This window comes from Muscardinus avellanarius, assembly GCF_963383645.1.
Source record: "Muscardinus avellanarius genome assembly, chromosome: 14".
Lineage (NCBI taxonomy): Eukaryota > Metazoa > Chordata > Mammalia > Rodentia > Gliridae > Muscardinus > Muscardinus avellanarius.
Window position 1 is genome coordinate 6,881,492 of NC_137800.1, and position 142,454 is coordinate 7,023,945.

A 142,454-nucleotide genomic window follows, 5' to 3' on the forward strand; every position below is an offset into this window, starting at 1 on the left:
TCCCAAGTGCGGGGATTACAAGCGTGCGCCATCACACCCGGCCCATGGTGTCCAGTTTTTAAAAACAAAACTGTATGTTTTTTTTTTAAAAAATAGACAAATCATACTGGGCCAGGTGGTACACGCCTTTGATCCCAGTTCTTGGGAGGCTGAGACAGGAGGATTGGAGATTCAAAGCCAGCCTCAGCAACTTAGCAAGGCTCTCAGCAACTTAGCGAGACCCTGTTTTCAAATAAAATATAAAATAAGTCTGGGAGTATAGCCCGAAGGCAGAAAAGCCCCTGGGATCCATCCCCAGTACCACCAAAATAAATAAATTAATTTATTAAAAAATAAAATAAGAAGGGCTAGGATGTAGCTCAGAGGTAAAATGCCCCTGGGTTCAATTCCCAGTACCAAATAAAAAACCAGACAGACCTGTTACTGAGTTCCTTCTCTATGACATATGTTGAACTTTCTGTACTTTCTGTACCACGTTGTTGAACCAGCAGTGTATACCTATTGTCTTCGTCAGTGTGGGTTGCTGTAACAAAACACCTTAGACTGGGTATTCTTATAAACGTCACACATTTATTGCTCACCGTTCTGGAGGCTGCGAGGTCTAGATGAGGCGCTGGCTGATTCAGTGCCCATTGAGGAGGACCCACTTCCTAGTTCATAGCCCGTGGCAGAAGTGGGAGGGGGAGCACTCTGGGGCCTATTTTATAAGACCCCTGACCCCATTTATAAAGGCTTCACCCCCATGACCCAGTCACCTGGGATTGGGTTTTACCTGATGAACTCTGGGAAGGTCGCAAACATTCCATCTACAGTACATATGGTACAAGGAGGCAGGCACCACTGACGGTGTAGACAAGGAAAGTGAGACCTAGGACGCTTGGTAACCCTTCTGGGGTCAGGAGCTGGTCAGAGGCAGGGGCAGGTGGAACAGGTCAGCCCCAAGCAGTGGCCACATGCAGGACTAGAGTGCTGTGGCTCTGGGGCAGCATCCAGCGCTGTCCCAGCCCGTCCTCACAGAATCGCCGAGGAGGACACAGAAGAGACACAGCTGCAGGTGTTGAGGTGAACCCTTAACTGGAAGCTCACGGTAATTGCCACACAAAGGAGATCCGCTGTGGGGAGAACCAACAGCAGGGCTTGGGAAGCCTTCTCCGCCGATTCCAGGGTGTCCACTTATCAACGACGGCCACAGTGGAGCCGTGGCCGACTGGAGGCCACTCTTCTAGGTCAGGGATTCTCCGGCTTTGCAGGTCTGGAAGCTGCACATGGTTAACAGTCCACCACCCCATTTCTATGCTGCTTTCTCTTACAAGTGTTTCCCTACCCCCTCCCCAAAGCCCTCCCCTCCCCCACCAGCTACCTCAGAAAACATCCCAGGATATAAGCAACTAAAGGTCACGTTCTCACTCAAAGGTCAGGGGAGACTCATTTGAGCAATACAAGCGTTAAGGTAATGAAGATGTCGGTTTTTCCTTTGACATCATAATGTTCATTTTTATCTTTGGGCATAATTACTTTTTGGGGGGAATATCAGGGATGGAACCCGGGGGTTTTCTACCTCCAAGCTACACCCCCGCCCTTTTTGATGTTTTATTTTAAAACAGCATCTTACTAAGTTACTGAAGGTCTTTCTAAGTTGCTGAGACTGGCTTTGTGATCATCCTGTCTCAGCCTCCCAAATACTGGGATTACGGCCGCGTGCCATCAGGCCCAGCACGCTTCAATCTTCCTGACCAGCCTCGACCCAAAATTATCTTCCTGAAGTCACAGACCAGCACATGCAAGGCTGGAAAAACACTAATCACCGATGAACTCATTCTGCTCTGCAGGACGACCTCCCATCTTCTCTCCTACAAGGAAACGGAACTCGAATTACCCTGACTTTCCTAACCCCCCCCCCGCCCCCCGCCCAGGGGCGCAGGTAGGGGAGGCGGGGCCTGACGGCGCAGCGCCGCTCCGCCAGGAGGCCACGCCCTCGCGCCGTGACCACGCCCCCTCGCGCGGGGTCGGAGCGAGTCGCGCGCAGTGACGCCATCAGCGCGCGCGCGGCCGCGGCGACTCTTCCCCCGTGAGCGCCCCGGCTTCCAGCGCGTCCCACGCCGGCGTCCTGAGCTCGGGCGCCGCAGGCTCCGCGACATGTCGATGCTGGCCGAGCGTGAGTGCCGGGCGCGGGGCAGGGCGGAGCGGCCGCGGTCAGCGGCAGGCCGGCCGGGGGCCCCGGGGGCGCCGCGGGCCGCGCTCGTCCACTCGGGCTGGTGCCTCGCTTCCCCGGGGTTGGCTTCACCAGGTCAAAGAGAGGCGTTGAGTCAGTGAAGTGCAACTGTCGAAGTGTGTTGGGCCCAGAAAAGAGGGCGGGAGGCACCACACGTGGGACGTCAGGCCGGGAGGGTGCCGGCTAGTGAGGACGAGTCGGACCGGGTTAGCTGGAGGTCTCCCGATTCGCTGGAGTGCTGGCCTCAGCGCCCATCCTGCCTCAGTCTGCCTTTGGCCCTCCGTAATGAAGTCCTTTAATCCCCCCTCCCTGGAGGCGCCGACTTCTGGGTGGGACCTGTAGCTAAGGTCTCTTGCCGCCAGATGGCAGGCGTGCCGTGGTCTTGAAGAGCCAGCTCTTAACTTTTTAGGAGTTGTGTAGTAAGCAATGTTCAGAAACATTTTATTTAATGGGCCATCAGCTTATTTAATGGGCCAGTGCTGCTCAGGAATTTTGTGCAACAGATGATGTCAGCGTCCTATTATCCGAGGGACTATCAAAGGGAGTGGGAGCATGAAGCGAAAGGCCCCAGGCACCGTCCCTGTTTTACACGGACAGAAATTGAGACACAGAGGAAAATAATGCCTTCCAGTTCATTGAAGCTACAAAGTGGCAGCATTGATGTGGTTTTCTCTTACTTTACATTTTTGCCACCAAGAGCAGCAGTCTGTTATTTTTAAAAGTTTGTAGAAAGGAACATGTTTTGGATGGTGAGCCTTGGGCTCGCTCTTCATCTGTAAAAATGACCAGTAGATTAGAACATACATTGCTAAAATCTCTTCTAGTTTTCATAAGGCTTAATTAAGTCAGCATGCCCCTGGGAACACTGGCTATTAGGATATGCCTGTTTCCTTGATTACTTTCTGAGAATCTTTTAAAAAAAATTGCTCTTACTGTCTTCACTACGCTAACTTAAAAATCCATGAGATGGTTATATGAAAAGACCTTAAAGTGTCTAAAGTAGTATAAAGTGCTGTTTGTAGGTATTTGGTAATCCAAATTACATGATTTCAAGAGAGTATTTTCAGTACGCAAATCTTCACATATTTGCCATGGGTAACATTTGGTATTGTCTTTTCTTAGTAACTTTTCTGAATAATGTTTCCAGCATCCCCAGTGGTAAGATAACTTAAGATCAGTGTTCTCATTTTAGAGATGAGACAGTAGAAGCATAGGAAAGACCCAGTCCATAATTTCACTACCTAGCAATTGCTTATAAAACTAGGATTATTCTGTAGTTTCAGATTTGTGTCCTCCTTTTTTTCCCTACATAGCATTATGTGGTGAGTGTTTTCACTTCACTAAAATGCTGTTTCCTTTGCTGTGTGGACTGTATTTTATTCTTTTATCTTCAACATTTGCATTTATTCTATTTTAAAATCTACAAGTAATTTTCTTTTTATTTCTCAAAAAAGTTATGCACTCTGTATTTCTCTAATTATCAAATGCTATTCTATTAGTCTTTCCTATGTAAGACAAGATCATTATTTGTTCTTCTTACTTTCCAGTTTTTAATTTGCAGTTTTAGACCTAGTTTATTTGTCAGGATACTGCTTTTTTCATAGGCACTTTCCTTTCAACCCGATTTTTTACTCCCAGTACTTGGGAGTCTGAGACGGTAGGATTGCAGGTTTGAGACTAGCCTCAGCAGCTTAGTGAGACCCTGTTTCAAATTAAATAAAATAGGGCTGGGAGCGTAGGTCAGAGGTAGAACCCAGAGGTACGTGCGTGTGTGCGAGCGTGCGCGCGCACATACACACATACACACAGTCCCTTACAGCTGTTTTATGGAGAGTTGTATGCCAGGCCTGTCCTATTATAGCGTTTTGTAGTTAGGTCTCCAAGTAAGACAAGCTGCTGCTAGAGGATGCTTGAGCACAGTCTTACATAGTGATTCGGCAGGTTCAGGCCACTCCACCTGAGGCTTAGCACTGTCCTTTACAGTTTTCCCCATTGCTCAGGGGTCAAGACTCCCCCCAGCATATAATCATATGGCTCAGATCTGTAATAGCTAAAGTATACCAAGCAGAGTTGGAAAAGGAGAAGGCAGGTGGGACCCAGCCTGGAGGAAACCAGATACAAGCTTGCGGAGTCCTCTGGTGTCAACATAACGTGCGTCACTCCTTCAGCAAGGAAAAACAAGTTCCAAGACTCATGAGAACTGTTAAAATCCTTTCCAGCCAAAGGCCAGCAGTCAGCAAGCCTTTCAGAGGGTGGCAGTTGGGCCTGTTGCTAGCTCTTTGCACAGACTTAGCGAGGCCGACATCTGAGCCCTGAACAGACTGGGGCAGAAGAATAACAAGGACAGGTGACCGGGCCAGAGACCCCTGTTCTTACGTGGTGCTGAAGATTGAAGGAAGGGCCTTGGGCTGCATGCTGGGCACAGGCAGTGGCTGGTCAGGCTTTCCCAAAGCTGGACACAGCGTACAACACGGGAGTGAGGAGATGTTGCAGGGAAGTAGGTTTCTAACACCTCGTGTGTGCTCTGCCCTCCACAAGGATCTGCACATTTCTTATTAAAAATTCTGAGAAATTCTTTAATGTTCAGTTGTGTTCGACCCAGCTTTGTTCTTTTAATAAGGAGCGTCCCTCACTTTTAACATCCTCATTTGGGAAACACTCCTTTGGCTGCCTGGGTTGAGGACACATGTCGTTCCTTGGGGACGAGGGCAGTTTCTTGTGTAGTATTGCAGTCTGCTGTATATAAACGTGCGGCATGGACTGGGTGCCTCTGATAGAGGGCAGGATCAGTCGTTCTCAATACTGCCTCCTTCATCTAAGTGACAGAGAGGCGTGGCAAGCACCATATAGAGACATGAACTCCCACATACCAGCGGCCAGCTTACATACAGGATTGGGGAGCAGGACTTGTCTCTAGTGGCTGCTCCTTAGCAGGGACAATGTTAACTCTTTGTCAGTGCAGTACAGTGGTAACATGGCCAGGTGGAGCATTTTGGGGGTTTCCTTTCTCTTGTAGAACACTATAAATTTGAATCCAACTTATTTTGCTTTGTAAGTGGCCTTTTTCTGCTTATGCTTAAAATGGGTTTCTTATTTTTGCCAGGGTGTGTGTAGTTAGGGCCTCTATTGATTTTACGTGCAGCACAATGAGCTCTTCTTACTGGAGGCTGTTTGTCTGTTAATGCTGAGACTCCGAGGTGGGAGGCTGCTGTTGCTGGTGAGCTCACGTGATCTAGGAGGTGGATGATAGCGATGCTCACCCTCGTTTGGCCCAGTCGGTTTTTAGGTCTCACAGTTTTTCTCTGCCAGAATTTTTTTTTTTTTTGAGTTCCTGTTTTTTTTCCCCTTTTCTTTTCCTTCTTTCTTTCTCATTCCATTTATTCATATATTATTTAGTGCCTGCTAAGGGCAAAGTGTTTTTTTTTTCTTCTCCTTGCAATGAAGCATAAGAAAGAATAAGAAATGAATATGACACTTAGGGGAGATTATGATCTATAATCAGAAACATAAAAGATAGATAAAAGTAGCCACAATGCAGTAGAAAGTTAACTAAGTGCCAAAAGATAAACAGATAATTTATTCTGGAGGCCTAGTGAATAAATTGTGCCATTTAGGGCATTTCAGTAAGAAGGGAAGTTACTGTTATCTGTAGAACTTGTGTCTGCAGGTATAGTTGGTTCTCCCTAGGATCATAATGGTTGTCATATATTATGAACTTAAAAGATAAGCTTTGAAGTGAGTAGGGTCTTGGGTTGTAAAAGGGGTTGTTTTGCTTGAGGACCATAAGCACTTTTCCTTCTCTGTGCCTCAGAAAGAGGCACTTTCTCATCTGAAAGGTGCAGGTAAGAACGTCTCCCTTTATTGACTGACTATGAGAGATTGAATCTGACATCCGTACAGCATCTGGCACAAAACATGTGGCCACGAGAGCTGGAGCGGCGGCTCTGCTGCCACTGCTGAAGGTGATGCTTCAGGCCCTCCGGGTGCTGAATGTAGAAGACCCAACTGATGGTGTCTCAAGTAATTGTTTTGCTTTGTCATATTTAGAGGGGTCAGTTTTATCTTAGAAGGTCAATTTGTATATTAAGAATGTGTTGTTACTGGGGAAACCAGGAGAGATGATCCAGTCTTAACATTTCACTGGATGTTGGATTTGATATGTAACAGCATAACCAGGTTTGACAGGTAAATCGTTGATGAGATGTTTTTCACTTACAGGTCGGCGGAAGCAGAAGTGGGCTGTGGATCCAAGAAACACTGCATGGAGCAATGATGACTCCAAGTTTGGCCAGAGGATGCTAGAGAAGATGGGGTGGTCTAAAGGAAAGGTATTTGGAGACAAGCAAAGACCTTGAGCCAGGCCAAGAGATTATGAATCAGGAGATATACTTCTTAGGAGTCTGGGAGAAGTTTATGTTTTGAATCAATGAGTGATATGGGAGAAAGAAATTATAGTGACTAGATGATAAAATTAGAATTGAACATAAACATCAGCTGTCTATCATTGCCTTTCTTAGCACCTTTTAGTTAGTAACATGTAGAATCATGCTTAACCATGAGGGCTTTATATTGCCAGGAGTAATATGTATGTATGTATACATATATATACATGTATATACATGTATATACATGTATACATATATATATATGTATGTATATATATATATATTTTTTCCCCCCCCTGGTGTTACTGGGGTTCCTGAAAGCGCTTCTACCTCCAGGCTATACTCCCAGACTTATTTTATACTTATTTTTTTTAGAAACAGGGTCTCTTAAGCCAGCACAGCTGGCTTCGAACCTGCATGATCCTCCTGTCTCTGCCTCCCAAGCGCGGGGATTACAAGCGTACACCACCACACCTGGCTAGGAGTAATATATTTAATCCCCTCTGTAACTAGACTACAAGTGTTTTCTCCTGTGCCTCAAATTCCGTTCATCCCTGGCTCCCATAGGACTCCTCCTGAACTCTATCCTGCCTGGTTCTTTTCACCATCTGTCATACTCTTGCGTCTAATCCAGTGGACCCTGTTTTGTCCCAGTACGTGCTCCTCAACAGCACTGGGCAGGGTTGACTGCTCCCTCCTTGAAAGTCTGGGCTTAGCTTCACCTTGGATGCTACCTTTCTCCTGTTGCCTCCCCGGGGCACAGTGCCCGGCCTTTCTCCCTGCTGCGTGCAGGTGATCCCCGCATTCCAGGCCGTGCTCTGAATATGTCCAGTCTGAGGACCATCCCTTTTCTATTTCTACTTCACTTAGGTCCTCTGTGCTCCAGATTTGTGACTCCATCAGCCTGGTGAGCTTTTCTGCTTGAGTGAACACCTCAGGAGTATCATTTTTATTATAAAACTTTTGTCCCCCCAACACACACACCTCATTTCCTTCCCAAGTTGTCCTGAGTTTTGAAAATAGTTCCGTATACCCATGTACTCGAGCCAGAAACCTGGGAGTCTTGCTGGGTTCCTCTTCTCATCTCCCTCCCACATCCGCAGTGATTGTGCCTCTCTAGAACACTGCCTGCTTCAGCTGCCACCCCTGCCTTCCTGTCCCCTCAGCTCCCTGCCAGTGCTTTCCCTCCTCTGGTCTCTTTTACCACGTACCTGTCAGGATGATCTCTTAAGATCTGCAAATCAGGTCGTGTTGTTTTTGTGCTTAAGATTCCAGCAGTTGCCAAGGGCTTAAAAACATGAAATCTAGATTTTTACTGCAGCTCTCAAGATCCTGCTAGGCCTAGCTCCTTATTGTCTTAGGTTCTCTTCATTTACTCACTAAAGCAGCCCTGGGTGTCGTCCCAGCCCTCCAGTACACCAGGCTCCCACTTCAGTCCTTGCATTTGCTGCTCTTACCTGGAACCTAGTACGTGTTCACTGATGGAGAAGACTTAGAGTTCTCCTCTGGTTCCCTTCTTAGCATCATTTATAGCATTAGTAATAGAGCCATAGACACAGGCCACCTTCCATAGACTTCTGTTTTGTAGCAGCCCTCTGCTGAGCATCAGCAAGGCGTGTTCCACCTGGGTCTTCTATTTGGTCTCAGGGTGAAGACTTGGCATTCATTATTATAAGTGAGACCTTGGTGTTACAGACATTGTCTTCTAAGAATAAACGGGATTGAGGCTTTGAGGGCAAGGATAGTGCATGCCCTAGAGGTCTAGTGCTTAATTGAATAGTTGCCGAAGGAGGAAAGAGGTAATCTCTCTTCCTAGTAAAAATGCTAACTCTCTGGTTTTACTCTCCACAGGGCTTGGGGGCTCAGGAGCAAGGCGCCACGGATCATATTAAAGTTCAAGTTAAAAATAACCACCTGGGGCTTGGAGCCACCATCAATAATGAAGTGAGCAAGGGTCTGCTGTCTGGTGTTTTTCGCACAGCTGACTTCAGTTTTATAAATATGAAGCTCCTAATCCAGTCAAGTTGGTTGAGAAGTCCTTAGCTGTTCAAATGTGCAGTGTCTGCGTTAGACAGAGCCCCTGTCTGAGTGGCTGGCCTGTGGGGTGTGCACAGCGCTCTGCGCCCCTGTCCTCGCGGGATCCCTACTTATGCTGAGAGAGCACACTGGTTTTATTGCTAAACCTTTTATACAAGTGTTCATTTTAGGACAGAAGGCTTTTTTTTTTTTTTTTTTTTTGTGTGTGTGGTACTGGGGTTTGAACCCAGGGGTATTCTGCTTCTGAGCTACACTTCTGATTTTTTTATTCTTTATTTTGAAGTAGAGTCTCACTAAGTTGCAGAGGGCCTCACTAAGTAGCTGAGGCTGGCCAAGAATCCGGATCCTTCTGTCTCAGCCTCCCAAGAATTTTTTCTTATGTTTATCTGCATTCTACTATTAGTTTATATTCCTAAAAGTCTGTGGCATTTAGCTTAAGAAATACTAAAGGGAAGTTGTTTTCCTTTCTTAAGTGTTTCTGAGTATGGCTGTACAGCTGTTGAATCCATTAACATTTTTTCTTGAACATTGACACTGTAACTAAAAATCAGTGCTTACCCTGCTCTTCATGTTCAGGGTCATTTTCTTTAGAAAGCACCTAGGTAGAAAGCTTCATAAATTCTTACAGACAATAGACTGGCAGAATATTGGGAGAATTGCTTTACATAAACTGAATTATTTTTATTCAGTAGCTGTGGGTAGTAGATTAGAACGGCCCAAATTTTCTGTACTAACAGCTGAAATTTTCAGCCACTGAAGAAAGCACTTAGGTAAGATTGATTTCAAATATAGATTATGTATATGTGTGTTTCTTTCTAAGGACTGAACCAAGGACTTTCTATCTCTGAGCTAAACCCCTTGCCTTATTTTATTTGTACTTTGAAATAAGGTCTCGCTCAGTTTTGGAGACCCTAGCCAAGTGGCTGAGGCTGGCTACAAACCTGTGATCCTCCTATCTCAGCCTCCCAAGCACTGGGCTTACAGGGTGTACATCCCAATGCCCGGCTTCAAATGTAGTTTTGAGAGATAGATAACAAAGTCTACTTCCTTTTCTTAGGAGAAATGTTGCCCATGATACCTATTTAATATGCGTTAGTTTTTCATGTTCTTAAAAAGGGATGCTTAGGATAGATGAGGCAGATTCCTACAGTTGGACTCCTGCTTCCCACTAGCTTTTATTATTTGGGGGGTCTTCGCTCTCTTACCAGCTAACTGCTTTCTCAGTAGGTTCGTATTGATTCAGGAGACTGAAATCCTTCCTTTTCTCCCCCCACCCTTTAGAATTTTGTAAAATTGAGGTCAATACAAGTAATCAGAATCAGGCAAAATAATTGGGGCTCTACTGAGCAAGAGGAGAACTGTGTCCCTCGCTGCTCTTGACCTTTGAACTATGTAATTTCCCCTAGCGAGAAAAAGTAGTCATTTCATGCACACACATTGCCTGTTGACTATTTGACTGTAACTTGATATTTGAAGTCAGAGCTTGAGTTTCTTGAAGCCCCTTTTTAATATTGATTTGGATAAATAACATTTTAAATTTGTATTATTGTTTAATCCATTTGAATTTATCAAATATTTTGATAAAACTTAAACTTTCATAGTAGCCACCAGATTCCCTCTATTCTAGCATGCATCTTAACTCAGGGTAGATAAACTACAGGCTTGCTTCTCTTTCACTTTTTGGCTTTCTCAGGACAATTGGATTGCTCATCAAGATGATTTTAACCAGCTTCTGGCTGCACTGAACACTTGCCACGGGCCGGAGACAGCAGGTAGGAAACAGCGGGTAGAGGGACATTAGCATTTGTTGTCCACCATGTTCACTGGAAACTTGATCTCTCAGGGTAGATATTTTTCAACTCTTTACACTAAGCATCATGTACCTGACAGTTGATTGTAGCTGTTCTAGATACTCAGTTCTTTTTACATTTTAATGCTTCTTTCATTGAATGAACCTTTAGCCGTCAGCAAACACTTTTTTTCCCCATTCAGAGTTTGAGAATAGCAAGATAAATCCATTTGGTTTGCATGTCAAAATAGTAAAGTCATCTTTAAGGATTGCTTAGATATGACTGAAAGGATATTTTTTAAAATACAAGCAAGAAACCTTGGTCCAAATGGAAGCATAAATAGCAGCTGGTAGAGGCTCAGTACGTAGCCTTCTCTTTTTTTTTTTTTTTTTTCTCATTGGTGCACTGTATTCATACATCATAATGGGATTAAAAAAAAAAAACTTTTGTAGACATACATGCACACATCGCCCAGTTAGCCCTTACCCGATCCCCACCCCATTCTCTCCCCATCCCTCCTTCCCATGCTTGGCTTAGTGGTTGACATCTAGTATTATAGCAATTTATCCAAAATTAACAGTGATAATTTCACATAACAGTTTCATTTGTCTGATACCAAGCTTTTGATGACTTAATGATAACATTTCAATATTTCTTTTTGCTTTCTTTCTTACCAGACAATATTTTTTTCTATTTTTTTAGGTGAAACTATCATATATTTATATATTTATTTTTCAGAAAAAAATCTATCCTAATACGGAATATGGACTCTAGATACCCAAAACGATCTTGAAAAAGAACAAAGCTAGAAGATATATATTTTCTGATTTCAAACCATATAAAGCTACAATAATTGAAACAGTGTAGTACTGTTCTAAAGGCAGATATATAAACCATTGGAGTTAAATAAAAGCCTAGAGCTAAATTCTTCCCTATATTGTCAAGTTATTTTTGACAAGGTTTCCACGAACATTTGGTGGTGGAAAAAATAATGTTTTAACTAAATATTGTTGAAAAATAATACTTACATGGAAAAGAATAAAATTGGACCCTTACCTAATCCCATATACAAATATTAACTCAGATAAAAGACCTAAATATAAATCTTAATACTATAAACTTTTAGAAGAAAATCTGGGTCATAAAACCTCACAACATTGAAATTGGCAGTGATTTCTTGGATATGATTTCAATGGCACAGGCAACAGAAGCGTATACAAACTCCCTAAAAAATAAAAAAAATTGTATATCCAAAGACAATGTAAACAGAGTTAAAAGTTACTAATAGAATGGGATAAAATATTTCCAAATGCTATATCTGAAGGTATATTAATATTCCAACTAGACATCCTAAAAATTAACAACAATAAAGGCAAACAATACAATTTAGAGATAAGTAAGAGACTAACATAAATAATGAATCTCCACAGATAACCAATCTTAGTTGTCTGTTGGATGGAAAATCTTGTTTCTCTGGTTCTGGTGTGTGTTACCTATTTCTTCTTTGTAGTTAATCTCTTTGAGTATTTTCTCTAGTGCTGGTTTTGAAGACATAAATTCCTTCAGTTTCTGTTTGTCATGGAAGCTTCTTATTTCCCCATCTAATTTGATAGAAAGTTTTGCTGGGTAGGAAATTTTTGGCTGGAAGTTGTTTTCTTTCAGAGTTTGGAATATGTTACTCCAAGCCCTTCTGGCCCTCATGACTTGGTTTGGGAAGTCTGGAGTGATTCTAATTGGTTTGCCTCTGAATGTCACTTGGCCCTTTGTTTTTGTTGCCTTTAAGATTCTCTGCTTGGCTTCCACATTGGTCATTTTGACAATTATGTGGCGTGGGGATCCTCTTCTCCGATCCTGTCTAAAGGGAGTTCTATAAGTTTCCTGGACCTGTGTGTCAACCTCTTGCTCTATGTTTGGAAAATTTTCTGCTATTACTTCCTTGAAGAGATTGTCGATCCCTTTGGTTTCACTTTCTTTTCCCTCCTCTATTCCAATTATTCTTAGGTTAGCTCTCTTAAAATGGGCCCATATTTCTTCAATGTCAGATTCCTGCTGTTGGATATTTTTTTCTAGATTAGAAACTATGCGTTCATTTTTGGAATGATCATCTTCTAAGAGCAAGATTCTGTTCTCCATGTGGTCTAATCGGTTGTTCATGCTTTGAATTGAGGCCTTTACTTCATTAATTGCATCCTTTATCTCTTTTTGGCTCTCTCTGAATTCTTTTCGAAGCACCTCTATTATTTCTACAGTTATTTTCCTGATTTGATCTTCTAGAAATCTCTGATTTTCTGTTTTATCGGGTTCTGATGTTGTGAGGTTGTGGGCATTCATTGCTCCAGTGTTATTCCTCTTACCCATGATTTCGGAAGTTTGTGCCTTCTCTGGGTTCTTCCCTTGGGTCACTATGACTTCGCTTAAGGTGCTCTGGATCTTGAGTCTGTAGTATCTCTGACCCCACTACTCCTTTACTGGGTTGTATCACAGAGTCTCTGACCCAGGGAGTCGATAGAGGCTGCTTTAGACTATGGGGGGTGCCAGGTTGCACGTTCTCCTATGGTGTGATATCTCTGCCACCGCCACTCCCCCACTGGGTCAAGTCCCAGGGAGTACAGTACTGGGATTTCTCCTCTGTGGCCCGCAATTTGACTCACTGTTCTTGAGTACGCAGATGTAGCTGTACTGGACTCGGTGAATTCACTGCTGCTGCCGCCGGTGGCAATATGGCGCCGCTGTCATGCCCTCGGCCATGAGGCTGGCGTATTTTTTCTTCTCTGGTTTTGAGTTCCACTCTAAGTCCCTGCAGCGTGTGCTGAGCTCAGCCACTGGGAGCTTTAGATGCTCCCTGCGCCAAAAGATCCCGCCTGGCTGTTCCGCAGCGGCTCACCTCGGCTTGCTGTAACCGTCCGGTGAATTCGCCGCTGCCGCCGGCAGTATGGCGCTGCTGCTGTGTCCTCGGGCATGAGGCCGGTGTATCTCCTCTGTGGCTCTGAGCTCTGTTCTCAGTCCGCTTTCTCTCTGGAGCCTGGTGATTTTTTGTTTCTCTGGTGATGGTGTTTTCTGGCTATGAAAGGCGCTGATTTTGTGGTAATGGAGATTGGTTGTTAGCAGTGCTCTTAAGCCCCGCTTTTCTCGGTCGCCATCTTCCCGGAAGTTGTATTTTTTTATATTTTTTATACTGGGGGTTGAACCAAGGGGTATTCTGTCTTAGAGCTACACCCCCAGCCCTATTTATTTTTTGTTTTGAGTCAGGGTCTTACTAGATTGCTGAGAGTCTTGCTATATTACTGAGGCTGTCCTTCAACCTGTGATCCTCCTGTCTCAGCCTCCTAACTAGATTTAAAGTGTGTACCACTATGCCTGCCTGAATATTAATATATTTTAATGCTTAAATTTTATTCAATCACCCTATCATACTTTTTTGCCACACACACACAAAATGTATGTAAATTTTGGGTTGATTTCTACTGACCCCAGCACTTGTAAAATAATTTTGTTTTGAATTACGTTGTCATAATTAGTAGGCTCCAGTTAGTGAAACCAGCAAATAAAAATTATTAGTTGAAACAGTAGTCTTGCCAGCAGTGCATCTCTGATGAGATAGGTCAGTGGTGATGGTTTGGGCGGTTGGCTCAGCTGCTTTGATCACAGACACCAGGCCTGGACACTGGTATTTTGGCTTGTGCCTCCTTGATGGCCCATGAGAGGAAAACTGCTTTCTCTATAAAGTGGGAGGAGGGCACCTGGGAAGCGACAGCCCGGTGGCTTGTCCTCTCACACTCGGGTGGTTGTGGACACACAGGGAGGGCATGGCTCCTGAGCCCCTTGCAGACTCAGCTCTGCTCCACAGGAGTCTGGACTCAGAAGGAGAGCAGCACCCAGTGACTCTCCCTTCTCGGGGAGAGCAGCTCTGTGGGGCATCGTGGAGGTTCAGGACATGCGCTCTGATGGCGTCTGCCTGCTGCCATCCCGCATAGCCCCCCCCCCCCCCGGACCACGCTCAGTGTCCTCTGGTCACGTCAGTAATCATGCAGCTGTGAGAGTCACGAATGCCTAGAAAGCTCTGAGTCCAGCCTTGAATCAGAAGCCTTCGGTTATCGTGGCTACTTTGGGCTGGCAGCTTCGAGATGATTTATATTCGGAACATTAGCTTTGAGGAGAAAGTTTCCAGTGGGACATCTGGGGACAGAACCCCAGTGTGCTGGGCTGTAGCTGCAGAGGACAGTGTTCGGCTTGTTGTCCTCACAGACCCATGCTGACATGGTCTGGAGACTTGGAGCAGCGTCTTCACACTGTCCAGCCTGTAGTCACACTCTGCCTGGGAGGAGTCCAGCACCACGTGCCGCTGCTCTGTGGTCAGTGACGGCTCCCGTCCTCGTTCTCTACCTCATATCTAAATGTCCTTAAAACTACAGGAAAATTCTGTCTCTTCTACCTTTGATGCTTGTCTCTGAGGCCCCCTTCTTTGGGAACGTGACGAGCAGATAGGTGGAGGCGGGGCGGGCAGGCGCTGGTCAGCCTCCAGCTGGCTGGCCCCAGACAGGCTCGGGCTCACCGCCACCCCCCCATCAGAGGGTGGCCACAGGAGCACGTCCTGAGACTAAGTCACCCGCGACCTTTTGCCTTTGTGGGTGGTCCTCGGGCAGACCAGGTGGGGGGAGCAGTGGGTTGCGCCCCCCTCCCCTGCTCCTTGTCTCTGACCTCCTTCTTGACCATTTAGCCTGTCTGGATTTTAATCACTTTTTAAGGTAACTTCTTGCTATGAAATAATTGTGGACTATTAATGACTAAGTAGAGAATAGCACAAGGAATCCTGAAAAACCTTCACCCAGCGTCTCCCAGGTTGGTGACTTATATTGCTGTGGCAGATCACAACCAGGAAACAGACACTTGGTGTTACTAGAACTAGACCACAGACTTACTCGCTTTTCTCAATTTTTTAGCCTTCATACATTTGAGCGTGCAATTTTATCACAAGTCTAGATTCTTGTACCCACTACCACAATCAAGAAAGAATTAATTGACCATCACATAAGAGCTGCCTCCTGGAGGTTCCTTGTATTCACCCTCCCTTCAACTCCTAACACTCACCTTCATCCCCTGGAAACCACCAATCTCTTCCCATCTCTGTACTTTTGCCGTTTTGAGAGAGTTATATAAATGGAATTATGTTGTGTGTATCCTTTCTAGAGTGTTCTTTTTCACTGTGCAGATGCCCGAGGTCCATTGGGCGGTTGCATGCATTGATAATTCAGTCTTCGCTTCGTGCTGTAGACTAGCAGTCCAGCGTGAGGATGTGCCAGCACCGCCTCAGCCTTCATTCACCCAGTGAGGGGCTTTTGAGTTATCGCCAGTACCTCACTATTATGAATGAGGTTAATATGAGTACTTATGTCTAGATCTTTGTGAGAAAACAAGTTTTCATTTCTCTTCCTAAGGATTTTGTAAATTTCTGGAAGGTATCCTTGCCTGGTCCATACCAGACAGCTAAAAAAATAATTCTGGTGGAGCTCCTAAAGATCTTATTTAAACCATTGGGAACAAAATAATAAGTGAAAATAAATTATATAGATTTTAATGTAATGTTTTTCTTTTTTTTTAAGACTCCTCAGACAACAAGGAAAAGAAATCATTTAGCCTTGAGGAAAAGTCCAAAATCTCTAAAAACCGAGTTCATTATAAGAAATTCACAAAAGGTAAGCCTGCGTATCTTGTTGTTGTTGAAGTTCTTATTTTCATGACTGAGTTTGGAAGTGTTTTCAGCTCTTGCCAACAGAGACTTTTCACTCTGTCTAAACGGGGACACCCGGACGGCCCCTGGCAGGACCCGCAGCAGTGCCGACTCGTGGATTGCTTGGAGTTGCTCGGGGATGTTGTTAAATGCAGACCTGGGTTCAGCAAGCCACGGGGGTCCACGTGGGATTTCAGCTGCGGACAGGTCCTGTGGCCAAGCTGAACATGGACGTCAGTGTGCTGTGTAGAAGAGAAGGATGTTAGGTGGCCAGGTCAAATTCAGGTTATTGCTCAGCGCTTTTTAGCTACTTTGTGTTCTTCAGAGCCGAGTGGTTGTTGACCAGCCCCTGATGTGCCCACGTAGACAGTGGTGCTCTGCATGAGGTCTCCACCGTGATCATCCTCACTCCCACATTGCCCTTGTAATTGTTCTCACAGTGTCTCCATCGCATGGAGTGTTGAGACACTTGTCAGCTGGGCAGTAAATCCTGTCTTGCTTGACCCCTGCCCCACCCCTCCCCCTCCTACTTTCTTAGGATGTAGGATTTGTGTCTGTTCTTTGTGATTGCAGTTGTCCTCTCTAACCACTAGGTGGTGGTCTTGTACTGGTGAGAAATCACTTAACTTCAACAACAACTCTTGAGATGTTTTCCCATAAGACAGCCCACAGCCTAGTTACTACATAATAAAGTAAACTGAGTATGGTGATTGTGCCATGATACGTAGGCACCGCTGGATTGCTCTTGGGAGAGTGGATGTGTTTCTATCTCGATGTCCAGGAGAAACATCTCTGCTTTGATCATTGTGCCACAAGTGGGGAGGCCTTCACTCCCAGAACCCACCTGACAGCAGCAGGAGGTGGAGTCCCGCCCCGCAAAACGGCTGATAGTGCTTCTCATTCGGAGCCAGGGCCTCAAAAGGTAGAAGTGGGTCTGGTTTAGGTGTGAGGCCACAGCAAGCAAAGCAGAAGGGATTCAAGTGCTGTGTACAGGGAGACTAGTGCTTCACCTCTGACAGGTACGTGGAGGGGCTCTTCCATGTCATCCCTGCTCCTTCCTCCCCGGCAAGAACTTTCTTTGTTGTTAGCCTTGTGTGGCTTCTAACCAGGCTTTCTCTGCACCCTCAACCTGCTGCAGAACAGAAAACAGACTTTGGCGGCCACTCAGTCCTTTCAAGGAGACGGTAATGGTCTTTTATTCCCAATACCTAATGGTAGCCTTACTTTTTCCATTAGGTTCTATAGAAAGAAATTAGAGATATAGTAGAAGAGTCTGTTCAGCACACACAAAGTTAAAAACAACCTGCAGCTGGGCGTGGTGGTGCCTGCTTGTAATCCCAACATTTGGGAGGAGGAGACCAGAGCATCGCAGTTCGTGGACAGCCTCAGCTACTTAGCGAGGCCCTTGGCAACTCAGACCCTGTTTAAAAAATAATAAAAAGGACTAAAAAATAGGGCTGGAGGTGTAGCTCGGCAGTATAGTGCCCCTGGGTTCCACCCCCAGTACCACAAAAAAAAAAAAAACCAACAAGCTGCAACTTCTGAATGGCATAGCCACCTTTTAAACTTTTACTCTGCAAGTAGAGTTTCTAATTGTCCTTCAGTGCCTGATGGCATGCCTGGTTCCCTCTGAAGCAGTTGCTAAGCTGGGATGGACTTCTAACCTTGACCTGCCGGGTGCTGGGAGGGTCACCTTCTGTCTAGTTGAGCCACTCCCTCACAGGTCAGTCAAACCACTTGATGTGTTTTGCCTTCTCTAAAGGAGGCTCGCATATTCATTAGCCTCACCTGGGGAAAAGGGCAGCGTTGATATGCAGAGAAGGGAGTTCGCGATAGTTGTCAGAAGAAGAAGAAAAGGAGATTGAGTTGAGAGATGGAGGAGATCACACTGGGAATAAGAACAGATGAGAGAAGGAATAAAAAATCCAGGCAGTCAAGAAAACAATTATTTTCCTTCCATCTTTTCCATCCACAGTGAAAGCTCACCTAGAAGTTGCTTTAATATCCTAGAAGGAGCATTTTCTTTAGCGCCAGTGTTGTCGCGGTGTGAAGGACACACTCTTGGCCTCCCTCAGGAAGCTGTCCTTACTCTCCAGACCTTCGCAGGACCCTTTTCCTTCTTCCTCACTCACTTTTCTCTTTTATAGTATGAGGAAACATTGCTGAGCCCGTGGAGCTTTACAGAGGGTTCTGTTTTCTGATTTCTGAGCAGTGGCCCCTTTTGTGGAACTTGTGCATCTTTAGCCTGGTGATTACTAGGGATTTTAGCCCTGGGTGTGCTCGTGAACATTATGAATTCACTTAGTTGATGAGGAGGATTCACATTGTGACTCCTTCAGTGTTCAGGAAAATAACACATAGGAATGGAGCGTTCCTTTTTTGTGTTTGTTTTTAATATGGAGTATCTCTGTTTTGTGCAAGCTGGCCTCTACCTTGCAATCCTCCCATTTCATTCTCCCAAGTACTGGGACTCTAGGTATTTAATAGAGCATGCTGAAGAGTGAAAGTAAAGATTTCACCATAGCGAGTGGTATCGTAAAGTGTGCTGCTGCCTAAACGCCAGCACATCATTTTAGTTTCGACACATTATTCTTTTTCTAGCTCCAAATTTGCAATTTCGACTTGATGTGTAGTATATAATTTTACATTACTTTCATTCATATTCATTTAAAACCTAACTCCAGTGTGGTTTCTTTAGAGAAAGGTTTGGTGAGGGCACACCTGCAGAGGGGAAAAGTATCAATTTATGCAAAACCATTTTGAAGGTTTTTAGTCTGTACAGTGAGGTGTTATTGGGAGAACATCGATTTCCCTCTCAGTGCAGTGTCATCACTGCAGTTCCTGGAGCCCCTACATTCCCGTGATGTTTTACACTTCTTACTGTATGGCACGTGTTCCAGGTGGCTGGCAGGTGCACAGCATAGCTAACTCCTCCCGTAGTCGGACCCACAGTGAGGGCTGGCTTTCTTCCAGCTCCTTAGGTATTTATATACTTGGCACCGTTTGGGCTTTTTAAAGATGCACATTCTCTTCTTTTGGCCATTCAAGTCTCAGTCATTCCACCCCACACTGATTCTTCCATGCTTCCTGGTTTTCCAACATTCTTCCCTTTTTGTGAAGTTGCCTTTATCTTCTGCCCTAGGCTTACTATCGGTCCCATGTGTTGCATTAGAAAGAAGTGCACACCTGTAACCCCAGTACTTAGGAGGCTGAGACAGGAGGGTCCTAAGTTTGAGAACAGCTTCAGCAAGTAATGAGAGTCTCAACCTAGCGAGGCCCTGTTTCAAAATAAAAATAAAATATAGGGCTAGGGGTGTAGCTCGGAGGTAGAATGACCCCACATTCAATCCCTAGTACCACACACACACGCAAACAGAAACAAACAAAAAACCCACAAGGTATAATATTAATCTGTTACTCTTTTTGATTAAAAATGCATGAGTTTTTAATCAATTAAAGCCACCTACACACATTTCAAGTGTTTTTTACTTAGCAAATATACTTCTAAAACCTACATTTTTTTGCCCTTTTCATTCTGAACAAACTACTTTTTGGACCTTTTTAAAGCCTCAGAATACAGTTCGTTAAATCTTACTGAGTTACTTCCTTTGCTCCTAAGTGGCCCAGGCCCTCGCACTCCTCGCTTGCTGTGGCCCATAGGTCTGACCGGAACATTGCTTCTTCGTTCCTTTTCTTCTCTGGCTGTTTGGAAAGCCTACTAGCCATGGTTATTAGAAACATAGCTGAGGCGATCCTAAATGCAGTACTCTGCTGTAATTGTCTCTGGATCTTGCATAGACTTTGTTATATTAGTCTGGCTCCTGGAACCCTTTCTTCTCTTAAAATGTGTGGCCAGAAGACTAACAGATAGATGAATCAAACCCAGGTAGATAATATTTCTTATTCTAGTCAGTGTTTTTAACTGCCATTTTCTCCGGTATCTAAGTTTATTTTATATCAACTGTATTTGCTGTGGTTTCACTGTGGTTCAGAACTGAGGCTGATAAACTTTCAATTTTATTTTTAACTTATATTTTATTCAAAAGTAGCCATAATGTGTTTACAAACTATCCAGGCAGGACCATTAACTAATAATGATCTCAAATCACTTCCATCTCCATCATTACTCACCTTTACACGACTTTCCAGTGGTCTCTGACACTCATTTCTTCTCTGTGTTCTTGTTTTCCAGATTAAATGCAGAGCAAGGCATGTTAACAGTCCTGGCTTCTGCATTTCTTTAAGTGAACTTTGCTAGAGAGTAGAATTTCTGATACAAGAAGCATCACCCAAACTTTAAGAACATCGCATCTTCATTGGTGTAGCAGACTCTCTCTACCCCGCGACAGTTTCCCTTGAGTTTTAGATGTCATTTCTATGTGTTTGTATTTTGACATCCTGCTTTAGAATTGTGACCTCCCCTGTACTTTTCCTTCCTTGATCCCTCCAGCTTTTTTTTTTTTAGTTGAATTACTTTGAAGGAGATCTAAATTTACATTTTTCTCTTAGGGGATCTCTTCCGTTGTGGGGAAAGGTTAGGGGTAGCTGACCAATGCACATTTTGAACTAAGTGCCGCTCCCTTTGCTGAGGTGGAAACTGCCACCCTGAATGTGCTTTGCAGCAGACAGGGGGACGCTGCTGTCTCGGCACTTACTGAAAGCTTGTCCATCTCGCAGCACCGTGGCGAGTTGTCGTCCCGGCTTTGTGGTTTAGTTCCTGAGCTGCTCTGTGATATGCTTCGTTCTGTTCTGAGGTGGGCTTTCTTTGGGGTCTTTTTGTAGAAGTTGTGCTTAATGGAACAAGTGCAGGAGGACTGGTTTCTAGCTCAGCTGGCGGGGGGGGGGGGTGGAGCAAAAGCAAGCCTTTTCTGTGACAGGAGAAGGTCGCACCGACTGCACCATTTAACCTGGTGCTGCTGCCGAAACTGGTTCTGGCACCAGGTTTCCCATTAGATCAAAGGCTGTCTTGTTTTTACTCATGTCATGGAGTCGCTGAGCAATATATTTGAATGCCCCAGCAATAGTCAGTGAACCAGAACTTCTGGGTCATGGTGTTGCTTTGCCAGGTCGGAAACCAGGAAGGCAAGTTAGTCCATGGCACTGGGACTTGGGCTTCCGACATAAAGAGATTCCTATGTGGCCGAGGCCTCCCTCCCCAGAGCTGTCAGACTGTACATGAGGATTTACAGCTTAAAATGCCTTATCTTACCGTGCAGTTGACAAATGGGAATGGATTTGGCCGACTGCTCACAAAGTACTGTTGGGTAGAAATGAAAATTCCAAAGAAGTGAATTTTGAGTTAGTGGGTTTGTGGGTTTAAAATTAAGTGTGAGTTAGGTGTGGTGGTGCATGCTTTTAATCCCCAGTATTGGGGAGAGGGCTAAGATAGGGCTAAGCCTTAGCAACTTAGTGAGATCCTGTTTCAAAATAAAAAAGTAACATAGGACTGGAGGTGTAGCGTGGAGATAGGATGCTCCTGGGTTCAATCCCCAGTACCAAAAAAAAAAAAAACAAGAATTATAAATTTTTTTGTACACTGTTTTTACTAGAACCATTTAATTTCCTGCTCTCATTATGTAGCCTTTATACTTAAAGATAATGTAACTCTACAGTTAAGAATATAAGTAAGTAGCTGTATCTCTTTGAAGTGACCCAGAAATAGCACCTTGAAAGCATACCTGCAGTGGGGCCAGCCTTAAGACTTAGTCCTCCTTGCAGTCTGATGCTCTGGATTGTTTCTGCTTGTTTCCTGAATTGATTCATCTTCCTAACTGAATGTTTGTAATCTGTGGGGGCTAGAACGTCAGTAGCCATACAATTGTGCACTTCTTTCTACTACCCACCTCCCTTTCAGGAGTTGCAGAAGGTACACTCGTGCTCCCTTTGGAGCGGATGGTCTTACTGAGAAGACTGTGTTATTTTCTAGGGAAGGACCTGTCGTCTCGGAGCGAAACAGACCTCGACTGCATTTTTGGGAAGAGGCAGAGTAAGAAGACTCCCGAGGTATGAAGCAGGCATCCAGACATCCACTTGAGATGTTGTTTTCAGATGTTTGTTTGTCAAGCGTGTATAGGATTATTTGTGTCTATTACTTAGAGTACTTTCCAGACAAAGTTATCCCCCCTACACACACAATAACAACAAAAACCACATTGAAGGGTTTCTTACAAAAGTTAAATGTGACCTTAATAATGGTAGTTGGTAGCTAAGTTTTACAATGAATCTTACAAAGGATTTTTTCTATATTTTGATTTTGATTTTTTTATTTTCTGGTGTGAGGACTAAACTCAGGGAAGAATATCTGTTACATATTCAGAGGAAAAGGGGTCCGTGGGCACCGTGGAGGGGAGTCATGTGCAGAGATGTTTGCTGTTTTGCCCAGACTGTGTTGCTGTATTGGAATGTGGCTTGAGGAGGAAGACTGTCGTTTGTGTCCTCTGGATCACGTTTGCTCCATCTTAAGAGCGTTTACACGGGGCTAGAGCAGCTGCATCTGGGAGGGATTTTCATGGGTATTCCCTCCTTTGTACATTACTATTTATTTTGAAACTGGAAGACGGTAAGAATGAGATGACTTAACCCCTTAAATGTGGTGGACCCATAATCCTAATACAGAGTAGGATACACAGGATTTTTGTACCATTTCGAAACAGGAGAGCCAGCCCTGTATGTGTTGTCAAAATATTGAAATTTTTGAAATATAAGTTTCTGAAGATAATGGATAAAATAATTTTGATTGGTATTATCTAAGAAGACATGGGCCATATGATCGTACAGCTGTGACTCGGCGAATTCCTGTGTTGGTTCCTCGCCAAGGCCCTCGATGACTATAGAACAAAAAAAGACTTGGTTTCATTGGTCTCTGGCATTTTTTTCTAGTTGGACGGAAATCTTCTTTCCAGGGTGGTAGATACTTGTTGCTGAGTGGTATCCTTAGAGACTCCGGACGTGCCGCTGATGAGGACTTTTGTTGGGTGACTTCCTTGTCCGGTGGGCAGTGGATTCCTGCCCCACACCTTGTAGAGAGTGAGGAGTGAGGAGGAGGAAGCAGGCCCCAGGAAGACCTGCCCTCTTCTCCCAGCCTGCCAAGGCTGGCAGGCTGTGCTGGGTCCTGTGGAAGGCAGTGGGCCCTCAGGGCAGAGATGTTCTGACACTGGGCCACACTGGATGTTCCTTCACAAGAGGCTGCTGGCAAGGGCCTGGCCAACTTACAGGCTGGCTCTGGCCCCACTCCGCCCAGTGGTTGTCACGTGGTGGGGTCAGGCACTCTCCTTCCTATCGGCCTTGTGTCAACCCTCTTTTTCGAGTGTCTCCTTTGACTGCTTAGCAATGTCCATGTCCCAAGAACCTGGCTTTGTCCCTTGGGCTCCCAGCGCCATCCCCTGCTGGCTCTTCCAGATCCTTGTTGCTGCCCCCAGGCAGGAGCCAGGCGCCTGGCCTCTCATCTTCTCCAGCACTCTGTGGAATCTTACTGCTCAACTGCCAGGGAAGGAAGGCCTGCTTGTGAGCCCCGTAGACTTTTTAAGGCATTCACATAGTGAGTGCACAAAGCTTTCCCTTGAAGAACAGTGGAGGTTTCCTGTCAGCCTTAGGCTCGAGTTTGAGGACTCACTGGTCAGGTGCCTTGACGTTTCCCCACTGTCTGGTGTCACTGGACTTTCTGCTGGTATCAAACAAGACACCTGTGTTTGACCTTTTCCTAGTACCAGCCCAGAGAAGAATCTCTTTGGGCCTACTTGGTGTAGCTAGGCCCCTCAGTCTCGTGCTGTATTGTGTAGGGTTTCGGTGCAGCTGCATCTTGGGCTGGGGGCTGGCGGCTCCTCCTGCGTGTGTTTCAGGTCATGCGCCGCTCATTCTCGTCCTGAGCTCTGAACCGTGCCAGTGCCAGACTTCCACTCCACACCACTTATGCTCAAGCCTCGGGTCCAGGCGTCTGTATTTTAAAACCGAGAAAGCCTCCTGGTTGATCCTGGCAGGAGCGAGGCTGCGAAGGCCAGGGAACCCTGACACACAGCTGTGCCATGGACAGTCTAGCTCCAGCGCTGCTGAGGCCGGGCTCCCAAACCCAGCACACCAAGTCGCCGTGGGAGCCGGCTGATGGGCGGCCTGGGCTGTGGTGGGGCCTGGGAGCCTGCGCCTTGAGATAGAAACCCGAATCTGGTTGAATTTTGTCACTTTAAGACAACTATTTAAAAGTCTCTAAAGCAGAGTCACTTCTAAATTCATTTTTGAATATATGTAGGTTTTTATATGTTAAGTTTCCTCTTATTGAGGTACCTTCCTTGAATAAAGCATTGCTGAGACACCCTACAGTATCAGTTACAACAGCCCTTATAGCCAAGGACGAGAGGCCTTTGATGGCATTCTCTTAAAGTTTATTTGAAAGTTCATTCCTGCTGTCAGTTGGAAGGAGTATTGCTCTGTCTTTCCTCCTAGAGTCACAGGACCATGGCAGGGAACACATTTGTGTGTGTGTGTGTGTGTGTGTGTGTGGTACTGGGTATTGAACCCAAGGGCATTCTACACCCCCAGCCCTAATTTTTATTCTTCATTTGGAAACAAGCCCTCACTAAGTACCCAAGGCTGGTTGTGAACCGGTGATACTTCTGTCTTAGCCTCCCAAGTACTGGGATTACAAGTATGCACCACCACACCAGGCTCAGGGACTACATCTCTAACTTGGGTAGCATTGTATCCCGTAGTAGGCCAGACCTATTGATTTTAATTTCTATAACCCCTGATAACCATCATAGGAATTACACCTTTATTCACCATCTCTGTGCCAAGCACGGTATTAGGCACTTAGGATATTGTCCTATTTAATCCTCATAACAATCTTCTAAAGTAGATATTAGTGCCCTCTTTTACCAGTGAGGAAACTGAGACGCAGAGACACGTGTTTCCAAGCTCCAAAGCAATACATACAGGTGAGATTTAATTGTGGTTCCTCCAGATTCTAAGTCAGAGCTCTTCCCCACTACACTACTGCCAGTGTTAATGAACATTCTTGCATTAAAAAAAAATAAAAATTTAGCCAGGCGTGGTGGTGCATGCTTTGTAATCCTGGCATTTGGGAAGCCAAGATAGGAGGATCATGGTTTGAGGGTACCCTCAGCTACTTAGTAGGCCCTTTACAGCTCAGTGAGACCCTGTTTCAAAATAAATAAATAATAGGGCTGGGGTTAGCTCAGAGGTAGAATGCCCCTGGGTTCATCCCTAGTACCACAAAAAAATTAAAATTAAAAAAGTCCACATTTAACTGACTTAAGTATGCATTTAGCAGTTTTCTTTGAAGTTTTTGCCAGAGACAGTAATTAGCACTCTATCTCAACCTTGTGGGGAAATGATTAGCTGTTCCCATTATGTGATTCCCACTGCTAGAGTGGGAATCTTACTGTAGAAAGAGCTAGCCTGAGTTTCTGGAGCACAGGGGCTGGGTTACCTCTGTCTTTGCGGGTCTCTCAAATGAGTTGATGAGGGTCTCTTAAATGAGTTGATGAATCTGAATATATCTATATCCCCAAAAATCTGCAACCCTTGATTAATGGTCATTAATGGGACTTCTTATTTTGGAATGGTTACAGAATCACAGAGAGTTACAAAGATAGGATCCTGTGCTCCCTTCCCTTCTTCCCCTAGTTGGTACATCTTACGTAATTATAGTAGGATGTGGAACCAGGAAGTTGGCACTGGTGCAGTCTACATGTATGGTGTGTGCCAGGTTTCACCTTTGTGAATTCTGCAGCCACTGTTTTCAGGTGGGATACTGCACTGTTCTTCCCCACAGGGACCTTCCTCGTGCTGTCCTTATCTTAGGTACTGCCTCCACCACCTTCCCAAATCCCAGGCACCACTGCTGCCAGCAGAATAGTCGACATCACAAACAGGTCAGTCATTTTCTCACAGTTTGGAGCTGAGTCCACTCAGGTTGGTTGTGGTCAGTGCCCAGGGGCTAAGGGTGATTGTGATGTCCACAGCCTACCCCTGCACCTGCCCATGCTGGGTCTGTCTTCTGGGTTTCTAGAGAACTCCTCGTAGAAATCGGGTCATTTGATGTCTTTAATGTCCAGGCCTAACAAGTTGTTTACTTCAGACATATACCAAACTGTAAAGAATTTCGTACATACAAAGTGACTGGCTTGTCATCTGGACTGTGTTGACCGTAGGAGGGCAGTATCTCAGGGTATACTCATTATGGTGAGGTTGAGACTGCCTTTAAATGGTGTGCAAGGATTGTGTGTGGGTGCTCATGCAAGTATATATGGCTGTGTACCGTCCAGAGCGCTCCTTGGCTTTTCAAAGGCATCCTTGGTCCAAAATGAAGCCGTAAGCCTAGGACTGTGTTTACCCATGCCCCTCCAAGTCACTTAAAACGTAAATGAGCTTTGTACTGTGTAGCGAAGCAAAGTGTGCCAAGGCAAGAATCTGATCTAATTATTTTGAATGTAGTATGTTGAAGTAAAAAAATTATGTCAGAACGACAATTCCAGCTAAACACAGAAAGTCTAGGATATGCTTGTGATGCATAAGTCACTTTCTGTCCTGTTTCTGACTTTATACATCATGAAGAAATTGGTCCCCTGTGTGTTTACGTGTGGACTCTGGACGGTGACCGCACAGAGTGATGACTGGCGTCCCGCTTCTGGGCCGCTGGCATTTCCTTCCTTCAGGTGAGGTATCTGGTAGGGATTCAGTGAATTAAAGGCTCATACTTCTCTTTTTGAAAAAATAGACTGAATTTGTTACATATCTTGAATATCATGGATTGTATAGCTTCAGGGTTGATATTTGAAATATCTTTTCCTTTTGAAATGTTTTGATCAATAAATATCTCTTCTCCAAGAGTGGGAAGTATTCATCAATCTACCTCCTGCAATAGATTCTTGAAAGAGAATTATTGAATAAATGTTTGCTTATACTATTTTGTTGTTGTTTAAATCCACTTTGCTAGAAATTGGCTTCCACACATTGTTTTTGAGACTAATAAGTTTGGCTCTTTCTTGCTGTAGGCATTAAGCACACGAGGAGCTCTGCTGTGCGTTGGTGCTTGGTGCTCCCCCAGCCACAGAAGCTGTCAGGAGGCCCTGCTTCCTACCTGTCTGGCTGTTCAAAACTTATTAGGGAAGGATCGTTGCAAACTGCCAGTTACCCAGTAAACTTGAAAAGCCAGCGGCTGGCTGTGCTTTTCCAGCTCTTCCCTTCCCCGCCATCTTTCTGTTAGAGTAATTGGAAGACAATGGAGTGACCCTAAATCAGAGCGGTCTGTACTTTCTACAGAGACCAAAGAATGATCCAGTACATTGAATTGAAAAGTTACTTGTGTCTCAAGATGGCAGCAGGTACCTATAGCCACGCCTGCCAGCAGTTCACATGTGTGTGTGTGGGTTCTCAGTTTGCAAGTTGGAGACACTGAGAAACACATTCCATTAGCTCCTATCTGGTTGAACTTCCTGATACTCCTATTTTTTCCCTCTCTCATTTTTCCCTCCCCCACCTTCCCAGTTTCCTTCCTCTATCCAGTTTGTTTCCTGGCCAGCCTTATCACTGGAGAAAATGCTCCTGACCAGAGTGAGGGTCAGGACTGTGTGACCAGCAATCTCACCTTGTTTCTCGAAGCAGCGGGCCTCTGGCATAGGCTCCTGGCAGAACAGCTGTCGACTTCCTCACCTCTGAGCTGGTTGAAGCGGAGCCCTTGTGGGCGTTTCCTGCACTCTGCCGGGCCCTCAGCTCCTGCTGACTTTTCTTGAATTCTTCTGGTGGCTGTTGCTTTTGAAAAGCACGGCTTCTCTTGCAGTCTGTGTTCCTTGCCTGTTATGGCGAATCTCCTTTTCCATTTATTGCTGATTAATCCCTCTGAAAAACTACTTCCAGGCAGACCTTTCTTTTCTGTTTAGTTGGACTCGTGGGGGTATTTTGAACCATTCTTTGTTCTGGTTGAAGTCAGTGCCAGCAGAACCTTGTGGGAAGAGTTCTTTGTTCATACTTTTAAATTAATTTTTACTAGAACTATCTTTGAATTGAAGGCTTTTTTTCCTTCAGTTTGAATGAACGTTTCCATTCAAATGTTCTGAATGATCATGCTAATGACCATCTTGGTGAGCAAGGTTGAGTTTTGTAAAAGGTTTACCAGGTGGCCCTCCCTTGTCTGCTGCCTCTGCCACTGCCCCACCCCACTGCAGACTGGGCCCCGGCTTCCCAGAGGTGGGCAGGCGGCCTAGCATAGCTGCTGCTCACATAATCTTCTATTGAAGAACCTTTGACATAGAAGTAAATTTAAACTAAGCCCATTAAATATGCCAAATGGTACACCTGAGTTTCAAATTTTATTTTTCCCAACAGTGATGACTTCAGTCATTCTTGTCCTTGTTTGACCATTAATAACAGAATAAGAATTTAAAATAATCTTCCTAAACTGGACATTTGGCCAAAGTTTTTTTACCTCTTTAAGGTGAAACTTTATGAAGTTATGTAAAGGCTTGTTTAATCCCAGAAAGGTTTAATTTGGTAGCAATTTATTGAAAATTGAGTTTGGGGGTAGGTCTTGAACCCTGACTACAAGGTTAATGGCAGTTCATGTGGAAGGCACTGGGTGACTGTCACCCTTTTTTTCTTGCACTGAAGTCCATCCGAGCAACACCACATCTTTTGAGGTATAGAAACTAAGACAGGTATAATTGTTTATGAAGGGTATTTAGTTTAAGCCTAGATGAATCTCTGCGTTGTGCACTGTTCGATGTGAAAGATCCTTACTGGTTGTGAGCATTTCTGTTTTCTTCCATACGCAGTATAATTTGGTTCTTAGACAATAATGGTAAAGAAGAGAAAGCCTCAAAAGTTATAAAAGTATAGCTGCCTACTAATTGTTTGAGTCCTAGTACGTGCCATTTATTGCTCTGATACAAAGGCAGCAGGACTAGGGTCCCTTCAGGGACCTCATGGTCCTCTGCTAGAGGAGGTAGATGCATAAATAGCTCGAATGTAATGGGATGAAGTCTCTGTTAGAGTGTGCTAGCATCTCTTCTGTGGTGTATTTTCCCCACAACCCTTTGAGTGATCTTTTGGAAATGTGATTGAGATTATATCACTACTTGGCCCGAATCACTCTCAAGTATTCCTGTCACACTCAGGGTAGAAGCCACTTCCTTACAGTGTCTGAGGTCTCGCTGGCCTGGCCTGACCCCACAGTTACTGCTCCTCTTGGTCTGCCCCTCGCTCTGTGCCTGGCCACACTGCCTTCCTGCTGCTGCTGCTCCTACCTCAAGTGCACTGGGAGGCTGTGCTCAGAACCAGCCTCCCTCGGTCACCTCCACACTTCTCCAGTGTCACCTCCATCAGCCTTCCTCCTCCATTACCCTATTTGTAATTGAAAGGCAAACAACAAAACCCTTGCCGTTCCGGTCCCCTCTCCCTTGCCTTATTTTTATTCACAGTGGTCATCACTGTCAGATGCACTCAGTGTTACTTGGGGACCCTGTGAGGCCAGGAGACAGTCACTTTCTAGCATCGAGAGCCATGCCTGCATGGAGTAGATTCTCAGTCGAGGTTTTGCCAAGTTGACTTGAGTTGCAATATGGTTTCATCAGTGCGGGAGCACAGCTGAGCGAGGCCTGGAGGATGGGGGCTGAAGAGACAAGACATTGAAATCAGAAGCCACATGAGCAACCACATCCTGGTCTCAAGTTCAGATCCATGGGACATTACATGTAACTCAGTGTGAAAGCGTCCGACTTGGAGACAGTAGGGAAGAAGGATGCAGTGATGTCTTATCTGAAGGTTCCCAAGATTACATCACCAATGAAGAAGGTGGTAAACATACTTATCTTCAGGACAGGTGAAACATGTTTGATCTCCTCTGACACTGAGAGTTTGTGATCTTTGGCTCATTTGGAGGGAAGAAAGCCAGGTGGGTTTACATGCTGAAGTGTAGAATTGCTTAGCAGCGTGCAGCTACTTAGTCCCCTCCTGTGCAAGTGCCAGGCAGTGTACAAAAAGTACTGTCTCCTGGGTATGTGGACATTCGCATCTGACCATGTGCGCTGTGCCTTGGTGTCTGTCAGAGGTGCTGGGACAGCTGAGAAGCTGTGGGGACCGGCAGCCCAGTGTGCCCAGAGGGATCTTAGTGTGTGAGCAGTGTGGACACCGGGACTGAGTTGAGATTCCAGGTGTGGCCATCCCAGCGAATCAGAAGCATTACAGAGCAGATTTCCTACTGAGCACAGCTTTTGATAAAAGGAAGAAGAGCGGGATATTGACTTCCCAGTGCCTATTCTATCAGTGGCCTGTTAATCAGCAGGATAAATTACTGCTCTTGAGAAGCAGGAAAGGTACCCCTTGGCTGGAAGGCATCTGTACCTCTCCCATATCTGCTTCTCCTTATCGGTAGAGGATCTTTGCTCTAGCCATTCGCTCCTTGGGGGTTTTGTTAAGGACTGAAGGGAAACTGAAGGGAGCTCTTTTGATTTATCTTCTTCCCCTTCCTTTTGGTCACTCCACAGGGCTAAAATAGCCGAGTTGGCTTTAATATGTCGCCATTAGAGACCAAACATTAGCTGAAATAAACCATCATGCCTCACAATGAAAAATGTCCCCTGATTGGCTAATTAATCAGTCAAGGGGAATGACATGGCCCTCGGCTTGAGGGACTCTGCTGCAGAGAAACAGGCTGTTGATAAATGGTTTCCCAACAAATTCATATATCAAGGAAACTTAGTCATTTTTTAACTACAGTTTGTGTGGCTGCAGTTTTTTTTCCAACTTTTTCTTTTCTGCTGGTCTTGCTGTTTAGGCTGTGTTTTTGTGTTGTTGATAGAAAAACATAAGATTTTAGATGTGAGAAAATGAATGCCTTCTACTTAGTCCTCTTGGTCTTATCTGTTAGACTGACTGTTTTGGACTGTCTGGGTGTGTCAAGAGGAGGAAATCAGATGATTCTTCCCCAAAATAATTGATGAAATCACCTTTACCTGGCTTCCTTAAGATTTAAAGATCTCCAGATTCTGGCTCACACTGCCAGCGTGTAAATCCTGGCTCCAGTACTTGCTCTCTGTGAGCTGCTGGGCAAGGTGCTTAGCCTCTGTGCTTTATTTCCTCATCTGTAACTGGGGGCCCAGGGCGGGGAGTGGAAAGGTGTTTAACGAGACTGTCACCTGCCAGGGTGTAGTGAGGATTAAGGAGGTCCTCACACAGGACCCAACATGAGAGGGCCCTTTAAATGTTGTGGTTGTGTTTTAATAACACAGTGTAGAAATGTTAAGTCTCAGCCAGCAGCTCCTACTGAGAAGCAGCACCTTCCATTCACACACACACTGCTTCACCTCCAAGCCTGCTCCCCGTGGACCTTCAGTTCACTTATTATGTGGTCTTTACCTTCCTGTTCTAATATGCTATTTTACACTGACATTTCTTGATGTCTTAATTGTTAACATCTGGACTTCTGTTTTGGTGGATTAGGATTCAGGCCATTTTACCACTCAAACTACTAAGGTATCAATTTGTTATTTGGCACTTATATTTTATGACTATGAAAATAGAGTTCTCTGCTAAACCAAATAGTGTCCTATAGTTGTATGTATGTATGTATGTATGTATGTATATAAAGTATCTTTAGTATCTTTAATATGTGTGTGTGTATAAGTTTTTCGGTTCTGCCGTGGGTGAGATATGTATGTATGTATGTATGTATGTATGTATGTATATAAAGTATCTTTAGTATCTTTAATATGTGTGTGTATAAGTTTTTCGGTTCTGCCGTGGGTGAGATTTGCTTGATTTTATTTTTAACGAGCACCTGTCTTGTTTCAAGGCCACAACGGCATATCTCCTTGTCTCTGGCTGCACTACGAAGTCGACGTTAAGTTGACGTTCACAGACTGTGCCTCTGTCTTTTCCCTCAGAGTGCTTCTGTTTTGTTGGTTTTGGGTGTTTTCTGTCATGTTGGGTGATTCCCTCTATATCATCTGGTTGTCCTTCCCTGATTTCTCTAGTTTAAAATTCATGTAACGGAAAAAGTTGCCTGGGAGCCCTGTTTGCAGAGGTGGCCCTTTCAGCTGGTGATTTGCTGTGCTGTGATCACCAGGGATCGGCTTTTCTTTAGGGAACTCCCATGTGTCTGAGTTTGCAGATCTTTATGTCACTGGGTGCGGGTCCTCTATAGTACTCTGGCTTGGGGACTTGGCCTCGCTTCTGGGGTCGGAAGTAGGGAGGACTTCCCTTATACCCTGTCTCCCTCCTGTCACTGGACCCTCCTCAGCCCTCTAGCCACAGCTCAGGTCCTGCCAGCAGAGCCTCCCAGGTTTTGTGTTTCCAAGTTTTATTTTAAGGGAAAAAAGTGGCTCTTGTTCCTTATTCTGTAAACAGATGGGGCCTAATGCCCAAGCAGATATAAAGGAAAAGAGGTCAAAAATGCTTTAAGAAAACCCTTTCAAATCAAAAGAAAAGGTTTTGTTTTGCAGTATTAGGAATTGAACTTAGGGGCATTCTACCTCTAAGCTACACCCAGCCCTATTTTATTTTTTTATTTTGAGACAGGATCTCACCAAGTTGTGGAGGGCCTCACTAAGTAGCTGAGGCTGGCTGTGAACCTGTGACCCTCCTCTCTCAGCCTGGGATTACAAGCATGAGCCACCATGCCTGTCTCAAAAGAAAATTTTAGTAAGACACTTAACAGCACTTTTTCTTACCCATTATTTCCAAAATGTAATAAGCAGTTTTATCTTAAAATACTTAGTAGGAGAAGGGTGGATGCCATTTTTAGTTTCTGGCTCTGGCTTTATTCCCATTTGCAAACAAAACCTTATTTTGTTCACTACTCAGATACCTTTCCTTATAAGGTGTATTTAAGCAGGATCGGTCTAAAAAATCTAAAATTTAGATTATCCGTAGTTGCCTGTAGATTTCTCCTCTATACACGTGTACCCCCAACCCTCTCTGGCCTTTTTAGTGCAAATCTAAGCAAGCCCTAGAAAGCCCCACTTTGCAGCCAAGGCTGGTCCTGCGCTGCTGGGGCCTTTCCTGGGAGTTAGCCCTGGTCAGCAGCTGAGCATCTTCTCTGCCTAGTGTATCGTGCAAATCCTCCATTCCTGACTCGTCTCACAGCAGTGTGGACAGGACCGCCACAAGTCTTCCGAGCCCCCAGAAACGCATTCCCATGTACGCGACCTGGGAGCCTTTGGGTGTGACTCCCGCCGCCAGCAGGCTGTCCTGGTGTGCTTCCTCCAAGCGCACGCTGTGGGAGGCCGTTGCAGGTCACATGCCGCCCTGTTCCTGGCTGCCGGTTTTCTCTCCCACAGGAAAAATGCAAGGTGTTCCGCCAGGAGAGGAGGCTCACCTACTGCAGGGAAAGATGAGTGGCGACCGCGGTTACAATGTCGCAGTGGAATGAGGAAGGAGCCCTGTGCCGGCAGCACCTCTGGTCTTGGGCCTCTTGCTTGCTGCAGTTGTGACCTCCTCACTTGCCTTCTCCAGTCTGAGTTCTAGATTAAAGCGTCAGGGTCGCTTCATCTGAGGACTCCGCGAGTGGACTAAACCCTCGCAGAGTCACAGGGAACAAAGCCAAAGCCCTCGGCACATTTTTCCGTCTTGGGCTATCATATTCAGTGGGGTTGATAAGCAGTGCACTTTAGTGTGCTCTTCAGCTTCTTTTCTACTGACTTGTATCTAGCTGGACTACCACTCTGACATTCCTCCTGCTTCTCTGTCCCTACGGATGAATTCTTCCCACTCCTCATTACCCGACATGATAATCCTAGTAGCCTCCAACCCCACTTTTTTTTTTTTTTTTTTTTTTTGGTGGTACTGGGGTTCCTGGAAGCCCTTCTACCTCCGGGCTACACTCCCAGACCTATTTTTTAATTTTTATTTGGAAACAGGGTCTCCTAAGCCAGCGCGCGCGGCTGACTTCGAACCTGCGCAATCCTCCTGTCTCTGCCTCCCAAGTGCGGGCATTACAAGCGTGCGCCACCACGCCCGGCTCCCACTTTTTTTTTTAAGGCTTTCTGCTATCATCCAAGTTCTCAAAATCTCTTCTCGTGTTTTTCTCCAGTGTCAGTAGTTCCCTACGTAGAACAAGCGTAGAGTTTCAGACCCTTGGTCAGCTCATACTCATGTAACTTCTGAATACCAGTGCCCGCTGACCTGTCGTACAGTCTCCCCGGGACCCTCGGCAGCCAGCTCTGTGCCTGCCACACACATCGCTGCCGCCACGCTGCAGAGAGGGTCCTCTGCAGCCCAAGCCCACTTCCCACATAGAGCCAGGAAGAGGAGGAAGGCAGCCGCCGAGCAGAACGCATCAGCCATGCTCTCCCAATTCACTCCTTTATGTGGCAGGTGTGTGTTGAGCACACTGCTGGGCTCTTCCTAGGCTCGGTGAAGTCTCAGTGAGCCCAAGGGCAAGAGCGTGTACGAGGGACAGTCTCCTCACCTCGCATTCCTCCTGCTGCCTCTCTGTTGAGCCAGTGTGCTGATCGCGCGTGCTGTCTCACTTTGGTACTTATTATCCTTTTATAGCAAGCATCGTGCTAGTCTCTGTGTTGCTAGTAGCTGTAAACTAGGTAACTAAGTTAGTTGGTCTAATTAAATAGATTGATCTTCTTTAATACTCATGGGAATAAGTATATTGATTCCCCTGCCCCTTACTTAAAAACCCTATAAAAATAAATTTCAATTTACTACTGAACACTATATACATCATCTCTGATATTGAGTTAGTAAAAATTCCATACTAAATTTATTTTCACCAAAACTATTTTTAATACTAATAAAATACCTGCTATCTAAAAGATCAGGAGCATGCCGGGCATGGTGGTGCACGCTTGTAATCCCCACGCTTGGGAGGCTGAGACAGGAGGATTGCACAGGTTCGGAGCCAGCCTCAGCTACTTAGTGAGGCTCTCAGCAACTTGGTGAGACCCTGTTTCCAAATAAAATATAAAACAGGTCTGGGATTATAGCCCGGAGGTAGAAAGCCTCTGGGTTCCACCCCCAGTACCACCAAAAAAAAAAAGATCAGGAGCACAACTGAACAGTTAGACTGGTGTACACTTGATGGGATGTGATATAAATCTATGAAGTGTTCTTTGCAGAAAGTGGACTCTAGAAGTAGTCTTCAGTCACAGAGATATGGGGTAGACCTACAAACACATTGACTTCATAAAGAAACAGACAAAAATCCAAAATGTGGGACATAGTTCAAGACATTGACTCAATTTCTATCATAAGTCAGTTTCATCATAAAAAAAAAAAAAGATAGTGGAACAGATGGGAGTGTTATAGATGGAAGGATCCTAAGAGTTAACTAGCCTGAGTTGGTGAGCCTCCATGGAGCGCCATCTCCCCTTTAGGAGGAGAGCAGGCGGCTCTGGGTTCGAGTTGGCGAGCCCTTGATGGACCCCATCTCATTACTTTGCCTAACCCCACCTTCCATCCCTGTGCAAGGGGAGGCATGGTTCACAGGTGTTACTAGGTGAAGTTACTGAAGTGCTTGTGTGCTCGGATCCCACTGTTGGCAGCAGTGTGCTCATGAACTGCCTTTCTCTTAGTCTTGCCAGGCTTGTGCCAGTCAAGTCCAGAGAGGAGCACAGCTGTGCCGAGGGCTCTGCCAGGGCAGCCATCTTACGCTGACCTAGAGCTGGGCGGAGTTGTTGGCCCTGGCCCTGAGAGCTGCGCCCCTGGCCCAGTGCTATCTGAGGCTGTGGGAAAGCAAGGAAGGAGAGGAGTACCTTTTTTTTCTTGAGGCTAGAGTAGCATCAAGAATTTGTACTCAGCTCTCAGTCAGATCATGTAGATTAACTCCATTCTATTGTTTTAGCTAACCATGACCAAGTGAAGCCCGAATTACTCACAACAGCACTTTCAGTAAAAGAACCACAAAACAATTATCACTAGCATTGTATAAACCCTGTGGTGACTTCTGATTGCATCAGTGCACTCAGGGAGCAGGTGGCTCTGAAGTTGGACAGGTTCATTTATACACTGTGGTGTTTGCGTTCACCAACACGTAGGTAATATTCCTACACCCAAGTTCTCCAGGTGACAGTGGAGGTAGAACAAAAAGTATAAATCAACACTGAGAAGGAGAAAGCCTTCCAGGCCACAGCAGCATGCAGAGGTGGTGCTGTGTACTGCAGGCGGCGCTGGGCAGCCAGGCCGGGCCGCAGTCTGCTCTGCCCTCTGGCCCTATGACTGTGTCACCCTTTCACAACTCAGCAGTCAGCCAGTGACAGGTAGCCCACAGTGGCTAATCCAGACCCTCGTGCAGAACAGCGCCCCATTGAGCTTTGTCAGACATCTCCCTAACGGGAAGAAGCCTCTTTTGCCTAGAAACATTCCTAAGATCCATGTCCCACCCACGGTCCTTAACACTGTCCTGCCTTACCACCTGCGAGCTGACTCTTGTCTCGTGGCTCCGGGCTACGTGCTTAGATGCCAGGCCCCTTCATGAAGTCACTGCAGAGGCACGGCTTCACCTGCAGCGGAGAGGGATGCTGGTGGGATTAGACAGTGGTGGGGCTGTCGTCTCTTGGACCAAATTTGAGTGTGTCTGCCCTTCCCTGGATGCCTCCTCCTGGTCAGGCCACTCACCTGGACACGTCAGACCCTTTCAAAGCCAAGCAAGTGGGTGGAAAACGAGCTGGGGTCTCCTGTGCTGGCAGACAGTGCGGAGTGAAGTGCACAGCAGAGCCAGGAGGAGAAAAGATGGAACAGGCAGATGTGTCCCCTCTCCCCAGAACCTGGCCGCCTCGGGGCTCCAGGAGCCTCTAGCATGAGCGCATGCCCCTGGAATGTCTGCCAGGTGTTCTTGCACTGACACCACACTCAGAGTGAGGAGCTAAAACTAAGGGTAGGTTTGTGAGAAAATAGTGGGCTCAGTCTTCCTGTTGTTGTTTTTTTTTTTTCTCTATTGTAGTTATTCTGTCCAAATACAGCAGAATAGATTCCAAATTGAAAGTTTATAAATAATGGCAAAAGTAGAAAACCTTGCTCATAACTGTTGTGTTTCATTGAAATAAGATTTTAATAGCATGCTAGAGCTTATGAGTTTTCTAAGAAAGCAGAAAAAGCGCCTTCATGTGTAGTTTCTGTAGAAGTGTGTGGGTACAAACATGTTTGCAGTTCATGTGAGAGAGGGCAGCTTTTCTTTCAGATGGAGAGCAGAGGTGGGTGTACAGGCCAGCTGCGTGACTGAGCACCCTGGTGGTCCAGAGGGCAGGTGGCGGCCTTATCTCTCACCACTGTCGCTGATGATTTGGGTGGCGAGTGTTGATCTAATGCCGGTCATTGTTTCTTGTGCATCATCTAGAGAAGCGGAGTGTCTTCTGAGAACCGGGCACCAGGAGGAGCTCTTGAGCGGTGACTCTGCCTCCAGTTCTTAGCTTCAGTTCTCAGAATCCCCAGGTGGACTTGCTAGACAGCATGCAGCTGTAGCTCTGGCTAGACTCGAGAAGTTGGCATTTTTAACAAGCTCCAAGCTAACTGCGATGTGCCCTTTCAGAAACATGGTCTAGGCCCTTAGACTCAAGAATTCACCCTTCCTGGATTTAGAAAAGCTGCCTTCCTCTTTTAGAAAGCTGCAAACAGGGAGCATGGAAGGACTTTAGGTTTCCTCTGAGGGAAAAGAGTCTGGCCAGGGGCTATTCCCAGGCGCCCACCAGTGCGGCATTTGAGTTGCCTTGTTGGCACTCAACTCAGGAGTCCTAGTTATAATTTTGACTGATTAAAAGAAATTATGTTTTCTCTCTTCTTTAATAATGCCCATTGCAATGGGACTTCCATGCGCTGTAGGTTTTAGTAGGCCCCCTCCATATCTGAGGGGGACATTTAAACCCTACACTCAGGCTGCATGTCTGAAACCATGGAAAGCACCAAGCCCTAGGTCATCGACACCAGTTTTTTCTATGCCTGAGTCTATCTTCCCGCCGTGTCTCATGCCCGGCTGCTGCCTTAGTGGCTCTACTCATGTGTTGGGGCTGTGGTTAAGTAAGCAGGGGCTCTGGCTCACAGCTCTCAGCACCCTACGGTCAGTCTGATAGCCACATGTGGCTAAATGTGGGTGCCGGAGGCAGTGTGGACACCTTAGCCACTGCAGTGATCCGTGCCCGGGCAGTATGACGTGGCATCTCAGCAGACTGTTCAGAGCTGTGCAGTTTAAAAGTCGAATTGTTTGGCTCTTGAAGTTTTCGTCTAATAAACTTGAACCATGATCAGCCTCAGGAACCATGGAAACTGGCACCACAGCAAAGGAGAGGAGTGTAGGTGCTTCAGGGAAGACATTGCTGGCATAGAAGTCGTCAGAGCAGCACCTGGAAGGCGTGCCCCGCCGGCTGGCAGGGCATCTGCAGAGTAGAGAACCAGCATCGCTCCTTTTCTCAGTCTGCTCGGAAAAGGATTAATGGCCACGGGACTACTATGATAAAGGCTGGAATAGAAGAAAGGACTCTGATCAGAACACTCTGGCCGAAATGAGCCAGATCAGCTCCTTCCTGCGGCCCGGCCTGCGGACCTGTGCCATGTGTGCCTGCGGCCTTAGGCTTGGATGAAGCTCCTCCCCCAGACCCGGCTCTGCCACGGTTCCATAGAAGCCTGTCTCCTGTGAGCAAGCCAGCCCCGCCGCACTCTGCAGTTGGGTGTGTGCGTCCTAACACCAGTGTGTGCTCCTTCAGAAATCGTCACGTCATCTCACTGAACCCACTGGTCCTCCGGGCCCGAGCTCTCCTGCCACTTGTATCGGTCATCGGCCACTTCTGTGAAACACCGCGACTGTCTCTAGGACTCAGTTTTCTTAAGCTCCTTTAGATAGCTAAGTCATGGGCTCCGTTTTGTTCATCCAAATTCCTTATTCAAGTAAATGGGACAGAAACGGCATCATGAAAAAGTTCAGGTGGTGTTTATAGATAGGGCTTTTTTGGTTTTGAGATTTTGTTTTGGTGACTGTGTTAATGTTTGACATCCTCTAATAGAATAGTTTTTCTTTTCTCTCTTTTTTTTCCCCCCAGTACTGGTGATTAAACCCAAGGACATTTACTTCTAAACTATACCCACAGTCCTTTTTATTTGTTTTTAAATTTTGAACAGAATCTCACTAAGTTGCTGAGGCTGGCCTCAAACCCTTGTGATCCTCCTGTCTCAGCCTCCCAAGTACTAGAATTACAGGTGTGTGCCACTTTACCCAGTTCCAGCTCAAAATAGATTTAAAATGTTTTTTTTTATGGTGGTACTGGGGTTCCTGGAAACCCTTCTACTTCCAGGCTACACTCCCAGACCTATTTTATACTTTTTTATTTGGAAACAGGGTCTCTTAAGCCAGCACAGCTGGCTTCGAACCTACGCGATCCTCCTGTCTCTTCCTCCCAAGTGCGGGGATTACAAGTGTGCTCTACCACACCTGTCTAGATTTTAATTTAAAAGTGAGATGATTTTATTTAACTTTACCTATTAGACAATACAGTATATTTTGAGGTTTTTTTGAGTGTGTGGTTCTGGGGATGGAACCCAGGGACGTTCTACCTCCGAGCCATACCCCAGCCCTATTTTTTATTTTGAAACAGGGTCTTACTAAGTTGCAGATGGCCTTACAAGTTGCTGAGGCTGACCACAAACCTGCAATCCTCCTGGCTCAGCCCCCCAAGTACTAAGATTACAGGCCTGCGCCATTACGCCCGGCTCATTTTTAGAATCTTGGTTGTTTCTTTTAAATAAAGCAGTGAGTATATAAAAAGTAAGTCATAAAGTACAAGTTCAAGACATAGTTTTTTCACAGAGTGATATTACAAAGTTTTTTGGTACCTTTAGAAAGAACCCTTTCTGCTTCGGTGATTATAGGAGCTAAGAAAGAGAGCTGGGGCTGAGTCAGGTTCTCCCGTAGGTAGACCAGAGACGTTTCTATGAACTTCTTGGCAGAGGTTAAGGTTTGACAACCTTTAGCCCTGTAGATTGTTAAGTTTTCTCATTTTTTATTTTAGCATTTTCAACTAGCTCAAGTGACTATTTTAGTGAGTTACCTTAGGATTTTGCATATATAAAGTCAACAAGTTTTTAATTTTAATTTCTGGCACTCACTTTATGGAATGGAATGGCATAATCTTCACCCTGTGCGTGATGGAGCCTGGCGGGCGTCCTTTGCCTCTTTGCTCCTGTATCATTGTCTCTCTTCTTCAGTAGTGCTAGGCCCCACGACAGGAAGCGTGCGTGAGCTGGATGCTCTCTGTTCCTGGGAGGACTCGGAGCACTTTATATTTGTGTCGCTAAAGATACAATACTATCTTAAAGACATTCTCATGTTGAAATGAGTCTAATCTAAAGCATCTTCCCACTCAGTTGAAACTAGTCAGGGGAAAGAAGGCTTGTTCCTTTTTATCTTGTAATAGATACTGTTTTAACCTTAAGTCAGAATATAATAAAGCTATGTTTTTGAGTAAAAATGATTTTTCTGTCAAGGTTAAGATATTTGTGTGAATATTTATAGGACCTTATAGATTCTAAAATACTTTTTTTTTAAAAAGAAGTTTATTAGAAAGATAGAAATAGAGAAAATAGAAATACAGCCCCATGCCAGAGTGGCACGGAGGGGTGACTTGAATGAATACACCCTTTAAAATACTTTTTAATTAAAATATGTAATTATGATAAATGACTGAGGATTGAACATCAATACTTTGGTTTTTAGGAGCTTATTTCTAAAATTATTCCTTTATTGCCACTACAGTATTCTCATTTTTTGAAGAAAAAAATCAGTAAGGGATATTATGCTAATGAGAAACAATTTAGCCTGTTTAAGTTTACCTTTGTTCAAATTGAAAACCATTCCTAAATCTTTGAATGTAGCTCTCTTACAGAAGAGCTGTGCTGGAGCAGCGTAGCTTTCATACACCTAGGTTGAATTAGTTTGCCTCTTTTATTTATTTATTTGTTTATTTTTTCAGTACTGGGGATGGAACCCAGGGACATTGTACCTCTGAGTGACACCCCAGCCCTGTTTTTTATTCTTTATTTTTGAAGCAGGGTCTCACTGCGTTGTGAGGGGCTTTGCTAAGTAGCTGAGGCTGGCTGCGAACCGCGATCCTCCTGTCTCCACCTCCCTGATGCTGGGATTACACGCGTGCACCACCATGCTTGGCTAGTTTGCCTCTTGTTTGAATCTGTTAATGGACATTCATTGCAATAATACTTGTTTTACTTTTTATCTTACATCTGAGTAGTAGTAAGGAATATACAAAGAGTTCTTACGTGACTGTGTCACCACATTTGTATTAACATTAACTATTCGTGTTGCTCTTCTGACAGATCCTGAGGCAGAATGATTTGTGAACTCACTAACAGTATTTTTAAAGTAGGGATCTTTTGTTTGGCTTTGGAATTGATGACCTTTAGTCATTAAAATTGAGACAGACATCTTTATTTTTCTGGACATGTGTCTTTTTTTTTTTTTTTCCTGTGATACTGGGGATTAAACCCAGAGACAGCCTACCTCTGAGTTATACCCCCAAGCCCTATTTTTCTTTTTAAACAGGGTCTTGCTAAGTTGCTGGGGCTGGCTTTAAACCTGCGGTCCTCCTGTCAGCCTCCCAAGTGCTAGGATTATAGCTGTATACCAGGGACTGCACAAGCTTGTGCTTCTCGAAGCTTCTCAAGGGCACAGAGCATGCTTCCATTGCCAGACTTATCTCACCTCTAACAAAGATCTGGCCAGTCAGCAGCAGGCGCTCAGCAGAGGCGGGCGAGGGTTGGAGCGGAGCACTGAGGAGCTCAGGGGAACGGCGCAGGTGGCCTGAGGCAGCCCACCGGAGGCTGAAAGATGCTGCGTGGGCAGAGGTGGAGCACTGAGCTAGAGCAGGCTGGGGTGGCTTCAGACAGAATGGTCGAGCATGTCTTTTGCATGCTCGCGTACTTTATAGATTGTGATTCTGTATAGTGCACATTGAGACGCAAGTAATTCACGCAGGTGAGGGCCACACTGTGAGTATTCGGCAAGCAACTGACGGGGAACGAGCGCTCCCCCCAGCGGCTCTGCTTCTCCAGCCCCACCTCCTCCATCCTGTGCTCTTCTCCCCCATCCTACTTCTCCCAGTCTCCCGGGTGCCCGGCTATTACATAATATTCCTGTTAGGATCAGTTCCTGTTTTGCCTGGGAGAGGAATTGTGACTCTTCAGGGAAAAACCCTGTTCTAACATTAGCAGTGGCTGCGGTGGCCAACCCATGATCTCATAAGGGAAGCGCACCGTCCTGTCGCTTCTCGGGCCTGGTGAGTCAGCCGCAGATGGGATCACCTTTCCGCAGGCTGGCTTTGCTGCCGCTGCTGCTACTGCTGCTACTGCTACGGGAGCCCACGGCGCGCTCTCTCCTGGTGACTGACGGAACCGCCAGCCTCCTTAGGCCCAAGAGTGACCACTTTCACTTGGGTTACTTACTGCACTCCAGGAAAAACTACTAGTGCTCTCCCAGCAGATGTGCACTCACTGTGTGCAGCGCCTTTATTATGGAGAACCCCAAGTGTATGTGCAAGTAGAAAGAATTAATGGGTCTCGAGGACCCCTTCCCCACCTTAACCTTCAGTTCCTAGCTGCTCCTCCCCAGCTGTACTGCTGTTCTTTCTCCCTCATTACTGAAACAGTTTATAGACATCGCATTGTTTCATCTGTATTTATTATATTATCTCCAAAAGGTAAGGGCTCATCAGCACACATACTGTCACAGTGCCAGAAAATGAATTCCTCCCTATCATTTTTATAGTCAGTGTTCAAATTTTCTCAATTGTCTCATAATAAGTTAGTGTATGTGGAAAACCAGAGTTCTAATGAGGTCTCTGTTGGCAGCTAACTGATAATGTCTTTCATAGCCCTTTGACCTGTGTGTTTGCATTCCTTCTCTCTTTTCCTTGGAATTTATTGTTGAAGGCTCCTTGGGTTCTTTGTCTTACGCAGTTTCCCATATTCTGAATTTTATAGATTTCCTCTTCTTGGTATCCTGTAATATACCTACTTTTTTTTAATGGGTCTAGGGATGGAACCTAGGGGCATTTGACCTCCAAGCTATACCCCCTGCCCTATTTTTTTATTCTTTATGTTTGAAACAGGTTCTCACTAAGTTGCGGGGGGCCTCACCAAGTAGCTGAGGCTTTCCACAAACCGCGATCCTCTGGTCTCAGCTTCCCGAATGCTGGGATTACAAGCATGCACCACCACACCTGGCTAATATACCTACTTTTTAATGAAACCTTACACTAATCCTCTTCTTTTTATTGGTTCTAGAGTTCAAACTCAGGGAATCATATTTGCTAGGCAAACATTCTACCTCTGAGCTATATAGCAGCCCTACATTGAATTTTTCTTTAATATAAATGACCGTCTCTGTTGAATTCACTTTTGTCATTGATTTCCCTCATGGTTCTTGACCAGGTAGTGGTTTTTGCTGTCATATGAATTTACAGTGTCATCTGAAAGATAATAGTATTGTAATCACTTCTCAAGTACTAACATTAAATAGAAAGTATAATAAGTCAGGTACAGATATCTTTGCTTTCACATTATATATCCATAACATATGTTATTGTTAACTTATCGGTAATGTTTTTACAGAGTTCTAGGTTGACAAGGGTTTTGGATCCGTGAAAAGGTGACCTGGGTGGTGAAGCACAGGCCCTGGTGGTCCCTCCCTCCTGCACCTGATCCTCTGTGACCAAGGGGACTGCCTCCTCTTGCTGATCACCTGTTCTGCTTCTGCCCTGGCACTGGGTAAAGCCCCTTAGGCCACTAGATGCACCAGCCAGAATCTTGAGGTGACCAGTCCTGAAATAACAAACCTAAACACTCATCTGCCTGAGGAGGAAGAGCCCGTCTCAGTGCTTCGCGTGTGCCCTTTGGAGGGGCATGCCTCCGTCCTTCCACAGGAAGGGTGCCGCACACACATGGAGATACACAGACAGAACACACGCGGGACCCACACCTGAGCTTCCAGCAGAGTTCACTGTTAGGAAAAGTATTTGCATTCAACGTTTTCATTCTTACTTGAGTTTAGGGTTTAAAAACCTTTGTTCTAGAGGAAATAACAGCTTGAACCCCAGCTTATTGTTTAAACTGTCCCAATGGGATTGCTATTATAAGAACTAATTGTAATTAGGGCAGCAAATGTCTGTACATAAGTGAGCATCGCTGAGTACTTGAAGCTACCTAAGAGTATTTCTTTTCAGTAATTTAAATAAACATTTCTCTCTGCCTTAGGATTTTTTGTAATTCGAACTGTAAGTCCTTTAGATAATTTATCATGAGAACACATTTGGATGGAATTTTGTCTTTTATAGACTTTGGTTCTAAAGTATTAAAATAGGGAGAGTTCAAACTTGTTAATGTTCTTCCATAGAATCGTGCAGGAGGCGGCATAAATTAGAACTAAATTCGTATGATCTCACTACTAGCTCTCAATGTAATTTAGTACATTTCTTTATTATCAATCTTTAAATTGTAACACTATGTAATTCTGTTGGAACTAATTTTTAACAACCCCAAATTTCTGTTTAAAACATAAATCTTTAGCCTAAACCTTTATGGGAGTTTTATAAATATTTTTTCTCTTCTGAAAGTTTCCAGTTTTGTCTTCTTTCTGTTGCCTAGGGCTCAGAGTTCTGTGCGTTCTATGCGTTCTCATGGGTATAAGAAGGTCCCCACGACTTTGTTTCTTGGAGCGTAGGGGGCTCTGGCAAGGGCGCAAGGCTGAGTGGTCTGCACGTCTTTGGTTTGTCCTCTGCTGTCCTTGGACATGTTTATCTTTTCTGCATCAAAAAGAGTTGTTCCAGGCAAAGTCGCTGCAGAGGTGGCCTCGCCTGCAGACATCTGCTCCTGAATTTGTCCAGGACTCCTTTTGCAGTTCTCACTCTTGACTCTCAACATCACATGGAGGCCTGGGTTTTACCTGACTAGCTTTGAAGCATTTTCAGAGCCTGAACTCCAAGCAGCTTTCTGACAAGTGCTTGAGCTTAGCCGACGTCTTAATCTCAGTGCACTAGGTGCCGAGGGGTTTCTGTTTCTACGGGTTCGCCTGGGGCAGCCACGCCAGCTGTGTGAAGAGAGGCCACCTTCTAGGAGCTGTCAGTGGCCTCGGGAAATCATTTAGCTTTCTTTTCTCCATATCACTGAAACTTGAAATAGTGCACGTTTTAAAATACCTATCCATTTTTTATGCCAAAGTTAAGTTTCACATTAGAAACTGTGTTTGCCTATTTTGTAATCCTTACTTTATGATCCTTAAAAACACACACACATGGTTTTATAAGTTAAACAGTGACATTATTCACCGATTTAAAGCAGTCATTTAAGTTTAGATCAGCCCTTGCTCTAACCACCCTGTCCCCTTGTTAGGAATCCACAGGTGCTCAGGGGCCTAAAGCATGGCTTTCCTTTCCTCTCGGTTTCTCAAGGGACCCCGGTTGCTTGGAACGGATTCACATTGATGCACGAGACATCTTCATCATTGCTCACCCTTTATTTAGACTTCCTTGTAGTGACCCTTAAAAGGGTCTGGAACGCTTAGGCTTATACCTTGGGTATAAATTAACAAAATCATCAGTCCCTGAGATGAAGTTACAAGTGGCTCAAAATGTTCTATTTTCTTTTCTTTGGTTTTTTTTTTTTTTTTTATGGTACTGGGGATGGAACCCAGGGGCATTCTACCTCTGAGCTACACTCCCAGCCCTATTTTCTAATCTTCATTTTGAAACAAGGTCTCACTGAGTTGCAAAGAGCATCACTAAGTAACTGAAGCAGTCTACCGGCGTGATCCTTCAGTCTCCGCCTCCCAAATGCTGGAATTATAAGCGTGTGCCACCATGCCCAGCTAAAATGTTCTACTTTCTAGTCATTTATATTTTAAAAGTATAGCATCAGGCTTCAGGCGATTCAGCACCTCTTTCCTGCCTGCTTGCTGCCTGCCTGGCCGTTTGCCTGCTTTCCTTCCTTCTTTCCTTCCTTTGCTGGGGATTCAACCCAGGGCTCTGTGCAGGGTAGGCAAGTGACCTCCCACTAAGATACACCCCAAGCCCTCAGTATCTTCACACAGAGCTATCATCTTAGTAAAATCTCTCTCATAGCGGGGTGTGGTGGCGCACGCTTGTAATCCCAGCATTCGGGAGGCTGAGACTGGGGGATTGCGGTTCGTGGACAGCCTCAGCTACTTAGTGAGACCCTCTGCAACTCAGTGAGACCCGGTTTCAAAATAAAGAATAAAAAAGAGGTCAGGAGCTGTAGCTCGGAGGTCAAATGCCCCTGGGTTCCATGCCCAGACCTACCAAAAAAAAAAATCTATTTCTTCACTCTTCTGAGTAAGAAAGTCGTAATTGTCCATCTCCTTTCCTCTTTCTAGTGTCTTTACTATTTAACTCAGATGTTTTTCCTTGTCATCTAATAATATTGTTTTGTGATAGATGACTACAGAAGTGAGACATAGTCCCTACTCACAGTCTGTCCAGGAAGCCCAAGGCGTGCACAGTCCACTGGGGCAAAGGTTGGAGTGAGCGCCAGAGCTTGGAGTATGTGTGATTCAGGGGTGGATTGTCTTCAGCAGCTGGCTGGGTTTTTCCAGGGAGAAAAGAAGACCAAATCTGCCAAGATGCCAGTCTGAGGAAGCAGGGCATTTGGGGGATAAGGAGCACACCTACTGATACGGCTGCTCAGTGTGGACAGAGGGGCAAGGACCCCAGGTGCTTCCCTCTGTAACTAAAATGACTCCATCCAGGAGTCAACTTTTCATCCGTAGTATTGCAGCACTACAGTATTTATCTCTTAAAGTTAAGAGACTCTTTTAAACATGTAATTCCATTACTATCATCATGCTCTATAAAAACTGATAATAATTACATACTGCCATCAGTAAGCATTCAGCATTCAATTTTCATAAATGTCATAAAGTTGGGTTCTCCTTATGATTTCTTTGTTTGAATCAAAGTTCAGATAAAGGTCATGTCTAATAGTGGTTGGTAAATCTTTTAATTTTCTTTCAGTCTTTGCATTTCCCTTCTATATCTCAGTTCTTTTACTTCTAGAATGAAAATTAGGATAAAAATTTCCCACATAGCTACTCTTAGATTACTCTGAGGTTTTGTTTATATAGGAAATACAAAGTAAATATTGTATTCATCCCTTTTACTTAGTTTTAAAGTGATGAGGAAGTTCTCTTTAGAATTCTTCAAAGGTGACCCCGGAGGTTTCCTCTTCTAGATCACTCATGATTTGAAATAGATTGATTCATTTCAGTGCATTGCAATTACTATCTTTATCAATGATCACCTTCCATATTAGGCCAGTTTGAGCCTCTGAAATCAGTTCCTAAGTACTTTCTTTTGTTTCAAACATTTTATTTCATTTTGAAAGGTGTACAGTGCAGTAAGATACAGATGTATAAGAGCAGTTGCTCTAGCAAACAGATTAGCTTATCTACCATCCATCTCCCCTGATGACACGTTTTCCTCATGGCAAGAGCAGCGGTAAGCTCATTTAGCAAAAATCCTGAATACCTATAGTCTTTATGGTGCACATTAGATCTATAGACATGCTCATCCCACTTGTCTGCTACTTTCTACCTTTTGACCCAAATCTCCCATATCCTTTCCCCATCTTGCCCTGAGTAACCAGTTTTTTTTTCTTTTCTGTGTCTTATTTATTCACTTAGTGTAATATCCTCCAGGTTTATCCATGTTGCTACCAAATGGTAGATTCTCCTCTGTTTTAAGGCTTAATAAAATAATACCTGTGTAGATCAGTTGCTTCCTTCATTTACCTGGCAACTGACACTTAAATTGTATCATGTTTTGGCTATTATGCGATTTCACTTCCTTTGGCTATATACCCAGAAAAGGTTTCTGGGTCACATGGTAATTATTTCTCAATTTTCTTGGGAACCTTCGTATTGGTTTCCATAGTGGCTGTACCAGTCTATATCCATGACTGGTAGTAGAGCTTTCTCCATGCCCTTGCTAATACCTTTTATGTTTTTTTTTTTTTTTTATAATAGCCATCCTAACAGGTTTTTTTATTTGTATTTCCTTGAGAATTGGTGATGTTCAACATCTTTTTGTACACTTGTTGCCAACAAATCTTCTTTTGAGAAATGTCTGTTCACATTCTGTCCATTTTTAATCAGGTTACATGTTTTCTTCCTATTAGAGTGTATGGATTTTCTATAAATTTTCAGTATTAACTTCCATAAGGTGCATGTTGGCAAGTGCTTTATAGTTTCAGGTCTTCTGCTTAAGCCGTACACTCATTGTGAATTGGTGACGGGTGGGGCATAAACTGGCGTGGAACCCAGTTTCCTAGCACCACTCTTTGAACATATGCAGATGAGCCAATGCAGTAATCACATTAGCATACCAGAGGGCAGGAAGTGCAGTCATGTCAATTGCTGCAAAAGGAGCAGTCAACTAAGTTCAGCATCTTTTCTTAATAACAGATCTCAACGATTTGGTTCCTTAGCATAAGAATGACCACTTATGAAAAATCCACAGCTGACAGTCAGCGGATGGTACTGGAAACCCTTCCGTTAGGATCTGGTACAAGGCGAGGATGCCCACTTCTGTTCCACATAGTAGTGAAGAAGTAAAATGACCACTTTTTGAAAATGACATAGCCCTATATGTAGAAAATCCCAAAGACTTCACCAAAGAACTGTTGGAGTTACTAACTGAATTCAGTCACATTACAGGGTACAAAATAAGCATATAAAACCCCACAGTATTTCTATATAAAAATAACGACCTGATTGCTTTTTTTTTTTTTTTTTTTTTTTTTGGTGCCAGGGATGGAACCCAGACCTTTGGGCTACACTCCCAGACCTATTTTGTATTTTATTTGGAAACAGAGTCTCACTTAGTAGCTGAGGCTGGCTTCGAACCTGTGCGATCCTCCTGTCTCAGCCTCCCAAGCTCCGGGATTATAAGCATGTGTCACCTGCCCAGCTAACCTGATTGCTTTTGACATGACTCTGATGGCATCTGAGAGCTTCCTTCCAACATGGTGTGAGTTTCCTAGGCCCGTCTCGTGCATTTGCTGCCCTAGACCTAGAGTCAGCCATTTCTACTCAATTCCTTTCTTGTGCAAATTATAGAGACTTCAACCCTAAGCAGTAAGATCATTCTTTTGTTCCTAGATCTTGTTATATAGATGGAATGATGGTATTTTTAACGATAATATCTATTACTAGCTCATACTTATATTGCTACTTAATATTCAGAACCATGATTTAACCTTATTCATCCTTTATTTATACCTACCCCATTATAATATTATATCACTCACTTGCTTATTTTCTATTATGCACACAGAAGTCACAGTAAAAAAAAAAAACAAAAAAACAATAACTTAGCAGGGACGGGATGTTCTTTTTGTCCGTAAGGTATATCTTATTGGGTACCTACAAATTACTGTGTTTTAAAATTGTTTAGAATTTCTTTCTGTCCAACTGTTTGTGGAATCAAGTTTGCTTTTTTTTTAGGAATTTTTTATTAGATTTTGTTGTATACCTGTTGACTCCTGATTATGTTCTCTCCATTTTATTCTTTTAATACATTAGACGTTTATTTACTGTTCTGATTTGAACTTGGTGCAGACGACGAGTGGAACCTGACTCCCAGAGCTTGCATCTTCCTTGTGGTCATCCCCTGTTCCGCTGAGTGGTCCCTACTGCCTGCACGTGTCCCTAAAGAAAAGGTTTTCCTGCCGGGCAAGGTGGCGCACGCTTGTAATCCCCGCGCTTGGGAGGCGGAGACAGGAGGATCGCGCAGGTTCGAAGCCAGCTGCCCTGGCTTAAGAGACACTGTTTCCAAATAAAAATATAAAATAGGTCTGGGAGTGTAGCCCATAGGTAGAAGGGCTTCCAGGAACCCCAATACCACAAATAAATAAATAGATAAAAAGGAAGGAAGGAAGGGAGAGAAGAAAGAAAGAAGGAAAGAAAGAAAGAAAGAAAGAAAGAAAGAAAGAAAGAAAGAGGTTTTCCTTAGTTGTAGGCAGCCTTAAAACTTGGTGTGCTGTTTTTCTGCTGCCTTGCATTCCAGAATGGAAGAGTGGTCTTTCTGACTAAGCCTGGGAATAAGTGTTTCCACTTAGTGATGGGATACCAGGGGAGCGCCATCCTCTTCCCCGAAAGCCCTCCAGCAGCTGGCTGCTCTGATGGATGCTTACCCAGTCCCTCTCTGCTACATGGCTGCTGCTTTTCTATATGGCGACCTGTTGCAGGACAAAGCAGGTCATCAGTGGCACCCATCTGTGTTTGGAGGAGTAGCCACGGCCTCGCTTGCTCCTTTGCATTGCGAGACAAGAACTGCCCTGTGTGAGTGATATCCTGTCCCCAGGAAACACGGGTGCCCAGTGGAGGCTCTCATGCCAGCAGAAGGCATACTGTCTGCAGCCAGGGCTTTGTAGCCGTCCCACAGGCCCCCCGGAGCGTGCGGCAGATCCTGCTGCATCTTGTGCTACGTGCCCGGGAGCTGGTAGCCCCGGGCCATTGGGGCGGAGCTGGACACACATGAGGAAAGCTGTGGCTGATTCTATCCAGAACCAGAACGGAAGTATAAAACCCGCTATCCCTGTGGCTGCAGTTTCAAAAATCTGTGTTTAAAAAGAGAAAAAGGCTATTTTATTTGGGCCAAAGAGTTTTAAGATGTACAAAAACCTTTCTCTTTCGCTCCCTGTGCCGCTCCTGACCCAGCCCCCATCCGGAGCCCCTGAGCTAGTTTAGTTTATTGCCAGCTGTGGTGCTGTCTGCTCTGGAAAGGCGCAGGAAGCGCTGATAAGGGACTGAGGACAGAGCTCTCGGGTCTTATCGCTCCCTAGCACATGGTCCCCAGAGCGCATCCTGCTCCTGTCCTGGACAGGAGACATGAACGGGCCATCTCCTGGCAGCAAGGACTTCAAACAGGGCCGGGCCTGCCTCACTTTCTAGAGGAGCCAGGAAGGAGAAAGTGGGTCACCACTGTTTAGAAAGTTGTTTTGCACCACTAAAAATGCATGCTGTCTTCTATGTCCCCACACGTAGCCTCTCAAGAACACCCTTGTTAGAGGGAAGCAGACAGGCGCTGGGGCTGGGAGGGGGCCCAACTGCCGAGGGCGGGACGCTGTAGGCTGCTTAGTTTGAGTTTTGCCAGGACATCGGTTTGTCCTGAAAGGGCCATGTTGGGCTTTCTGTTTGTTGACAGTTTGAGCAATTGGGTCTAAGAGCTTTTGTGATAATAAGTGGTGACACCCAGGCATGGTGTGGGAGCAAAAGAGTGAAATGCTGGCTCATTTTCCTTCTGTCTTTCCCTCCTGCCAGAAATGGGGAAAAAACGTTATCGCCCACATTTTTAGCCCATGAGATCATGACTAGAGGATGAAGAGGAGCCTTCATTTGGAGGTTTGGGTGTGGGTGCTGGTGGGAAGGCAGAGCCTTGCTTCTCACCTGCCTCTCAGGTAAAGTAACCTGGGTGCCACAGTCCTCCCTGGCCAGTCGAGCACCTCCCTCCCTGGGAACCAGTCACCAGGAGCAGCTTCAGTATTGGGGAGCCCAGAATTGATACTTGCTGCTGTGTTTGGAAGAAATTGGCTGGCTGGACAATTCTGATAGGTAGTTCTTGGAAGTTCAGACGTCAGCAATAACTTTAAGAATTGTGTATATTATGGCATTTTAAATGCCTAGATTTTTTTCTTCAAATTAGGCTATAATGAATGCTAGAATCGTTATGAGCCTTAAAAAGTAAAGCTATTGTTTTTCAAACTATTCCATGGGGTTCTAGGGACCTCAGGGGCAGGCTAGGACACAGCTTTGGGTTGTACGCCAGCCTCTGTTAAGACTTCATCTGGAGAAAGGTGTGCTGCTGAAACTGTCTTTAGGAAAGGGGCCTGAGTCGCTGCGCCCTCGTCTGCTGCCCTTCATGTTTAAAGCCCAGAAGGCCAGAGACTTGTGAGTCTGATTTATGACAGCCCTGTCAGTGGCCTTTCCACTGCGTGGACTTCATCACCTCTCCTCTTTACTGTTGGAGCTGATATTTTATAGCAGTGTGCCTAAGTTAAGGGCAAAAATTACACGTAAGAGCTGGGCGTGGTGGACACACTTGTAATCCCAGCATTCGGGAGGGAGGCTGAGACAGGAGGATCATGGTTCGCAGACAGCCTCAGCTACTTAGTGAGGCCCTCTGCACCTCAGTGAGACCCGGTTTCAAAATAAAGAATAAAAAATAGGGCAGGGGTGTAACCCGGAGGTTGTAATGCCCATGGGTTTCATCCCAGTACCACACACACACACACACACACAAAAAAAAAAAAAATACAAGTCAGCTTGTAAGACCTTTTATAATTGTTTGATGGTGATTTTTGCAAATTGGAACATGTGTTTTATATGTGTGTTAATTTTCATATTCTCAGTAATCTCATTTTTTTTTTTTTTACAAAAATCTTGGTCCATAGTGTATTGGAGAACAAAAAGGGCAGAAAATAACAAAACAACGAGTCTTCAGCCCCTGAGAGTTTGGGACAGTGTTCAGAGAACTGAATGTCCACCAGGGTCAGGTGGGCCATTTGGGGAGAGCGGGCATGCTCTGTTAGAGTCACAGAGGGGCCTTGGCTTCAGAAAGCTGCTTGGATTTGGAGCAGACAGGGAGAAAGTATTTCTTGTCCTAAAATCTTTCTTGCTTATAAAAAAATTGTAGCTTTTATAAAACCAAGGAAAGTGGTCATTATAGGATTATGTCTTTAATCTGGTAATAGTTTTTATTTTTATGATCTCCTTGGAATTGTAATCTCAATTTAATGGATTAGGGTTTTTCTGGAACAGAATTGTTTTGTAGGTGGTTTTGTTGTTTTTTTCGTTTCTGTTTATCCTAAAAGTGAATTGTATCAATGTATTTAAATTGTGCTAAGAATATTTAACAAGAAACTGTATTATCTTTGTACTAATTTTTTTCCATGTCTGTGATGGAGCAGGTTACTGGAGTTTGAACCCAGGGCTTTCTACCTCTGAGCTAGTGCTACTTTATTTTTTATTTTGAAACAAGGTCTTGTTAAGTTACTGCATAGGCCTTGAACCTGGCATCCTCCTGTCTCAGCCCTCTAAGAAATGGAATTACAAGCATGTTCCACCACGCCCAGCTCTAAACTTTTTTTTTTTTTTTTTTTTGTGGTACTGGGGATGGAACCCTTCTACCTCCGGCTCTGGGCTACACTCCCAGACCTATTTTATATTTTATTTGGAAACAAAGTCTCTTAAGCCAGTGAGGCTGGCTTTGAACCTGCACGATCCTCCTGTCTCCGCCTCCCAAATGCGGGGATTACAAGCATACGCCACCACGCCCGGCACTCTAAACATGTTTTTAAAATATTTTTATTTACTGCATTAATTTCTGGTGAGTTAGAGTCTATGGAAATACTAGCCCTATATAGTATATAAGAATTGAGAGAAAGAGGCATATTTTTCTTCTCAACTATATTAGCCTTATTTGCCTTTCTCGTAAAAGTAATTTTGACCAGTTATTTCAGGGAAATAAAGATTTCATACTCTAAAAGATCTTATTCTCTAAAGAATCAAAACTCTTTATAAATGGTGGCACTTTCTATAATAAGGACCCCAAATCTGAGTTGCCAAATCTGTGCGATCTGCAGGTGTACTGTGGAGGAGACAGAACCCTCTGGAAGCCTCTGGGCCCGCTGCAGCTGTGTAGCTAGCTCTTGGGCCTCTGCTGGGAGCAGGTAGAGAGAACAGCTGACCTAGAAGTAGAACACGCAGTCAATTTGGATTATTTTTAGACTTCATTCAGAGAAGCCGGTGCCTCTGTCACATTGATCATTGCTGGCTCTGGAGGCGCCTCGTTTATCTTCTGGTGGCCAGCGCTTGGTGAAATGTCACCCCGTGAGTGGCTGCGGCTCTCCAGGCCAGGACTCTCAGGCAGGAGGGCGCCTGCTGCCTCCCTTCCCCTTGCTTCCCTGGCTGTGGCTCCAGTTGTTGTTGCCATGAGAACCATCCCTATAAACATGGTTTTGTTGATGTTTCTTAATGAGTGATAATTTGAGCAGCTGACTAGGTAAGTAGAGGGAAGAAGAAAAGAAATAAAATGAACTGCTTTGTTAACATTGGCACTCGTGTAAGGAATGTGGCATTTTGTATCACTCCGCCGAGGCCAGCGGCAGGCGAGATAGCGTGGACTTCCGGTTCCTCGCTGTCTCCCTGGGGTGGCCAGCCGTTTTCCTGAGTCTGGATTCCAAGCAGAATTCGGATGGCCTGAACCTTTAGAAGAGTACATCTGTATACCCACAGATCACTGAGAGTTCTCTATGGTTAGATCACTCCCAAACCAAACGTTTTCCTTGACCACTGTTCTGGCTGCTTGGGAACTGGCACAGTTGGCAGCCTCTGTCTCCCTCACTGGCACACTCCAGCAGGGCAGGACTGGGGGATTCCCGCGAGTCTGTGATGCAGTGGTCCCTGTGCATGTGGGGCCTGTGGGTGCCTGAAACCCGGAGAGCATGTGCGCTGTGGCTGGAGCCAGTGTGCTTGGCTGCTTGGCAGCAGCACTGGCCCGGGTTCCTGTTTCCTTCACAGTTCATCAGTAGAAGATTCATTTTTACTGTAGGTCTCAGTAACCTCAGCATGTACTTTCCTTCCTCTTGTTCCTCTTCTCTTACAAGAACTTTGCATCTTCCTTTTGGAGACTCCAGGTTGCCGGCATTGCTGTCCTCACGCTCTTGGGCCCTTGCCAAGAACACTGAGGCTGTGTGAGCCCATCAGCGCAATCCTGCAGCCGCCGGCACTAACCAAGATGCGCGTGAAGTCCTGGTGCGCGGCACGTACGGCAGGGCAGACAGCAAGACCCGCCACCACCCAGCATGGCGGGCATTTAAAGCGCGAGGATTGTTTATTTCTGGAGTTTTCCACTTAATATTTTCAGACTGTGGTTGACCCCGAGTATTCCAAACCACAGGTCTTCAGCCGCGTCCTGCTACAGAATACCTGGGCTGGGCTGTTTGTAAAGGCCCAAGGTCTATCGGCGTGGTGCTAGGGACTGGAATATTCATTTGCACGGTGTCAGTGTCTGGGGTGGGCCTTCTGCTGTGGCCTGCCTGGAGGCACACAGCAAGGGAGCACGGCCAAGTTCAGGTCTTTCTTCCTCTTCTCAGAAGGCCGTAACTTGCTGGGCCCCGCCTTCACTCTTCCACCTAAGCCTGAAGCTCCATCTCCAAGTATGAAGCTCACGTTTCCAACGTGAACTTCTAAGGACACATTAAACCATAGCACTGCAGATAAAGGGGGCGAGCGAGTATGAATGTGTATTCTTGAAAAGCATCTGCAGCAGGTCATATTTTATAATTTATTCACTCAGCAAAATTTACTTAGTAACTGTTATGTGTACTTGTATACCTAGATAGAAAACAAATTTCCACAAACTTTTACTGCTAAAATTCAAAACTTATGAAACTGATACTTTATATTCTTTTTTTTTTCTTTTATGGTGCTGGGGATTGAACCCAGGGACATGCTACCTGAGTAGAAGTTAGACGCCTAGCCCTTGTTAGGTTGCTGAGAGGCTCACTGTATTGGTGAGGCTGTTCTTGAACCTGCAATCCTCCTGTCTCAGCCTCCCACGCCTAGCTAGAACATGATCTTTAATTTCCCCCCGCCCCCGTATAATCCAACTATTTGAAATGTACAGTGTTATGCCCATTGCCATAATTTACCAAGCCTCAATCTAGAGAGAACCTTCCTGGAAGATTAGGTGCGCGCGCGCGTGTGTGTGTGTGTGTGTGTGTGTTACTGAGGGTGGAACCCAGGGGCTTTTTTTCAGCCTATACTCCCATACCTATTTTATACTTTATTTGGAAACAGGGTCTCACTAAGTTGCTGAGAAACTCACTAAGTAAGTAGCTGAGGCTGGCTTTGAACCTGTGCGATCCTCTTGTCTCAGCCTCCCAAGGGCTGGGATTACAAGCGTGCACCACCACGCCCGGCTAAGATTGGGCTAACATGTATGTGGGTTGCTATGCCTGTTTGCTGTTTGCACATGCACACACACACACAATTCTTTTTTTTTTTATTTTTTATTTTTTTGGTGGTACTGGGGTTCCTGGAAACCATTCTACCGGGCTACGCTCCCAGACCCATTTTTGTATTTTTATTTGGAAACAGGGTCTCTTAAGCCAGTGCAGCTGGCTTCGAACCTGCGCGATCTTCCTGTCCTCGCTTCCCAAGCGCAGGGATGACAAGCGTGGGCACCACGCCCGGCCACATCATTCTTTACATATTTCTCAGTTAAGTTGCAGCATAGTTCTGGTTCTGTTGTCAAAGATTGTGTTTTGTTGTTTGTTTTTTAATGTGTGTGGGGGGGTTACTGGGGATTGAACCGAGGGGCATTCTACCTTCAAGCTAACACCCGCAGCCCTATTTCATTTTTTCATTCTGAAACAGAGTGTTGCTAAGTTGCTAAGGTTCTTGCTTGACACTGGGATCCTTCTGTCTCCGCCTCCCAAGGAGCAGCCTGGTATTACAGGCGTAGGCCACTACACCTGGCTGTAGCTTTCCTTTTTAGCATGGCCTCGCATCAAGACTTCTCTTCAGTTGGTGGGGTTTTATATTTGCTTTTGACGCCTACATATTTGCTGGTTCTTACTAGGACTTTGTGTGCTTAGCTTAATTCCAAGTGTGAATGATGGAGGTCTAGAGAAAAAGCGCAGACTTTCACACTTGAATGAACTTTTTGTGAGTATAGAAGTAGCTCTTTGTTGGTAAAATACTGAATGTTTTCAATTATTTGGAAACCATGAAGGAGATGCATGAAACTATGAAGGGTGCCATGGAGAGCAGGAAAATAAATGCCATGGAGCAGCACAGTCCCTGTGCCGGCCTAGCGTCTGGAACCCTGACTCCCAGGCAAAGCCACTGCGAAGGCGCCTAGGGACCAGAGGCTCCCAGGTTGTTTTCAGATGAGCCAGCCTGTGAGTAGTGGATCCAGAGAAGCATTGCGGGCCGGCGTAAGGAGCAGTTGGATAGTCCATTGTGGCCCTCTGTGTGCAGGTTAAAGCACAGCACAGGACGCACTGGGCCTCAGCACTGCCTTCATCCGGAGGAGTCACGACGTCCCTTCATACCTGAATTTACCTGTTTAAAATGGTGGGCAGTGTCTGCCTCCCAGACACAGTTGGACTGTGCCAGAACCGTCCTGCTAAAAAGCTTGGAAAAGGTACGGAGTGTTCTTTCAAACTACTCCCTCGTCAAGCTTTCTTAACTTTTCAGACTAATCCAGTGCACCCGGATGACAGACAGGCTGTAGTGGGAGCCAGTGTTTGCCATCCCAGGCCACGGCCACCAGAGCTAGTTGCTAAGTCCATCTCCCGTGAGCTCCGGGTTGCTAATGACCTAGTTGCTAAGTCCATCACCCGTGAGCTCCAGGTGTCTCCTTTTTCTCTTGATGAGGAAAGTCCACTGAGGGGTGACTGTTGCAGCGTGACCTCTGGGTCTAGTGTGCAAATTTGGAGGCTTCTGTCACCCTGCCACCTAAGGTCAGCAGCAACAGAAGAGAAAGGCCCGCATGCTGGAAGGCTCTGCCTCTGAACCCCAGCCCAGGACGGTCATGGACGGTCAGGTGGTACATAGGTGCATCTGCTCCAGATGCCCAAGTTCTCTGTGCAAACTGATTTCTTCCCTGCCCCAGAAGAGACTAACAGCGTTCTCCTGAGAACAGTAAGGGGACTCTCTCCATGTGGGCGTCTTACTGGCAACCCATCTCACATAGCTGTCTGAACGGCACAAGAGCTTTTGCAGACAGTACCTTGAGCTGCCACCAGACAGACACCTCCAGATGGAATACTGAATAGAAACGACAAACAAGTTGCAATTCTGTAGGTGCTGCAGAAGAATTGATAGGTGTGGTTTTAGATCTCCTCCAGGGACCTGAAGGTTGTGAGGTATTGAATTCATACTCTCTGGGCTGTGTCTTCACGTCATCTTTCTTCCCATCTACTCCTTTAGTCGTTGTGGATGTCAAGTTCTGGGGTGGCTTTGGCACGCAGGCTCTCCTGTAATCATGACACGGTATATATCCAGGAACCACTGACTATTTCTGATGAAGGCGCTGAATCAGCAGCTGATGGGCGTGGCCTGCCACCCCGAGTAACCAGCACTCCTCACTGGAGGTGTTTGTCCAGCACCTGCGCGAGAGGGAGTCTTGCCCTACATGGAAAGTTAGACTTTGGACTTTGGTTTTACTCCCTGCCTTAAAACACACTCAAGTGAATTTACGTGCTATTTTGACAAATTATAAAACTCTTAAGCCTAACTCCAGGGTATTTTCATATTTAATGAATTATAAGCTAGATGAAATACTTTCCTTTTTAGAAAGTAGTATCTGTTTCTCTTGACATTAGTTTCTACATGAGGCCTTCTCCTCGCTAACTATTCCCTCCTCAGAGCTGGACATGGTCCTGTATCCCTGATTATACAGCCAGCTGATACCCATGTTGGTGCTGGGTGGCCGGCGAGTGTGGGTAATGCAGCCAGAGGCACCGTGGTGAGTCCCTTTGGGCACAGTCTCTCAGGCGGCTGAGCACAGCAGCTCCGTGGGGTTCTTCTGGCTTAGGATCGTCGGGGCTCTGAAGGGGGAGCAGATCCCCTTGAGTTGTCTGAGTCACGGACATGTGTTGACTTGGTAGAGGTGAGGGCCCTCGTTACCACTGGGGAAACTCAGTCGTGAAGATTGGAATGCTGTGTGCGCATGGAATCTAAGTGAAGTGACATTGGAAGGCTTTCCTTGAACAGAAGCAGTTACCCACGAGGTGACTTTTAGAACAATGAATGAAAGAAACTATCTCATTTTGTATTTCCAAAAGAAGACTCGCTTCTAGAAATACATAGAAAGTGTCTCAAAATTCTACAATTGTTGTGTCTTCCTTATTAACAAAAGGGAAAGTAGAACAATGCATATATTACAAATTTCAGGAGAGCAGTGTTTAAACTTCAGCTCGTTTCCTTACTATTTTCCCTCCCCATTCCCTGAACCCCCCTTTGAAAGCTCTTGCATCGTGGGTATGCTGCTTGATCGAGGCACAGTGGCGCGGCATAGCCGGGCTGAGTGCACGGGACACCACCCAGCCAGCAGGGCCTGTGCTCACAGAGAGCTGGGACCGCACTGCCTCTCCCACCTGTCCTTCCCGTTGCCCAGCAGAAAGGCCACGTTTCTCCTCGCACACACCACCACCAGACACCACAGACGCCACTCGGCAGCTGGAGCCAGGCCCCGAACCTGGGTGAGGGAGCACAAAGCTGAGGTGCGGTGCCGGTTTGTCATTTCATTCATTTCAATTGCAGCTTGCTAGCATCGTTAGCATTTCTCCCATAATCTACCTTTTCTTTAGTTTTAGAAATTTTTTATATTATTTTATTTTTTATTGGTGCATTGCAGTCCTACATCTTTATGGAGTCCAAGATGGTGGAGGCATACATGCACACGCCACTCATTTAGTCCTTCCGCAATCCCCACCCACGCCGCCCTCCCTCCCCATGTTTGCCTTAGTGACTGGCTTTGATGTGCTTGTGAATGTACATCATGCACATCAGGAATTCCCTCTTCCCCTCAGCACCCCTGGCTTGGCCTCATTATTTGCTCGTCTATGGCTTCTCCTTAGTCTAGAGCTCCTTCTATGACCCTTTTTCTTCCTATCTTCCGCATATTTGGGAGAACATCCAATTTCTTTCTTTTGTGACAGATTAATCTCACTTAGCATAATGTCCTACAGTTCTATCCATTTCCCTGTAAATGACATAATTTTAGTTTTGTAATCCATTCATCTATTGACGGACATCTTGGTTGGTTCCATAGTTTGGCAATTGTGAATTGTGTAGCTATGAACATAGATACACATGCTTCAGTTTGGTGTTTTGGCTTCCAAATGTATGAAAATATGCTCAACATCATTAGCAGAGAGATGCAAATCAAAACTATCCTGAGATTTCACAATCTACCTTTTGAACAAAAAAACTGAAGGGATGTGACACATCAGAGATTTTCAAGTTGTATATGTAAAAAGAGAACCCTCGTAAGTACACTATGGGATTTACCTTTCTTAGAATGGTAAGTGTTAGGGCGATTTTTCAGGATTTGCTGTGGTTAATAGTCACTTCAGTGTTTTGTTTTTGATGAGTTTTGCTTCCATTTAGTTTCATTTCTCAAATAGATTCTCATATGTAATTCAGTATTCGACAGCGTTTGGCTCCTCAGCCCTCCTGAGTGGCTCTCTCAGGTGGTGAGTACGCGTGTCCTGGTGGACTGACTGACCGCCGCGTCTCCCCCCTCTCGCCTCGGTAGCTTTCTGTGGAGCCAGCTCCTCTTGCCGCCTGCCCCGCTGCCTCGCCAGACCTCCTCTGTCTTCTGCTGAAGTGCGGTACCTTTCAGAGATCACTCCGTTTTAGTGCTACAAGGGACTTGAGCAAGCATCTAATTTGACCTACTTATTTTACTTTAAGTAATTGAGACCCACAGAGTTTATGGGATTTGTCAAAGGACTTGCATTATTAATATTAATTAACAGGAGTTGGAATTTAAAAAGAGATGTTTCCAAGTCCTTGAGCTTAAGTCAGATGTTTGGCAAGATGGTTCCTGAGGCATGCCTCCCTTGGTAGTATTTTATATGGAACTGGAAGTCTTGAAGTTATTTATAAGGTTTTTTTTTTTTTTTTACTAGTTTTTAGACTATTCTTAACAAACTGGGACATTCTCAAAGTTTACAATGTAGTGAAAGTCACATTAAGATATTACATTGTTTTTTGAGGCTGTATCATGTATTTAAAGGAAATGTGAGAAAATGCAAATTGTCTATTTTTAAATACCTGATGGAATTCTAAGCAAAAATTGAATGCTGATAGATCATTGAGACTTCTTCCCAAAGCTTGGTGGACTTATCCCACATGTTCTACAGTTTGTTCTTGAAATTTCAAAAACAACTACATGGTTTTGGGTTTTTTAGCCCAGAAGCTGATAAAAATAAGGTTAGTGTTGATTTGGCAGGCAGCAGTGCTGATATGTGCGTGCTCTCTGGGCAGTGGACACACGAGACCCAGTTGGCCACGTAATACCGATTCTGCTGAGATTTCACACAGGACGTTACTTTTTATTCCTTTCTTGTTTGTTTTTAAGAAAGTACAGGCTCTGTTCATGTGTGTTAGTTCATGATGAAGTTGGCTGTAAGGCAGCGGTGCCGACCACGGCCTGAGGAGTCCGTAGCTCCCCCGACCTGAGCTAGCTTTCTTGCTCTGGTGACTCCCCCATGCAAGGGCAGCACAGCGGCCTCCTGTGAGGAGGAGTGAGTGTGAAGGAAGGGGCCGGGTGAGTGTGGGGTCCTGAGTTTGGCATTGTTGTGTAAGGACTTGGCAGTTGTTCTAGGCACTGGCTTTACTGAACGCACTTTCCTGTAGTCTTGGACCTGAGGGAGTGTGCCTTCTCTCATGCTCACTGTCCCCCCGGCGCGGCCAGCCACAGCCCACTTGGTGACACCCAGCCCTGCAGTTACCCCAGCCTCTTGTGGCAGGCATTTTCTCTCCTTTCTTAAGCTTTACTGCTAAGTGGACTTCTTTTTTTCTTTTTTTTTCCCACGGGTCTGGGAATGGAACCCAGTGGTATTCAACCTCCAAGCTACACCCCTTGCCCTATTTTTTTTATTCTTTATTTTGAAACCGGGTCTCACTGAGTTGCAGAGAGCCTCACTAAGTAGCTGAGGTTGTCCGCGAACCACGATCCTCTGGTCTCAGCCTCCCGAATGCTGGGATTACAAGCATGCACCACCACGCCCAGCTTGGACTTCTTTTAAACACAGAAACCTCACTTATGCCAGCTGTTATTTATGAGTGTGAAATTTAAAAACAAGACTACTGTGTCAGGTTTGGTGGTGCACTCTTGTAATCCCCGCGCTTGGGAGGCTGAGACAGGAGTTTTGCACAGGTTTGAAGCCAGCCTCAGCTATTTAGTGTGGCTCTCAGCAACTTAGTGAGACCCTGTTTTCAAATGAAATATAAAATAGGTCTGGGAGTATAGCCTGGAGGTAGAAAGCCTCTGGGTTCTACCCCCCAGTACCACCAAAAATAAATAAGGAAGGAAGGGAGGGAGGGAGGGAAGAAAAAAGAAAGAAACCCTCCTGTGGCCAGAGTGCCAGGGTTAGGGACACAGTGTGCCATCTCCCTCTTCCCCTCCACAGGCAAGGGAAGGCAGTCCCTAAGGTACCCTGCCTTTCAGCGAGGGACACCTGCAGGTTGGAAACTTAGCACATTCTGAGAGCAGCTGCCAGAGTGACCAGCTCTGAATAGGGGTCAAGGGTTTGGACAAGCCAGGTTCCAGGTCAGAATTGGTTCATCGTGGAGAGGATTAACCTCTACCCATGACATCTGAGTTTCTAGATCAGCACACAGAGATCCTTCAACTCCATCATGGAGCTGAACGCAGTGTCTGCTAACACCATAGAGCTCTAGAGCTCGTGTCCCTAGTTCTTAGTGGGGGTTCTGGGGACCTAATCAGTCTAGAGCATTGTTTCTAGGGAAATGTCTAGCTTCTGTCTGCGTCAAGCTTCTGTCCCACAGGGTCTTAGTGAGAGGTGTGCCCACCACCCAGGTCTGTGCTTCGCAGCTCAGGCCCCACAGACCACAGGAAGGCCGGGGCGGCTCAGCTGCTCTCTAGCGAGCCCCTGGCTGCCTGGGGAATGAACCACTGATGTGTGCCTGCTTTCTTCCTCTCCTCCCACCTAGGAGGAGTGCGGCCCCGCCACCCCGGATGGGAGCGAGACCTCCACCACCACCAGTGCCTTCACCATCCAGGAGTACTTCGCCCAGCGCATGGCCCAGCTGAAGAGCAAGCCGCAGGCCCCCGCTCCGGGGCCTGGCCTTCCAGAGGCCCAGGGCAAGAGGAAAAAGGGAAAGAAAAAGCACAGGGAGGCAGCCGAGAAGGCTGTAGAGAGCGACTCCCAGCCCAAGTCCAAGCAGCCTAAGAAGGAAAAGCCCGAGCAAGAGGAGAGCCAGGGACGGGTGGCCAAGAAACAGGCCCAAGCCGAGCCTGCCAAGGCTGAGGAGGCCTGGGTACAGCCTGCTCGCTGCCAGGAGCGCACCCCGAAGCCCAGGAAGCAGAAGGGAACGGGCAAGCCACAGAGGCCGGTGGAGGCCGCACTGGAGGCTACACCAGACCACAGAGCACCCGGGAAGAAGAAGAAGAAGAAGAAAGTTTCCAGATGAACTCTGGCCAGCTGGGGCCTTTCGACTACTCACCGCCAGGCGCTGCCGGGCGGACTCTGGCTGATATCAGGCAGAGTTGGCCCCACGTGCTCGGGCGCATGGCTTACGTGCTCGGGGACTGCCACCGCCGCCCTCTTGCCACAGCCCCACCATCTTCCCTGGGGGGCTGTTTTAAGTGTTCCAGACCATGGTGCCCTTCAGCAAATATATTTTTTTTAACTCTGAGCCTTTGACACAGGGTTTATTTGTGCTCGTATGAGTGTACAGGTGTACAAGTGTGCACCAGTGTGCACAGTGAGGTATCAGGCTGCGTTTGCTCTCGTTTCCATCAGTAGCCATGCCTTGCGCTTCCTTCTGCAGGACTTGGTCTAATTGAGGGATTAAGAGGCAGATGGTTCCTTCTGTCCCGCAGCCAACCACACACTTGTGCCAGGTAGTTCATGACTGAGTCCCCGGTGAGAGCGTTGTCATGCCGTGCTTCACCTTCAGTGGGCGACTGCACCGCTCCTCACGGGGCAGCCACAGCCTGTGTGCCGAGTCCTCCTGCCCATGGGGTGCTGGCTCCGGGGACACGAATTTCCCACCGCCATCAGGGCCTCTGGCAGGTCCTGTGCAGAGGGCACAGTCAGGCATATTTTAATTTCTCAGTCCTCAAGGACATTCCCTCTGGCAGGCTCTGCCCTGGTGTGATGCTCAGGAGGTCCTCAGAAGGCTCAAAGACCTGAGAGACTAAGGCCGTGTCACTGCTGTCATCCTGAAGTCACCTCCGTGTTGGGACTGCCTTCTGAGAGCTCAGAGCGTAGCTGCCGGCGCATTCAGTCTAGGCGGTGCTGCCGCGTGCGCCCGCCCCCCAGCCTGTGGCCTCCCTCTTTTCTCGGTCCTGTTCGTCTTCTTTCCTTCTTCATCCGTGTACACACACGTCCCTCCCTCCGCCTCGCCGTCTTGCCTCCAGGCCTTTGTTCCCCTGCGCGCTCCCCTCCTGCTGGAGCAGCTGTGTCGCTGCCTCTGCTCCTGATGGGCGCAAAAGGAGGCTGGCAGGCGTGTCCTCCCCACGGTTTAGAGATCACTCACCCAGGCTCTCTTGACCTTTTGCCCTTCATTTAACTTTCAAGGTCAAACATTATGTGGCAAGCCTGGACCTGAGAGTCTTGAAATTGAGAAAATACAGGAGGAGTGTTTGGGTTTAGTCACTAAGAACCCTGAACAGTGCTGATTGCTTAAAAGGACACCCACTCCACCACACACACCCCAGGAAGATTCCTATAGACTCAGCACGAGGACTAATCTCCAGATTTTATCATGTCCCCAGAATTTGGAATCCCATGCTAGTAAAGCCCCGAAGATTTTTTGTTTGTGGGTCTGGGGATGGAGCCCAGGGGCTCCACCCCTACCTTATTTTTTATTCTTTATTTTGAAACAGGGTCTCACTGAGTTGCAGAGGGCCTCACTAAGTTGCTGAGGCTGTCCGCGAACCACAATCCCCGGTCTCAGCCTCCTGAATGCTGGGATTATAAGCATGCACCACCACACCCAGCTTATTCCCAAAGATTTTTAATGTCACTTTTCTTCACAGAGGGCACAGACCCAAGTTACCTCACTTGTCTTGTATGAGAAACTAGAGACTAGGGGTGGGGGCAGGGGAGGAGGTATATGAGACCCAAGGGTGCTGTCTCTGACAGATATAAACAATTTTTTTCTTAATTAACTTCCTTTATCAATAAAAATAAGACTCGGAAAAGTATAACATAGGGAATTGTGTGCAGGAGCATTTAGGAGGTGGGTGGGGTACATTGGGGTGCAGGAGCTCCAGGGGAAGCCCAGAGTGCAGAGGTGCAGACGCAGATTATAGTCAGGAACCGCAACAGCTGGACCAAATGCTCTAGGCGCGACTTTTATAGAGGGAACTTAGAATATGGCTGTTATTTTAATGGCTGGAGAGAAGGCTCCTGAATAATTTTAACAATGGAGTGGATATCCTGAGAATAAGGCACAGGCTTTGCCCACTGAGAGTGGATGGCATGACCATTTGCTTTGAAGGAGACAGACTATTTTCTCAAGAAAGCCTCAGCTTTTATCTTTCCCAACCACTCGGTTTTCTGGATCTAAGTTAAAATAATTAAATAAATACTTTGAGCATTGCATTTCACAAGCTTGATCAGTTTTTAATGTTAGCACATTTAAAACATGAAACTTGCTGTTTTGCCTTGAATTATCCCGGTAGGTTAAAAAAATGATTTCTTATCTTCAGTGCTTTCCTTGACATCCTTCAGTTTTAAGAGGAAAAGTAGGTTCCTAGGAAAGACTCCGACCAATGAAGAGGTTCTTCTGTATTGTTTTGCTCCAGGGGATCTCAGCCCTGGAGCAGCGAGCAGCGACTGCATTTAGATTTGAATAAGAACTTCCTCAGCACCTATGGCCTCCTTTCCTCTTGTAATAACTCAAATGGACTGTTATTGTTAGTAGTAATAATATTAGTATTATTAGATGAGGCCCTATGTTTCTAGCCCTACTCCACTCACATTTATTATTTATTTTTGCGGTACTAGAGATTGAGCCTAGGGGAGTTCTACCTTCGAGCTATACCCTCAGCCGTATTTTTTTATTCTTCATTTTGAAACAGGCTCTCACTAAGTTGAGGAGAGCCTCACTAAGTAGCTGAGGCTGGCCATAAGCCTGTGATCCTCCTGTCTCAGCCTCCCAAGTACTGGGATTATAAGCGTGTGCCATCACGCCCAGCTGTCCATTCATTTTAGATAAATCAGCTCATTTAGTCCAGAGAACCCTGTAGGGAAACCATTATTACTCCCTTTACAGAAGCACTCTTCCGATTTCTGTGACTGTATGTGCTGTGCCTTAGATTTGCAAGGCTCCGGCTCCCTCCACCGCAGTCACACCCCAGCGCTCTGTGCTCACCCCCAGCCCTGGCCACGTTTAGTTTACCTGCCTTCGCAAGGCTTTCTGTTGCTATTGTTCTCCACTTGTCTGTGTTGCTTTTAAGTGGGGATAGACTTGGAAGCAGCTAGCAAACCGCAAACCGTTTTACAAGTAATATGAGTTACAGGTCTGTTTGTATGCTCTGTGGACAGTGCTTTGGGGTGCACTGTGCCTTAGAAGTTCTCAGTGGTTCTCCTAATTTGCTCAAGTGGTTGGTGGGAAATGGGCAAGTTGACTTCTTACAACCTGTTTGAAGTCTTTTAAAACAGTGTTTTCTAATTTGTAGCAAATACTGATGCTTTGGGAAGATACGCCACAAAGGCGCTTGTTTTCTAGCAAGGGCAAGGGCCCTGCCTCTGGTTCTTTCCCCCTCACCTGCTCACTGAGTGGCAGGAGCAGGCTGAGACCTGCTTTTTAAAAAGAAACAGCATCAGAGAAGAGTTTCAGCCAATCTCCCAGTGATCTCAGCCCTGGGATCAGCAAGCAGCGGCTCTTTAGGTTTGAGTAAGAACTTCCTCAGCACCTGCCACCTTGTTTACCTCCCAGCTTCTGCAGCCACCGCACTTCGGAGCCTGTTGTGCTGGTGTGTGGACCTGGAGGTTAGATTGGGTGCCCTGCTGTGTGATTTTATGGTGCTCAATTATTAATGAGCAAATTAGTACTATGTCCTAATAAAGAGGATGACTAACCTCCTTGTACAAACATACATGATGTATTTAGGAAATGCTGAATATACTATGCAGAACCACACAGAGCCTTCATGGGACCAGAGGCAGAGGGACACCTTTGAAGGATGCTGGGACAGGGCTGCATTTGGGCGCTGGAGTGTATGGATGGTTGCTAACGTGGCTACTGCAGAGGGCTGATGGGCTGCTTCTTCCCTCGTGAGCTGAGTTCTTGTAAGTTTTGTTAGCGGTGGGCTTTTCAGGAAAGCTGCATAAATTCTGAGTGGAGGATTTTGTAATTGGCTATATCTAAAGTTTTCTGTATTTTGTATTTATCGGATCTCCTTTGTGAAACATACATGGATGCTGAAAAGTAGTTATTTCTTCTAAAAACATTTATTGAGCACCAACTTTGGGTTACAGGCTAATTTAAGGTGGAGTAGCAGTGCCTACCCACATCCAGGATCTACCAATCGATGTCCTTTTCTCTGGACCACTTTACCCTGGGATCATCTCCATACAACACCAGGACCTCACCTCCTCACCCCTGGTAGGTAGGTAGTTCCACCCTGCTTCACATCTTTTACCTAAGTGGGGGAGCACTACAGGGATCAGGCTGGAAGGGAGAGCCCAGCTCTCCTCCCGTGCCTGCATCTCTGGCAGATCTGCCAGTGGGACGGGGTCGGGGAGCAGTAGAAGTAGCCTTACCCCACCTGCCTGGATGGAACAAAAAGGTATTAAAACATTTGTTAAAATGCCCAGCTCCAGCCTTCAAATGTTGGAGAAATGACTTGTGAGCAATCCACATAGTCCACAGCCCCTGACCATGGAAGCCTCTTCTGCAGGAGGCTCCCTGGTGAGTACCCTCATTCCAGGTGGCCTGGTCCCTCCTGCAGCCACCCCAGGCTCCACAGCTCCTCCCCAAGTCTCCTCTGCCTCAGTCGGCTAGGGATGTGAGGAGAGGGGAAGGCCTCTGGCGTTCTTGAGTCAGTCGGGCTCTACGTGCCTTCCTTCTCCCTCTGTCTTCTCTGCGTACATAATCATGGCCGATGTTTCCCTTGCTTTCTGGGCAGTTCCCAGGTCTGCATCTGACCCTGCTCATCTCAAGCTTTATCCTGCATCTGCACCCAACCATTCCGTGGTCTCAGTTGACAGGGTCCTCAGGGAACTCATCTATCCAGAATACCTCCTCACTAGCACTGTCACAGAGACCCCATGCACTCACTCACGGTAGCTCCAGCATGGAGAGTGGTTTTCAACGTCATGTCTAACTGAATGTCCGCCATCAGTGGACACAAAGCAAGCCATTACCTCCTGGTGCTCACAGCCCAGCCCTCTCCCCCTGCCTCCCCAACACTGCCCCTGTGCTCACAGGTCCACCCACTCTGTCCTCATCTCCTGTCCAGTCCACCGCAGACTGCTTCTCCCTGGCTCCGGCTTCCTGGCCCCTTGTCCCCCTGGCTCCCTGCTGCAGCGACCTTGAATCCATTACTGTGGCCCTGTCACTGTCCCCAACCTCCTTCCAGGTATTCCTTCACCACCAACTGGCTTTAAGGCCTGCCTCCTGGGCCTTGAGGATTTCTCCAGCCTTTCCCGGGCCCCCACAAGCACCCTCTCCTTTCACAGGGCTGCTGCATGCATCAAAGTCTACTTGTTTTGGAGTTTTGGAATATATCACTTTCCCCATTCAGTCTAGGGCCTGTGAAGGAGACATGAATCTCTATTCCTATAGCACCCAGCATGATGCATCCTCACAGTAGCTACAGAACTTTTAAGTTTAAGAAAAGAAAGAAAGAAAATGAACAGGTCATGCCTAAGCAGGACCCCTTACTGTGAACCCTGAGCGGTATCCCAGGATGCAGGTGTCCGGCCGTAGCTACACATCCGCTTTGGCGTTCCTTGCACTGCATCTGGTACGTGTGAGACCTCCTCGCTGACTCGTGTAAGGACTTCCCGTAGGCCTTTGTAAGAGTCGCCTGCGGCCCCTTCCTAGGCCTTTGTTTTCAAGTTGCCCTTCCTCACATACCACATAGGATTAAATGAAAAGGGGCTGATAGTGGGCACTGGATGCATCCTCCTGGCTCCCCCTGTACCCACATGAGGGGAAGATGAAAGCTGAATGCTCCTGAGAGCCCTAGGCAAAGAAACGAGCCTGTCTACTGTAGTGGGGGACACATGTCATGCGCTCACCCAGACCCATAGGATGTTAGCACCAAGGCTTGACACTCCTGTTCAGCTGTGAACCCTGATGATGATGATGTGTCCGCGCAGGTTCATCCACTGATACAAAGCCTCACTCCGATGCGGGCGCTGACGGAAGGCTGCAAGTGTGAGGGCGAAGCATATGGGAGTTCTCTGCACCTTCTTAGTTTTGCCAGGAAGCTGAAACTGCTCTAAAATAGTCTTTATTTGAACCACCAATGTCACTAACATGTACAGGGAGAAAGGAAGGGGAAGCAGAGTGAGGCATGGGGGGAAATAGGCCAAATGATGAAGACCTGGATTCTTTCTATCACTTTCAAATCTCACTGATGTATCATTACACTGTACCAATAAATACCAAAAAAAGTACTAGATCCTTAAAAATCCGTGTGTGTGTGTGTGTGTGTGTGTGTGTGTGTGTGTGTGTGTATTCTTAAAAGAGCATACCTTATGTGAAAAGCCTGAGGTGTATCCCAGGATGGAAATGTCTGGCTGTGGCTTCCTTCTCCTGCCACAGGACGGTAGCCACCATCCTCTCCCAGGTCTAGAGCCATCACCAAGGCTCCCAGACCTCCTTTTACATGCGCTGGTGACTATCACCAGGACTGACACGCTCAGGATGAGACACAGGAAGGTGTGGTCAGGTCATCCTGAAGACAGCAGAGTCCCAGGAAGGTTTAGGGCCGGCCCTGAAGGTGGTAACCTGTGAGCAGGCCCTGGGGCAGGGCTGGGGCTTACTTACATTGACTCAGACTTCTCAGGTGACAGGCTTAAGGATCTGCCTTTGCCTGGGACTCCTAGGCAGCCCCAAGTCAAGCAAGTTGTTGCAATTTAGCCTGGAGAGATTGCAAAACCCTGTTGCGATGAGGCAAGGCACTCCCCATCTGAGATGAACAAACGATATGAACTGAGCTGGAAGATAGGATGAGTGTATTCTGGACATGCAAGCCAAGAGCCTTCCAAATGTTCATTCCTTAAACAAATCTTGCTCACCTCAATCCTGTATGAGCCGTATGTTAGCTCATTGCCACTAGACCTGCCTTGCAAGAAGTGCTAAAGAGTCCTACACGTTGAAACATAAGGGTGCCAGACAGCATCTTGAAGCCATAGGAAATACAAAGTTCCCTTACAATGCTAACTATATAGACAGCATAAGGAAGTATTATTTTAATTTTGGTTTGTAGCTCTACTTTTTATTTTCTATTGGATTTTTTTTTTTTTTTTTTTTTTTTTTGTGGTGGTGGTGGTGGTACTGGGGTTCCTGGAAGCCCTTCTACCTCCGGGCTACACTCCCAGACCTATTTTTTTTTTTTTTTTTTGGAAACAGGGTCTCTTAAGCCAGCGCGGCTGGCTCCGAACCAGCGCGATCCTCCTTTCTCAGCCTCCCAAGCGCGGGGATTACAAGCATGCGCCACCATGCCCGGCTTCTACTGGATTTTAAAGAAAAAATCATCGAAATAAGTATAAATCTATGTTAATGAATACAGAATACATTTAGATTATGACACCAATACTATGTGTGGGTGGGGGCTGTAAAGGTAGCTTTTATATGTGATCAAGATCAAGTAGGTATCAATTTCAGATAGACTTTCTTAATTTTAGGGTATTATATTTAATCCCCATGATAACTGCAAATAAAATACCTATAGAATATACACAAAGGAAGTGGGAAAATAATCAATACATGCCTCTACAAAAAGTCAACTAAGCACAAAGGAAAACAGTGTTGACAAAAACGGAGCAAACAGAAAACTAACAAAACGGCAAAAGTAAGTGCACCTTGTCGGTAACTACTTTAAATGTAAAAGGACTAAATTCTCCAACCAAAAGGCATCGAACGCGTTTTCATTAACTTTTGTGGCACTGAGGATTGAACCATGTGTATTCTACCTCTGAGCTACACCTCCAGCTCCCCCTCTCCTTTTTTTTAATGTGTAAATGGTCTCGCTAGGTTGAGAATCTCAGTATTTGCTGAGGCTGTCCTCAAGTGTGCAAGTCTCCTGTTGCAGCCTCCCAAGTGCAGGGATTACAGGTGTTCACCACCATGCCTGGCTTAGAATGGATTTTAAAAGAAGCAATATCACACCGGGCATGGTGGCGCACGCTTGTAATCCCCGTGCTTGGGAGGCGGAGACAGGAGGATCGCACAGGTTCGAAGCCAGCCGTGCTGGCATAAGAGACCCTGTTTCAAAAATATAAAATAGGTCTGGGAGTGTAGCCCAGAGGAAGAAGGGCTTCCAGGAACCCCAGTACCACCAAAAAAATAAAAATAAAAAATAAAAGAAGCAATATCCAATTGTATGCTTTCTGTAAGAGATATACTTTAGATATGAGGACACAGATTAAAAATGGAAGAATTGGGCCGGGCGAGGTGGCGCATGGTTGTAATCCCTGCACTTGGGAGGCTGAGACAGGAGGATCGCCCAGGTTCAAAGCCAGCCTCGGCTACTTAGTGAGGCTCTCAGCAACTTAATGAGACCCTGTTTCCAAATAAAATATAAAATAGGACTGGGAGTATAGCCCGGAGGTAGAAAGCCTCTGGGTGCCACCCCCAGTACCACCACCAAAAAAAGTGAAAGACTTGAAAAGATATTTCATGCAAATAGTGCTAGAAGCAAGGATAGGTGGCTAAAATAATATTAAATATAACAGACCTAAGTAAAAAACGATAGACAAAGGACATTTACAGTAATAAAAGGGTCATTTCACCAAGAACATGCGATCATACATTCAAACATCAGAGCTACAAATACAGATGAAGCTCTGCAGAGTAGGAGACTTCAAAATGCTGCCTTTTCTTTGTACTAGGGATTGAACCAGCTATACCCCCAGCCCTTTTTTATTTTATTTATTTATTTATTTACTTATTTTTTGTGGTCCTGGGGGGTGGAACCCAGGTGCTTTTCTACCTCCGGGCTATACTCCCAGACCTATTTTATCCTTTATTTGGAAACAGGGTCTCACTCAGTAGCTGAGGCTGGCTTTGAACCTGTGTGATCCTCCTGTCTCAGCCTCTCAAGCGCGGGGATTACAAGCGTGCGCCACCACGCCCAGCTAGCCCTTTTTTATTTTTTGTTTTGAAACAGTATCTCACTAGGTTGCTGAGGCTGTCCTTGAATTTGGGATCCTTCTGTCTAAGCTTCCCAAGCTGTGATTAAGGCTCACTGAACCCATCTAACGTGCCTTTTTTTTTTTTTTTTTTTGGTGGTACTCCCAGACCTATTTTATATTTCTGAAACAGGGTCTCTTACGCCAGCGCGGCTGGCTTCGAACCTGCGCGATCCTCCTGTCTCCGCCTCCCAAGCGCGGGGATGACAAGCGTGCGCCACCACGCCCGGCATAACGTGCCTCTTTTAACAAAAGATAGAACAACCAGGCCAGAAGGCCAATGCAGAAACCCTTGGAGCCGGGCGTGGTGGCGCACGCTTGTCATCCCTGCGCTTGGGAGGCGGAGACAGGAGGATCACACAGGTTTGAAGCCAGCCTCAGCTACTTAGTGAGGCTCTCACCAACTTAGACCCTGTTTCCAAATAAAGTATAAGATAGGTCTGGAAGTATAGCCAGAGGTAGAAAGCCACTGGGTTCCATTCCTAGTACCACCAAAAAGAAAGAAAGAAAGAAAAGAGAGAGAGAGAGAGACCGACCCTTGGGCGTTCTCTACCAGTTTGTCCTACTCGACATGTACAGATTGTTCCATCCAACAACAGCACATTAATATTTTTCTCAAGTGCACATGGAACATTCTTTAGGAAAGGCAATATTTTAGGCCACATAATAATTCTTATAAGCTTTAAAAGACTGAAGTCATGTAAAGTTTTTTTTTTATCACAGTGGAATAAATGAGGAATCAACAGCAAAAGGAAAACTGGAAAATTCACAAATATGTGGATATTCGCACATTCTTAAACAGGTGAAAAAATCACAATTATAGCCGGGCGTGGTGGCGCACACCTGTAATCCCCGCGCTTGGGAGGCAGAGACAGGAGGATCGCGCAGGTTCGAAGCCAGCCGCACGTGCTGGCTTAGGAGACCCTGTTTCCAAATAATATATATATATATATATGTCTGGGAGTGTAGCCCGGAGGTAGAAGGGCTTCCAGGAACCCCAGTACCACCAAAAAAAGAAAAAAGAAAAAAAAAGAAATCACAATTATAAGATATCTTGGGACAAATGAAAATGAAAATACAACATTTTAAAACTTATCAGATGTAGTGAGAGCATTCTAAAGAGAAATTAATAGCGGTAAACCTTTACTAAATCAAACCAAAAAAAATCTCAATAATCTAATTACCAGCCTAGAAAAATCAAGAATGCACTAAATCCAAAGCAAAAAAGGAATTTTTAAAAAGTAGAAATAAAATAGAAAAATAAAAACCACTTATTGGTTCTCAGAAAAGATTGACAAAATTTATGTGTTTTTAATCACACTCACTAAGAAAAAGTTAAGAAAGCTCTAGTAATGAAATCAGAAATGAAAGGGGACATTACAACCAATTTTACAGAAATAAAAGGGTGTATAAGAAAGCACCATGAATTGAACTTAAGTACTATGAACTATAATTATACACCAACAATTAGATAACCTAAACGCACTGAACTGATTCCTAGGAACATACAACCAACCAAGACTAAAAAACTAAGAAACAAAATCTGGATAGAGCTACTACTAGTAAAAATTTAGAAAATTAGTAACCAAAACCTCCCAACTAAGCTCAGGAGGAGATAGTTTTACTGGTGAATTTTACAAAGATTAAAGAATTGACACCAGTTCTCTCTCAAACCCTCCCAAAACTTAAAGAGAGGAATACATTTCCAAATTCATTCGATGAGGTTGATATTACCCTGATACCAAACTCAGACAAAAACTTCAGACCAGCTCACCATATGAATATAAAACCAAAAACAGCCAGGTGTGGTGGCGCAGGCTTGTAATCCCAGCACTCGGGAGGCTGAGACAGGAGGATCGCAGTTCACAGACAGCCTCAGCTACTACTTAGTGAGGCCCTTTGCAACTCAGTGAGACCCGGTTTCAAAATAAAGAATAAAAAATAGGGCTGGGTATGTAGCTTGGAGGTAGAATGCCCCTGAGTTCCATCCCGAGTGCCACAAAAAGAAAAAACTCAACTAGCAAAGTGAATTCAGCAAATTATTAAAATACTAGAAAACTGAATTCAGAGACCTATGAAATGCCAAGATTATATACCATGACTGAGTGAAATTTATTCTTTAAATACTAGGAAAATTCAACATGCAAAAATCAATGCCATGCATCCATTAACAGAACGTAGGGGAAAACATAATTGCCTCAACTTACGCAGAAAAAGCATTTGATAAAATGCAATATCCTTTCATCATAAGACACTCGCTAAACTAAGCATAGAAGGAAAAACCTCAATACACTATAACATGTCAAAAATCCACAGCCAGCACCGTATCAGATGGTGAAAGACTGAAAGCGTTTTCTTTGAGGTGAGTAATAGACCAAGATACGTATTCTCACTGCTACCCTACGATATTCTCACTGCTACCCACCGTAGTACTAGAAGTTGCAGCCAGAACAATTAGGCAAGAAAAAATAACCACGTAGGAAAGGAAGAAGAAAAGCTAGCTACCTGTTTACAGGTGAATGGTTGTTTTGTTCTGTTGGCATTGGGGATTGAACCCAGGGGCATTCTACCTCCAAGCCACACCCCTCAGCCCTTTTTATTTTTATCTGGAAACAGAGTCTCACCAAGTTGCTGAGGGCCTTGCTAAGTTGCTGAGGCTGCCCAGGAACCTGCGATCCTCCCTCCCAAGTACTGATTACAGATGTACAACATAGCCCAGCTATAAACGGTCTTGTATAGAAAACCATGAAAGCTGAGCGTGACGGAGCACTCCTGCACTAGGGAGGCCGAAGCAGGACGACCACAGATTCAAGGGCAGCCCTAGCAATGTAGCAAGGCCCTCAGCAACCTACTGAGACCCTGTTTCCAAACAAAATAGGGCTGGGGTAGAACTCGGAGATTAAGTGCCCCTGAGTTTGATAGATCAATCAGGAGAGGGGGAGAGAGAGAGGGAGAGAGAGAGAAGGAAGAGGAGGAGGAGGAGGAGAGGAAGAGGGAGGGGGAGGAGGAGGAAGAAAGAGGGAGGGAAGAGGGGAGAGAGGAAGAGAGGAAAAGAGGGAACAGCTAATAAATTCAGTAAAGTTGCAGGACACAGGCAACATGAAAATCAGTTGCATTTCTATTTACTAACAGTAAACAATCCTGGGAGGAAATATGGAAAATAATTCTATTTTTAATAGCATAAAAAGATTGAAGATACCTAGGAATGAATTTAACCAAGGAGATAAAAGAATTATATACTGAAAACTAAAATTTGCTGAAAAATATTGAAAACAAATAAATGGAAAGACATGTTTATCGGTTAAAAGACAATATTGTTAGCACATCAACACTGTCCAAAATAATCTATAGATGCAAAGTAATCCCTGCCAAAATCCCAGTAACAGGCCAGGCATTGTGGCACACACCTGTAATCCCAGCGCTTGGGAAGCAGAGACCGGAGGGTCGCGGTTTGGGGACAGCCTCAGCTACTTAGCGAGGCCCTTTGCAACTCAGTGAGACCCTGTTTCAAAATAAGGACTAAGAAACCAGGCGTGGTGGCGCACGCTTGTAATCCCCGCGCTTGGGAGGCTGAGACAGGAGGATCGCGCAGGTTCAAAGCCAGCCTCAGCTACTTAGTGAGGCTCTCAGCAACTTAGTGAGACCCTGTTTCCAAATAAAATATAAAAAAGGTCTGGGAGTATAGCCCGGAGGTAGAAAGCCTCTGGGTTCCACCCCAGTACCACCAAAAAAAAAAAAAAAAAAAAAAAAAAAAACCTCACATGCATGGTCATATTAACTTCAACAAGGATGCCAAGACCACACCATGGGAAAGTATGCTTTCTTTAAAATAAATTGTGTTGGACGCCAGGCATGGTGGTGCACTCTTGTAATCCCCGCGCTTGGGAGGCGGAGACAGGAGGATCATGCAGGTTCAAAGCCAGCTGCACTGGCTTTAGAGATCCTGTTTCCAAAAATAAAAAAGTGTGAAATAGGTCTGAGAGTGTAGCCCGGAGGTAGAAGGGCTTCCAGGAATCCCAGTACCACCAAATAATAATAATAATAATAATAATAATAATAATAATAATAATAATTTTAAAAATGGTATTGGTAAAACTGGATATCCATATACAATAATAATAATAATAATAATAATAATAAATATTGACCTTTGCCTTATACCTTACACAGAAACTAATTCAAAATGGGTGAAAGACCTAAATGTAATAGCTACAACTTTAACATTCCTGAAAGAAAACACAAGGGAAAAATTCTTGGCATTGGAATTTGGCAATGATTTCTTAGGACCAAAAGCATAGGCAACCAAAGAAAATAGGTAAATTGGACTCATCAGAATTAAATGCATCATTGAATAAGAAAATATTTATAAATCATACATCTGCTAAGGGATTAATGTCTAGAATATATAAAAGATTCTCAAATGACAACCGCTAAAACCTAGTTAAGAATGGCAAAGGGCATTAATAGGCATTTCTCCAAAGAGTATGTACAAATAGCCAGTAAGCCCATGAAAAGGTATTCACCATTGCTAGTTACTTCCGAGGATGTACAAAGCTTAGGGCCCTTGAATAGCTTTAATGAGAATATAACATGATGGCGCCACCTTGAAACACAGTAGTCCTTAAGAAAGTAAATGGAATTACCATATGACCCACCAGTTCCTCTTCTAAGTATATAAGGGAGGGTTGAATGAAGGGACTCAAACATTTATTTGTAGATCAAATAACAAATAGACCATAGAGCCAAAAAGTGGAAGCAACCCAAGTGTATATGGACAAGATGAACGGTTAAGAAAATGGGATTATCCTGTCTTCCTTTGGGGTAGTCTCGGGGGCTGTTGGTCATGCTGAAGCCCTGTGCCCCTGTCTCCACTGACTCATTTTCCATCTGCTGCCCACCACCCTCCGCACTCCTCAGATATCCATCTCCACTGGCACGTTTTATTCAGACATTTACGTGTGTGTGTGGGGGGGGATACTGGGGTTCCTGGAAGCCCTTCTACCTCCGGGCTACACTCCCAGACCTATTTTATACTCTTTATTTGGAAACAGGGTCTCTTGAGCCAGCGCAGGTGGCTTCGAACCTGCGCGATCCTCCTGTCTCTGCCTCCCAAGCGCGGGGATGACAAGCGTGCACCACCACGCCTGGCCAGACATTTACTTATTTTTAAAACTTTCCTGAGTCTTTTTTTGGTTGAGAGTGAAATGTTGTCCTGTTTTTATTCTTCTTTCAGTACTTTAAAAATGTTATTCCATTGTCTTCTGATTTGCATAGTTTCAAACAAAAATTCTATAATTCTTAGCTCTTTTTCTCTATGTTTAGTGTGTTGTTTATTTTTCTAGTTGCTTTTAAGATTTTTCAGAGATTTGGTTATGATGAGCCTATAGTACTTGTCTGTGTTTCTTCTGGTTGAGGACTGTTGCCCCCCCCCACACTACTGGGGATGGAACCCAGGGGCATTCTACCTCAAAGCTACACCCCCCAGCCCTATTTTTTATTCTTTAGTTTGAAGCAGGGTTTCACTAAGTTGTGGAGGGCTTCAGGAAGTAGCTGAGGCTGGCCGCAAACCGCGATCCTCCTGTCTCAGACTCCCAAATGCTGGGATTACAAGCTTGCGCCACCACGCCTGGTGATTGGGCTTTTTAAATCTGTGAGTTTATAGTTTATAAATCTGGAATATCTCCAGCTATTCATTTTTAAGTGTATTTTCTGGTCTCCTTTTCCTTCTGAGACTTTAATTTTAACTTAGCAATTAAAGGTAGTCACTCACCGGGCGCGGTGGGCACGTTTATAATCCCTGCGCTTGGGAGGCGGAGTCAGGAGGATCGCGCAGGTTCGAAGCCAGTCACACTGGCTTAAGAGACCCTGTTTCCAAATAAAAATATAAAATAGGTCTGGGAGTGTAGCCCGGAGGTAGAAGGGCTTCCAGGAACCCCAGTACCACCAAAAAAAAAAAAAAAAAAAAAAAAAGTAGCCACTCAATATTGCCCTGCAGTTGTTACCTGTTTGTTTTCCGTCTTTTCTCTCTGGTTCTCACTTAGGATAATATATTGGTATGACTCATGTTTATCAGTATTTTTCTGCAACATCTAATCTGTTATTAACCCTGTTATGTATTTTGTACTTGCAGTGTTGTGTGTTTCATCTTTTCAGTCTTTTTGTTTTTTTGTGTGTGTGTTTTTTTTTTTTTTTGGTGGTACTGGGGGTGGAACCCAGAGGCATTCCACTTCCGGGATATACTCCCGGACCCATTTTTTATATTTTATTTGGAAACAAGGTCTCACTAAGTTGCTGAGAGCCTCACTAAGTAGCTGAGGCTGGCGTCACACCTGCACCACCCTCCTGTCTCAGCCTCCCAAGCGCGGGGATTACAAGTGTGCGCCACCACGCCCTGCTTTTCAGTTTTTATCCATGCCCTAGGTAGAGCTTTTATTCCTTTCCCATCATTTTCTTCCTCTCCATTCCTGAACATGTGCAGTTTGTTTGTTCACTTATTTGTTTACTTATTTTTTGCCACTAGGAATTGAACTCAAGGGCATGCTACCTCTGAGCTACCTCCCCAGCCACTTTTATTTTGAAACAAGGTCCCACTACTCTCCGAGTTGTTGAGGCTGTTGAGCGTCCCAAGTACTGGGGTTACCAGCAAGAGCCACCACGCCTGGATTGGCTTGGAGTGTATTTAAAGCACTTCTCCTGGCCGGGCGTGGTGGCGCACGCTTGTAATCCCCGCGCTTGGGAGGCAGAGACAGGAGGATCATGCAGGTTCAAAGACAGCCCTGCTGGCTTAAGAGCCCCTGTTTCCAAAAATAAAAAAGTACAAAATAGGTCTGGGAGTGTAGCCCAGAGGTAGAAGGGCTTCTAGAAACCCCAGTACCACCAAATAAATAAAAATAAATAAAACACTTCTCCTGATGCTATCTGCTGGTTCCATCAGCACTGTCACATTAGGCTGTTTCTAGTGATTGGTTTTTCCTGTGTTGTGTGCCTGTGTTGGTTGGTGGGTTGGTCTCATCAGGCAGCAGTGTCAGGAGGACACCGCCTGATGAGCCGTGGATTCGGAACCTCCCCCGCCCATGGGAAGGGAAACTCTGCCCCTGCACAAGCTTGGGAGACTGTCCTGCCTGCCTTTTCCAGGTCTTCTCCCCACAGCCTTGCTTCTCACATGGATGTAGGTACCAGCACTCCGCCAAAGATTCCAGGAGACCCGCTCCAGGCCTCTGGTGCCCTCTCTCTCTGTGGTCTCCCTGTCATCTGTCATCCTGGGGCTTAGAACTCTGTCTCGCAGCCCAGGAGGACCCCTGGTCTCTGTGTGTCCCTGCCGGTGGAAGGCAGGGCACTCAGAGGCTTCCTGTTTCCTTTCCCTTCCAGGATTACAGTCCTGCAGAGTTTGATGCATAATCTCCGAACACACTCATTCACGCGTCCTGTCCAGTGTTGGAGTTGCTAAGGTGGGAGAGCCACTTTGATCCCCGTTATTAGTGCATCGTGGGTAGAAGGGGCGTTTCTGTAGTTTAAAGGCTACTTTCCTACATGGAACGTGTGTGTTGGGATCCAGCCTCGTTTCACACAGTTCCTAATGGGGAAGTAAACGGTGAGCGGCGTCTGGGATCTGGGCAGTAGAGTGAGGTGTTTTAACAGCTCTGCCGTGCCCTCCCTGCCATTTCATTTCCATGATCCACAGTTCTCAGCTGCAAAATTCAGGTAATAGTAGCGCCCCTCCCTGCTGACCCCAGAGGTGCTTGAAAAGGAGACGCGATGTACGTTAAGAGCCCCTTACAACTGTGTTTGCACCGGTAGGCAAGACTCCCGCCAACAAGCCAGCCAAGGAAGCCCTGAGGATCCCTACCTGCTCTGCTTCAGTAAGGCTGCTGACGCTGTGCTCTGGGGACCACCCCAACCCGCTGTCTGGGGACCACCCCAACCCGCTGTCTGGGGACCACCCCAACCCGCTGTCTGGGGACCACCCCAACCCCTGTCGCTTCCTTTTTAACACTCGCTGAGTGCCACCATGTGTGATCATGATTTCGGCTTCTGGAGGGTCAAAGATGAGCGCAGATTAATCGTGCCTTCTATTTTCTGCATCCTGAGGCTCTGACCTCCAGGACCCCGTGGCTCTCTGAGTTAGCTAATTCCTAATCTTAATGAAGGACTTCTGAGTCTGGGCCTGCCTTTCACATGCAAACACACCAATCCCAAGCCCAACCTCAGCCACCTCCAGCATTGGCTCTCCCGCTCCAGGTCACTATCCCCCACACCAGCCCTAGTGTTCCCAGGCCCAGGTACCAGACACCAGGCCATCCTTGGGCCCCAGAGCCTGCTAAGATTACTCACACCAGCCAGTCCTGAACTTGCACACCCTGCCTCTGTGTGTGTGTGTGTGTGTGTGTGTGTGTGTGTCTGGGGATTGGACCCAGGGGCATTCCACCTCCGAGCTATACCCCCAGCCCTATTTTATTTTTTATTTTGAAACAGGTTCTCGCGAGATTGATGAGAGTCTCACTACTTGATGAGGCTGTCCTCAAACCTGTGATCTTCCTGTCTCAGCCTCCCAAGTACTGAGATTACAGGCATGTGCCATGCCTGCCGACACACTGTATTTTCAAACAGAACGACTCAGTCCCTGTTTTAAGGGAACTTACAGTTTAGTGGCGAGGCCCTAAAGTCTGCAGTCCTGAGAACGTTCTCTGCCCTGTGCAGTGTGTCCCCGTGTGAAAACAGCCAGCGCACGTTGCCTGGGCACTTCGTCAGTACACTCTGCATCAACAGACATTTTAGTCAATTCACAGAGCACAAGAGAATAGAGCTTGGAAGCCCACACTGAAGCAGTCTCCTTAGCTAAACAGACAAGACTCCTCCGCCTCTCCTGCCTCGCAGGCCACAGCTGTTGGCAGGCCTGTCGGAGACGAGATCGCGATCGGCGGTCTCCTGGCCGCCTCACCCTAAGCCAGACTCCAGGCCGATGCCTAGGCAAAGGCTCCGTTTCCAGCGCGCATTATTATAGGTGATTCCCACTGGCTTTCGCTTCTCCCTCTTAGCATTCTGGAAGAAACAGTGAGATGAAGACAGAAAAATACACACCCCTGGAGCCGCCATTGGTTTTTCTTATAATACGTTGATTTTTCCATTGCAGTGTTTTTTGTTTTTGTTTCTGTGTACTAAGGATTGAACCCAGCGGCATTCTATCTCCAAGCTATACTCCCAGCCCTTTTTATTTTGAAAGAGGCTCTTACTAAGTTGCCGAGACCCTTGTTAGCTTGCCGAGGCTAGCTTCAAACCTGCGATCCTCCTGTCTCAGCCTCCCGAGTACGGCATTGCAGACATGTGCCACCACACCTGGGTTTTCCATTGTAATTTAAAAGCGTAGCTTTTGGCCAATTAAATGAAGATCATTTCTGTGCAGTAATCTGGCACGTATGCTCCCATCAAGGAACACTGACAGCTGTTCCAAATGGAGTGGAAAAATTAAGGTACAAAAAAGGTTCTGGGCTTGAAAAAAAATCTCCTGCCCGCCAGTACTACAGAGAAGCAAACAATACTGACAGAATCGAGAATTCGTCTCTTTGCCCTGGAGAATGCACACAAAGCGGCCACGTCCTCCTGTCCTTCATGTCACCAGGACCTGGATCCTGGAAGCTACCAGTTAAATGACTGGCTGAGATTTGCAGAGCCGGAAGTGGCAGGTCTGCCTGGACTCCCGGATCCTGGCTCCCCATCTGCTGCCCTCCCACCTGGACATCGAGACATCCACTAATGCCCTAGGAGACATGACTACTCATACGGGCTTCAGGAGAGCTGACGTGCTTGTGTGTGTGTGTGTGTGTGTGTGTGTAGGGGTGGGGGTACTGTAGCAGCAGAGATGCCCAGTCTGGGAACCCCAAGAAAAGCTGGGTTTCTGTACCGTAGGAGTTTGTTACTTTTTTTTTAATTGTAGTACTAAGGATTGAACCCAGAGGCATTCTATCTCTAAGCTACACCCCAGCCGATTTTTATTATTTGGAAACTGGGGCTTGCTAAGTTGCTGAGGCTGGCTTTGACCTGCGATCCTCCTGGCTCAGCCTCCCAAGTTCTGGGGCTATAGGCGTGCACGCCCAGCCCATTTTGTTTCCACGGATCCACTCTTACAAAAGAGTTTTGATGTTACAGGGGTTCACCCTGCTTCCATCCAGGAGTAATCTAGTCTGAAGACTGCCCCGCTCTCCTTAGCTCCATAAAGAAGCTCTGTGACTTCAAGAGCCTCAGAGCCCGGTCGAGATGTGCTGCGCCTTCAGGCTGCGCGGTGGAGCCTACAGTGCACCTAAATCCCACTGTTTGTTTTCACCCCAAAACTTACTCTGAATGGGAGCCTTGACAGGTTTCTCCTCACTGCCTCTGAAGAGGTGTCTGTGGGTTAAAAAAGAAAAATTCCACCGGGCGTGGTGGCACACACTCATAATCCCAGCACTTGGGAGGCTGAGACCGGAGGATCGTGGTTCGCGGATAGCCTCAGCTACTTAGTGAGGCCCTCTGCAACTCAGTGAGACCCTGTTTCAAAATAAAAAAAAAAAAAATAGGACTGGGAATGTGACTCCTGGGTTCCATCCTCAGTACCACAAAAAATAAATTAATAAGCGAGAGTGAGCGAGAGAGAGATTCCCAAGCAGGGAGTGGAGCTGCTGCTTCTGGAGATGCAGGTGTGGCCGCTGGCCAGCCGGGCTCCCACTGGCTTCTCACTCGCTCTGCCCAGGACGCTCCTTGGCCTTTTGAGGAGGAGCAGCCCGCTGGGACTTCTGGGGCCCAGCTGGAGAGGGAGAAGCCCTCTGGACACACCGGAACCTGCCAGCAAAGGCTTGAGGAGCGGAGAGGTATGTGGGCTCTGCTCCTCTGCCACTTGCAAGCGCAGCCTCCCTGCTCAGCTGGGAGAGGACTCAGCAGGAAGCAGGCTGCCCTTCCCAAGGCTGGGGGGAGCTGGTAAGGGGAGCCCTGCTTCACAGACTGTCAGTCAAGTGCAAACAGGCAGGTTGGCTGGATAGAGGTGTTGAGGAACACAATCTCCACCTCCAGCCTGCTGCCAGGGAAAAAAGCAACAGCAGAACCCTTGGGCCAGCCGCTGCGAGGGCCCCGTGGGCTTCCACAGCGAGCACCGTGGCCCCAGCCCTGAGGGCAGTAGCTTGGCCTGGCCAGTGATGCCACACCACGCCAGGTTGCATGTGATACAGCGCAGAGCCATGGCCGCAGCAGGTTGGGTGTGGGGGCTCCAGGCCTCTCCTCTTTCCCCAGAGCCCCTCCAATCCCGCACTTTGGAAGAGAACAAAGAAAGCTCCTGGAGGGGGAAGTTTTGAAGGCCTGACCACTTTGATTTTTAAGAACTTCACCTACTTATGATTTCCAGGACAGTCGACACCTCATTAAAGTATGTGAGCAGCGTTTGCAAACGCTATTAGCAACTCTGTGAACAAGGGAGCCTGAAATCCCGCAGAGTGATCACACCACAAGGTGCAGCCAGCCGGGTATGGGTGTCTGTGTCCCTGGAAAACCAGGCTCAGAGAAGTGCAGAGTGAAAAGGGAGGAGAGGAGGAAGGAAAGGGAAGGAGAGAACCATTCTGAGAAAGGACGAGCGGAAGGAGGGAGGGAACAGGCAAGAGAGGACAAAAGAAGAGCCATCCTAGAGCTGCGCGGGAGCATAGGGACCAGTGTGCCGCTGAGCCCGCGGGCGCCATGGCCGCCTCTGGGTCTGCCGTGCTGCGCCCGCCGGGGTCTCAATCTGAACTTGCGTCTTCACTGCCCAAGCTTTCAACTGTTGAGCAGCCGCACTAATACGCGCAGTGGTGCCGAACCGAGTTCGAGCCCAGCCCCCCGAGCCCTGGGCTTTGGCGGCTCTTGGCGCACTCGGGGCTCAGCAAAGACTGAGGCCTGCAGCGAACCGGGAGGGGCGGCCGGCCGGGTGACCCTCGCCCCGTGCCGCCCGCAGCAGGGCGCTCGGACTCGGTTGCATCCAGGCGAAAGGCGGCGGGCGAGCCGGCCCGGCCCGCGCGGACAGCTCCACCTGGCCGAGCGCGGGGCGTCCAACAGTTGGGAGCAGAGCGCACAGCGCGCATTTTCTGCGCGCCCGCCCCGCTGTGGTCTGCACTTCGGCCTGGGTCTCGAGTCCAGCCTCCGTGCCCCGGGAGCTGAGCCTGGGCGTGCGCGCTCTGCTGGGGCCTCGAGGGGCACGCCGGGCCGCTCCCCGGGGGCCTCTGCCCGCCCGCACCCCCGGGGGGCCGAGGGCCGGCCAGAGGGTCGCCGAGGTGTGCAACACCCCCCTGCGGACAGGCGCGTCCCACCTCCTGAAGGAGCTAGGCCCCCTCGGGCGCAGCCCCGCTCCTAACCAGAAGCGCCCCTATGTGTTTTGTTTTTCTTTTTCTTTTTTCTTTCCGTCTGGAAGGATTTCTAACACTGGAAGCCGCCTAGGTGGCGGGATACGCGGTTAGGACGCCTTCGCCCCCGCCGCTCCAGGGTCCCCTCCCTGCCGGGCACGCCCTCCCCTGCCCAGGCCCTGGAGAGCCGCGGGCACCCAGGTGCTGCCTCCTGCAGGGGGGAAACCCCGGCCACGGTTTCAGGCCGAAAATGTGCGCCCGGATGAAAAGGATCTGGGGCCCTGGAGGTTAAAAACAGGGCGTCGAGCCCGCGGGGCCGCGTCTCCATCCTCGCGGCAGGCTGAGCTCGGCGGCGCCCGTGGACTCGGCGCTGCCGGCTGGGGCCGCGGGCCGCGGGCTTCGGTCCGCCGGGGCTGATGTGGCTTCCACCAGCTCTCGGACGGCTCTCAACAGCTGGACGCTCGGGCAGTGAAGATGCCCACCGCTGGCCCGCGAGATCAGCCCCGCACCCCACTCCAGGAGGAGGCATGGCCCCTCGGTGACCGCACGCAGGCAGCCGAGACCCCCGACAGGGCCCCTCTGCCGCCGCACACCGGGCTGGCTCCGGGAATACTCGGGACCGGGGCCAGCGAGCCGGACTGGACGGGGCGTCGTCCCTCTGGCTCCCCGCGTCGCCGAGGTCCCCGCAGCCCCGAGCAGGCTGTGTGCGGCGCGCACTGGAGGTGGGGGGCCCAACGAGCCTGCGGGGGCCGCCCTGGGGGGCAGGGGCCAGAGAAACTACGCGAGCGCGGCCGGACACCCAGACGCAGAGCCGGGTGGGGGCCGGGGGCCAGGAGGGAGCCGGGGACGGCAGCCTCGGGGAGGCCCGCGCTGGCCGTGCGGGGAGGGCCGCGGCCTGACCTCTCGGGAGCCGTCGGGGGGCTCACGGCCGAGGTCTCCCGCGCCCGGAGGCCGGCGACTGCGGTCTGGGCTCCTCTCACCGTGGCGGGAGGGGCTGGGGCCGAGCCGGCCGGCGGCCTGGGGCGGGCTCTGGGCACCTGGAGGCCGCCGGCCCGGGCGGGGACGGGCCCTCCCCTCCTCCCTCCTCCCTCCCCCCTCCTCCCCTCCTCCCTCCCCGCCCCGCAGGTCGGAGCCGGGCCGCGGGGAGGGGCCGCGCCGCCGCGGAGTCATTGGCGGACCCGGCGGTCCGAAGCTGATAAATCCGGCCCGGCCGGGGCCGCCGGCCAAGTTGGACGCCCCGACCCAGCGCGGCCGGGTCAGGCGGGCGGGCGGGCGAGCCGGCGACCCCGTGCGGCCATGGCCTCGCTGCTGGGAGCCTACCCGTGGCCCGAGGGGCTCGAGTGTCCGGCGCTGGAAGCCGAGCTGTCCGACGGGCTGTCGCCGCCCGCCGCCCCCCGGCCGCCGGGGGACAAGGGCTCGGAGAGCCGCATCCGGAGGCCCATGAACGCCTTCATGGTGTGGGCCAAGGACGAGAGGAAGCGGCTGGCGGTGCAGAACCCGGACCTGCACAACGCCGAGCTCAGCAAGATGCTGGGTGAGTGCGCGGCCCGGGGGGGCGGGCCTGGGGCCCTGGGCGGGTGGACGGGCCGCGGGACCGAGGGCCCTGGGCGGGCGAAGGAGACGTCGAGTTTGGGTGGAAGCAGCGTTTGCCGGACAAGTCACTGTTCCCTGCAGCTTTAGGATTAGGACCATCAGAAGATGGTCACAGATAAGACCATAGCGAATATAAAGGAAGCGCGGCCTCGGGGGACGAACCCCTCCCTGCCTTAGCTTGATTATTAAGCCATTGCCCCCCAAGTCCACCCGGAGAGACCCAAGGCGTTTGGCGTTCCTCGTTCGCAGGAGCGCAGACGACCCCACGCGATGGTTAGAGTGGCCAGCGCGGGTCTGTCGTGGACCCCGCGGTGGTGCCGACCCGCGGGGTTTGGGGACAGGGCCCGGCCAGACCTGAGCATCCCAGAGTGAGGGCGTTAAGACATATCCTAAAAAGGCCCAGTTCGTGTTGGGATTTATTTTCTTTTCATGTCTGGAGCGATGTTCAACCCCGCCTTACTCCGACCTCTGCTCCTGTAGTTTTTTTTTTTCCTTTTTCCACTTTAACCAATGAGACTCTTTCAAAGCACATTGTGCGCAGTAGGCGCCAGGCCGGTGGAGAAGGGACGTGCGTGGTCCACTGACCTCACCCGCCGGGCAGAGCCTTCCTTTTTCCTTTGGAGCACAGGGCTCCTTCCCTGGGGAGAGCTGCCGCCCTCCTGGGGCTGGCTGAAGCCCTGTCTCCGAGGCCCCAGTGTGCGCCTTAGAGGGGCCCAGTCCCGCAGCTTGTGGAGTGCTGGCCCAGCAGCCTCTTTTGTAAACCCCCTCCCCATACAAAATTTTACAATGTGTATCTTGGGCTGCTAGCATGAGAAATAAGCTACCGCAGACAATAATAATTTTTTTCTTTGCTCTGGAAGTTCCTTGTTTTCTAAAGATTTTTAAAGAAATAAAAATACTTTGGGGTTTATGCCTGGAAGACACCCCCATAGACCCTTCTGACCAGGCACAGCTGGGGACAGAAAGCCCCCAGTTGTGACCAGGGGTCTGCTGCAGACACAGGCAGAGGTGGAATGAGAGGGAGGGTCGGGGAGCCTTGGCCCACGGAGGAATTGAGGCGCCTGCTCCCCACAGGGCAGGCTAAGGGGCTGCGTAGACAAAGGCCCGGAGCCCCTGCCTCCTGTCTGGGACCGGCAGCTAGGCATCCAGAGGTGACGGTTCATTCTGCAGGAAAGACGCTGATCCCTTCCGTGTTAGCCTCGCAACCCTGGCACTGGGTGAAGGGGAAGCAATGTATTTTTCTTTTTAAAACAGGGACTGGGACTTTGTGTAGCTGAGAGCAGAGGCAGCAGGATGCTCTGCTCCCACTCTCTGAGCTCTCAGCCCTTCCCTCTCTGGCCTACAAGACCATGGGCTGGATGTGAGCATCCCAGCTTTTTCCACTAAAGTTTTCCAGACTTTAAAAACCACTCCTCATGGCACTAGTATTTTTAGTATATTATGAATGAGAAAGGGCACCAAACAAACACTTTGGTAGCACTTCCAAATCAAGCTGCCTGGGTGTGGTGGTGCACGTGTGTAATCTCAGTGCCTGGCAGGCTGAGGCAGGAGGATCGCAGGTTGGATGTCAAAATAAAAAATAAAATAGGGCTGGGTGTGTAGCTCGGAGGTAGAACACCCTGCATGTTCAATCCCCAGTAACACACACACACACACACACACATACACACACACACACACACACACACACACACACTCACGCATATTGCAGCATGCGGGTAAATTTAGAAACTAGACTCACATTTACGTGAAGACCATACAGTGTGAGGTGGACTGGACCATGGACCTCTTGCAAGAGCTTTGTGGCCTCAGCCATAGGTGGGGGACCATTGTCTAGGTCCAGATTCAGAGATAGTAACACTCTTCAGGACACCCTTTTAAGTGACAGCTAATTACAATTATTGATGATGGCACACAAGAATTTAAAACTTTCACCCAAGTGACAGAACACTTATAACAAGTGCCCCCTTGACCTGACGGTCCCCAGCCCCTTTTGAGGGCCAGGTCCACGGAGCCAGCAAGCATGTGCCCTGGGACCCACCACGCGTGGCCCTGCACCTGGCGCTCTGAGGAGTGTGCCCCGTGGAAGATGTGCTCCTTCCCTTACCGGGCTTAACCAGAGACCACGACCTCCCTGCTTGGGTCTCCGACTTCAAATGCACTCGAGACTTGGGGGCACTTGTTAAAGTTGTACAATTCCAAGCCAACTCTAGGAGGTAACAATCTGGGGGGTGCAGATGTGACCCTCAGAAAACCCTGGACCAGGGAAATGCCCAAGGAACATGGCACATGGCACATGGGATGCTAAAGTGGTTTGCAAAGCAGACAGGCGAGAAATAAGACATGGACTATCCAGGACAGGCAGCGTTAGCACCGGTGGTTATACGGAGGGGGAAGCTGCTTTTTTCTTTTTTGCAGGTCTAGGGAGGGAACCCAGGGGCATTTGACCTCCCAGCTACACCCCCTGCCCTATTTTTTTTTTATTCTTTATTTTGAAACAGGGTCTCACTAAGTTGCGGAGGGCCTCACTAAGTAGCTGAGGCTGTCCGCGAACCGCCATCCTCAGGTCTCAGCCTCCCGAGTTCTGGGATTACAAGCGTGCGCCGCCACGCCCGGCTGGGACACTTCTTAAAGAGAGAGCTCAGAGTTGAGCACCACAGTAGCGGTGGGCACCACAGTTCTGAGCTGGGTATACATAGTGTGTTAGACCCAGGGAAGCTAAGAGATTTGCTTCTGTGTCAGTGGTTGAACAAGGGTCCTGGCACAATCAACAGGTTCTAAGTAGATGTCCAGAAGCAGGAGTGTGTGTGTGTGTGTGTGTGTGTGTGTGTGTGTGTGTGTGTGTGTCAGGCAGATGGTACATTCTGGCTGTGCACAGGTCTCCATACGTAAAGTCCTGTTGCACCTCCAGAGGTGCAGAGCAGTCACAAGAGCTCCTAACCACGCTTACCCCTGTGAAGCCGCACACCACTGTGTCCCGCGCACAGAGGCCCCAAGACTTACGCCAGAAGTAAATATTCCCGTATCACTTGCTAAGAGGGAGGGAATTTTCACTAAAATGCACAGATGAGTAAAAGGCGCTGATCCAGGTCAATGCCACAGTGGCAGCTTGTTGCCCGTCTCTGATACCGGCCGGGTGGCCGTTCACTGCGAACCCCGCAGTCTGTAGAGTCGGGCCGTCTGGTGGTTTTGTGTGAGAGGCGCGCGGGATCTGGGCGGGAGGAGGATGCTGGAGCGGACCTTGGCGGGTGGCTGGGCAAGGAGGCGAAGGCGTTTGTGCGCGATGCTGAGTCTGAGCCGCGCGGATGCTGAGTGTGGTCCTCTCTGGCTTGTGTGAGCAGGGAAGTCGTGGAAGGCGCTGACACTGTCGCAGAAGAGGCCCTACGTGGACGAGGCGGAGCGGCTGCGGCTGCAGCACATGCAGGACTACCCCAACTACAAGTACCGGCCCCGTAGGAAGAAGCCGGCCAGGCGCCTGTGCAAGCGCGTGGACCCCGGCTTCCTCCTGAGCTCCCTCTCTCGAGACCAGAACGCCATGCCCGAGAAGAGCGGCAGCCGGGGGGCACTGGGGGAGAAGGAGGCCCGGGGTGAGTACTCTCCGGGTGCTGCCCTGCCCAGCCTCCGGGGCTGCTACCACCACGAGGGCGCAGCTGGCGGCGGAGCCCCCAGCAGTGTGGACACGTACCCCTACGGGCTGCCCACGCCCCCGGAGATGTCTCCCCTGGATGCGCTGGAGCCCGAGCAGACCTTCTTCTCCTCCCCCTGCCAAGAGGAGCACGCCCACCCCCACCGCCTCCCTCACCTGCCGGGACCCCCATACTCCCCCGAGTTGGCACCCAGCCCTCTCCACTGCGGCCATCCCCTGGGCTCTCTGGCCCTTGGCCAGTCCCCGGGGGTCTCCATGATGTCCTCTGTACCCGGCTGCCCCCCGTCTCCTGCCTATTACTCTCCGGCCACCTACCACCCTCTCCACTCCAGTGTCCAGGCCCCCCTGGGCCAGCTCTCCCCACCTCCTGAGCACCCCGGCTTCGATGCCCTGGATCAGCTGAGCCAGGTGGAACTTCTGGGGGACATGGATCGCAATGAGTTCGACCAGTATTTGAACACTCCGGGCCACCCAGACTCTGCAGCGGGCACCGGGGCCCTCGGCGGGCATGCCGCCATCACCCAGGTGACGCCCTCGGGCCCCACAGAAACCAGCCTCATCTCCGTCCTGGCGGATGCCACGGCCACCTACTACAACAGCTACAGCGTGTCCTAGAGCCAGAGGCTGGAGCCTGGCGGTGCCCGGCCAGCCGACTGCCCAGGCCGCCGTCAGTGGTGGAGCGGAGGCCAAGCCAGGACTGAACTGCTGCCCAGAGCCTTGGTCCTCAAGCCAGGACACGTCTGCTGGCCCCGCGCCCCTTCTAGTCCTTCAGAGGGGTTTTCGTTGGCCCTCCTGTTGCTGAGACACTATTTCCTGGTAGGTTTTCCCCCACCCGCTCCTCGTGGTCCCCTCCCTAGTAACCTATGGTGGGAAGTCAGGAGATGCTCCACCCTCTCCTGTTTGTGATATAGCCTCACCTGGTCTTGCCCGCTCCCGCTCCCGATGAGCAGAGCCCTTGGCCAGGACCAGGGAAGCTGGCTTCTAGTCTAGGTTCCTCCGCAGACGCTGCTGAAACCCACCCACCCCTCCGGCCCTCCCGCTCTCTGGCATGTAAAGGATGGTGGACTTGATAGTCAAGGCCCTTCTGCTCCAGGTCTGCTGCTAGCATGTTCTCAAGGCTAACTAAAGGAAAGCAGGGGAAGTTCTTATAACAATGACGATTGAATTCCAAAAGACTCTCCCAGTGTGAGAAAAACACTCACCCTGATTTGGGAACTTAACCAGTATGGTTGACTGCATCACTGAAAAGGAGCTTGGAGCTGGGCGTGGGGGTGGCGCAGGCTTGTCATCCCCGCGCTTGGGAGGCTGAGACAGGAGGATCGCACAGGTTCAAAGCCAGCCTCAGCTACTTAGTGAGACCCTGTCCCTAAATAAAATATAAAATAGGTCTGGGAGTATAGCCTGGAGGTAGAAAGCCTCTGTGTTCCACCCTCAGTACCACCACCACCAAAAAAAAAAGGGAGATTGAATTCAAACAGTTTTTTAAATTATATTTTTAAATAAATCCCCCTTTTTTATTACACATACTTCAAGAGCGTCTGCAGTCTGTGAGAGACTTCTCCCTTGGGCACCCTTAGATGCATACCTTGCAGCCTAAGTCACACATTATTAACAGCAACTTCTCCCACCTCCTGCTCTCTTCTGACCCAAAGAGCCAGGGGCCAAAAGGAAGTTCTCAGCCAAGCAGCGTGGCTGTCTTCAGATCGGGATGTGTTGACTTCTTGAGCAAACTTCAGCACACTCTCCCTTCTGTGCATGCAAAAAGAGCTTTCTTCCTGTTGTCTCCCTTCTCCCGGGACTTCTCTCTCTCTGCTTCCTCGTCCGCATCCTGAAATCTAACCCAGAGAGCCCCTGACTTCAGAGCCCACGCACGACTGTGGAGAAGGAGTCAGAGCGGCTGCTGTCGGCTCGCCTCCCAACCAGGAACTCACTGTGACTCTGAGAACGTTTCTGAGCCCTGGCCCACCCCAGACATTTCCATCACCCCACACCTCTTTGAAGGAACGTATTTAACAGTGAGCTAACAGACACTTGCTTGTCTTTTGACAGCAACATATTATTACCTGTATAAAACGTTTTATATAGTCTCCTATTATTTTCACTTATATTTTGTATTGTTGACAGATCCTTCCTTCTGAGAAGTCTTACTCTAAAAATCACTTATGAGATATGATTAATCTTTATGTTGTTCTTATAGATGCCGTTTGGTAGTGAATAGTAAATCATTGATGAGAGGATTGACTGGAGCCCAGTCCAGAATGTGTGTTAAGAATTTTGTAAAACAGTATCACAGACATTAAGCTAAACTGTCCCACTTTTTATTAGAACTGCACATGCTTGCGACGGTTATGGATATTGATTTGTTGAAAATATTTAATTTAAATAAACGTTTTTGTACCATGACCAATCTGTCATTTAAAAAAGAAAAAGGTTTTAAGTGGGGCATAGGTATTATGTCCCGGGATACTTGTAATATTGGTTAAAAAGTTTTCTGAGCTGGGCATGGTGGTGCATGCCTATAATCCAGTACTGGGGAGGCTGAGACAGAAAGAACACAGTTTCAAGGCTAGCCTCAGCAATTCAGTGAGAGCCTGTTTCAAAATAAAAATAGAATGACTGGGGATATGCCTCAGAGGTAGAATGCTCTTGGGTTCAATCTCTTAGTACCAAAAAAAAAAAAAAAAGTTTACTGCACCAACCTTATTTTTATAAATTGGTGTATACATATATGGTACTGGGGATAGAACCCAGGGGCCTTCTACCTCCAGGCTACACTCCCAGACCTATTTTTTTTATATTTTTTAAATTTGGAAACAGGGTCTCTTAAGCCAGCAGAGGCTGGCTTCAAACCCGCATGATCCTCCTGTCTCAGCCTCCCAAGTGCGCCACCACGCCCGGCTAAAAACTGGTATATTTTAAGAGTGGTTTAATCTGTTTTATGAGTTATGCCAAAGAGATAAGTGCCGAATTCCCATGTTGGTGAAGTGGTGCTGCATTAACATTGACAGCAAATACCTCATCAGAGCCCATGAAGAACAGTCCTCTCGACTTTACGGTTAGAAAGTGGAATTTTTCTAGGAGATGGAAAATGAGTTTTGTCTAAATATTTGCTTACTTAAGACTACCATAGTCAGGTATGGTGGCACACACTTACAGTCCAGTACTTGGGAGGCTGAGGCAGGAGGATCGCAGGTTCGAGGACAGCCTGAGAAAGTAGTAAGATTCTCAGCAACCTAACGAGACCCTGTTTTCAAAATAAAAATTAAAAACTAGGGCTTGGGGTATAGCTCAGAAGTAGAATGCCTCTGGGTTCAGTCTCCAGTACCACACACATACAAAAATACGTACATGCACACATACATACATACACACATACATACATACACACATACATACACTCATATCTACATACATACATATTGCCACATTCTTTTTTTTTTTTTTCTTTTGGATCTGGGGCTGGAACCCAGGGTCATTTGACCTCCGAGCTACAGCCCCTGCTCTATTTTTTATTCTTTATTTTGAAACCGGGTCTCACTAAGTTGTGAAGGGCCTCACTGAGTAGCTGAGGCTGTTCACAAACCCGCCATCCTCCTGTCTCAGCCTCCAGAATGCTGGGATGACAAGGGTGCGCCACCACGCCCGGCTCTGTTTTCTTCTTTTTGAAATAATCTCAAAAAACACCTCTGCTCTGTGTGTTCATGGAGGTGGTTGGGACAGCCTTGTCTCTGTGCATCATGGGCTCTCAGAACTCGGGTGCTCGGCCTGGTAATTAAAGGATGTAGCATCTGGAGAGGTTTAGGATTACACTCCCAGCCAGAAAGTACCTGGAAGCGCTGCCGATTACTCAGCACGCAGGTCACCTCTCTGGCCTCTCTCCACCGCGGAGTCGTCGTAACTTGTTCAAGCCGAGGGCAGCCCTGCGCTTTCCCAGGCCCCCTGGGCCAAGGAGTGGGCTTGGGAGGGCCTGAACGGGCCTCTGTTCATCCTTCAATTTTGATCGTAAGCTATAGTCATTACTTTAATAGCACTTTATAGGTATATAGAGCTTTACAGAGAGTTTTATGGGCTATTTCTCATCCACAGCCCCGGGTGGGACCCATCCTCCACCCACCGCACAGCGTGGGCAGAGACACCGAGGCCCAGGGTGGGGGCTGGCATGGAGATCGCTGCACTTTTTTTTTTTTGGTGGTACTGGGGTTCCTGGAAGCCCTTCTACCTCCGGGCTACACTCCCACGGGCTACACTCCCAGACCTATTTTTTAACCTTTTCATTTGGAAACAGGGTCTCTTAAGCCAGCGCGGCTGGCTTCGAACCAGCGCGATCCTCCTGTCTCCGCCTCCGAAGCGTGGGATTACAAGCGTGCGCCACCACGCCCGGCCTGCGCTTTTTTTTTTTTTAACCAGGGTTTTAGCGCCTTTTAGACACGTCGGCGACAGCACTTCAACAGCCTCGCGGCTGGAGGTTCGGTCGTTGCCCCGTCTTGGTGCTTCAGCATGATTTGCAATTGCGCGCTTCCAGTTCAGACCTCTCTGGGCCCGCGGGAGGGAGAAGGCAAGGGGAATCAGAGGGAGACCGAGATGCGACCAGGGCCTCGCTGGTCAGGCCGGCAGTCGTGGTCTGCAAGGTCCTGAGTGCTGGCCGGGCCTCGTGTGCCCGAGACATGCCCCTCGACACTGCCAAGTGGGCACACTTCATCCCAGGACACGCGGCGGGGGCTCAGCTCCGTGACGCAGCCGTGCCCAGGAGCCAGGGTCTCTGACGGGTTTTGCTGCCCCTCCTGGGAACCCCACTACCCTGAGCAGCGTTTGCCTCGGCTACTGACATTTGGGCAATGCACGGTGAGGTTATTTTTCTAAAAGGTAGACGTCCCTGCGTCACTCCTCAAGATCCCTTGGCGACGGTCGCCTGCAGCACAGAGCGCAGGGGGATTCACCGGAGGCTGGCAAGGCTCCGGCCCCAGGCGCTCACCTGGGCAGGTCTGGGAGCAGCCCAGTCGAGTGTTCACATGGCCGCTTATTTTTATAAACTTTGCAAAAAGGAAGCTACTCTGGTGTTCTTTAAGCTCCCCTCCCCTCCTAATTACGCAAGCCTCCAGCCCGTGACACCTGGCTCGGCCCCATGCCAGGGCCCCTCGGCAGACAGAGCCATCCGCTCCCACTGCCTCGCGCCGCACTGAAGCCGCTGGCCTTCGAGGACGCTCCTCTGACCACGCGAAAGCATGGCCAGGCGGGGCCGACTGTGCTCCTCGCCCTGTCCCTGCCATGGACACCCCGCCCGCTGTCCAAGTGGGGTCAGACGCCTGCAGAGGCCCTGGTCGCCCTCCCCCTGAGCTCCCGGGGACCCGGGTGGATCTCGGCGACCGCAGTGATTGTCCAGTGCTGGACCCATCAGTCTGCGCCCTCCCCAGCAGGGGCCAGAGTGGCTGTGAGCGGCAAATGAACGGACAGACAGACAGACAGACAGACCCCTGAGACGCCTGTGGGTGTTCCCTCAGCTTGGTGGTAAAGATCCGAAGGTCCCCAACCCCAGGGCCTTTGTGTCCTCAGGTCTGGGCAGGGGCTGGTGGGGCCGTGGGCACTCACCTGCCTGTTGGGATCAGCGGGTCCAGATGGGCCCAGAGGACATCTGCCCCACCCATCTCAGAGCAGGGGACAGAGCTGGGGCCAGCACTGCTTCTGCTGCCTGTTGTCTAGAGGAAGCTGTGAGCCTGGTTATATCCCCGTGAAGGAGAAGGAAGGGAGGGAGGGAGGGCGGGCACCTATCTTCTTTTCTTCTTCCTTTCTTTTTCCTCTCTTTCTTTATCTATCCATCCATTCCTCTATCTGTACCCAACCCCCCACATCATCCACCCCATCTATATATAACTATCTATATTTTTATTATTTATTATCTATTTATTTATTGGTGCTGGGGATTGAACCCAGGGGCATTCTATCTCTGAGCTACAGCCCCAGCTCTTTTTAGTTTTTGTTTTGAGACAGGGTCCTACTAGGTTGTTGAGAGTCTTCCTATGTTTGTGAGGCTGGCCTTGAACCTGCAATCCTCCAATCTCAGCCTCCCAGGTACCAGGATTACTGGTATGCACCACCACACTTAGCTTGTATTAGACTACTACTACTTCTCCTCCTCCTTCTCCTCCTCCTCCTCCTCTTCCTCCTCCATCTCCTCCTCCTCCTCCTCCCCCTCCTCCTCCTCCTCCACCTCCTACTTCTTTTTTTCTACAGTACTGGGGATTGAACCCAGGGACATTCTACCTCTGAGCCACACCCTCAACCTGATTTTTTATTCTTTATTTTGAAACAGGGTCTCACTGAGTTGCAGAGGGCCTCACTAAGCAGCTGAGGCTGTCGGCGAACCACGATTCTCTGGTTTCAGCCTCCCGGATGCTGGGATTACAAGGGTGCACACCACACCCGGCTAATATTATAATCCTTAATAGCCATAATCTTTGTAGAAAGTTTGTAAAAATAACAGATCATAAAGAAAATAAGTCATCTATTGTCCATGACTTAGAGACATTACTGATAATTTTAAAAAACATACTTCCTGGATTTTTTTTTTTTTTGGTGGTACTGGGGTTCCTGGAAGCCCTTCTACTTCCAGGCTACACCCCCAGACCTATTTTTATACTTTTTTATTTGGAAACAGAGTCTCCTAAGCCAGCGCGGCTGGCTTCAAACCTGCGCGATCCTCCTGTCTCCGCCTCCCAAGCGCGGGGATTACAAGCGAGCGCCACCACGCCCGGCATCCTGGATTTTTTTTTAAACAGTGATTCAGGCGATCAAACCCAGGCCTGGTGCATGCTGGGCACACTCACACTTGTCTTTTCTGGTAGACATTTGTATTCACTAATGTTAAACAAACACAGCTGGGAGCAATGTGCACACGTGTAACCCCAGCTACTTAGGAGACCGAGGCAGGAAGATTGCAGGTTCAAGGCCAGCCTTGGCAACTCAGTGAAAATTTGTCAATAAATAAATAAATAAATAAATACATGTGTAGCTCAATGCCCTTGGGCTTAATCTCCCATACCACAAAATATAAACAAAAACAGTTTTCTATGTCATTGCAAGAATGTTTTTCTATGTCATTACACTTTATATTTTTTCTATAAAACCTCTTTTCTTTTTTGGCTTTTTTTCTGTGTGTGTGTGTGTGTGTGTGTGTGTGTGTGTGTTACTGGAGCTTGAACTTGGGCAGGCATTCAACCTCTGAGCTATACCCCCTACATCCCAGCCCTTTTTAACTTTAATTTTTATTTATTTGTTTGTTTTTATGGTACTGAGGATTGAGCCCAGTGGCATCCTAGCTCCAAGCCACAACTCTAGCCCATGTTATTATTATTATTATTTTTTTGAAATAGGGTCTCTTTAAGTCACTGAGAGCCTCACTAAGTTGCTGAGACTGGCTGGGAACCTGTCTCAGCCTCCCAAGCGCTGGGATAACAAGTGTGCACCACCACGTCCAGCTTTATTTTTTATTTTGAAACTGAGTCTCGCTAAGGTGCTGACGGTCTTGCTAAGTTCCTGAGGCTAGCTGCACATCTGTGATCCTCCCGCCTCAACCCCTCGAGCACTGGATTACAGGTCCGAATCACTACCCTTATCTAAAATCTTTTTTTTTAACTTGAAAAACCAATATAAGCTGGGCATGGTGGCACATGCCTATAATCCCAGGAAGATCGCAGGTCCAAGGACAGTCTCGGCAAGTAGTGAGACTCATCGACCTAGCAAGACCTTGTTTTTAAATAAAAATAAAATAGGTCTAGGGGTGTAGCTCTGAGGTAGAATGCCTCTGGGTTCAATTCCTAGTCACACACACACCCACACACCAATATGAAAAAACTATTCAACATCCTATAATAGGTTACTATGCTGCGGATATCGCTCTCTCTCTCTCTCTCTCTCTCTCTCTCTCTCTCTCTCTCTCTCTCCCTCTCTCATGTTACTAGGAATTGAACCCAGGGGCCTTCTACTTGCAGGTTACACCCTGAGCCCTTTTATTTTATATTTGGAAACAGGGTCTTGCTAAGTTGCCCAGGGCCTCACTAAGTTGCTGAGGCTGGCTGCGAACCTGTGATCCTCCTTTCTCGGCCTCCCAAGTTCTGGGATGACAGGCATTTGCCCCACGCCCAGCTTAACACTGCTCTGCATGTTCCATGTCTGATGACTGCACGGTACTTTGGCAAGTCAACAAAGCTGCCTTCACCTGCCCAGCTCTTGACACTTGGTAACGCACGTGCCCGCTTTGCCTGCCGTTATCAACGTCAGCGCAGGGAACGCTGACTATTTGGCACCTCAGGATGGAGTCCCCGCGGGGCTCCCCTGGGCCTCGGAGGGGTGAGACTTCTGCAGCCCGCTGCCCCTGGCTTCCCTGAGGGTCTCAGTGGGCGGGTGAGCCCAGAGGGCTCCATGTACTTGAAGCCTCTCCCGGGGAAGGCCTGCACAGCTGGAGGCTATTTACAGCCACTTCAACAGCCAGCTCTGACAGCCTAGCCTCCGCAGGGCGCCTCTGCTGCTCCAGATGGCAGATGGGCTCCCGTGGCGCCCACCGGTGAGTTGGGGGTGACCCTTTCCCCAAATCCCACAGAGGAGGACACCTGCTTCCTGGCCACTGGCAGCCCGACATCCTAAACCTTACCACCGGCTCTCGGTATGGGGAAGGATAGCTCCATCAGCCAGCCCCGGCCCTTGGGAGCCTCTGTCCGTCCATCTGTCTGTCCACACATGGGCTGGCATCTGGATAGAGCAGGAGCAAGGGCAGGGGCCAGACCATAACCCTCTTGACCCCCCTGGAGTTTGGTTGGGACTTGAAGGTGGTTAGTGAGTTCTCAGGCGTTCTGGAGACAGCAGAGCTATCTGCGCATGGACAGACGCACTTGATCTTTGGGGTTGCTTCAGATGATTTTGGTTTCTCTTACAGCCTCAGGGTGGTAGTTGTTGAAGTCTGGGGCCTGTTGAGCAACTGTCAGGTCTGGAATGACGGAGTGGAGGAAAAGTGTCTACAGCCTGGCTGGGGGCAGGAGGTCCCATAGGGCCCTGCTGGCACTGAGCTGGGACTGAAGGAGACCATTTGGGCCCCTTTGCAGTCTTTCTCTGTCCTCTCTGGAGGACAGCTTCATTGACATGCTTGGCAAATGGGTTTTCATTCAATTTGAGGATCCCCCAGAAAAAGGGATGTTTCTTTCCCTAACAAATTTCATGTCTGATGTGTAAGATCACCTCTGTCTAAATCACACTTCCGTAAACCAGGCGTGGTGGCACACACCTGTAATCCCAGTACTTGGGAGGCTGAGATGAGGATTGCAGGTTTTCTGAGGACAGTCTCAGGAAAGTGTGAGACTCTCGTCAACCTAGTGAGACCCTGTTTCAAAATAAAAATCGGGCTGAGGGTGCAGCTGAGAGGTGGAATGCCCCTCTGTCTGCCTTGCTTCAGTCAAGCCTGTGGCTGTTTGGCCTTCCCGGGGAGGTGTAGAGCCCTAGGTCCCCCTCTTGGCCAGGCAGTCCCTGTCCCTGAAGACTCCTGGTCCTTTCTTTCTGGGGACCACACTTGAAACTGGGTGGAAGCTGTGGTTTCCTCCAGACCTTGAACATTGGGGGGGGGGTGTTTTGATTATTACAAAGGGTAGGAGAAACAGAAAGCAGGGTTTCTCCAGGGGTTGAGAGAGTATAATCTGTGGACCCTTCTGGAATCTTCTCAAATCTTCTGGAATCTTCTGGAATGGTTTCAGTGTTTGTTTCTCAAAGGCTCACACTCCTGGGTCAGAAGGTGGGCTCCCCAGCACCCCTCACTACCCTTTCACAGGTCATTCATCTTCCATCTGTCCAAGGGGTTTTGGGGTGGCAAGAGTCTGAGACAAATGGGGAGACCCTAAGACATGGAAATTATTGGCCTAGAAAGGGGCTGGCTGCGATGCACGAATGGTCTTTGTTACCGCGTCCGATCTTGAAGGCGCCACCTTGAGACCCTCAGGGCAGGCTGCGTGTGGCCCCCGGACTGGAGGGAGGCAGCCAGGGCGCCGGCCTGTCTCTTCACAGTGGACGGGAATCTGAGCGAGCCCCCACCCCAGAAAGTCAGAGAACTTCCTTTCCTTTATTTCCTCTCTGAAAGACAAGAGCACCAGCCCCACATCCCAGGGAACCCAAAGGGCAGGGGATGTGTGTGACATCTTAAAATGTCAAGAGGGCCGGAGGTGGTGGCGCACGCTTGTGATCCCAGCATCTGGGAGGCTGAGACAGGAGGATTGTGGTTCACGGCCAGCCTCAGCTACTTAGTGAGGCCCTCTGCAACTCAGCGAGACCCTGTTTCAAAATAAAGAATAAAAAATAGGGCAGGGGCTGTAGCTCGGAGGTAGAGTGTCCCTGGGTTTCCTCCACAGGACCACACACACACACACACACACACACACACACACACACACACAATGTGCAAGAGAGAGCAAAAGCTGGGTGATCCATCCCCAGGGTCCCCACCATCAGCCCAACAGGAGGCCCAGTTTAGACAGAGCACAGCAGGTCCCTCGGGCCCGTGGATACCGAACCCCTGGATTCTCAGGTCCCATCCTCCTATATGTCTTGAATCATCTCCAGAGAGCTTAGAATATCTACTGTAATGCAAATGCAACGGTGTAAATAGCTGTTATGCTGCAGCGTTTAAGAAGCAATGACCAAAAAGCAGTGTTGGATGGAGACACAACCAGCCGGTCTAAGGGCATAGTATACACCCACAAGAAAGCAACATCTTCCTCCCAAAGTTTCAATCTGGGATTCGTCAATTCCCCTGGTAAGGAGCTCTTGTTACAGTTTAATTTCTACAGCAAAGAATCTGTGAGCAGGCTTGTAATCAATCCCCGCACGCTTGTAATCCTCGCACTTGGGAGGCTGAGACAGGAGGATCGCACAGGTTCGAAGCCAGCCTCAGCTACTTACTTAGTGAGGCTCTTAGCAACTTAGTGAGACCCTGTTTCCAAATAAAATATAAAAAATAGGTCTGGGAGTGTAGCCCGGAGGTAGAAAGCCTCTGGGTTCCACCCCCAGTGCCACCAAAAGAAAAAGAATCTGGGGCTTCGATTCAGGAGATTCTCCTCACAGCTCTGTGGTCTTGGAAAACAACGCGGGGCTGGTAGAGCTGGAAGGGTTTGCCTCCACGCTGTTACCCCTACGCTTGACGGAAAGGACACAGAGGTTCAGAGGGGCCTCTTGCGCCTGACGCAGCAGTTGAGAAAGCCGTGAAGGGCAATGGTGGGGGGTGGAGAGGTGAGGGGCGAGGGCAGTGACACCAGTGCCGCTCAGCTGCCTCGAGGTCTCAGGGGGGCAGTGGCTGTGGCTCGGGTGGGGTGATGGCAAAGAAAAGGCTCTGGATGCAGCCGCGGCAAGCCCCGGCCCAGGACATCCTCAGGGAATCTCCCTAGAAGTGCCCTCTCGGGGCTCTGGAAGCCAGGGAGGGTGCTGGCCCGGGAGCAAGTGGGGGTGCCGCTTGGGTTCCTGTGCGCTCAGGCCCACCCACCAGGGACAAAGGCCTTTCAGGAGACTTGTGTTGGCTTCAGCGGCCTGAGCCCAGCACTGAGGGGCCCACCGACATCCCCGCAGCCTTGCTGCCCCTCCCCAGCCCCTGTCTGGCAGCACGGACACCAGACCCGAAGGGTGCGTTCCCAGCACTGGAGGGCAGAGGAAGACCCCGGGGAGAGTCAGCGCTGGCCCGGGGCCGCCGGCGCAGAGGAGCAGCCGGCGGGCGGCTGAGCCGTTTTCCTGCCCGGGGGAGCTGCTGAGGCCGGGGCAGGAGGAAGTGGCCGGAGCCCAGTGTTTCCTGCCTGATAAGCCGGCCCCTCCCTGTGGAGCCGAGGCGGGCCCACCTTCGCCTGCCCACGGAAGGGCCGCTGCGGAGGAAAATCACTTCCCCGGACTAGCTGCCCAGCCTGCGCCTTCCTCCCGCGCCGGCCTGCCGCGGCCACAGGAAACTGTGGGGACCCTCACGCCCAGAGGTCCCGCCCTGCGCCCTGGCTCCAGGCCCGGGGCTCCTGCCGTCTCAGGCTCCACCTTCCAAGTCCCCGAAAGCAGAGCCACCTTGCTCGGGGGGAGTCCACCCTCTGCAAGGACCGGAGGGACCGCCACCCCCTGGGCGGGGGTCACATTCTGTGCCTGGAATTCCAGCTTTGGAAACAGGTTGCTTATGTATAGTCCTTAAACCTGCCTCCCGCTTGGAGGGATATTCTAGAAGAGGGGCTGCAGGCTCAGGGGCAGGCGGCACCCCCAGGCCGCTCTGCTGACACTGGCCTGGGCGAGTCCCCGCCCCTCCTAGAGAGCTCGGGGAGCCTCCCCCTGGGATGTGGGAGCTGGACTTGGTAGCCTCCACGGGCAGGGGTACCCACTGGAGAAGGGGCAGTGAAGCCTCCCTTTTTCAGTCCCATCTTGGGCTGACCCCAGCTCTGCCTTCCCCTCTCCTCTTTCCATAGGGAGAATCCCACTGGTTTTTCAGCACCCGCCTTGACCCTGCCCGTCTCCTGCCCCGCGGGGAGGGTCATGCTCTTGACCAGTAATACAGAGGGAGGGAGCTGTTGGTGTCCTCCTGGGGATAAGGGCAGGGCCCTGGAGGCAGGGGCCGCTCAGGGACATGGAAGCAGGCTCAGTTCATCAGGACTGTGGGGCCCACAGCTCCAGTTAAACCTCCTGCCGACTGCACTCCCACCGGCCTGCGGTGGGCACCCCTAGACTGCAGGAGGCTCCCACCCCCTCACTCCCAGAGCTGTCCCCAGCCCTCACCAGGGAGCTGGTGAGGCTCCTGAGATCAAATGCTCACAAGAGGCGGATGCACTCGGGCCTGGAGGGGGGGGGCATTTGCAACCATGGGCAGATGTTCACGGGCACACTCGGGGAGCTGAGCTGCATGGTTGACAGCTGTCCACAGCCATCAGCCCTGAGGACGAGGCCCAGCATCACACCCGCTGCTTATGAGCCCATCCATCACCGTGCCCTGGATGAGGGGCTGGCCATGCCCTTCCAAGGGGCAGGGCGATGCCGAGGCAGGTGAGGCTGGGCACCCTGGAGAGCAGGCAGCACGCCCAGGGCCACCCGCGCCTGCACCTGGGGTCCTCACGCCTGGGCGATGGAGGGAGACTGTTGCCCCAGCCTCTGGCCCCTGCCCAGGAGGAGCAGCTGTCTCGTGGTCCACTCTTGGGGTGAGCCTCCACCCAGCTGAGCCTCGGGCCCTGAAACAGCTGGTGGGCGGCGAGAGGAAGGTGGGGAGTTCCCACAGTGAGGCTGCCTGCAGCCTGGGCTGATGGTGCGGGGCCACCGAGCTGCCTGGGGCCTCCCCAGTGTGGGGAGGCTGGTGAAGGAAGGAACACTGGGGTCTAGGCCTTTTTTCTTTTGTGTGGTACTAGAGATTGAACCCAGGGGCATTCTACCTCTGAGCTACACCCCCAGCCCTATTTTATTTCTTATTTGGAAACAGGGTCTCGCTAGGTTGATGAGAGTCTCACTACTTGCCGAGACTGTCCTGGAACCTGTGATCTTCCTGTGTCAGCCTCCCAAGTACTGGGATTACAGGCGTGCACCACTAGACCCTGCTAGCGTCTAGGCCTTTTCATCCAGCGCTCTTTCTGTCCAGCTCAGCCTCTGGTCTGCTGTGCCACCTTGGGCTGGTCACATCCCCTCTCTGGGTCTAGGTAAATGAGGAGATAGAACCCACCGTTTGCTAGGGCTACAATACCCTGGTTCCCTGAGTTCTGGAAAGGGAGGGGGAACGCATGGAGAGTTCCTTTTCTCTCTGTCCCTGAACTCAGCGAGGGGTGGTCTCTAGGGAGGTGGTGGTAGGGAGGGGTTCCTGGGCAGAGCTACGGCCAGGCGAAGCCCTGGAGCTCTGGGAGGCTCAGCTGGAGCTGCAGCTGCTGCACCCGGGCCCACCTGCCTCCCCCTGCAGCACCCACCTGCCCCCTGCCCGGGCTACCACCCAACTTTCCATCACCAGGCTGCTCGAGAGGCCCCCAGACACCTGGGCTGGCCCCATTCAGGTGCGTCAGCGGCCCAGCCCCACCTCCCGGAGTTCTGCCCCGCCTTGCCTGCATCTCCTGATCGGCCACCTCTCCACCTGGTGTAGGGCCCGACAGGATGGGGCAAGAGGCCTCTGTCATCTGAGCCTGCAGATCCTCCCCTAACCTCCGCACCAGGAGCGCCCTCCCTGCCCACCAGGGCCCGGGGTGGGCTCCCCTGGGGCTGGGGTGGGAGCTCGGATCCTCTGGGCTCAGGCATTCTGTCTTCCCCCACGTCTGCTCCATCCTCTGGGTGCTCATAGAGCTCGCCTTGGGCTTCTCCACCTCCCACCCAGCCAGAAAGGTGGGCCCATAACATCTGAAATGCATACTCTTTGCTTAGAAACTGGTGCTTGCCCAGGACTTCCAACAGGATGAAGCCCCAGCTTCTCAGAGGAACCCTTGGGGCCCTTTAGATCCAACTTACCCTGCCCATCTCTCCTTACGAGACTCAGCGCCCACAGTAAATTCCCAGATAGGGGGTTTCTCCATACCCCGGTGCCTTTGCATAGGCTGTTCTCTCTGGCGGACATGCCCTTCCCCACATGTTCACTTGGTAGATCCCTGTAATGCCTAAGGACCCTGCTCTAGTGTGCCCCTTGGAATGCTTTCTCACCCACCCTGCACCCACGCGAGCCTGCCCTCCGCAGCTCCCACCCCAAGGTGACTGGAGCCCTGTTTCTGTATATCCCACAATTTTATCATATGGCATTTATAATGATGTGAAGCAACCTCTCTGTGTTTAAGCCTCTCTCCTCCCACTAGTCTGGGAACAGGCTTATCTGGGAAAGACATCTTGTTTATCTGGACTCCATGGGGCGCGCACACAGTAGGTGTCGTGGTTTGGCTAGAGGACTGAACGGCAGCCTGGGTGTGTCGCTCCCAGCCAGGTCTGCTCTCTGGCTGCTGGCATCGTGTCTGCATGGCTCGTTCTTGTATCTGGACGTCGATACTGCTCTCCTCAAGGCTTAGGGGATGGTCATGGTGGTAGACAAATCCCTAATGGCATCGCCTCTTGGTGATTCTGAAAAGAACAATTCCATGCCAGGTTCCTGCTGCCCTCTGGGCTCCTCCCATCACCCGCCTGGGCTTTCAGTCGAGAGCAAAATCGCCTTGGGATGCTGTCCTTACCAGAGCACAGGTAGGCTGTACACACCTGTCAGCACGGCGCTTGGGAGGCTGAGGCAAGGGGACTGCAGGTTTGAGGCCAGCCTGCACAACTTAGCAAGTCCCTCGGCAGCCCAGTGAGACCCTTTTCAAAATAAAAAATAAAAAGGGTTGAGGGTGGGGGGCTGTAGCTCAGAGGTAGAATGCTTCTGGGTTTAATTTTCAGTACTCACCCCCCCCAAAAAAAAAAGAAAAGAAAGAAAGAAGAAGAAAGAAAGAAAGAAAGAAAGAAAGAAAGAAAGAAAGATAGAGGAAATGTACATCATTGTAGACAGAAATGCACACATGCACACACACACGCACACACGCATCACAAACTTGTTCTGTTGAGCTCGTGGGACGCTCCTGGGGGCTGCTGCTGGCGATTAGTGTGAGAATCGACCACTCAGCGTGTTGGCTGCCAGTTCTGTAGTGATAGGGGGCTACGTTCTCTCTGGCAGCCCTTTGGTGAGTTACCTTCTCAGGCCACACTACAAAATCTTGTATTGTTTACTCTATTAAATATATAAGAAAACTTGGGCGGGGGAGAGAGCGCGCATGTGTGCACGCTTTCTGTTCATTTTGCAGTGTTCCTTCTAGAAGTTTCCTCCTAGATCCGTTGATGCGCTCACATACATAGGTTAAGCCTCTTTTAGAATGCCCATTTCAGCTCTCCACCAGACCCCAGGGGGCCTTCAGCGAGGACCCCCTTCTCCTCCGGAGCGATGCCTGTGGTCCTGCTTCAAGGGCAGGGCAGCTCTCACCCTCGTCTGCAGCCTCTGCGCCTGGCTGGCCTTGGGCCTGCATTTCTCCGCTCTCAGCCCCTGGACACGGGCAGGGCCCTTGTGTATCATCGCGAGTCGTGGAGCCGCCTCGTCAGCGGTGCGGGTTGTGAGAGTAAGGAGGCGATTTCGCTTTCCGAGCATAAATAATGTTATTGCGCTGGACATCAGCTCCCGCCCACCAGTTATCACGCTTGCTCTGCTCGGAAAGGTCCATCTGGAAGTCCAGGCCCGGTGGCCAGGGACACAGGATGCCCACTCTCCGTTCCATGCTGGGTGCCCAGAAGGAAAGGAGTGTTCTGTGGGCTACAATGAGTCAGCAGCTTGGCCCGACTGCCCCAGAGTGCTGGGAATTGGCCGGAGCCCTAGACTGCCAGGCCTGGGCGCTGACGCGCCTAGGCGGAAGCCTGTCTTCCTGGGAAGGAGGAGCAGAGGCCCTGGACGCCAGGTGGAAGTGCCTCCTTGGAGGCTCTGGGGGGCATTGTCCAGTGTGTGTCCCCTCTGTGCATCTGGACTGGGACGGCACAGGCCAGGCAGGGCACAGGGCACACTGCGCCTTGGGAAACAAGTGACTTCAGAACAGTTGGGATTGCTGTCCACAGACAGCTCCAAGACAGGGCCCAGGGTCCCTTATTTGAGTTGAGACCCTCAACCCTCCCATACAGGAGTCCTGCACTCGCTGGGTCCCACCAGCCAGTCTTAGGGGGCCAATGCACCCACCTGCCAGCCACAGGGCTCCCAGCGGGAGCCTTTGCTCAGCGTGTGACTCCCCTGCCTCAGTGGCCCTGCCCAGCCTCTCCTGGCCTCTGTCCAGAGGCCTCCCCTCCTCTGCCCTCCTGTGGCCCTAAAGTTCCTTCCATGCCTAAGCCCGCCTCTCCTATGACCACACCCAAACTCTTTATTTTTATTTTTGATTTTTGTGTTTGTATTGCTGCAAACTTATAGTTACAAATAAATTATCAAAGTATTATCTTGTTCTTGGTAGAAAGGAGAGGTGGCAGTCAAATGAGAGAAGGCAGCCATGGGTGAAGCAGCTGGTAGCATTGATTGATTGATTGATTGATTCAAATTAAAGATGGCTGAAGATGCATTGCCATTCCTTGCATTGGAAGCCTATTTTCCTGGCCCCTGGTTCCGGTCCAGCCTGACTCTGCCTTAGCTAATGGAAGTGGGCCTGTTTTTGCCCATATTAGAGAACTGCCAACTTGTGTTTCTTCCTGTTAGGACACAGCTGCCATGTTATGAGGAAGCCCAAGCAGCAAGGTGGAGAGGTCCAAGCTGGGGGAGAATCATGGCTCCCAGCCACGAGTCTTGCTTAAGGACCAGCCCAACCTGCCAACGACATGCCAGCCGTCTTGGAAGTGGGTCCTTCAACCCCATCTGAGCTTCCCCAGCCAACGCCTGGTGGAGCTGAGACAGGCTGTCCTCAGAACTCTGCCTAAGTGGCACAGTCGTGAGTGTTGTTCTTTGAAACCACAGAGTTTTAGGATAGTTTTTTATGCAGCAACAGGTTACTGAGGTGAAGGAAGCTCATAGCAGTAGGTGTGATACAAAGACGGCCCCGTGTGTCTCAGCCTAGGCTCCCCCAAGACAAAACCCAGGACGTGTGTGTCTTTGGGAAATGTTCCCGGAGAGCAGGAGCGAGGCCCACAGAGGGGAGGACAAGGAAGGGGAAGCCACTCTGAGGCGTGTCCCCACGTTGTTTACTGTTGAGCTTCTGAGGATCCACGGAGCTGTCTCAAATTGCCCACCTGAGGGGTAAATGAGAGGACTCGCTGGCCATGGTTCCCGTCTCCTCTTGGCTAGGTCATCCATGGGGCTGCAGGTGTGCGTCCAGAAGCTGCTCCATAGCGGGGCGTGGGGGTGCACACTTGAAATTCCTCCAGAGGCTGAGACAGGAGCATCGCAGGTTCGAGGCTACCTCAACTACTTAGTGGGCCCTCTCCAATTTAGTGAGACCTTGTTTCAAACTAAAAGGTAAAATAAGGCTGGGAGCATAGCTTGAAGGTAGAATGCCCCTGGGTTCAATCCCCACTGGGGGGGGAGGGAGAAACTACTCCACTTGGTGATGTCAGAGAAGCCTGGACCAACGAGCAGGAGACACCCGGCGTATGCCTGAGACGGTGTCTACTGTCCATGTGAAGTGGACTGGAGCTGGTGGCGGCTTTCTGACACCATGGCTGGGGTTGGAGGAGAGGCCAGGAGGCAGCCGGTGGCCCTCAGGAGTCATGGGGTGACGGGGACCTGTGAGGTGCCTAGTTCCCCAGCCCCGCTCAGGGCTGCTCCACGAAGCTGCCACGTCTAACGCAGGGCTCCTTCTGGGCCATGAGCCACAGCACGGGCGAGCTTCCGCCCAGGCACCCAAGATGCTCAGCCGGCACTGTCCTGGGACAGTAGCGCCAGCCTGTGTTCACACTTCTCGCGGGATCTCGGGTGGGACTGATAACTCTTGTCCTTTCACTAGCAAAGTGCCAAAGCTTCTGTCGACCTGTGTGGCTGAACCCACTCACCCACCACGGGAACCGCTGGCGTCCTCAGGAGGGAGACATGGAAGCCAGCTTACAGACCGGCGCTGGGCAGCTTCCGCTGTTGTTCTGCTCTGAGGGTCAGTGGAAGCAGCATTTCCAGGTTCCGCTGGAAACCTGAAACTCACAGGAAGGACAGCCTCCCGAGAGAGCCTTCCAGAAGGATGGTGCCTGGATGACCGGGCTCCTTGTCTTGGAGGCCATAGGTTTAGAAACCTGTGCCCCAGTTCTTAGTCTGGTGCCGATGCCTGGGAGGCATGGCCGGGGTCCATATTCCCAGCATGTTGGAGCAGGAAGGGGCCTTAGGGAGAACACGGGGTTTCCTCGAACCTCATTTCAAAAATGGGGGCACTGCCAGGGCTCTGTGCCTCTTTTGAGTAGGCGCGAGAGACCTTCACAGAACTTTCCAGAATGTCAGGAAGCCCTTTGGGTTCTTGGCACATCTCGCAAGGGCACCGAGGGGCCGTGGTGGTGAGACATCTGGACCTGAGCACTTGAGGGCAGGCGACCTCCACCAAGCCGGAGGTGGCGGCGCTGCTGTCTAGACATTTCTAGATGCAGGGGCGATGATGATGGTGAATCTCTTTCCATTTAGCTCTGACCCCATGAGCGGGTTCCCTGAGGAGAGGTTCTGCCCCAGAGCCCCAGCATTTCTACCCGAGTGGGCACTGTTGTGTCTCTCAGAATCTAGAATACAAGGATGGCTTACAGCCAGGGGCCATGGCTCACAGGGCAGCTGGTGGTCCCGGCCACAGGGGCTTCACTCCCGGCAGCAAATGGGACCAGAGTGCTCATCTAGGCGGGCTTCTAGGTTTGCCTGCTTCTGCGTGGCTTCGCCCTCTATTAGTCAAATTATCTTGAGCAACCCGTGCACCTGTCTGAGCCTCAGTTTCCTCATCTGTCAGGTTGAGGCATTCCTTGCCCTTCCCGTCTCAGTGACCTCAGTCAGATAATGGGTGTGTGCTGTTGGCTCAGATAACCAAACCTCTGGATGGATGGCGGGGTGGAGCAGCCTCCAGGGTGAATGGATTAAGGACGCAATCTCTCAGTAGATCTCTCCTCTCTCTCTCCCCCTGGCTTCTCTTCTCATCTTTCTCTTCCGCTGGAATCTCAGCTACAGGCTGTGCTGACCTCCTAAAGCCCTTCCAGCCTCCTGGCCAAAAGAAAGTGAGCCCTGTGAGCTTTAAGCAGGAACATTCCGGAAGCAATCATCATGATTGAGGGTGTGGCAGGTGGGGTGAGGGTGGAACACTTTGGTCCATTTTGGATCATGTGCCCAAGCATGGTCCAATCACTGTGGCCCATGGCAATGGAGTGTTATGATTGGTCCACTTGGGGAATGTGCTCACTTTTGGCCAATGAGAACCACTTACGTGCTCCGTCATTTTCCTGTCTTGTCGTATGAGCTCTATCCTGATGTCTGGCCTACAGTAGGCACTGAATGGCCTTGGTAGCAAAGTCACTGACACCCCAAGTTTGTTTGAGTTATATCCCCGCTCATTGGTGGGAATACAAGGCATTCCCACCAATGAATATCATGTCTATTTAATCGCTGGTTAGGGTTCTGTATTAGAACTCAAGCTCCTCAAAAGTGGGGGACCTTGTCTGGCTTGTTTACTGCTGAGTCCCCAGTGCCTAACAGTGTTTGGTACAAATAATTGGTCAATTAATATTTGTGAAATGAGTGAGCGTCGCCAGTCCCTGATGCACGGCGTCCTCAGGGGAGGAGTCCCGCTGTTATGTCCGGTGCTCTTAGCCTCCTCCACCCTCCTCAGTCCTCATTTTACTTTCTGTTCTTCGGGGTGTGCTCATGCCTTCTGTATGCCAACAGCCAATTCTAAGCACATTTCTGATCTGTAGACTAGTTTGGTTATTGAAAAAAAATCTGGCGAGATTGCCAAGGTGCCAAGACCTGCTAGCACTTATGTTTGTATTATCACCCAAGTACTTTTATCTTTAATGTTGAAATTTTAAACTGGATTTCCAATCGTATGTATTTGCAATAGTGGGAGGTGTTTCACCTGCAAGAGAAGGAATTTCCAAAAGCTTCTCTTCTGGATTGAATAGAAACATGAACCACTGTTGGGCTGAACTGACTTTCCTGTTGCTGCACGTGATTCCACACAAGAAAACCAGGCTCGTTCCGCCAGGCATGGAGCCCCTCCACGGTGGTGCCACCGATGCCACCATCGCCTTAGTGCCAGGATGTGCACCACACTACTAGCCAGGACAGAGAACAGAACCGATTGTGAACCCCCACTTGGTCATTTGCCCCAGGTGTGGTGAGGACGGATCCCAGGCTTCTGAGAGCTCCTGCTAACCTCTGCGGCGCCCAGGCCTCTGGAGCCTCACGCCTTCTCATTCCGTGGCGACCACTCACTAGGGCTCTCTTGGCACATGGTAAACCCAGGATCACTCTGTACGTCACATCACGGTGTTATCACACTCTCTCTCTCTCTCTCTCTCTCTCTCTCTCTCTCTCTCTCTCTCTCTCTTCTCTCTCTCCTAGGAAATGAACCCGGGAGCATTCTACCTTCAAGCTACACCCCCAGCCCTATTTTATTTTTACTTTGAAGCAGGGTCTCACTAGGTTGATGAGTCTCACTACTTGCTGAGGCTGTCCTCCAACCTGCAATCCTCCTCTCTCAGCCTCCCAGGTGCTAGGATTACAGGCCTGCATCACCACGCCTGACAGCATTCACTTCTCAAAAAAAAAGAAAGTCAAGATAATCTCATTTTTACTACGCATGGTCTCTCCTCTTTTATTGAGTTAATTGCTGCCAAAAGGGCTTATTGGACAAGGAAAATATGAGAGTAAATAATGACTAGCTGCAGACATTGCTGCACAGCAAGTCGGAAGCTCTGCCTTCCAGCCCCGGCGCCCCTGCACCTGTTCCCGGCTCATCCCTCCCACTCCTCCCCCACCCCCGGCCCTGCGTCTGCCGTGTAGTGGCTTCGTGTGCCTTGCACCAGTGGCTGAGGCCCCTCAAAGATGGCAGAGGCTGCAGCGCCAGGTCCTTCTCTCAGCTCTACCCTGATGGGAGAGGTTGGCTGTCTGTCCCAGCTGCTGTGACTGTCTGTTTCATCTCATGGAAAGCCCCAGGTACTGTCCCCAAGAGGGTTTCATTGAGTCAGGAAAGGGTTGTGGGGGGGAGGCTGGCCTGCCCCAGGTCTCCCCATCTAAGCTCCCCAGAACTCACTCACTACATACCGCCAAGGCTCACATGCTGGGAGATTTCACACACACCAGCCGCAGGGGAGGCTGAGAGCAGAAGTAGAGGTCGCAGTTGTCCTCCCTTCTCTTAAAGCAAGTCTGAATCAGCCTCGGCCTCCATTGACAAGTGGTAAATCTAGGACAGACATGAAAGCAGCCGGGACTGTCCTGAGCAGACTGGAAATGAGGTCACTTGACCCCCGGCTCTAACAGGTGTCTCGGTCGCACGCTGGCATGGGGCAGCGTCTCAGGTCAGGGTCCCCACGCTGGCTGGTGTAAGGATGTGAGCCTGCCATTGCACCGTGGGCCTGGGGTCCCCCTGTGCCTGCTGAGAAAATGGTGCCCGCTGCCCCTTCCTCGGGCAGTGTCCCCATTCACCCTGCATAGCCCAGTGGGAGCCCAGTTTGAGCTTCTTGGTGCGAGAAGGCCTGGAATCCATTCTGGGCTGTGGCCTCCCTCCTCATTGGCCCGTCCCACTTCCCCACCGCATCCCACCACCCTCATAAATGGAACCAGGAGTCACGGTTTGAGGAGCAGCTGGGGCAGGGGTGGCTTCCCAAGCGGGCGTAGGGCCCTGGAGCTGTAATCCCAAGTCCCACCAGACAGTTTGTTCACGGGCTCCGGGGCCTGGAGATGCTGTGGGGGGCCCTCCTCCCCTCCAACGTGTCCCTGGCTGCCTCTGCCTGTCCTTGAGTGATGCCACTGAGGCGCTGAGGAAGTCTGAGTGTGTGGGGGGCAGTCACAGGGCAGAGCCGGCTGGCACAGCCCGTGGCTGAGGGTGGGCAGGCAGGGCGGGCTCCTCCCTTCCCTATGCGGCTGGCCCAGAGGCCACAGCAAGGACCTTCACGTCTGAGAGGTCTGATGAGCTTCTGCTACCTCTTGGGACAGAGGAAGAAGATTTGGGTGTTTCTTAAATCATGCACTCTCCTTCACTCCAAAGCATTCTATTTATTTATTTATTTATTTATTTATTTATTTATTTATTTTGTACTGGGGATTGAACCCAGGGTCATTCTACCTCCAAGCTACACACCATCCCTTTTAATTTTTTTAAACAGGGTCTTGCTAAGTTACCGAACCAGTAATATTCCTGTCTCAGCCTTCCAAGTACTGGAATTACAGGCGTGTATCACCATGCCCACCTAATAGGCGTACAAGCCATCCTTTTTTTTTTTTTTTTTTTTTTTTTGGTGGTACTGGGAATGGAACCCAGGGGCCTTCTATCTCTGGGCTACACTCCCAGACTTATTTTATATTTTATTTGGAAATAGGGTCTCTTAAACCAGCTGAGGCTAGCTTCGAACCTGCGCGATCCTCCTGTCTCTGCCTCCCAAGCTCTGGGATTACAAGCGTGCGCCACCATGCCCGGCCTACAAGCCATCTTTAATGGCAGACCTACCATGTGGCTGAAGCCTGGCTCAGCCCCCAGGGTGGAAGAGAGCCCTGCCAGCTGCTGCCTCAGTAGACACAGAAAGGCAGGACCATATTCTCCCTTCCCAGCCCTACAGCCTCTGCCTCCCAGGGGTCACTTGGCCAGTGCAAAGAGAATGGACCTGGTCAGGCTGGTGTCCACCAAGACAGGTGGGTAGCTGTGACAGCCCAGGGCCACTGGACAGGACAGTGCTGGCCACCTGCTGGGCACAGCTCCAGATCCAGGAGACCTGGATCTAGGAGTCGTCAACCCTCTGGGGTTCTAGGATGTGCATGAGAACATCAGAGGGCGCGCAGAATATGGTGAGATTGTGACCCTCCAACAGTGAAGAGGGGGCTGGTAGCTGCTGTCCACCCAGTGGCCCCCCCATGTCCGGCTGGCACCCCAGCACCTGTGATCGGAATGCAGAGCTCTGGGCTCCATGGCCCGGGCACCTGGGATGCCTCGTTCTCTCTGGCTGACTTGGGAAGAGGGAGGCCATGGTGGGGGCCCTACTGACAATTTGGGGTCCTTGTCACCTGTCAAGCCCACAGCTACAGGAGTCAAGAGGGGCAGCGTCCCTGAAGCAGCACAGAAAGAGAACTCCTGGGGCCTGGCGGTGAGTGGCCTCATGCTCTGACTCCCCAGGTGACTTTGCTTCCCTGAACATTGAAACTCTCGACCCCTGGGAACGGCAGCCTTGTTGGCATCTCTGCTAGGATGTTGTATTGAGGTGGGACCTTGGCCACCAGCGCCCCCACTGGCAGAAGAGAACACGGGGGTCCAGAGTCAGAAGGGACCCACAAAAAGCAGCTCCATGGACCCGTGGACAGAGCAGGCTCGTGCCAGGTCTCCAGCCCCAGGATGGCACTGTTCCCGTCTCATCTGAGCAGCGGAGGCCGTGGCAAGGAAGAGTTTTCGGAGGGTGCGCCATCCTGTGTGACATCACACAGGCTGTCCGCCAAGCCCCCTGCAGAGCTGGGGCCAGCCACCGGGTGCCCTGGCTTTTGGCTGAGAGGAAGGCCCCTGCGCGGCAGAGGTGGGCAGCCTGCTCCATCCCTGGGGGACCCCTGTTTGGGCTGGATTTCCAGGGGCCAGAGGTACTTTCCAAGACAGAGACGGAGAGTGCGTACGTCTTTTCTTTTAATCGCTAGAAGCCTCTGTTCTTGTGGGTGCTGAGCACGGCACACACCCCTCTCGCAATCGTCCCTGGGCAGGGGTCACCAGGGCCTCTCTACTTCTTGGCTTTGCCTTTCTTCCCCTTGTTGATTTTGTTGGACTTCAGAGACTCCTCTCGGCCCGGCTGGCCGGCGATGGCGGGGGGAAAAGGGACAGGCGCGTTGAGGTCCAGCGTCTTCTTCTGTAGCCTCAGGTCCAAAATGTCGAAGGTGACCTGAATCTCGTACTGCAGCAGCTCCTGCAGGCACTGGATCTGGATGCGGATGGCCTCGCTGACCAGGCGCTCCAGAGCCTGCGGGGACACACAGGGTGAGCGGCGCCCAGCGGCCGTGGCTGCACGGAGCACAGGTGCCCGTGCTCTCCGCCACACCGCCGCCCTTGGAGACTTGACCGCAGCAAGCCTGCATCTGGCTCTGCTCGAGTTCTGCAGGAGGCCAGAGGAGGCCAAGGGCTTCCTCCCGCCCGTCGTGGGCTGCCCATGGCTGCGGTCCTCCGCTGACCGCCACGCTTCCTGTCCCCGGCCCTCTCCCATGGCTGCGGCTTGCATTGTGAATTCTAGTCACCGTCTCCTTCCTTTTCCTCCACGGGCCTAGGGTGGCAATCATCCTATCTGAGTGTGTCACTTATCCTAACATTGTTCAGGGCCCACAGGCTACTGTGTGTCCTATGGAATCGACTTTCTGGTCTCTACAAGCTCCATTTGGGTGCCCCCCTCCACCTATCCTGTTTTTACATATCAGGGTTATACTGAAGGCTTCTTTGGAGGAGACAAGAAATTGTCCCACAGGGTGGGCAGGTCCCCCACCCAGCCAGCCACAGAAGAAGGAGAATCTGGTTAACAGGAGAGCCTCTCGTCAACTCCCAGACAACGGTACCAGGAGTCTGTGTCCTGGAGACGTGGACCATGCACTTGCCTCAGTTTCCCTCCCAGAGCAACCAGGCAGGAGAGGGGTGCTTATGCCTATTCAAGCTCGTTGGGGAACACACTTGGGGTATCTTATTGCCTGTAGCAAATTTCTTTGAGATCTATTATAACATAAAGTCCCATGCAAAAGAATATCTCATTGGCTTTTTAAACGTTACAAACAAACACCCTTCTTCCTGTACATCTTTGGGGAAGAGGGCTCTAAGAGGATGCTCCAGGTTATCCTATGGCGCTGAGTACCCCAGCTCAGGCACAGCGCCAGGTCTGCCTGGTCCACACGCTTGGCCATGCAGGCCCCATGAAGCAAGAATGGCCTCCAAAGGAGCAGGGATATGGCAGGAGCTCAAAAGGGTCTCGATAGGGTGTGTAGAGGGAACGGGCGGCCGTGGGGCAGCCTCCCTGACACCTGGCCCAGAGAGTCTACAGCAAGGTCCCTGAAGGAGCCTAGATTTAGCTTGTTGCTTGGTGTGTGTGTGTGTGTGTGTGTGTGTGTGTGTGTGTGTGTGTGCATGCGTGTGTATGTGTTTATTACTGAGAACTGAACCCAGGGGTGCTCTACATCTGAGCTACTCCTCCAACCCTTTTTATTGTTTACTTTGAAACAAGGTCTTACTAAGTTACTGTGGACTGGCCCTGGAACCTGCAATCGTCCCATCTCAGCCTCCCAGGTACTAGGGTGGCAGGTATATGTCTCGATCCCGGCTGATTCCTTGGGTTTTGTGGGGTTCCCGTTGGATATCATAATGTGCTAAGATTACATAGCATCCTGGCATGCTATTTGTCTGGAGACAAATATTTATGTATCATCTATTTGTTATATTAATTTTTTTAGAGATCTTCCAAATATATTTGGAACTTTAGAGGACTACTTTCCTTTTCTGCTAACAAATCAGAAACCCCAAACCAACAAATAAAAAACTAACAAGAAAGTCTCTTTGGAGCATACAGTCCCAGTGACATCGGGTGCCCCAAACACAGGTACATACGCGCATACATCTGTGCACATTCTTGTGGTATGTTCAAAGACTGGTGACAAAGAGGATGCCGGTGTCTGTGTTTTGCTACACAACAAACTTAGATTTGGCCCGTTGGGTCACTAGGATGGGAGAGCCGATCCTTGGAGTGCCACGGCAGGAGGTCTGGGTCTCCATGACCCATGGGGAGGGGAGGGCCATGAAGCCCCCCTGGCTCTTCTGGTTCTCCTGGGGGCACTGTTACATCCCCTGCCTGAGTGTCTTTGCCCGCTTCCTTCACTGTCCCTGACCCAGGGTCTCCAAGGAGTCTGGCTCTGCGGGCAGATGAAGTTCCCTGGGGAAATCTGCAGTGTCACACAACCACAGGTCCACAGTGTCACAGGGCAAAGAACGTGGGCTTTGGAGACAGCCAGGCCTCAGAGACACTGTCAGCTCTACCACTGACTAACCCCTCATTAAGTCAATGGGGACACGGCTTTCTACCTCACGGGGCTGGCTGGCCACAGGCCTGGGAATTCGTGGGAGGCACGAGGTTCCTGTGGTCCCTCCACACATGCAGACCCCCAGGCCCGTCTGTCCGTGACGCAGCCGGCAGCGCGCTCTTGGCGCAGCGGGCGGGCCTCACCTCTCTCCTCAGTGTCTGGTGCGGCTCCGTGGGCGCCCCCTCGCCCTGGCCCCCGAAGGCCTTCTGCAGCAGGTGCGCCTGCTCCAGGTGCAGCGTCTCCTTCAGGAGCAGCACATTGGCGCGCTTCTGCACCTCGGCCATCCTCAGCTCGGCCACCTGCTGCTCGTGCCGCCACACGTCCCTGTCGGTGCCCTCGGCCAGCGGGAGCGGCTGGGGCGGCGCGCACACCTCCAGGTGGGCCACGGTCAGGTTGACCTCCTGGTCGTGGCCCAGGACGTACTGGTAGAGTTTGTAGTGGCGGATGAAGGTGTTGTGGAAGTAGTCGCAGAGGGCCAGGAGGTGCGTGGTGTTGAACTGCCTCTGGTAATCTCTCAGCTTGTTCCCCAGGATTGTCACGGCCTCAGTGATGGAGGAGCCTGGGAACACAGGGGCCGGGCACGGGTGTGAGCCGGGGAAACCGCTCCGACTCCGAGCCCAGGCTGGCTGAACCCGGAGCCTCGGCTCTGAGTGCATACGATCGCTTGTCAGCCCTTGACAGCTGGGGTGCATCACCTCTCCCTCCGTACCTTGGCTTCAGGGAAGGTCAGAGCCAATTTTCTGCAGTAATGTATTTATCTCATTTTCTCCCTTCTGTGATTACCCCACTCCTTACCTGATTATTTTGTCTAACACCAGCTTTAAAAGACTTACTTTAGCTGAGCTTTCTATCGTTTCAACTTCGAACTCTTTGGGAAGGAGCTGAAGGTATAAAAAAGATCCTGACAGAGGAGAGCTGGTAATGACGGGAGAGATGTGCATACGACCGTCATGCTGGCGACTTGCGGCACACAGCTGTGCAAATACGGTCGATCCGAGGAATGAGCGGCTCCACGGGTAGCAGCTCGGGCCAAGCTCTTAGAGAGGAAGCCGTCCCCTCGGGTCCACTCCTGCGCCCTTCTGCCCCTTCCTGTGTTCAGGACAGTGGTCGGGGGGGGGGGGCTCCCCAGCACGTGACCTGAACTTAACCCAGGGTCATGGCTGAAGGAAGTGCACATGCTGGTGGCACATGCTGGCAGAGACGACAAGTGAGAAGATGGGGCTCTTGTGTGAGGAAACCCTGCCTGCCCCACACAGATGCTGCCCCTGCAGCCCGCGTGAGTGCAGCCGCGTCTCCCCTGCTCCTGGCTCGGTGTGCACCTCCGTGGGCAGGAGCTGGACCGGGTTCCGTGCACGGACCCGACAAGTGACTCACTGGACCTTCTCAGGGCTCCTCCGAGCTGAACTTGGCAGGAGGTGCCCTCCCTGCGCCTCCTCCAGTCTGGCCTGCCCCGGCGCGCACGGGGTGGGGTCACCTGCTCCCCCGCACGGGTGGCCCTGTCTGCCTTCTCCACCGAGGCCAGCCGCTGGCTTCTCTGTTAGGCCCCTGCAGCCACGTGCGGAGCCCAGACTTGAAGGGAGACGTCTGTGAGGCGAGCTGAGGGCAATGCTCCAGCGAATGCCTCGGAGCACTCCTTGCGACTCCTGGTCCTGGCGGGTGGCCCACAGTGGGCGTGGGCCATAGCCTGGGCCTACAAGGTGTCCCGGCATTGGTGTGGACCTTGTCCCGGGTCAATAAGGATGGGTCCCAGCCGAATTTTAATCCCCAGCCCCAACCCCCTTTTTTTGGCCAGTTCTGGGTTTCAGCAGAGCTCACCCAAAGCTGGCTCAGGAGACGCAGCGCGCCCGGTGACTCAGACAGCCAGGGATTAAGAGAGGGAGAAGCCTCCGGCTGCCCGGGCGGACAGATCTGTGCCTGCACCCTGTTCTTCAATAACAGGGAGTGACCTTCATTTGCATTGGCTGCTGGGAACTTCCTGTAGACGGTCCCCAAGCCCCTGGAGGCCAGCACCTGCGAGGGACCGCAGGAGTGGAGGAGGCAGGATTGGGGAGCAGGAGGGGAGGAACAGGGAGGCTGTGCAGATGGCCAGCCGCTCCAGAATCGGGGCGAAAAGGCACCAGGCAGCACAGGGAGAGCCTGGCGCCGCCCTGGGCACGCGTGAGAGGGGGAGATGAGCCGTCCAGGCTGGAGCCTGCTGGAGATGGCCAGGAGAGGCTGCTTCTTCTGGGTGGGCATGGGGGAGGGCCCCGGTGCCACTGTACCCCTGACAAACCAGTCTGGTTGCCCTGTCTTGGCTCCAAGGGGAAGAACCATGTCAGGCCTGGCTGACTGAACTATTCCCAAACCTAACCACCCGGGGCTGGCGTGGGACAGTGGGAAGCCTGCCCAGCACCGCTGCAGCCCCTTTTGCTCTCGGGCAGCCTCTGATGACCATGGTAGAGAGGTGTCCCCTGGGTTAGGGGCTCCCACGGCATGATACCATCGGGCCCGTTCCCTCCTAGCCCAGTGAGGCCAGTGTCGGTACCACTGCCTCCACCCATGTGGCCAGGGGCACACAGCCGGCCACTGGCTGACCCTGAACTGGAATCCCCAGCCACTAGGCTCTTGGGGCTCTTGGAGGTGGAGGTAGAAAAGGCCCTCGCCCTTCTGCAATCTATATTGCATCAGAATGCACGATGCATGGCCAGAGACCTTAAGATATACTAGATCCAATGAAATGAAAGGGTCTTAATATGCTAATGAGCTCAGCAGATCATCCAGAGGGCTGAGCAAAAGCAACATTCCTCAGAGCTACTCAGGGTCTCCCTGAACCCAGGAGCACATTTTGGAAAGTACTGAGCTAGTCCAGCTCCTAAGTTCTACAGATGGGGCAACTGAGGCCCCGAGGACAGGCAGGACACGCCCCAGGCTGGGCTCAGGGCAGGCGGTGGAGTCCCGGGCTGTTGCCATCTCAGCATGGGGAAGGGATAGCTCCTCCTTCTTGTCACTGCTCCCAGACCCTGGCGCTCCTTCACACAGGGATGGAGATGTCTTAGAAGGTGGTTGGGCACAGTCTGCCAGTGCCAGGGGAGGGATACCTCAAGGCAGGAGACAGGAGCCTGGGGCCACCCTTGAGTGGCTTGCGGGTGTTCTGCTGACCACTGGCTAGGATCAGACAGAAGATTGGACGAGAGCCCAAGAGCTCCCCGCCTGCGCCGGAGCCCTAGAGACCTGCCTGTCCTCGGGTATCTAGGTGGCCACAGAACGGACAGTCCCCTTGGGACTGCCTTGTGCCCAGGGCCAGTGCAAAGTCGCCTACTGGGCCGCAGGAGGTGGGAGTGACCCTCTGGTGCCACCTGTCAGCCCCTGAGGTCCCAGGACACCTGATGGTCAAGGAGGGGTGCATGGCATCATCAAGGACTGGACACCTGTGGTTCTCAGCCCCACGGATTCCACTGCGCAGAGGCCCTCAGACAGCAGACAGCTCCGACCGGGGAGTCTCAGGGCCCTGCTTGTGCCTGGTGAGGGCCGAGAATGGGGAGTGACATGGACCAGGGTCACCTCTGACCTCGGCTAGATCATCACCTACACAGGTCACCTCGTGCTCTGGGTGTCAGGGTTCTTATCCATAAAATACAGGCAATAAAAACACCTGCCTTGTGGGGTTGGAGGAGTCCACCCGCATCCAGTGCCTGCTATACGATACGCCCTCGATGGATAAGTCACCGCCACCATCGTCATCCTCCTCTTCCTCCTCCCCGTCGTCCCCCTCCTCCTCCTCCACCTCCTCCTCCTCCTCCTCCTCCACCTCCTCCTCCTCCTCCTCCACCTCCTCCTCCTCTTCCTCCTCCTCCTCCTCCTCCTCCACCTCCTCCTCCTCTTCCTCCTCCTCCTCCTCCTCCTCCACCTCCTCCTCTTTCTCCTCCTCCTCCTCCTCTTCCTCCTCCTCCTCCTCTTCCTCCTCCTCCTCCTCTTCCTCCTCCTCCTCCTCCTCCTCTTCCTCCTCCTCCTCCTCTTCCTCCTCCTCCTCCTCCAGCATCTCCCTGCCCTGGGGCTGGTGGTAATTTGGAATCTGTAGGCTCTCCCAGAGCAAGGCCTGGCCTTGGGGTCAGATGCCCTAGAGACAGGATGGCTTCGTCCAGTCCCCCCTTGGCAGCCATCTGGTGGCTCTGTTGGCTGTACGGAAAGATGGGACGGGGCAGCCCCTGCTCAGCCATAGTGAGGAGGGATGGCTTCCTGGGCCAGTCGGTCTGACAGTGTTGGCTGGAGAATGTATGGAGGAGTAGAAGGACAAGGGGCCATCTGGCACATGGCTCAGAGAGAGGTGTGGGCTCAACATTCTGGAAGAATGTTCCAGAAAAGAGAGCTGCTCTTCCACAGGGGGGTCTTCTGAGGAACAAGGAGGCCATCACAGAGGCCTGACAGCCATGTGTCATGGAGCCAGAGGGCACTCCTGGATGGGTGTCCTGGGGTGCAGGCCATGGGTCAGGTGGCCTCTTGGGTTCAGTGTAAGATGCTGCAGGGGTTTCCGTGGCGCTGAGAACCCAAAGGCACAGCCGAGGGCCTGCAGGTACCGCCCAGGTCAGCCTGAGGAGGGGAGCCCCGCGTCTGGGCCGCGGAGATGAGAACAGCCAAGCAATCCACTGTATCAGGCACGGCACCATTCAGAACCTGAACACCAGCTCCGTCCTGTCAGACTCGGCGCCTGCGCCGATGCTGGGCCTTGAGACGGACCGGCTGGCCAGCTGGCCAGGAAGTCAGTGGCTCAGGAGGTCACACCAAAGGGCCAGAGGGCAGTCTTGAGGGGGCCTGAGCATCTGCCCACACACAGGTGGCGTGTCCAGGCCAGAGCACACCAGCTGACGGCACAGCTCACCCTGGGACGCCCACCCAGCAAAGGCCTTTCTGGCCTTGTCCTGCGAGTGACTCCAGGTGACCTGGCCAGGAGCACGGCACCCAGCATCTCCTCAGGTCCCTCCAGGTGCTCCTTCTTCCTGTGCACCAGCACCTCGCCCTGCCCCTGGCAGGGGCCTCTCCTGGACACCCCCCCCCCCGCTTCCCAGGCCAGCACCCCCCATGACTGGGTCTCCTAGTCAAGATGAAAGGTCACGAAGACGGTGTGCAGGCAGACTTGGGTTTAAGTTCCAATACTGCTAACTCAAGGTATGACCTTGGCGAGTTTAGTACATCCTTGGGCTTCAATGTCTCTTTTCTTCCTTCCTTATTTGAGTGTGTGTGTGTGTGTGTGTGTGTGTGTGTGTGTGTGTGTGTGTTACTAGAGATTGAATCCAGAGGCATTCTACCTCTGAATTTTACTCCCAGCCCTTTTAAAAATGTTTTATTTCGTTTTATCATAGAGTCTCACTAGGTGGCTGAGAATCTTGCTGTATTGCTGAGGCTGTCCTGGACCTTGCAACCCTCCTGTCTCAGCCTCCCACATTTTGGGATTACAGATGTGCACCATCACACCTGGCTAGTGTCTCACCTTTAGAATATCGCCTGCGATGCCAGGCTGTAGTGAAGATGTCCAGTGCCTCATGGGAGGCTGGACGCTTACAAGGCCATTCGGGCAGGGCGTGCCTCACCAGGGAAGGTAGGCGTCTGTGGCGCAGTCTGGATTTCTGGCTTAGCTGCTGATGCGGTCTCACCTGGTAAGCTATGACCTCATTCTGCTTATGGGATTTCGGTTAGACTGTTTATATGCCAGAGCCCTAACCCCAGGGCCTTAGCCGGTGACTGCATTTAGAGATCAGAAAGCTGGGCGTGGTGGTGCACACCTATAATCTCAGGACTTGGGAGGCTGAGACAGGAGGATGGCAGGTTTGAGGCCAGCGAGATCCTGTTTCACAATAAAAAAAAAAAGGGGCTTGGGGTGTAACTCAGAGGTAGCGTACCCTTGGGTTTAATCTCCAGCACATAAAAAAGAAAAAAAGAAAGAAAGAGAGAGAGAGGGAGAGAGAGGGAGGGAGGGAGGGAGGGAGGGAGGGAGGAAGGAAGGAAGGAAGGAAGGAAGGAAGGAAGGAAGGAAGGAAGGAAGGAAAAGAATTAATTAGGGTTAAGTGAGGTTACATGGGCTGGCCGCATCCAATGTCACTGATGCTCCCATAAGAGGAGATTCAAGGCAAGCATGGCGCACATGTTTCTAATCCCAGTACTTGGGAGGCTGAGGCAGGAGATTGCATGTTTGGGGCCAGCCTCCGCAACCTAGTGAGACCCTCTGCAAAGCGGTGAGACCCTGTTTCAAAATAAAGAATAAAAAATGTAAGAAGGTAGAATGCGCCTGGGTTCCATCCCCAGTGCCACAAAAAAGAAAAAAAAAAAAAAAAAGAGGAGATTCAGACAGGCCGGGAGTGAGAAGCGAGCCTGCCGCCCTTGGCCTCGGACCGTGTCCTCCAGAACCGGGCTACACAGACGCCTAGGGTGGACCACCGGGCCCGTGTGGTGCCGCGGGATGGTGGCCGGAGCAGACAAGACTGTCAGGGCGTATCTGAGATGATAGCTGGCCTCTCCTAAGACGTGCTCTCGGCATCTCAATCAGTGGCCCCCGTAGAGTCCTGGCTGCAGAAGCCCCATCCAGAGGCCCCTCCAGGCCGAGTCTGAGGTTGCGAGGCGGCTGGAGGCCCCCGACGTGGGGCGGGTGTTGGGGCTGGCAGTGCAGCCCTGGGCGTGGCCATCAGCATCCTCGAGAGGGTCCAGCAGGGGAGCAGAGGGAGTCGTCGCCTCCCCCAGGCCGGGCCTGTGGGCGGGCAGGTGGCTGCGTTCCCATGGATGTGCGGCCTGGGTGACATTTCCTGGAGAATCGGGAGTGGCCGTGGGTGGAACTGCAGATACCAGCACCGTGACACACTACGGCTGGCCCTCAAGGCCACTTCCTCTTGGCCCTAGGGCCCGATGGCCAGGCTGGTGGGAAAGGGCTCTTCCTCCCCCAGCTGTGCAGATGGACTGAGAGAGGCTGGTGCCCAAAGTGGTGGAGGATTGGCTGAGGGAGTCCTGCAGGTGAGCAGCGGTCAGGCCGCACCCCTCTGCCCAGAAGAGCTAGAGACAGCGCAGGCTGTCCCTGCCCCCACCTTCCCCTGCACTGGGGCCTCCTGAGCCTAAACCTAGGTGGCCCCCTCCCCTCCTCTGAGCCTCCTGGGCCCACGTAAGAAGTGCGGGATCTGCCCCCTCCTGCGATTTCCTCTCTCCAGGATGTCCCACGCTGGGAGAATTCTGCACCTCTGTGCCACCGGTGACTTCACCCTCGGCCCAAGGGACAGCTGGGTGTGATCTGTCCAGGGCTTCCTGGAGGTTGGCTGAAAAGTGCCAAGTCAAGAACTCTTTCTTCTGGCCAGAATATCCTGGTGAGCCCGGTGCCAGGACGGAATCAGCTTATGCTTTTGAATAAAGGGCCGCCCTTTCCCTCCCCGTACTGGGGCTCGATTGGGCAAGAAGATAAGTTGAGCTGGCAGCCGCCCTGGCGAGCTCTGAGTCACTGTTGTGCAAACATGGCCCTCCTTAGATGCCAGCTGCCAACGTCATTATCTAGTGTGCAAACAGAGCTCAACCATCCTTAGCCCCGGCCCAGCCACAACAAAGTCACCCTGCAGAAGGCGCCTGCCAAGAAGAGTGGCGGCAGCCAGCACAGATGTCAGCGGAACAGAAACACCGGTGGACTGGCCCGTGACCCCCGCTGTCTGCTCCAGCTCCCACACCTCCGACAGGCTCGACTGCCCAGGGGGAGGGCCGGGTGGGATGCAAGGCGGGAAGGGCCACCCCGCCATCTCAGCCAGCTCTCCTGTCCCTTACTGCCCAGGTGCCCAGCGGGGGCAGGAGTGGTCCTCCTCTCCTGCAGGTGGGCAGCAGTGCTTCCTCATGTGTGTGCCTGCGCGGGTCATGATGGGTGCAGCTAGACTAAAGGCCAGTCTTCAGGTTGCCCGGGTCGGTCTTCGTTCTGCTGTTCTATGACCCGAGCCCATCGCAGATGAAGATGAGAAATAGCAGCCTCTAGGGCCTCGTCCCAGACGGTGGGCGTCCGTGGTGCATCTCACTCCAGAATGGTAGGTGCAGGGTAGCTAACATTGATGCAGTATGAACTAGGTGCTGGCCACCCTTCTGTGGCTCTACACATCCCCTCACCACTTCATCCTGCTGACTGCCCTGTGAGCCAGAACTACTACCACCTCACTTCATGGAGGAGGTGGCAGAGGGCCAAAGAGGTACTCCAGGGCCTTCAAGGTTAGCAGTGACACGTGAGAAGTGGGACTTGAACCCAGACCTGCTGACTGCAGACCCACGTTGCATCCCTCTGCTGCTAACAGCCAAGCATACGATGTTCATGGAACAAGCCGGTCCAGACTACACCCCGATCTCTGTACACCCGGCAACCTCTGTTCCCCCTGACATGAGATCTACTCATTTATTCATTAGTCTATGTTTCTTCATTTAACATCTACTATGCATCATGTGTGTTGTCTGGCTCCGAGGGAACAGAGGGATAAAAATTAACAGGTGTAGACCCCCTGGGGAGCTCAAGCATTTCTGCTGTGCAGCCTCCCTGCTGTCTAGATGGAGGACTTGGGGGAGGAGTCTAGTCTGAATAGAGAGGGAGGAGGATGGCTTGGGGAAGCCGGGGAGGAACAGGGGTCGCGGGCAAGAAGGAGGGCTAGTGTGAGTGTCAGTGGGCACCCACAGCTCTGTGGACCAGGTGTGAGCTGTCCAGGACCTGGAGGGGCATGGCCACAGCTGGAAGGAGCCGTGGCCTGACATAAGAAGGGCCAACGTGAGCTCTGGGAGCTGGGCATGGTGGCACACATCTGTGATGCCATTACTTGCGAGGCTGAGACAGGAGTATCACAGGGTCAAGGCCAGCCTCAGCAACTGAATGACTGCGACCATTTCAAAATAACAGCAAAAATAAAATAGGGTTGAGGAATGTAGCTGTTACACACATGTACACGCACATGCGCACACACACACACGCACACACACACACACACACACACACACACACACACACGCGCGCGATGAGCTCTGGGTATAATCCCCAAAGCTGAAATCTCAAACACATTCCCATGGTGGTGGTGGGAGGCTGTAGAAGAGGGATAGAAAGATGAATTCTGGGGAAGAGACCGGTGTGTTTTTGGTTGTCTGCAGAACGGATGCCAAATGATTCAGTTGTGCACTGCCCCTGCCCCTTTACGCAGAGTGTCATGCTTGCCTTCAATAGATGGCTTTGGTCAGAGAAAGCAAACACTCAGCCGCCTTCTGAAGCCAGAACACACTCTGACACAGCTCCCTCCAATCCCGCAAACCACTGTGTGGTGAGCCGCTCTCGCTTAGAGATTTGACTGTGGACGAAGGCAGACTTCTACTCACCACTAAGTCTAACCGAGAAAAGCCAGTGCAGGAGGCTGAGGTGGGAGGATCCCTTGAGCGCAGGAGTTCAAGGTCAGCCTGAGCAATGCAGGCAGGCCTCATCTCAAACACAAAACCAAAAAACAAACCCACCAACAAAGACTAGGACGTGCTCCACTTTGGCCAATGAGTGGCACTTTCAAAATAAATCTCAGTTTTTAAAATATGTACAGTTCGTGGCCCTATTAGATTCAGACATTCTAGAACTTATTTACCAGATTATGTATTAGAATTGAAAACACTGAAGCACTTTTTAGATGCATATTGGAGATTTGGTGGACTTTGCAGAAGAGATTGGATTTCAGTTGAATCCCCAAGCTCTAATGACAGATCTGGAATCAGATGTAATCCATGCTTCTACCAATAGAGTTGGTTTTTCCATCCAGCCCAGTGAGTGGACTTGGCGAATCCAAAATGCAGATGAGTGGATTGGCCTGTATACAATATGGCAATGATAAAAACGTGCGTACGAACATGTGCTCTGCCTGTACCAGCATGCCTTCCAGATGTTGAAATGCCAGGGGTTTTAATGAATTAAAGCCACATTTGCCTAAAGAAGCCAGAGAAGTTACTGATTGGTTGAAAAACAGGAGCGGGGTAGGTAAGGAGGCAGTGCGGGGTCACTGCTCCCCTGTGCCATTTGTGGTCCAAAACTGTGGTCTGTACGTGAGTATCTCCAGAGCTCATGCTCTGCTTCTAGAAGACAGATGCTAGGCAGGTATGGGCTAGATAAAATGAAGAACTTCCTACGAAGAAGAGCGCCGGGACTAAGAAATGGACTGCCTGGGAAGGAAGGAGCTCCCTGTCCCTGGGAGGGAGCCACCAAGTCCCTGGGAAGTGGTTCTCTGAGGAGGAGAAAGAGGTTTCCTGCTTGCTGGGCTGCTCCAGCTCTCAGGTTTGGGAGTTCACAAGACACAGATATTCAGGTTGGAGGTCAGGCCACCCTGATATGCAGAAAGCCGCAGCCCTGTCATCTCTACTGCTGGGAGCTGGGTTTGTGACATCGTGTGTGCACGCTGGCCAGGCCAGGAGAGAAGCAGAAAGTAACCTGGGTGTGAGCAGCGCAAAGGTCAGAAGAGGCTGAGCAGGGGTGCCGTGGGAACCCAAATGGCTTCCAGCAGAGGCACGAGGGGAGTGTGTGTGTGTGTGTGTGTGTGTGTGTGTGTGTGTGTGTGTGTAACTCACCCTGCAGCTGGTGAGTGGCTGCAGAACACCAGGGTGGAACGCCGCCAGAGACTGGGGTGGAGATGCTGGTGCCCGGGGGTTGAGCAGGTCAGGGAGGGACATCAAGGTATTGGGACGAGGCTGGGCAGTGGGCTTAGGGGACACCAAGAGGGGACACTGTGCAGCCATCACAGGGCGCAGTGTAAAAGGGGCAGTAGCGTTGTGCACTTGGACAGAGCGTCGTGTACTGGGGACCGGGTCATAAGCAGCCCGAGTCCTGGGCAGCTGCAGGACCAAACCCAGAAAACCAGAAGAGGACCCCCAACCTGCCACACATTGTAAAAATCACATTATACTTATTTTGGGGATAATTTCAAGACAAATGCAAAAAGGTTTGTAAAGATCAAGACCTGGAGAACATTATGTTAAGTGAGATTAGCCGAGTACAGAAAGGGAAGGGATATATGTTTTCTTTAATATGCTCAAGCTAGGGAGTATTAGGGATACCAGGATGGGAAACCTCAGCAAAGCCAGAAAGGAAGGGGAGGGGAGGAAGAAGGCCAAGGCTGATTAACGGAGGAGCTATATTAGAATCTGTGTACACATGTGGATATAACATTGTTAAACTGGACACTCAGTATTGAGAGGGAGGGAAAAGGGGAGGGGGAGGGCAGCAAGTACTGTGTGAATGAATGCCGTTGTCTACATGATCCACGTTGTGATGTGAGGCTATAGTGCACCAATAAAAAAAAGACTGTCAATTTAAAAAATCCTAGAAAGACATCTTCCCCAGTCTACTTAAGATATGGGAGCCACATGATGCCACCCCCACCCCCGGATCTTTTCACAGGCATCTCCTAAAATAAGGATGCCCCTAACTGCGACCCTCAGAATTGGAAGCTCCCAGACACCTGACACACCCCTGCCACATCACCGGAATCACTAGTCAGGGAGGGTTTGTTCACGTCACTGCAAAAGCGTTCTTTTCCATCTGATCACCAGAAAGGAAGCTGTAAGGGGGTCCTCAGGAATACCCCATTGCTAGCCAGGCATTCGTCCACAAGCTTTAGCACCCCTGGGTGGCTCTTGGCTGAGTTAAGAATTACTGTGGTGTCAGCCACAGAAAGGCTGCTTTCTATGGAGTATTTGCTTAATGAATGAATGCACTGTTCCTAGCCCAGAGGGGCAAATGTGGCCATATTTCCTTGTGCCTGGGGTTCCTTTCCCGTGACAGCTGTACACAAGGCAGGGGTGGGAGAGATGCACCTCAAACATTCCTGACTGCACCCCCATTTCCACGTCCGTAAGCTCAGACCCTAAGGGAACCCCCCAACACACTCTGCAGTGCAAAACATGACACTGGACAGTTTGCTGCTTTTCGGGGTGCAAAGAGACAGCCAAGAAGGGCTGTAAGCATGCTTGATGCCTGCTAGGCAAAAGCAAGAGAAGAGAAGCAGACGCCCTGGGCCCCTGTGCACAACTCAGAATGAGCTGAGGTTTGCAGCTGTCAGACCAATAAGGAGAAGAGCAGAGGTGTGGAGACCCTGGCTGGCCCCTTTTTGGGGCACGAGAGGAGGCTACAAGCTGGGGAGGGGAGGAGGAAGGAGCTGGGGCAGGGATGTCGGGGGCTCCCGTGGGCCCCAGCCCTGCAGGCTGCGCCCTGGGCGCCCATACCTTTGGTTTCCTTGAGCAGCTCTTCTGTGAACTTGACCACCTGGGCCACCTCCCCCCACGGGAAGCCTTTGCCCACGGCAAAGATGACGCTGTCATACAGGGTGTCCAGCAGGATGCTCCTGCGGGCGTCCTGCAGCTCGTCGAACTCTTCCCAGTGCAGGAGTCTCCGCAGATGCTCCCGACCTTTGGGTTTCTGCGGGTCGTGATAGGGGAAAGATGTTGGCTTTGGGAGGCGAGGTGCCGAGCCCCGAGAGCAACTGAGGGTGGGGCGCGCCTGGGAAGAAGGATGCTTCGGTTTCTTGCTGTCTTTCTCCTGCCCCTCTGTTCTTTTTCCAATACTCCTCCTCTTTTGAGAGTTCCCACGCTAGCCATGGCAGCCCGGCTTCCTGTGCTGCCAGCCAGTCTCCAGTTCAAAATTAAGTTCCTGCTCTCTCTTCTCTAAAACAAAATTTGATGTTCTTCTGAGACTACTTTCAACGAGTTGTCTATTGAGTTGACCATGAAATGCATACTAAAGTGTATGACTGACAGCCGAGAGCTAATGTTTTATAGCAGAAGGGATGACGGAAATGGAGGCTCTCTGGAGGCTGGGAGCAAGAAACTGGTTGGGGTAGTTGGTTCTTTTCCTACCTACAGGTGAGGGCCCACTCTACTTGCAAGTTCTAGAGCTCTTCTAGAGGTTCTTATCATCAATAAATATGAAGGCAAGTGCTGCTTAGAGGTGGGAGGGATGTGAAGACCCTGGAGTATTGCTCCCTGGGGTCAAGGAGGCTCTGGCTGGGGACCCTCAGGGACCAGGGGCAGGCCTGGTGGCAGAGGAAGCACAGAGGCCTGTCATCAGATCCAGGGGTTCTTCTTTCATGACCGCTGCTCCCACCTGACCCAGCAGCCCCCTCTAAGCAGCAGAAGCCCCCATGCTCCCCACGCACTGGACCAAACTGCAGGACCCCCCCCCCCAGGCCCTGAGGCACCCTGGGGAGGTAGGCAGAGTCCCTCTGTCCGTCCAGGCAGTTTCCACCTGGGGCTGTCCCAGAGGCTTGGAAACTGGCTGCCAGCTCGGGAGCCCTAAGCCTGGACTGCGGCTGCACCCTCCCGTCGGTGCGCGGGCCCAGCGGGTGTCCACACTGCGCCCTGAAGAGACACCACCCCCAGCCCCCTCACACACACCTCCCCACTAGACCCGTGGGCGTGGCTTCCTTTTACAGCCCTCTTTTCTCTCTCTTCACCTGAAACTGGAAGACTTCCTTCACTCCTTGGGGTGTTAAGAGTGCCATGGCCCTTGGTCCAGTTGCTAAGACACTGGCAGCAGCCCCTGAACTTCCAGAACCTGGGCCGGGCGGGTGCTGGCTTTGTTGGGTCACCAGGCTGCCTGGCCAGGCCTCTCCCCTCCTGGCCCCTCCTCTGGGGTACCACCTGCACAGGGACTCCAGCCCCTCCCTCCTGTTCCCAACCTCTGCTGTCCATCCTCAGGAGTGAGTGTTCTTGGTATCTCCTTGACTCATCTCTATCTCTCATGTCTCTGTCTCTCTCTGTCTCTGTCTCTCTCTGTCTCTCTGTCTCACACACACACACACACACACACACACACACACACACACACACACACAGACACGTCCCCTTATCCGATGCATTTTTCTAACTGGATCCCACATCTCAGTTTCTTCCACAGACTAAAACTTGTCTCTATGGAAACACACTTCACCCACTGTCTTTACCTCCTCTGGACATCTCATCCCCTGAGGTCTGGCGGCCATCCCACCTCTTCACTGGCTGCTGGCATTCCTAAATCCATGTTGGTGGCATTACAATTTTGCTTTGTGGCACAGAGAACAGCTTTGCAGGGGTGTCCCCAGAGCTAGGAGTCCGGCTTCCTCTCCTGCCCGGCTCCACCCCAGAAGACCCTGGAGCCCCTGGTCACCTGGGGCAAGTCTGCCTCTCCCCTGCCTCGTTGCCCATGTCCTGGGGCCACTGGCTGGGGCTGATCGTCCCTGGGTTGCTCACCTCCCACCTGCTTATGAAACGCACCCTCCTCCCCCTCAGCCCCGGGTAGATGCTGCAGAACTCACCAGGCAGGCTGGCCCCTGGGAACCCCCTGGGATCCCTCTGCTCCCTGCCTCTGAGGGTCTCTGCAGCACCCCAGCCAGCTCCTGGAAGCCATCATGACGCTCCCTCCTTCCCAGCCACTCCAAGTCCACCACCATTTCCTCCTAGGTATTTCCAAAGTCGTTCTCCTTTCCCAACCCCTTTGCTTGTAACCCAAGCGGAGTCCGCCATCACTCCTGGCTCGGCTGTGACCCTCTCTGCGTCCAAACCACCCCCTTCTGCACCGTTGTCTCAGCGAGTGCATAAAAAGCAGACAGGGGGCTGCAATGGGGGCGGCTCATCACGTCCTGTGGCTTGTTTTGGGGGTGTCGTGCTTCCTAAGACCCCTGAACTTTGCTTCATGTTTTTATACCCTCTCTGTGCACAAAGGCACACAGTTGGACTGGCGATTCCTTGCTGCTCATGGTGCAGGCCCAACCCTTTCCTGTGGTTCCCAAGGTCCTCTGTGATCGGGACCCTTCTTTCTTCTCCAGCTCCCCGGCCACTCTCTCCGCTAGCCAATGCTCCCACTAGGACCCTGCCCCTGTCTGCCCCTCCTGGAGGGCTCGTCCCCTTGCTCTGCCAGGGCACTCTCCTGCTGAACCTCCTCTCCCTCTGGGACCCTTCCCAAGTCCCTGTCAGAGGTCCTTGCAGTGTTCTGTGACTCCCAAACGCACTTGGCATTCACTACTGTGATCACTGCCTGCGTTTCCTCTGATTACAGAACCGGGACAGGCACATGGTTTCCAGCTAGTTACTCACCACTGCGCTTGGGGAGCACCCACCAGGTGCAGCCCGGCTTCCCAAGGGGCTGTGACCACCTTGGCCATCGCCCCGTGACTCTGCACTTATGTATCTGTGGATGGCTGCCTCTCCGTCTGGCCTGTTTGTCTCTCGAGGTGTGGACGATGTTTTATCTGCCTCTGGAGACTTGGTGCCTGCTGCAGGCTTGGTTGGTGGTCGGGACCCAGCCAGCACTTGTGGGGAGAATAATCGTGGGGTGATAAGCTAGCAAGAGGGAAACTGGTTAGAGACAGCCTATGTCTGAACTCCTTTGGGTCACAGCCAAGGCTCTTTCGCTGAACATAGTCACCCTCAAATCTTATCTGAGACTTGTACAAAAGCCACGTGGCCCTACAGTCTTGAGCTTTATGGACCAGAGGTGTTTCTTTCTATTTATGCTTGTGGGATAAATATGTGTATCTCCCATTTATTTTGAGGCCTATTTGTCCAAAACCATTTTTTTTTTTTTTTGGTGGTACTGGGGGTGGAATCCAGAGGCTGTCTACTTCCAGGCTATACTCCCAGACCCATTTTATATTTTATTTGGAAACAGGGTCTCACTAAGTTGCTGAGAGCCTCACTAAGTAGCTGAGACTGGCTTTGAACCTGCGCGATCCTTCTGTCTCAGCCTCCCAAGCGCGGGGATTATAAGCGTGCGCCACCACGCCTGGCTCCCAAAACAAATTTTTAAAAAATTATAGAATTACCAACCACCACCGATGAGTGTAGTATTCTAGGAGCTTTAGATTCATGATCTCTTTCAATCTTTGCAATGATTCTATAAGAGGAATATAATTATTATCACTTGGTATACAAGGGAGTTTAGTGTGGAGGGATTAGGTATCGTGTGCAACATCACGGAACTGGTGTCAGGACCCTGGTCCTAGCAGCTGGCCGTGCTAACTGCTGCAGGACTTGGTGTTTTCAGCTTAGAACCTGGACATTGAATCCTCTAGATTCCAGTTAGAACTAAAGTAGATTTTAATTTTTTGCTTCAGACTGTAATATACACAGTAGCCTATGGAGGGTATTTTTATGCTTCTCTTTTCTTGATATTGGGGATAGAAGTCGGCATTCTACCTTTGAGCTACACCCCTAGCCCTTTCTAGGTCTACATTTTGAGACGGGCTCACTCAGCTACAGGCTTTGGCTGTCCTCGGTTCAGGGTTTTTTGGCCTGGTTGTTTCCTTTGACCTCTTATCAGCATCAACCTCATTTTGGTTATCTTCATGGTCCCCACCATTGAGCCCCTACTAAGATCTGAGCTTGTATTCCATCTGGAAGGGACACAGAGACCCTCCCATCCAAGCCCTTACCTTTCCAGACAAAAGCACGAGGTCCAGAGAAGCCAAGAGGGTGTTGTCCGGTATCAGAGGCAGAACCAGAACTTAAGCCTCTGGCCCCATGTGAGGACTGTTTCATCCATATCTGTCACCTCCCCATTGAGTATGTGTCAGTTTGGCCAGGCCCATGGGATGCAGGTGCTTACTGAAAGGCTAAGCGAGGTGTTGCTGTGAAGGTATTCTGCAGACATGGCTGATACCCACAACCAGTTCACTGTAAGTAAAGCAGATTACTCTCAACACTGTGGGTGGGCCTCATACAATCCGTTGAAGACCTTAGGAGAAAAATGGGAATTTCCTGAAAAAGAAGACATTTTGCCTCAGAACTGCAGTATCCATGTCTGCCTGAGTTTCTAGACTGCCCGTCTGCCCTACAGATTTTGGACTTAGCCCACATAATTACACGAGCCAATACCTTAAATGTCTCTCTCAATCATGTAATTATCCATCCATTTGTCATTTATTTCATCTTTATGTCTACCTCCTACTTGTCTATCAATGATCTATCTTTTGTATTTACCATCCATCCATCCGTCTACCATTTTTATTACCCATATGTCTATTACCTACCTGCCTATCAGTCATCTGCTCATCTCTACCTATCTTCTTAGTCCTGCATCTCTGGAAAACCCTAATGAGGACATTGCCCTAAAGGAACTTAATGACAACATCACTTGTTTTTGTGCATATATATAAATTTGAAAAGAATAAAATTATCTAAAAAGAATTTCTACCTACTCAGAATGCCCAAAGTAAAAATAAAACTGTTGGTAGACAGACTGGGCAAGCTTGAACTCCTTCAGAGGACACACCAATGTTCTCTGGAATTATCCCCCCTTTTGCCTAACAGAACTCTGAGGTGTGTGTGTGTGTATGTGTGCATGTGCGTGTGGGTGCGTGTGTGTGTGTGTTACTGGGATTGAACTCAGGGGCATTCACCTCAGAGATACACTCCAGCCGTTTTTATTTTGAAGCAGGGTCTTACTAAGTTGCTAAGGGTCTTGCTATGTTGAGACTGAGAGCTAGGAACCTGGCCCTGCATTTGCAAGCATCTGTTAGAGTGCAGTCATTGCCTGCCATTTTTTTTTTTTTTTTTTTTTTTAGAAAGTACACCATGTTGTTTGAAGCTACAACAAGAAGAAATATGGTAAGAGGAATCCTGGCCGGGCATGGTGGTGCACACTTGTAATCCCAGCATTCAGGAGGCTGAGACCAGAGGATAGTGGTTTGCAGACAGCCTCAGCTACTTAGTGAGGCCCTTTGCAACTCAGTGAGACCCTGTTTCAAAATAAAGAATAAAAAATAGGACTGGGATGCAGCTCCGAGGTAGAATGCCCTCGGGTTCCATCCCTAGTACTGCCAAAAAAAAAAAGAAAGAAAGAAAGAAAGAAAAGAATCCAGGTGTTGGGCAGTGAAATCTGGGCAGGGAAATAAATAATAAATTCGTATGAGAGAGACAGTCTGCAAACAGAGATGGATGGAAATCCTGCGATCCGTGTGGACTGGCAGCAGTGCTCAGACATTGATCTATTTATCCTTGCCAACAGATTTTGTTGGAGGCAGCAGTGTACGTGGCTAAAACTGTCCCAGCACTTCACTAGCATCCTGGGTCGCTGGTGACGGCCACGGCCTCCGCATCAGCACTTCGCAGGGCGCGAGGCCCGCCTCGACGCTGGCGTAAGCTGCTGTGCTTCAGATGTGAAGTCCCTGCACTTGTGCTACGGCCTTCATGTCTGCGGCCCCGCCTGGGTTAGATGAGGTCACGAGGTAGCCGGGCAGTGAGGAGGGGTGCTTGTTCACAGAAGCAAATCGATTTTCCAGAACCAGGAAATGGGGGCGTCAGCGTGGAGACTCGGGATATCTCCCCTGGTCACTCCTGTGAGCTGCACACCCTACTTCCTGTCAAGGCCCTGAGAGAGTGACAGTCACCTTGGGAAACTTTTCCAGGGCTGGGGAGCAGGGGAGGCCCGGGATTCTGCTTAGCCTGGACGCAGCCCCACGGAGGACAGACCAGGCCCCATGACCACCGTCTTCAGGACATACGCTTGGCCTTCCTGAGCTCAGGCCTGGTAGCTGGGAACCTTTGTTTTCCTGTTGCCAGGCAACCTTTATTTCGTTCACTCCAAAGTGTCTACGGAAAGCGGGGCCCACATGTTGGCACACGCCTGTAATCCTAGAGCTTGGGAGGCTGAGACAGGAGGATGTTGCAGCTTTGATGACCGACTCAGCAACCTGTTCCAAAATATTTTTTTTTTAAAGGGCTGGGAGTATAGCTTGGATGCAGAATGCCTGGGTTTAATTCCCAGTACCCTCCGTGTCTGTTGAGCCCTTGGGAGCAGCCGTGCTTCAAGGCGCGGGTCGAGGCGGCCTGCGGGTCTCTTGCGCTTGCAGCTCCCCCTGTGACCTCGTTTCCTGCTCTGGCTCAGGGATCCTACCCGCTTCCTGCTGTGCTGGACTTCCTGAGCCCAGGCCTGCTTCTCCTTGGTCCTTAGACCTTCTGAGGACCTTTTCGATGATGACAGCTTGTCCCCCCTGAGCCATGGTCCCATCCTTAGACCTGTCTCGTCCTTCACAGCACGAGACCCATCTCCGTGTAACCCTCTATGCGTATCTTCCCCAATATGGCTTCTCCAGGAGCAGGGCTGGGCGGGGCTCCCTGCAGGCACCTCCTGCCAGGCCCTGTTTGTTGACTGAATAAAGGAGCACAGCCTTTATTGGAGGAGCTTCCAGTGTGGGCGAAGAGCAGCTGGTTCACCAGCCATTCGGCGAGGTGTGGCCCAGGGCACTCAGGAGCCACCAGGGAGGAGAGGCCCTGACTGGGACAGGGACAGCCCTGGAGAAGGCGACACTGCACCAGGGGCCAGCAGGAGCCCTGGGGACTGGGAGCCAGGCAGCGAAGGATGGTCGATGAGCTTCAGGGCGGGTTGGAAGCTGCTTCCCCCCTAAGTCAGGGGAGCAGGGGGGAGGAGACAGAGGCGGGAGGGGCCCCCAGGCCGTGCAGAGGTTGAGTTGGGAGAGCCCTGGAGGGGGCCTGGTCACTGGCAGCTGAGCCAAGTCGCTGCCGGACGCTGTTGGCATGTGTCTCCTCTGCTTTCTCTCACCCCCATTTTCCTCGGTGTCCCCCACTCAGGACTTGGTGTTCCTGCCCCAGCTGGCTGGAATGGAGCTGCTCCCAGCGCTTGGAGGGCCCTGCAAGCCCACCGCTGGGTTGGATAGTCTGTACCCTTGGGAAAGGGCCGGGGGTAATCTGTGTAACCCCACAAAGCTCCCTGCAGATGGCACCCACTAATCCTCTTGGGTCTGCCCTAATCCCGCTCTCCTCGGGGGAGCTGCAGGGCGGTGGCCCTCGGCTAGGCAGAGGAGGCTGGGATCTTGCTCTGTGGGGCAGGGCCTCTGGGCCCTCGAGCCAAGGAGAGCCACCAGTGCAGAGGACCCCAGCCTGCGGGAGAGAACTGCGTCCCTCTCGGCCACTTCCTCCGCCGGCTCCGGGGCCCAGGGAGCTGAGCCATGCCCCTGTGCACCTTGGAGGATGGTGAGTAGGTGGGTCGGCCACCCCGGGCAGGGGCCTGGGCTCTGGACGTGGAGGCGGCGGGAGGCGCTCCTCACGCAGGATGCTGGCGGTGGTGCAGTCGGCCATTTCCCTGGCCCGCTGGGCCTGGCCTCGGGAGCTGGTCGTGTCTGAACATGGCACCCCTGGCTTCAGGCTCTGTCTCGCTGATATATGGGGTGTTCGCCCACAGCTCGTCTGCTTCCCCACCTGGACCTGGAGGGCCAACACGTAGTTAGTCCTGGAGCCAGGCAGGGGGGTCCTTCCTGGGACCCTCCTGGGGGCGTGGAAGGAGCCCCACCTCCGTCAACTGGGGTGCAGTGGCTTCTGTAGGGGACCTGGTTTGCTTCTCAGAGGCCGCAGGCGTCAGTGGAAGTCTGGAGAGCCAGGGCGAATGTAAAGGACGGTAGAATGGGGTCAGGGTCCTGGGACCCCATCGAATCTCCCTGCGGGCTTCACGGTTCGCATCGTGCTGGTTTCTGCAGAGGCAGGACCTGAGGTGCTGATGACTAAGGGAAGCATGGCAGCAGCCGGCAGGACCCACCCCCCGCGGGTGAGGGTGGAAGCCCGCCAGTGCGGTCCACGGTCACGTCAGGCTCCTCAGACCAGCTCCAGCCTGGTTATACTGTGTCTGGCCTGGGCGCTGCCCTGTCCTAGGAGCCACCCCACCCCAAAGAGAGGGCATCGCCTCCCCAGGCCACACGGCAGTCAGGAGGGGCCCAGGCGGGCATTGGTCCCCCCTGGGGAAGGTGCCCAGAAATGCATCTCAGACCGACGGAGGGTCCCTCAGAGGCTTGCGGCCGTCCTTCACGCACCCTTAGCTGGAGACAGCTGGAAATCCTCTTACAATTCAGAGACCTCAGACGGGCTGCACACCTCCCCTAACCCAGGGGGAAGAGGCTGGCCACCGTTCTCAGCGCATCGGTGCTGTGATGTGTATGGTGTGTGTGTGCACACGTGTGTATAGATGGGTGTGCGTAGTGTGGATGTATATGTGTATAGATGGGTGTGTATGCACACATGTTTATAGAGATGTGTGTGCACATACATGCATGAATAGATGGGTGTGTTTTGTGGGTATGCACATGTGTATAGACAACATTTAAGGTGTGCATGTACACATGATAACAGATGTGTGTGCATGCATACGTGTATGATAGATGGGTGTTTGGTGGGAACACGTGTATAGATGGGTGTATTTGTGCACAGTATAAACAGATGTGTATACATGCATATGTGTGTATTTGTGGGTGTATGTGGTGGGTACGTATGTGTGTATAGATGGGTGTGTGCAAACATGTATACATTTGTGTGTAAGCACATGTGTGTGCGTGAACACGTGTGTATGGATGTCTGTATAGATGAGTGTGTGCTGCATGCACACCTGTGTGTATGTGTGTTTATATGGTGGCTGTGTGTGTACACATGTGTTGTGCTCGTGTGTGACCACGTGTTGGAGGGGTACCCGTGTTGCAGGAGCTCCCTGGCCCGGTGTTGGCAGTGTGGCCCATGCTGGCCGGCCGCTGACTCTGCCCTCTGGGCCTGGCCCTCCCAGGTGGAGCTCCACGGAGGGCTGGCCGGGGTTCGTCCCGTTCCACGGCCAATGCATGCGGCATGTGAGAGCTTTCTCGGCTCTAAGGCAAAGCGCTCCAGTCCTTACAACCTTGCCCTGTAAAGCACACTTTCCAATCCTTTAATCATCTTGGTTATTTTCCTCTGAACTCCCTCCAAGAGGCCTGTGTCACTGGATAAGTATGTCTTTAAATTAGCCAGTAAATCAGTCTGTCAACAGGGGCTCTTGAGCAAGCAGGAGGCTTGCTGGAGGTGCTGGGCTGACACTCAGCTGCACGGGAACAAAAGGCTTTCACCTGCCGCACTCAGACCTGGGCCCCACTTGTCCAGCCGCGGCTGAGGCCCTGGGCTTGCAGCGAGGACGCGGTCCCTTTTAATGCCACTGTTTCCTTGAGATCAGGGCTTTCCCCGACGACGTTAATACCTGAAAACGCTCTGTGTAAACATTAGTATTGACGGTGAAGGGGAGGCGGTCCCTGCCTGCCCCAGGGCCAGCCGCAGGTGCACAGGGTAGAGAGCAGGGGTCGGGGTGCACAGGTCAAGGGTCCTGAGCCGGAGCAGCCAGCACCAAGGCTGCAGAGGGATGCTGGTACCCTAGGTGGGCTTCTTGGAAAGGTGTTTTCCCTGATACACCGTGGTCAGTGATCCAGTGAGGCGGCCGAAAGAGCTCAGAATTCAGAGAAAACCCGACCTTTATTTGAAGAGCGATTGTGCCACACATTAGCTGTATAAACCTTGGCTGAGTCATCCGGTCTTTCTGCGCGCCGGCTTCTTTAAGGACCCATCAGGTGACGGCACCCACAGGAAGGGGGTCTGAGCGGAGACGTCTGGAGTACAGGGGTGAGCCGTCGGCATCTCCCCTCCCTCTCACAGACTCGCTGCAGACCAGTTTCTCAGTTCCGGCTGCACGCGTGTACCGGCTGCCCAGCCATCAGTCAGGGCTCTGAGTTCCCAGAGCCTAGCAAGCAACTTATACCACAGGACTGTCCTTGCTTATGAATCCTAGGATAATTTCCTCCCTCCTTGAAGAAAACTTTTTTATTGATAGTATGTCCCCTGCGTCATGACTTTATGCCCTTGAATCAGCAGGGTGATCCTAACTTCCCTCTCTCTCTCTCTCTCTTTTTTTTTTTTGGTGGTACTGGGGGTGGAACCCAGAGGCTTTCTACTTTAGGCTATACTCCCAGACCTATTTTATACTTTATTTGGGAACAGGGTCTCATTAAGTTGCTGAGAGCCTCACTAAGTAGCTGAGGCTGGCTTCGAACCTGTGCGATCCTCCTGTCTCAGCCTCCCAACCACGGGGATGACAAGCGTGCCCACCACGCCCGGTTCTAACTTCTATCTTTATGGCTGGGTCCACAAGATTTTTTTAAGTTTAGCATCAGTTTGCTGTCTTGGAAAGATCCTTGACCAAAGGGCAGCCAGCCTGGGGAGGTGATTTCCGAAAAATCAGGAGAAGACAGCCATGGTGCAGAAAGATGCTTCTCTAACTTAAGGCTCCTCAGAAGTACCTGGGGTCCTCGTGGACTGCAGCCGCTGGGCCTGGCTCCCAGAGCTGATTCGGGGAGTGTGGGCGGTCAACCAGTGGTCTGATTTCTGAGGAGTCCCCAGGGGATCCCGGAAGGTCAGGCCTGGAGTTCAGTGGTGCTCAGCCAGGTGAGTGGACCCTCCGCTTCCTTCCTTGCTTTTACCTTCTAGCCTGGACTATTACCTCAGGTAATAATTACACACATTATAACACTTTGTAAACTATTAAAATATAATATAACTATTAATAGCTTAACATTCCCCCTCAGCTTTAACTTGCCTGTAAAATGAAGGTAATCATAGTCATTTTTATAAAATTAGGTGAGATGATCTCCATAAAAGCACATTGTGAAACATAATCACAGAACCCCGTTTCTACAACTCCCCTATGCCTCCATTTCCTCAGCCGTCGTATGCCAGGCTGCGGGGTGGCCCACCCGTGTGCCAGGCTCGGTCATGTGGCAGCTCGATCCCACAGACTAGGAGAACGCCATTTGTTTTAATGCCCCGTGGATGCTCTGGATCCTATTGGTCACTTTCCCCAAAGCTGTATCTGGGATTATTGTTACCAGCTAAGATGTTTCTGGTGACAAGAAAAAGAAGCTCCCAGCCGAAAGTGGCCTTGTGAATATGGGGTCTGTTGTTCCATCCGACCAGAAGCAGGGTAGTTGTGGTCAGCTAATTTGCTCGACAGTAAAGCTCCTGATGTTCTTGGCTTTCTCCTCCACTGCTCCTGGGTGGGCGGCATCTGTCAGCATCGAGCAAAAGTGATTTCTTCAAACGAGTTCCCAGCTGGAGTCTTGTAGCCAGAGTCAGAGAACAGCAAAGCTGAGTGAATTTCCGTGCTCTTCTGACTCCTTTCTGAAGCGTTTATTTTACTGGCAGAGCTGTGGAAGGCACTTCAAGGCAGGCAGAGCGCCCAGGGCCTTGAAAACCATGGTCCCCAAATGGTCCCGTCATCCCTGATGGTGTGTGTTTTTAAATAAAACTTGGGAGTACAGAGGCAGTACTTGGGAGGCTAAGACAGGAGGGTTGAAGATGCAAGCTGCTTCAGCAACTAGGGAGCCCCTCAGCAACCGAGTGAGACCAGTCTTCAAAACAAAACAAAAAAATACAGTTGGGTATGCGCAGCTGGGAGGTAGAGATGGCCCTGGGTCCAACCTCCAAGCCCCAATACCAGTAAGTAAGTCAATAAATAACTTGGAAACACATATCAGATCCATGCAGGAGTGCTATGCTGGAACTGTTAGATTTCAAAGCAATGGGTCTCCAATTTGCTTATGTAGAACCTTCCTGCGGCACTTTAAAAACACACCACTGTCAGGAGGAGGCTGGGAATCTGCACTGAAAACACTAGAGCCACCAAGAAGCAGGAAACAGCAAATGTTTGTGAGGATGCGGAGGAGCTGGAAGTCTGTGCTCTGCGGGTGGGAATGCACGGGTGGCTACCACGCACCGTAGAATGGAGGGTCCTCAAAAGTTAAACCTTGAGTTACCACGGGATTCAGCAATCCCATTTCTGGGTGTGTACCCAGAAGAATCGAAAGTAGGGGCCAGGCGTGGTGGCTTACACCTGTAATCCCAGCACTTGGGAGGCTGAGACCGGAGGATCACCGTTTGCAGCCAGCCTCAGCTACTTAGTGAGGCCCTCTGCAACTCAGTGGGACCTTGTTTCAAAGTGAAAATTTAAAAAATAGGGCTGGGGGTATAGATCAGAGGTAGAATGCCCCTGGGTTCCATCCCTAGTACTGCAAAAAATAAATAAATAAAAATAAAAAGTAGAGGTGTATTTGAGGGGTAGAACGCCTGCTGTCCACGCGAGCCCGCTGAGGTGTGCTAGGGAGGCCTGCGTCCAAGCGTCCAAAACTTGGCTCCCAGTGCAGTGACCTGGGAGGTGGTGGAGCCTTTAAGAGGCGGGGCCTAGTGAGAAGCCATTAGGTCACTGGCATTGCCCTGGAAGGAGTTAATGGGGTTCTCATGGGACCTGGTAGATCTCACAAGGGCGTTGAGATAAACGAGAAACCAGCCCCTCTCCACGCTCTGGCTCCCTGTCTTGCCCTGCGCTGATGGCTGGTGATGGCTGTGGTGATACCGTCCACCATTAGGCCCACCTCGGAAACGGAGCTAAGTAAACCTCTTTTCTATATAAAGTACCTAGCCTCAGGTATTCTGTTAGAGCAATGGAAAATGGACAGGTACAGCTGGAGGAAGAGGCAGGAAGTTTGGGTTTTGTTTTAGAGAAATGGACAGATTGGCTAAAGGCTAGAGAGGGAAGGACTGGTTCCTGGGTCTGTGCCCACTCACCTTGTGACCTCACCTGGACCCACTTGTTCTCAGCCATCACAGCCCCTGAATGGTTAAAAAACAGGGTGACTCAGACCTTGTGTCCTGGCTTGTGCCTTCAAAGGACAAAGGTGGGCTGGGGTGGACAGCAGAGCCCAGAAGCTGAGCCAAGGGCCGCTGCACTCTGGAAGCTCCTCCGCCACCGCCTCCTCCTCCTCCTCCTCCTCCTCCTCCTCCTCCTCCTCCTCCTCCTGTGGACTTACAGGCTGTCAGGATGAGTGGCCCCTCAGAGGCACCCTGTCCAGCCTCCTCTGTTTTGGAAGAAGAATCAGAAGTCCAGAGATGAGGCTTGAAGTCCTAGAGCCCTCACCATCCAGGGGAGACCAGGATCCAGGCCACTGGGCCTTGTCCTGAGCAGCCCTGTGGTACCAGTTGCTTGGTCCTTGAATGGAGCTTGGGCCAGGCGCTGAGCACAAGCTTTCCCAGAGGCAGAACTGGGCCGGATGCTCTCGGGATCCAACACAGCCTCCCTCACTCCCGGATCTGCTCCCTGGCAACACGCCCCCACTGATAGATGCTGGAAGGTTCGGCTCCCCACCCC

The 142,454-nt window shown here is 50.0% G+C and overlaps 3 protein-coding genes across 3 annotated transcripts; 2 read left to right on the forward strand and 1 right to left on the reverse strand.

Annotated features, from left to right (window-relative positions):
- Positions 1-2,136: 2,136 nt before the first annotated feature.
- Positions 2,137-63,355, forward strand: PINX1 (PIN2 (TERF1) interacting telomerase inhibitor 1; the record flags this gene model as incomplete). Its single annotated transcript, XM_080710190.1, has 7 exons — positions 2,137-2,155; positions 6,431-6,540; positions 8,449-8,541; positions 10,328-10,406; positions 16,025-16,117; positions 22,079-22,155; positions 62,876-63,355. The coding sequence occupies 7 exons, from the start codon at positions 2,137-2,139 to the stop codon at positions 63,353-63,355; spliced, it is 951 nt and encodes a 316-aa protein (XP_080566316.1).
- A 22,537-nt stretch (positions 63,356-85,892) lies between these two features.
- SOX7 (SRY-box transcription factor 7) lies at positions 85,893-90,450 on the forward strand (the record flags this gene model as incomplete). Its single annotated transcript, XM_080710779.1, has 2 exons — positions 85,893-86,130; positions 89,531-90,450. 2 exons carry the CDS (start codon positions 85,893-85,895, stop codon positions 90,448-90,450), a joined length of 1,158 nt encoding a protein of 385 aa, XP_080566905.1.
- Positions 90,451-114,177: 23,727 nt separating this feature from the next.
- On the reverse strand, positions 114,178-129,987 carry LOC308272735 (uncharacterized protein C8orf74 homolog; the record flags this gene model as incomplete). Its single annotated transcript, XM_080709681.1, has 4 exons — positions 114,178-114,414; positions 116,647-117,062; positions 128,714-128,906; positions 129,940-129,987. 4 exons carry the CDS (start codon positions 129,985-129,987, stop codon positions 114,178-114,180), a joined length of 894 nt encoding a protein of 297 aa, XP_080565807.1.
- Between the last annotated feature and the right edge of the window lie 12,467 nt (positions 129,988-142,454).